Source organism: Dipodomys merriami, unplaced genomic scaffold, assembly GCF_024711535.1.
Source record: "Dipodomys merriami isolate MVZ:Mamm:240054 unplaced genomic scaffold, mDipMer1.0.p SCAF_151, whole genome shotgun sequence".
NCBI classification, from domain to species: Eukaryota; Metazoa; Chordata; class Mammalia; order Rodentia; family Heteromyidae; genus Dipodomys; species Dipodomys merriami.
This window is the reverse complement of record NW_027202838.1, coordinates 371,115-515,293: the sequence shown is the minus strand read 5'-3', so window position 1 is coordinate 515,293 and position 144,179 is coordinate 371,115. Positions and strand designations below refer to the sequence as shown.

General features: G+C 39.3%; 3 protein-coding genes across 3 annotated transcripts; 2 read left to right on the top strand and 1 right to left on the bottom strand.

The window, feature by feature from the left end:
* Positions 1-13,087: 13,087 nt before the first annotated feature.
* On the top strand, positions 13,088-39,303 carry LOC138827155 (zinc finger protein 717-like). Its single transcript, XM_070022636.1, has 5 exons — positions 13,088-13,208; positions 13,920-14,009; positions 14,648-15,273; positions 15,358-15,861; positions 39,058-39,303. Exons 1-5 carry the CDS (start codon positions 13,088-13,090, stop codon positions 39,301-39,303), a joined length of 1,587 nt encoding a protein of 528 aa, XP_069878737.1.
* A 2,831-nt stretch (positions 39,304-42,134) lies between these two features.
* Positions 42,135-87,268, top strand: LOC138827154 (zinc finger protein 420-like; the record flags this gene model as incomplete). Its single annotated transcript, XM_070022635.1, is given in 12 exon segments — positions 42,135-42,266; positions 54,497-54,644; positions 59,963-60,021; positions 61,229-61,417; positions 63,195-63,321; positions 64,530-64,619; positions 65,736-65,954; positions 82,751-83,005; positions 84,918-85,151; positions 85,404-85,750; positions 85,822-87,098; positions 87,100-87,268. Coding segments are annotated over 12 exon segments (3,246 nt in total), but the record flags the coding sequence as incomplete, so codon positions are not given.
* An 836-nt stretch (positions 87,269-88,104) lies between these two features.
* On the bottom strand, positions 88,105-142,849 carry LOC138827153 (zinc finger protein 33B-like). Its single transcript, XM_070022633.1, has 10 exons — positions 142,654-142,849; positions 134,932-135,032; positions 133,724-134,298; positions 130,065-130,070; positions 113,394-113,403; positions 100,901-101,068; positions 100,093-100,732; positions 91,903-91,969; positions 88,703-88,730; positions 88,105-88,212 (listed from the first exon to the last, which is right to left on the bottom strand). The coding sequence occupies exons 1-10, from the start codon at positions 142,847-142,849 to the stop codon at positions 88,105-88,107; spliced, it is 1,899 nt and encodes a 632-aa protein (XP_069878734.1).
* Between the last annotated feature and the right edge of the window lie 1,330 nt (positions 142,850-144,179).

The window sequence follows — 144,179 nt, the reverse complement described above, 5'->3', positions numbered from 1 at the left end:
TACTTAACTCACTTCCTGCCCCCCATATTCTGTTGCAACCTGAAGAGGGACAAATGCTTGTGCTCCCTCTCCTGGGAAATATGGTCCTTCTAATAAACCTTATAATAATCTTTCTCATGTGCCTGCCACAAGTCCCCTGTGATGGACATGAAGAAACCCTACAAGGATCACAGATTGAAGCCAGGGTGATAGGAAAGTCTGAGAGACTTCTGTCCAATGAACTTCCAAAGTAGTGGGAAGTGCAAATGCGGCTTTCAAGGTCAGTTTCCTGACCTTGAGTTCAAGAATCAGGACAGGCAGACACATATCAAGGGTATTGTATTTTATTCAAATTTTCACATATTTTAACATTTGTTATATTTAACAAATATCATATTTTTACAATTGTTTTTGGTGTACATGTATAGGAAACCTCTCTCATTTTTCTCTCATTTTTTTTGTCCCTGTGGGGCCTGAACTCTGAGCCTAGGCACTGTCCCTCTGACCTGCAGCTCAAAACTAGTACTCTATTACTTGAGCCACAGTACACTGCTGGCTTTTTCTGCTTATGTTGTTCTGAGGAATCAAACCCAGGGCTTCATTCACCCAAGGCAAGCACTCTACCACTGAACCACCTGCCCAGCTAGGCTCTCTCATTTTAAGTGCTGTAAATTAGGCTAAATATATTAGTGGAGAAATTGTAATTTGTCAGAACAGACACATCAATTGGAGTATATCTGTGCCAGCAGCATTTTGAAAGTTTCAAAAGCCATAGGAAGTGCAGAGGATGAAAAGAGGATCAATATGTTTATATAAGACATTTTCAAGGAATGTTTACCATTCATTGTCTTCAATTCACAAAAAGCAAGTTTATAAAATCACATGGGTGAGTATCAGAATCTCTAGGGTCAGGAGTATAAACGCACAACTCCTGACTCTCCTTGTCTCGAAAATCAGAGGTTTGTAGCCACTTTCTGGCACCTGGAGGCACAAGTGCTATTGACAGCACAAACCCATGAGCCGTAAAATATCATCCACCCCAGACTGGGGAAAGATGGGAAGAGCAGACTCTGGCTAGGAGCCTCAGATTGCTTCATGTTTCAGCTCCCAAGTTCCCCTGAAAAAGAGAAGCTGGGCTTCTACCTCTTGGCTCTGACTATGGAGTGCAAAGCTGTACTTCAGAGCACTTCCAGCAGCAAGGCAAAGGGAATGAAACCCGAATTTGCAAACTAAAAACACCAACAGTGGGCAAGGTGGCATTGGCGGCTCTTCCCCCACCCCCACCCAATTACCCCTCCTCTCTCTCCCCCGCCCACACACACTTTCAAAGGATCTATGCTCTGAAAGAAACTACAATTCCCAGAATGCAATGCACAATTCACCTGGAGGAAGTGGGCTTGTTACAGGGATTTGACTAGCACAAAACACTTTTTCCTAAGTGTGCAAGGATGCATGGGGAGCTTTCTCTCCCAGCTGGGGGAACTTAGGTGAGTTTCTTCTTGAAAATTCAGTTTACCAACATAAATATTGTGAGACCAATTAAAAACACAAATGTATTAGGAGCATTGCATAATTTGGCTTTTTAATTCTTAGTTCTTTTAATATAATTGAGGTTATAAATCTACATAGTTTTTATGTTTGTTTTTGTTCAAAAAGTACGTTCTGCTGAATGTAAATTATGTCTCTGTTTTTCCTTAAAGTTTTTTTTTTAATTTTTTTATTGTAAAGATTCTATACAGAGGGTTACAGTTACATGAGTGAGGTAATGAGTACACTTCCTCTTGAACATTGTTACCCCCTCCATTGTTTTCTCCCTACCATCCCCTCCCTCCCTCCCTTCCCCAAGGTTCTTTTTTTTTTTTTTTTGATTGTGATTAAGTGATTACTTAATTTCCGGAAATTCACAGTATTGTGGAATAATGATGCTCATTTAAAGTCACACGTTCATTCTAACTTTCCTGGAGCAAATTGTCTATCACAGTCTGTAATATATAACGGTGTTCATATTCCTTAAAGTTTTGAATATCTCCCCTCTCACTTTACAAAGGTATTTGCAGCTGGGAGCCAATGGCTCATGCCTGTAATCCTAGGTACTCAGGAAGCTGCGATATGAGGATCCCCGTTCAAAGCCAGCCTGGGCAGGAAAGTTCATAAGTCTTATCTCCAACCAACTACCAAAAAAATGGAAGTGGCCTTGTGGCTCAAGTGGTAGAGAGCTCACTTTGAGCTGAAAAACACAGGGACAGTGCTCAGGCTGGTTTCAAGCCACAAGATCGACCAAAAACAAAAAAAGTACTTGCAGACAGTAAACTGATTAATTCTGGCATCATCTTCCCCTGCTCTAATATATATACTGGAATAAAATAACAGAATTTAAAGACATATACATTATAATCTTTGAATTAAATTGATTTGTCAAACTCTACTCATTACCTTCCCAAAAACTCCCAATTTCCATCTTTGAAATTTTAAGGAGTTTTTGCTTATTTCTGTCTGAAATTTGCCTTTCCTTATAAAGTTTTTCCCTCATTTTGTTGTTGGTCCTGTGGCTTGAACTCAGGGCTTGGGCACTGTCTGTGAGCATTTGCTGTGATGTACTTGCCTTTCTTTTAGTAATTGCTTCAGGGGACTAGTGAAAAGTTTCTTCCCAGGGGTTTCTTAGAAAATGGTACTCCTCCTCCAAAAAATTGGTTGTCTAGGTAGATCAGGATGGATGTGGGAGGAGGTAGAGTTCAGGGCAGGTTCAGGTGCATGTGAAGCTTGATTACTTGCTCCAAACCAGTCTGATTTTACTTTTCTGTTTTGCATATCCTATTTTGTTTTGATTTTCTACCTCTTCTCTCAACCTAGAAGTTCCTGTCAGCAAGTCTAGGTCACATATCTAGGGGTCCTCAGACTTGTCTTCCCAGACTCCATCCATTATACTGTGGAACAAATCTTTTGCCTCCCTCCTCCCTCCCTCATATCAGACATTCTAAGCTTGTCTCTTAAGGGTTTTTTGTGATTGATGATGATCCTTTCCCCACATCATGTTTGGGAAGGATTGTGTAGGAAGTTTTCATGCCTGATATTCAATCCTCCAGTGTGAGGGTTTTCCATCCTTCTTTTAGTGGACCTGAGCTTGTCCTCATGAAAATGGAGATCATGAGGCACATTTGGATGTATAGACGGCAACATTGGAGCACCTATAAAATATGAGGGAAAAATAATTATTTCTTTGTGTAAAAGTTAAAAGTAAGTTCCTGAGAGGTAAAAGTGGGTGCTTCCTAGACTAGCTGTGTCCCATGGTTGTCCTTGTTCTTGGTTACAGTTTTCAAACATTCATTTCTAAGTATTATGTTTATTGTACTAGTATAAATAGAATTTACTTCCTACATTACTTTTGAATTGTTCATTGCTCACAGACGTAAGTCTTATTATTATACAAATATTATATCCTCTTACTTCATTGATCACAGTTATTGACTATTGCAGATCCTGAGGTAGAAGGTACAAGTACGGTAAGGTATTCAGGGATAGATTATGTTTCTGACTTCCTCTGGAGGAAAAGGTGAAACAATGGAAAAAGATGGAGCTTATGTATAACACTTGTAGAATTCCTTAAGCAGGAGATGTGGTGCATCCCTCTTGGGTTCCACTATGCCCAGTGATTCCCATGTTTGCAATGATCCATCGTCCTGGAGGGCCTGTGGATTTCACATCTTGTCCATTGTTCTTGTGGTAGCAATCTCCCAGTATGTAAGGCAGGACTGGTCTCAGAGTAGTGACGTGATCAGTGGTACCTTGCTGGATCCCATGTTTGTCAGTTTGTGTGGACAAGCTCACCCTGACATCTTGAGTCTGGCTGCTGCCAGGAGGCCTATTTGAACCAATGCCTCTCACCATCCCATACATCTGTTTCAGAGACCTGTCCTGTTTCATGGTTTTGTATCATGTACTGTGCAAGCTTGTGTTATGTATCCATATTATACTAGTAGTTGGGCTGGGTATGGTTTTCAAGGGTGGGGTGGTGTTTCATGCTTCTTGCAGGAACAATTGTGTTCTCACTAACTGCATGAGTAATCCTAGCTTACTATGCTATCCCCTTAACTTACATTGCATGGTCAGTTGATAGAACCATGGTATAATAAGTTTGGGTCTTGGTTTGCTATTGAGGTTCAGAAGACACTTAGCCATTGCTGCAGATTTTGGGGAATATTGGTTGCCCTTATTATTGCTACCCAGACTCTTATTGCTAGCGCTACTGCTTCTCTTGTGATCTTTGTACAAACCATATACACAGCATAACATGTTAATGCTTTAGTTTGAAATGTTTTTGGTACCCTTGATATGCAGGTGGGAGTAGATAAAATGATTGTGATATGTTTTATGATTTGGAAACAGCAATGATGTATGTTGATAATCACATAGACTTGCTAAAGACCCAGTTAAAAATGATGTGTCATGCTAATTGTCAGTACATCTGTGTTATCCCTCTTAAATATGATGGAAATATGACTTGTACCAATATCCAGTAACATATTTGAGGAACCTTGCCCTCAATAATTTAAGCTTAGGTATTATGCAGCTTCAGGGTCAGATATCTGGTATTGGTCATTCCACCATGCAGGCTTAGCTGTATCACTTCTCCATTACCTGCAGGAATTCAGCTGGGGAAATAGCACTCTTTTTGCTATTTCTTAGGCATTTTCCTGTTTATTGTTTTGGTATTTCTTTTTTCATCCATTCTCCCTGAGATGTATGATCTGCTGATTTTCCAGGTTCAGGCTGATAGACACTTGCTCAATTTACAAAATGAAAAAGGCAGAAGTGGTGCAGACCCTGAGGTGCCAGGAGCTGGCAAGGTATGAGCAAAAGCTCCATGACCACAGACTCCAACCTTCGGTGCTATAAGTACTTGCCCTTTTTGTAGGAGGGAGTGTTCCTTGTAGCTTCTGGGCCTGAAGGCTTACCTCTAGGTATTTGGTGGGCAAAGGTTGAAATAGAATTTGGAAAGATGCATATGGTCTGCATTTGTAGGCACAGTGAGTCCTAGAACAATGTGATGGAAGCAATGGACAGATCTAGAAAGTGTCTATAGCTAAGGTTATTGCTGAAATAAAGTGAGATTCATCATTGGCCTTCTCTCAGTCTGTTCCAATATCATCCCATAGCCCTTCCAGAGCACCGTTGGTTTTGTGGCTGTCTCGCAACAGTGGTAGAGTGCTTACCGAACATGCATGAAGCCTTAGTTCAAGTCCTTAGTACCACATACATAGGGTGCTAGTTTTGAGCAAAATTTTAGGGACAGTGTCCAGGCACTGAGTTCAAGCACCAGGGCTGGGACATAAAAGAAAAGAAATGCAAGCTGGGTGCTCGTACATCATGTCTTTAATCCTAGCTATTCAAAAGGCTGAAACCTGAGGATTGCAGTCCAAAGTCAGACATGGCAGCTATGTCTGTGAGACACTTATCTCAAATAAAAAATGGAAAACCAGAATTGGTGCTTTAGCTCACAATGTAGAGCCCTTGACTTGACCTGAAGGGCTAAGGGATGGTTCCTAGGCTCACAGTTCAAGTGGCATGACCAAAAACCAAACAAAACAAAAGGATAAAAGAATAAAGAAATTCATCACAAATGTAGGCTTGAACAATGAAAACTATATTTCAGGGATGGAAAATGGTTCAGTGGTAGAGCGCTTGCCTTGCATGCATGAGGTCCTGGGTTTGATTCCTCAGCACCACATAAGCAGAATAAGGCAGAAGTGGCACTATAGCTTAAATGGTAGAGCACTAGCCTTGAGCTAGAGAGCCAAGGAACAGTACCTAGGCCCAGACTTCAGACCCCATGACTAACAGAAAAAAAAAGAAAGAAAAGAAAGCTACATTTCACAGGTACTCTTGGAAGCACCCCAGTTTTATTTCTTTGTCTATCAGGAATTTAGTTTTAGGGAGGATTTTTTTTTTTTTTTTTTTTTTTTTTTTTGGTTTTGGGGCTTGAACTCTGGGCCTGAGCACTTGTCTCTCAGCTCTTGAGCTCAAGGCGAGCGCTCTACCTCTTGAGCCACAGTGCCACTTCCCAGGAATTTAGTTTTAAAGAATGAAATTATTTTTTCTTTATATTGTTAGAGGTGCTTTTAAGTTGAAGTCTATACATTCAAATATGCTCTTTGATTCCCATTTTCATGAGGAATAGTTCCAGTCCATAATAGAGACATGTTGAACCCATACACTGGAGAACTAAAATCAAACGTGAAAGTTTCCAATCCAGTCTTTCCCAATTATTTTTTATGGAAGGGATTACAAAAAATCACAATAAACATGTAAGAGACAAGGGTAGGTTCTTTGATAAGAGAGAGGGAGACTGTTGTAGACCCTGTGGTGCCTTGCAGGAGCAGACAAAATGTGAGCAAAGGCTTCAGGGCCATTGACTCCCACCCTCAGGACTGCAAGTCCTTGCCCTTTATTGGTTTGAGGAAGTGTGTGTTCTAGGTTTTTGGCCTGGGGCTTTAACTCTCTGGAGGCTTGGGTGGAAAAGATGTATTGAAATAGAATGAGGAAAGATGTGTACTGTTTGCACTTTTGGGCACAGTGGGTCTAGACCAATATTACGCAAGCATTGGAGAAATATAGCAGAACTGTGTCATCAGCCATCTCTCTGTCCCCTTAATTATCATCCCATTGTCTCTCAGAGCCTTGCTTGTGCTCTGATGGGATTGCCGCAGGAGACAAAAGATTTATTGCACATTTTAATGGATAAGGTCTGAGAAAACAAATCTGAGGTCCCTTAGATATGTAGCCTAAAGCTACTGAGAGGAACTGTTAGGATCAGAGAAGAGGTAAGAAGTCTAAAGAGATTTTCACATGCAAAATGAAAAGACAAAAGCAGACTGGTTTGCAAGTGATTAAGATTCACATCAACATAGCCTAGCCTAAACTTCACTCTTCTATCCCTCCTGCATTCATTCCTGACACCCTAAACCACTATCTCTTTGAAGGGAAATGTAGGTGATGTGCCATGTTCATAAGAATCCCTGTGAGGAAACTTTTCACTACTTACTTGAACAAATTCTTAAAGGAAATGCAAATAGAGCACAGCAACTGCTCACAGACAGTGCCCAAGTTCTGAGTTCAAGCCATAGGACCAACAACAAAACAAAACATAAAATCCTTCAAAGAAATGCAAAATTCGGAAAAAAAAACAAATATTCATTTAATTTCATCGATAGAACTGGGGAGTTTCTGGAAAATTAATTGTTAGATTTTGTGAAATCCAAATCACCAGAAGTATTATGCTGCATACTTACCTAACAATGTCACTATTTTATGCCAGTGTTTTCATTACAGCAATGGGAAATGACAGAGGTATAAGTTTATGGTTTTGAATACCTTTTTTTTTTTTTTTTTTGGCAGTTGTGGGGCTTGAACTCTGGGCCTGGGCGCTTGTCCCTGAGCTCTTCAGCTCCAGGAAAGCAGTCTAACACTTGAGCTACAGCACCACTTCTGGTTTTCTAGTGGTTTATTGGAGACAGGAGTCTCACAGTCTCTCCTGCGCGGGCTGGCTTTGAATCTCGATCCTCAGATCTCAGTCTCCTGAGTAGCTAGGATTACAGGCTTGAGCCACCGGCGCCCGGCAATATCTTTGTAAAGTAGGAGGGGATATATTAAAAAAATTTAAGACAAAACAGAGATATAATTTACATTCAGCAGAAGGCAGGCATTGAATAAACAGAAAGGTATAAGCAACACAGTCTCATAACCTCAATTTCATTATTAGAACTAAGAATCAAAAAGCCAATGTATCCAATTCTCCCCATATATATCCATTTTCTGGTTGGTCTTATGTATTTCAAGAGGAAACAGTGGTTTTCAAGAAGAAACTGAGCTTAACTCCCACAGCAGGGAGAGAAAAGTCCCAATGCACACAAGCACACTTGTTCCCAGGTATGTAGCAGGGTGGCACTGAGCATTGTGGGAATTGTAGTCACCAAGGAGGATATTTTCTTTGAAAGTCCTGGGTTGTTTTTGTTTTTTGGAGGGTGGAGGTGGGGCAGAAGATGCTTTTGCGCATGTGTCTTCCCGCCCACCATGGGCGTTTTAAGTCTGCGTCTTCCTGATTCTTTTCCTTTGCCTTGCTGCTGGAAGTGCCCTAAAGTACAGTTTGGCCTTCCACAGGTGGGAGCCAGGAGGTTGGCGCCCAGATCTGTGCAGTGGAGCTTGGGAGCTGTAACTTGAAGGAATCTCAGGCTTTGGAACTGGTGTCAGGTAGGAACTGTGTGATTGCCGCTGGAGTCTACCCTCCACTGGTTTCTGTTTGTTTTTCTGTTTCTGTTTGTTTGGTGGGGCCTGAATTCTGGGCCTGCAAGCACCATTCCTGAGCTCCTAAGCTCAGGGAGATCTTTATACTTGAGCCAAAGTGCCTACTTCCCTTTCCACGCTTTTCTCCAGTCTGGGGTTGATAATTTGCTTGAGGTTCAGATGTTTTTGCTGCCATTAGCCTCTGGGCCTTCAGATGCAAGAACCTGGTTTCCAAATGTCTGAGAGCAAGCTGGGTCATTGTCCAGATGAGGAGAGCCCAAGAGCTGTGCATTTGTACTCCAAGACCAAGGGATTCTTCTATTAACCCATGTGACTTTATTTCCTTTGCCCAAGTATAAGAGGAGTACAGGAAGAATTCTAGTGAAATTGTGACAAATATGCCTGCCTTGAGTCCTCTTACATTGCAGTTGTATTTGGGGCTTCTGTGTTGTTTCTCCTAGAGATAGTTTAATCTGTTTGGCTTTAGTTTTTAATCTCCTGGGTTGAGCTCACAAGTATTTGTACATGACCCTGTTTCTAGAGACAGTTGTACCTGGGATATTGCAGTAGTGAGTGCTGGTCCTGTATTTTTAGGAATGAAGCCTAGCAACGTTTGAAGCAGAGCACCCTATGAATAGGAATCTCCATCCTAAATGGATGGACCATGTCAATTCTAAGAGGCCCTAAAGGGAAGAAGCAGAAAAGCACAGGAATGGGAAGATGTTGCTAGCTTCCCTTACCTACTACAAAAATTGTTGCTACTTCCCTTAGCACCAGATTCATGTGGTACTCTTTCCTATACTGCTGTCAATCACTCTGTGTTGTTGCAAGCTTTAAACTAATTTCCAGGAATTGTGATGCGCTTGACTGAGGAATAAGACAGAGCCAAGTTAAGAGAGGGTACCTGAGGCTGTGGTTTGGGAAGGTGGGGTAATTGTTATGACAAAGTAACTATTAATGTAGTAATCCCTAATCCTCTTCTTGCTAATTTATTCAGCCTGTTACCACTATGATTTTTAGTATTTAATCATGCAATCTTATGTTAAATGTCCCATGTAAGGATTTGCTAAGGCTAGCTCTTATTGGTTGGTTTTGCTTGGTAGTACAGACAGTATTGGTCAGGGACATTTGGCCTTAAAAGAAAAATTACAGAAGAAAACTTGAGGTAATATGTCTTACTCAAGGTTGTGTGCTTTGTAGGTGTTGCTTATCTTCAGGTGTGTCACTCCTATATGCAGTATTTTATGTTGTATCTTTAGGATGGCCAAGGTTCTTCCCAAGACTGTTTAGGGAAATGAACATTAGGGACTTCTCAAACCTGGGTTTACCTCATCTTTACTCATGTCCCTTTGGCCAAAGCATGTTAAATGGAAATTGCAAGACATTGCATAGGTGTGCAAAGGGTACAGTGAAATGTGCCATTTGACAACAATTGTTGAAATATTATAACACAAGAAATATATTCTGTAGACATTTTTTCTCTAAATTGGGTGAAAACTACTGTGCTACATCATACATGCTTTCCCTGGTCTTAAAATATATAAATGAATGAGGTAGAACACAAATTCCAATGGATTCCTAGGATACCTTTGCATTAAAAAAAGCAGTTCCTACATCCCGTGGTATATTCAGTAATAAATACTTTTAGTGGAAATGTGATATGTTTTTGCTTTCAAGTATTCAATAATATTTGTGGGAACATTCATTTTTCGAATTTAATGTGTACATAAATATAGAAATTAGTTGGTTTAATAATATCTATGTACAAGGCAATGGACTGGATTTGTGTTTCTTGGAGACTTTAATGCTCTGCCTGAGACATTAAAGATTCTTCTAAGGCAGCTTTATGGTTTTGCTACCAATGTATCATGTTTGCAAGAGAAAATTCTGGACCCAAAATCTCACAGATTCATTTCTGAATACGTCATTTGCCTTATATCCCAGCTGTGCTTCTAGAGTCTTCTGTTCATTGTCAGCAGCAAGACAGAATGAATAGATTTCTGGTGAGTTGTTTTTTTTTATTTCTCATTTGTTTTCCACTCCATTATATGAACCTAAAGATGTCCAATAATTAAAAACAATACCAACCACACAGAATCAGCCTCAGGAACATATGCATAAATCAGATAAAGTTGGCTTGTAGATTTAGGAGATAAAGATTACTTGTAGGTTTAGCAGATTAAATGGTTATATTCTTTCAAAGTTGAATTCAGATTGGCTTCAGAATGTCTAGGTTTTATCTTGTCTTAACATGTAGTCATACCTGTTATGTGATGTAGTGACACAGAGCAGGTTCCATCTCATGGAAGGTGAAGGGTAGATTGCAACCAGATCTCATCCTCATGAGTAACATTAAACTATCTCAATGAAATTTTGCTGGAATTGGGGAAATAGTGTGGTCATACACACCTTCGTGTGTTCTAAAGGAATGATTAACCTATATGTACTTAAATTACTCTCCCTATATACTTCTTGGATACTTCATGGTCTTGGCCTTACTTGAAGCTGAGGCTATATTTGTTGCTAAACTTGATGGTCTTTTTACAAAATCTTGGTTTTCTAAAGTATCCTCACAAGATTTCTTTCCTCTAAAATCTCTCTACTTTTGGTTTTCTACTCACTTGTGTTGGTTATTTTTCTCTTTCTCTCTCTTTGTATCTATCTTTGAATCATTTTTTCTTACTTTTCTCATTCTCTCTTTCCTCCGAATATCTCTGTTTTTTCTTTTCTTCAATGATCTATCTGGGAACCAGTTTTTCTTGTGATTATTGTTAGTTTGCTGACATGGCTCTTAGGATTGACATTTTTCTTACCCATAGTATAGGAAAATTATGGCCTAGAGAGTTCTACAGGATTCCAGAAACACAGAAAATTAGAGAAACACAAAAACATAAACAGATAGACTTAGGGGAAACTAGGGTTCTGAAGCCTCTCTGGCACTTGGTCTCTGGTTGCCAGCAAGCAAACATAGTTCCTGAGTTCACACCGGGAAGATTACCATTGATAACATGCAAAATTGAAGTATCTATATTAATATTACAATCTGAGCCACAACAGGTTGTGAGGAAAAAATGTTTTCTTTTTCTCCTGATACAGAAGCCTGGCGCCCAGAGAAAATGCAGACATAAAGTTCACCTTACCTAGCCTTCAAGGTGAACAGCAGCTCAGTTTCAGATGCTATCTTTCCAACAGTAAGGAAAAGGCCTGCACTCCAATCTCTTAACCCTCTCCAGAATTCTCTTTTAAGCCTTCAGAGCCAGCTCTCAGTTCTCTCAGTGCTGTCAGGCTGGAATTCCAACCTCTCAAACCTTTTTCCCATTCAGCTCAACTTCAGAGTTCCATACATAAAAGTACGTCCGTCCTCCAACTGATAAACTACAAAAAATTTGATTTCACCTGATTCTGTTATCTTTGGTCTAACCTCATTTGTCGTGGTAGTCAGTTTTGTTTTTCCATACCATTACTTTTAAATATTTTCATTCACTGCCAGTATAAGATAGGTAGTTTTGATAAAAAAAAAAAAATAATACAGTGATGAGGTTTTCTCAGTTAGAAATATCATTTGTTGCAAAATCTCACAGGTGTTTGCTCAGGAATGGATTTTGATCTCTGAGGAATTTCACTATTCACTAACAAAAGTGGAAATATATCTTTAGGGATCTACTGGAGAAATGACTCAGGAATATTTAACACATTTGACCATTTGGTCACATTTATCATTTTTGTCATCTTGAGTGTTCCTTGAGTCTCTATCAATTTGTCTCCACCTTCCATGAAGGCCTATTAAAATGAAAATCTTCTCAAGGAACATTTTATTCCTCTCCCACCTATATTTTTTATTGTAGAATGTAGAGAAAGTTTACAAAATTTCATGGTAGCAGTTCTATTTTACATAGGAATTAAATATCAGGGTATCTATGACCACATTTCAATATTTAGTATTTAAACCAAACATGGTTAACCTAGGATATTTTTATGTGGGAACTAAATCAAATCTTATAAGGGCCCAATAAATCATTAGCTACGTTCTGGAGAACTGTTACTGTTTTTTGAGCATTCATGTGGACACTGCTATTCTTTGATCTAGTAATGTTCTATGTTCTGTATCCCATGTGATATCCTGAATGTGTTCTGCTTGCTTATGAGAGTACTTGCTACTAGAAGGTCTAAATAGGATTTATGGTGAAGCAGTATATGTAAATGCTGAGAAAATATTTGTTTAATTCATTGTTATGCTGCTATGAACTAAAATTTTATTAAAAATAATAATATAATTTTTTAGACACCACCTTAGACTTAATGTCATTATGCCAGATTATTGTCTCCTTAGAATTTTTATGTTGTCTCTATTGCTAGCAGCAGAAATGTGTTTGCATGCATTAGGGAATCTGTAACATTTTATTGGTCTTGGGGCTTGAATTCTCGGCCTGGTTATTGTCCCTCAGCTCTTCAGGTCAAAGTGAGTGCTCTACCAGTTGAGTCACAGTGCTACTTTCAGTTTTCTGGTGGTTTATTGGAGATAAGTGTCTCATGGACTTTCCTGCCTTGGCTGGCCATGAACCTTGATCCTCAGACCTCATCCTCCTCAGTAGCTAGGATTACAGGCATAAGCCACCAGTGCCCTGCACATCTGTGTATTTTAATGTCCAGGCTTATGTATTGTCAAATATTTCTAATTTGGTATTTAATTTTCCCAGTGTAAAGATAACATAGCCAGCTGCAAACCTTTTATGTAAGACAAAAGCATACCTGCAGCATAATGAAATTCCAGATTGGAATTCTCATGACCCAGGTTTAATTTCCTGATGGAAATGTGCCATTACAGAAGCTGATGTCATTTGATGATGTGGCTGTGAACTTTACCTGGAAGGAGTGGCAGGATCTGGATCCTGGTCAGAGGACCCTTCATAGAGAAGTAATGCTGGAGACTTATAGCAACCTAATGTCTTTGGGTGAGCAAAAGTCACTTTTATTTGGAAGATCTACAGTCTAGAGAGAATATACATTACTACTGTCAGTATGATCTGGAAATCAGTAGTTGAAAGTGTGAAAGTGTGTATTTGTAAGCCAAACCTGCCATAGGTTGCATTGCTTCATGCTTGGAATCCTGGATACTCTGTAGGCTGAAATCTGAAGATTTTGTTTTGAAGACAGCAATTGTAGAAAAATGAACATGAGACTCTTACCTCCAATTAACCATTCAAAAACTAGAAATGTAGCCAAGACACAAACTACTAGAATGCTAGATTTGAGCAAAAGAGCTGAGTTCAAGCCACACATTGGCAAAATAAACCCAAAGCTGGGGGGAAATATACCTTGGAGCTGTTAAGAATTGAGAAACCATGGGCTGGGAAGGTGGCTCAGTGGTAGAGCACTTTCCTTGCATGCTTGTGGCCCTGTGCTCGATTCCTCAGCACCAAAAAAGAAAAAAAAAGGACAGAATTGGTGTTGTGGCTCAATTGGTAGAGTGCTAGCCTTGAGCTTAGGAGCTGTGATACAACTCCCAGGCTCAGAGTTCAGGCCCCACAACCGATCCCACCTCCCCAAAAATAAAACAATTGAGATACCAGATTTAGGAGCAACCCAGTGAACAGGATGTCTGCAACATTACATTAATGATGACCCAGCAAGAGCAATAGTTCTCCACTATTTCTTATTCACAGGGCACTGTGTTCCTAAACCTATATTGATTGTGAAGCTGGAGCAAGGTGCAGAACCATGGATGAGAGAAGGCTCAGAAGAGAATTTCACAGGTGAGTTAAAGCATCTTGAATTGTGATGTTGGGTCCAGAGCCCAGTGGGTCTGTTTATCTTGAGATGTACAGAGCAATTGTATTCCTAGTGCCCCTGAGTCATGTATGGAAGAGAACTAGGTGATCCTTTGTCTCAAGGAATTGTCAATCCAGAATTCTTGTGGAGACAAACTGAATTTGATGTTCCAGTGTAGTTAATGTTAGCAATTCTCTTTGTCTGTAGAGAAGTCATTCATAAAGAAAAAAGACAATAATAAATGTAGTGAGATCTCATTTTATTTTAAACTAGTATTTTGCAGGTAGGAGGAAAATAGGATCAGGACAATTTCTTATCAGTGGTGCTGGGCATAGAGGGAGATTCAGAATGGAAGCATTAAGAGTATGGAGATGAATAATTTGAGTAAATATTTCCTTGAGAAAAAGATAAAAATCTGAAATAAAGAAAAACATTATTTTCCATTGTAAAATGTCAGTGCTACTTTCTTAATTACTACATTACAGAGAAATATATATATTCTGCATACAGCAATGCTTTGATATTTGAAAATATTGTAACAGAATGTGAGGAAATATCTTTACATTAAGGAATTTATGGATCTCATTTATGTTTTTCTCTATTTTTCTATTATTCATTTTAGATGTCCCAGAAATGGAGGATGTGATTAGCACCTGCCAGGAAAGTCACAATAAGTATCTCTCTGAAGTAGCAATCATGAATAGTAATCAAGGGGAGGAAAAAGTGAGAAATATGAGAAGTTTTCATTTGAGCTCCATACAGAAGTCAGAACTGATTAAGAATAATGGGAACTCCTCAGGAATGATGATAGAAAAGGTCACTGGCTGTCGGAGCATGGGTATTTTCAGTGAACCTGGTAAGATGTGTGCAGCATATAGTCCTCATGTGTCTTTTGTAGTTGATGAATGTAAACAGTGTGAAAAGTCTTTCACTGAGAAGGAACACCCTGTTGTTTCTCAGAGAAAACACACAGGAGAGAAACCTTATGAATGTAACATGTGTCAAAAGTCTTTCACCCAGAAATCAAAGCTTACTGTCCACCAGAGAACACACACAAAAGAGAAACCTTTTGAATGTAACATTTGTGGGAAATCTTTCATATGCAAAGCATATCTTACTAGACACCAGAGATCACACACAGGAGAGAAACCTTGTGAATGTAACATGTGTGGAAAGTCCTTCACCCAGAAATCAAAGCTTACTGTCCACCAGAGAATACATACTGGAGAGAAACCTTATGAATGTAACATCTGTGGAAAGTCTTTCATCCAAAAATCAAAGCTTACTGTTCATCAGAGAACACACCCAAAAAAGAAACCTTTTGAATGTAACATTTGTGGAAAATCTTTCATATGCAAGGCATATCTTACTAGACACCAGAGAACACACACAACAGAGAAACCTTTTGAATGTAACATTTGTGGAAAGTCTTTCTCCTGGAAGGCAAATCTTACTCTCCACCAGAGAACACACACAGGAGAGAAACCTTATGAATGTAACAAGTGTGGAAAGTCTTTCACCCAGAAATCAAAGCATACTCTTCACCAGAGAACACACACAAGAGAGAAACCTTATGAATGTAACATGTGTCGAAAGTCTTTCACCGAGAAATCAAAGCTTACTGTCCACCAGAGAACACACACAAAAGAGAAACCTTTTGAATGTAACATTTGTGGAAAGTCTTTCTCCTGGAAGGCATATCTTACTCTGCACCAGAGAACACACACAGGAGAGAAACCTTATGAATGTAACAAGTGTGGAAAGTCTTTCACCCAGAAATCAATACTTACTCGCCACCAGAGAACACATACTAGAGAGAAACCTTATGAATGTAATGTGTGTGGAAAGTGTTTCACCTGGAAGTCAAACCTTAATTTCCATCAGAATACACACAGGAAAGAAACCTTATGAATGTCATATGTATGGAAAGTCTTTCAGCCAGAAGCAGACCTTACTGTCCACCAGAGAGCACACACAGGAGAGAAATTTTTATGAATGTAAGATATGTGGAAAATCTTTCACCAAGAAATCAAATCCTAATCTCCACCAGAGAACACATAATAGAGAGAAACCTTATGAATGTAACTTGTGTCGAAAGTCTTTCACCCATAAAAGAAACCTTACTGTGCACCAGAAAACACACACATTAGAGAGACCTTATGAATGTAATATGTGTGGAAAGACCTTCTCTGGAAGTCAAGTGTCAATGTCCATCAGATAATACACACAGGAAAGAAACTTTATGAGTGTAACATATGTGGAATGACTTTCACCTGGAAGTCAAACCTCACTGTCCATCAGAAAACACACAGGAAAGAAACCTTATAAATGTATTTGCGGAAAGATTTTCAGCCAGAAGCTACAACTTACTATCCACCAGAGAGCACACACAGGAGAGAAATTTTTTTTTTTTTGAATTTTAATTCTTTTTTTTTTTTTAATTGTATTTTATTTTATTTGAGAACATACTGTACAGAGGGGCTACAATTACATGGGCAGGATAATGCATATATTTCTTACCAAGCATTGCAGCCTCCTCCTTTGTTTACTCTTCACTTCCCTTCCCCGCCTCCCCCCTCCCCCCACCCAATTTTACCCCGCTTCCCCCACCCAATTATACGCCCCTCCCCCCCCACACAGGAGAGAAATTTTATGAATGTAACCTATGTGTAAAGTCTTTCATCCAGAACATACCCCTTTCTGTCCATCAGAAAAAAACCCACCAGAGAGAAATGTTATGTATGTAGCAGGCATGGAAATACTTTCACCTGGATGGCACAGCTTAACATCCATCACAGACACAAGGAGAGAAACTTTATAAGTGTGACCAATGTGGAAAGACCTGGAGGTCACAGCTTAACACACATAAGTTGATTCACACAAATGAAATAACTTAGGATTGTACCAAATGGGAATGTCTTTGATCTGTAAGAAAATTGAAATTGCAATACAGAACAAATACAGGATAGAGACCTTATGATATAGCAGATGTGGAGTCCTCGAACTACAAGACACAGCTCAGGCTTCATCACAGGACACACAACACACACACACACACACACACACACACACACACACACACACACACACACACACACACACACAAACACCCTCACACAAAAAGAGGAGAAAAATCATATGTAGAAAAAATGGAAAAGTTTTCTAGAAAAAGTCATAACAATAGTAAAGTCTTTCTTGGAGGTGTAACAATGCTCAATAGAAAATGTATTAATGACCTAACTCATCTAATGGTATAACCAATCGATATAGTATCTTTACAATAAAATAAATATTTAAAAACATGATGGATTAATAAAGACTAGAATCTCTGCATTTTTTCTTGGGGGAGAACCCCAAAGTGTTTTCAGTGCTTGCACTTTTCTTTAATTAATCACTGGTGATGAACAACTTGTGATTGATTCACTCTTAGCCCATTTAGTTGTTCTGCTGAGTGAGCTATAATAAAACACCAGTGTTAACATGTGTCACACCTGTGTTATCTCATAGAAGGCCAAAGTAGATATGACATTAGGGGAAATAATCAAGCACACAAAGTTATTGATCAATCTCTCACAAAAATTGAAGTTAACAAAAAAATAAAACCATCTGCCATTTGAGCTACAGCATCACTTCTAGGCCCTGAGAGGAAGGAAGGAAGGAGGAGGGAAGTGAGAGAGGGAAAGAGGAAGGGAAGGAGTGAGGAAGAAGGAAGAAATAAACTATTCAAGAGAAGAATGTTAGGAAATGGAAAAACTTGGAAAAAATTATATTAAGTGAAGTAAGCCAGGCCCAAAGAAACATAGGTCCCATGGTTTCCCTTATTTGCAATATCTAGTATATGTATGAGTCAAGCAGAAAAGGTCAGATAATGTGATGTCAGGAAAATGAACCCTTAGATATGTATTTTAATGTTTTTTTCTTTCATGCATGTGTTTCTAACGCATTTATAAGATTATCTCCTTGTTGCTTTGTATGTCCCTCCCCCACAGTATAACCCCTGCTTTCACTATATTTGATGTCAGTATAACTTGTGGAGGAGATGGGGAAAAACCAGTTGTTTAAGGATACAGGTGGACCTGTTGCAACGATGAGAAGTACAAGTTGTCATGTCCAAAATGAGCTTTACAACGTAGGTGTGTGTGGGGGGGAGGGGTGGGGAGGGAAGGAGAAGGATTGGGATTGCGGGGAGGGGGGGGGGCGGCGGAAGGCTGGGAAGTGATGTGAAGGGTAAACAAAGGAGGAGGCTGCAATGCTTGGTAAGAAATATACGATTATCCTGCCCATGCAATTGTAACCCCTTTGTACAGTATGTTCATAAATAAAATTAAATTAAATTAAAAAAAATAAAATAAAAATAAAAAAAGAGAAGAATGTTTAATTTTTGGTGAATGTGAGAATTATTCTTTCAGAGGTGGGCCTCAAGAAAAATGGCTTTTAAAAAAGCAAATTTTTGAATGTTTACAAAATGATAAAGAGGATGTAACATTTTATAAATTGATTTAATAATACAGTAATATTAAGTAAGGAGGTCAGGTGTGGCTGGTGCCCTATTGGCCACATGGTAGATTGTGGGGTCTGGCATCTTGTTTTCATGCAGGGGGAAGGAAATGCCCCATCCATCACTTACCACCCAACTGATGGGTGTGGCTGGATCCCTGCAAGCAGGCATGGGCATTTGGCTGATATGTTACTCAAACTGATAGTCCAGTGCCTGGAACTGGGAATTTCCTGTAGACCTGCCTCCTGCTTAGGCCCTACTTAGGCTGGCCCAGCAGTGGCACCAGATGCCATGCCACATGTTTCTGTAATCATGTCCTGTGTTCTGTCTCCTGGCTTGCCTCTGGTCATCATAGTGTCCCAATTCAGCACTCTCTTGGTGCTGATTGGTTTCTCATTGCTGTTTTTATTCTCCCCGCCCCCCTTTGTGTCCTGTTTCCAAGCTGTCTAAGTGTATTTTGGACTGCAAGCCTTTGTTACAACAGGCTGCTTGCAGACTGCTAGCTGTGTAATAGATTCCATTATTCCATCTACCATAATGTGGCTTCCAACAAATATACTGCCTTCTTTTACAGAAACACGAAGTTTGACCTAACATTAGAATTTCTAGAGCCAAGATAGATGCCACTGTATAGTTATGTAATTAAAGATATCCTGGAGGCATTTAGAAACAATTTCTGTTACATCAGGAAGAGCTTAATTAATAGACCAAGACCAAGGCTCCTGATCCTATATAAGCCAGTCTTCTAGATATGTCCAGAGCTGTTTGGTTACATGTAGAGCACTACTTTCACACATTCATGAAGGAACATTTTTGTGCCAATATGAGGTTTTGAACTCAGGAACTGAGTTGAAGCCAGCCAGAGCTGTGAACCATCCCTTCTCAGAAAGCATACAGTTTGTAAACATGGGAGAATGAGCGATTTCCAAATGGATAGTGTGTGTGTGTGTGTGTGTGTGTGTGTGTGTGTGTGTGTGTGTGTGTGTGTGTGTGTGTGTGTGTGTGTCTTTGAAGCCAGCTCTGGCTGGCATCAAAGGAGATTCTCTCATCTTGGCCTCCATAAAATCTAGGAATCAAAGCATGAGCCCAGTAGGCTGTTCTGATGAAATCTCTCTCTGTGAACAGGTTTCCTTCAGTGCTTCAGCTCAGGCTTCCTGTGGCTTCAACAATTTCTGTATTTATTTCAATTGTTCAAAAATAATAACTCTTCTTTACAGTATTTTCACAATAAAAAAAGGAATCCTTAAATCCTGCCTATGATTCCATTTACAAGATAAGGACAGTGGAGTTCACATTGCAAGATTTAGCTGGTTGCTCGCTTAACCCCTTCCATCACACTGTTCACATTTCTTCTTTTTTGGGGTGGGAGGTCTGGTCTTGTGTCCTGAACTCTGGGCCTGGGTGCTGTCCCTCAGCTCTTCAGCTCAAGGCTTGCACTCTACCACTTGAGCCACAGTGCCATTTCCAGCTTTTTTTTTCTTTTTGCTTATGTGGTGCTGGGGTATCAAACCCAGGACCTCATGCATGCATGGCAAGTGCTCTAACGCTGACGAACCTTCCAAGCCCAACCCTTCTGCTTATCTGCAGAGGCCTAGTAGGAAAAAATGACAATTGAAGGCACCTGTGCCCTTCGCCTTCCTATTTGTACCACACAGACACACACACAAACACACACACACACACACACACACACACACACACACACACACACACACACACACACTATCCATTTGGAAATCGCTCATTCTCCCATGTTTACAAACTGTATGCTTTCTGAGAAGGGATGGTTCACAGACTGGAGTCCTACCTAGGCCTGTTATATACCTCAAATTATGAACCAACATACCACATTCATTAAAAGTATGCCTGATGATCACATATTTTATTAATGTTTTGAATTATTTTTGTTATTATCATTTGGCCAACACTTTGCTTGAATTCAGAATTAAAGGGACTTAATGCTCACTGAATTGATAAAGTACCCTTTTCTCTTTTAATTTCAGACCAGCAATTAAAAATGAGCAATTACACTCCCTCATGTGTGGAATCCTAACTACTCAGGAAGCTGAAATTAGATAGTTTTGTAGGCCCTCCCGTGGAAAAGCTCCATGCAAATGGTATCTTAGCTAATAAAAGCATGGCTCTGGGTATATGTGCCTATCTTTTTTGCTACTTGTCATATGTAATTATAAAATTAGTGTGTTGAAAGGCCCAGACACAGAAGCAAGACCCTAAGGTGAAAAATCAGTGATAAAAAAGGGCATCTTGTATAGAAGGTAAAGGAAGCCTCACAAATTTTTGCCCCTGAATTCAACCTGAGGACCAATAATAAGATACGTGTAACCAATACATTCTTCCAAATATTTAGTGGAAGAATTTGGGTGTGGTTTACCCAATGATAGGTAAACAGTCCTTTACCAAGTAATTGCAAAAGGGCCTTTGCATAGGGCTATATGATGTTATGAATTTCATATCCTGTTATGTGGACACCATGAGTCCTGTTTGGATCAAGTAATTAAGATCTCCTGATCTAACAGGGCACTGGTGCTTCACATCGGGATTCTTACTTGCTCAAGAGTATGAGGTTTAAAGATCACAATTGAAAGGCAAACTAGGTAGGAATTGCTGTAAAAGTGTTATGGCCAATTATCACCAAATTTCCCACAAGTGGTGGGGTGAATGAAGTTGATAGACTGTCAACACTTTTGTTCCTTTATTACCAAAGCTCAGGGACAGTACCTGGGCCCTGAGTAGAAAGAACTCCAGGGCCAGGGAAGGTATTTTGGAGAATGGATTTTTGGCCCTCGTGCAGAAAAGTTACCATTCTTGTTTAAGCCTAAAGTCCTCAATAGGGTATAGTCATTGTCCTCAATTGAGGTTGATATTGAAATGTCTTATAAGCCAGGGTAATGATAGATTGTACGAATATTTTGGTTTCTTTTGTCAAGTGAATCCACATGCACATATCTTTATGTTTCTGACCAGTTCATAAGTCCTTGTAGAGGTTCAAGATACTATGCAGGACAATGTGGTCCACGTCTGTAAAGTGGGGATTGAGACCTTCAAAGAGATCTCAACATATAAAATGTGGCCAAATATTTCAGTATACTTGAAACAGCATCATAAGAAAAGAAGTATCAAGTAGTGATGATTTAAGGTCCCAGAGTACCAATATATTTGAACGAGAAGACTGTGATCTTGTGCTGTGTGCACATAGATGTAGGAGAAAACCTCTTTTCAATCTGAGCTCTTCAGATGTGTGTAAGCATTTTTGTTGTTTTTCCCTTCCTGATTGCACTTTATTTCAAGGGCACTCCCAGGGGTGAATGACAGGATATTTAGTTTCAGCTCATTCTAAAAGCTATGTCCTCAGAAGAGAAGTGGTGAACCATGACTTAGGTACATATTCACCCTAGACGCAATCACAAAGAGTGGGTTAAGTTACATAAGTTTTCAGAATGTCAAAGGTCCTACCACATGGTTCATCCTATAGCTTTAGAAGAGTTCTGCCTTTGTATGAAGATTTCAGCTCTAAATTAGATTATTTTCAATAGTCATTCAGTGAATGTTACTGGATAAAGTATACAAATGAAGTCATATTTATTTTAGAGAAAATTCTGATATCATCAGCAGGGTCAGGTAATATGACTCAAAGTCAGGACCCTGAAGAGTGTGCTCTCCAGAGATCTCAGTATTTAACGAAGAACCTCCAATTCCCAATCCATCTTGATCCCAATGAGAGAACAAGATGTTAGGAGAGCCCTTGTTTCTTCCTCAGTTTAACCTGGAATGATGCACCTCAGAGTGACTGGAAGGGACAGAAGCTGGTATACAGAACACACTGGGTACTGAACAAGGCTATCATAGGATATTCACTAGACCCTCAGGGACCACCTAAGGCCCTCTTGCATTCCCTTGAGCACTTATATCTTTATGTTTGTCCAGCTCTAGGTCATTATTCCTCCCATAATTAGCTTAACATTAAGTGTACATTTTTTTCTGTTCCCTCAATGAATTGAGAAGTTCTTTTAAAGTTTTTCTCTTTCATTTTTCTGGATCACTTACACCCTTGTATGAAGTCCCTGTTATACAGGTCTCAGTACTTTGAGTAGATGACTACCTGGAGCATCCACAGCCAACCGTTTTTGCCACACTTGTATGTGGGATCTGAGAAAAACCCAGCCAAAACTTTATATGTGCATTTTAACTTAAATGTTTGTTACAAAAAGTTTGATGTGGAGACTTCATCTGATGTGGTGGAAGTTGGTTGGGCTCATGGTCTATGCCAGAACTCAAAATGGAATGTACAGGAAAGAAAAGTTTGGTAATGAGCCAGCTGAGGAGAGGAGGGCAGTGCCAAAGTCTTCATGCAATAGGCAAACCTGGCAAGCCCCTTGGGACAGGAGTGAGAAGCCCAGAGCAGGGTATGTGCTCCCCATCAGTCCACCACCAGCACAGCATGGGACCTGCAGCATGGGACAAGGCGTACATGTGTTTCCTGCAGGGCTGACTGTTGACACAGGGACCTGTCAGAGAAGTCAGTGGCCTAATGTAATAGTCTTGTCCTATGTAGATGATACATTTGCTTGTGGACTAGAAGAATTAGTAGTAAAACATTGTTAGATGAACTAGTAAAAATTCTTCAGGATGTGTGTGAATGTGTATGTCCTAAGAAGAAAAGGAATTGAAAAGTATTTCAGAGAGAACTTCAATGACAAGTGTGGGTCTTGAGTGCACAGCAAAATAGATCCATTATTATCACAACAAAAAGGTGAAAAGGAAGGGTTTCTTTCACTTATTTTTATCTACCCTTACAAATCCCATTGTGTTCAAAATAGTAAGAACAGAAATGTATGTGTTGATGCTTACTGTTGTACAACAGCTAGTTTATAAATGACAGCAGAGGCCTAAGGTCTCTTCTGTGTGTGGTCCCTGAACTCTCTGGACAGAAGGACAATACTATTGAAAGTGAACTTATGTCACTTGTAAGTTTGTGGTTTAAATTCCAGAGGAATCATTGATTAATTTAAATGAGCAGACTTTTTGTTTTGCTGGTCTTTAGGCTTGAACTCAAGGGTCAGGTGCTGTCCCTGAGCTGCTTTTGCTCAAGGGTAGCACTTGAGCCACAGCACCACTTCTGGCTTTTTCTGTGTATGAGAACCTGAGGAATAGAACCCAGCTCCTCATTCCTGCGATGCAAGCACTGTACCACTTAGCTACCTTCCCTGTCCTATAAGCACACTTTTTATGTTAAAAGAAGAAAGAATAGGTTGGTATGTAGTATCCACTTTCCATGTGCAAGTCCAAAGGTTCAAACCCTCAAAGTGAAAGGAAGAAAGTAGAAAATGGAGTGAGAGGAAGTATTCAGTTACAACTACAAACAAAAATAAAAGAACAAACGCAATGAGCAAGTAATTAGGTTTTTGTTTGTTTGGGATTGTTTCTTTTTTCTTTCAATTGTTAGTTGTGGGGTTTAAACTCAGGGAGGGCCTGGCATATTCCCTAGGCTTTTCACTAAAGGCTGGCATGCTACCACTTCCAGCCAGAATGTCACTTCTAGTTTTCTGGCATTTCACTGGTGATAAGTCACAATGAATTTTCTGCTGATGTGCTGGGGAATGGAACTCAGTGCTTCATGTATGCAAGGCAAGCACTCTACCACTGAGCCACACTCCCAGCCCTGCCTCCTTTCGTAAAACAGTGTGGTTGGGGCTGGCAATGTGTGTTAGTGATAAAGTACTTGCCTAGCAGGCATGGAACATTAAGTTTGATATCTCAGTACCTAATAAACAACAACAGCCCCCAAACACCCCTAGAAGCAATGGTGCTGTAGCTCAAATAGTAGAGTGGTAGCCTTCAGCATAATGAAATTCAGGAACTGTTTTCAAGCCCTGAGTTCTAGCCCCAAGAATCTCAAACAAAAACAAAAAAAAAAAAGATGAAATGAACAAATGAAAAGGAGAAACCCACAATCAGCAAGTTTCATTGATAAACACAACACACAAACACACAAACACACATATAGACACACCCACAAATATAGTTTTATCAAACCATATTCCTCTCCTTTACTATGTCTGCTCACCCTCCCTGATCCAACTGCTGCCTACATGCACTAGAAAACTTATTCTATGTTTCTCTCGTTTCTGCATTTAAAAAAATTTATTGTGAAGATTAAAATATAAAAGTAGTATCAATACTCATGAGAAAATTCCAATCAAAAGTACAATAGAATAACCATTTTATACATGTTAGTGTCGACATAATTTTAAACAAAACAACAAAAATCCTTCCAAAGTCTAACAAAACCTAGGAAAGGTGTGACAATAATGTGAACTTGGTGCATTTCTCTCAGGTATCTAAAACTATCATAGATGGGACGAAAAGTCCTAAAAAAACTGAATATAGAATTACATAGAAATATGGTCCAGCACTTCTACACTTCTACGTACCTTAGAGAACAAGAAAGATTTCTATAAATACCATCAAATAAGGACTAAGTTTCAAGAAAGACAAATACCACAAAGAAGTCCAAGAGTATTTTCAGAGAGTATTTGAAGTACTTAAAACACACTCAGTCCTGTACAACAGTCAACATTATGTTTGACCACACTTTTTCAGCAAATCCATTAAAACTTCATTAGGATAGTCTAATGTGTGTATGTGGCTGTGATGTCTGACCAGATTCTAGCCAACCTTTACTTCCATGAGAAGTTACCTCCTAGATGTCATTGAATCACAAAAAGAGTGAGGCAACTTTGTCCTCACATTAAAAATCTAGAAACAAACTAAAGCACATCTGCATTTAACTTAGAAGGCAAGATTTGATCATCTGCTAAATCTACAAGACACCTTTAGCTTTTTGAGAAACATGTTCCTAAAGCTGAATCTGCCATGCCTACTCCGATGGAGTCTGCTTAGCATGGGAAACCTGCTTTTAGACCTGAGAATGGAGCTTCACAGAAGCCTATCTCTGAGAATGGGACTTCACCGAAGTCTACCTCAGAGATTGAGGCTTCAAAGAGACCTATCTCAGAGAATGGGACTTCACCGAAGTCTACCTCAGAGAATGGGGCTTCAAGAGGCCTACCTCCTGGAAAAGCTGGCAAGCCCCTGGGAAAGATGTGTTTCTGTTCCTGTTTTTCTTTTCTTCACTGTATAGGAGTGCCTATTAATCTTTTACTGTTCCTGCTTCTCATTGTACTTACTCATGCTCAATGTTCCCTTATTCAAGGCTCTTTCTTAGAAGTATTGATGACTCCAACATCCGATGAGTGTCGTGAGAATATGACTAACTCACCAGATTTAAATGCTACCCTGAAAGCCCCTCTTGTGGAGGCTAGTAGACAAGTCATAAGTAAATATAAAAGTATTGGGGGTTTCATGACCTCACTTCCGCAGACGGAATTGTTTGTAAGAGATTTATAAGAAGCTGTGGGCACAGAGCAGAAAGAGTGTATGGCTACTGGAGACTTTCCTTTAATCCTAAAGCATATACAATAGACTCATATAGATATCCTGTAGATAAGAAAGATGTAGAGGGATATTTAGACCAAAAGCTAAATAAAATTCCTAAAAAGTTGGTAGATGGAAGGTGGCAATGGCTTATCAGAAGAAAATGGTGGGATCCTCCATTATCTAGAGGACCCCAAAGACTTCCGCCAGATCCATAGCCTTTAACAGATGTGTATGATAAGGATGGCAACCGTTGGAAAAACTACTTAGCAGAAAGAACTTCCTATTAGTCTCTTTCATTTACTGAGAGACTTGCTAGATCTAGGTCTCCTTGGTGCTTAGCATTAAAGAAGGAACAAGAAAGATCTTATGAGACAGTTAAGGCCTCTATGGAGAAGAGTAAACGATTATGTGGAAGGGTTACAAAAAAGACACTATGAGCTTAAATTTGATATATGGCCAGATTTAACTAAGTATACTGAATATCATGATTTTTGGCCACAAATTGGGAACCCTCTAAGTACAATTGCTTAGAAAAGATTTGAAACGTATAAAGTACAGAACTAAACCAAAGTAACCATGAAGTACTAGAGTTCATGCCTTTCTGTTCAGCACCTTGCCCATATGCTCTGGTTAATAGTTAATTGGTGATAAACATCGAAAACCATTGTATTTCTTAAAAATAGAGGGGGGGAGGGAGGAGGCTGGGAAGGGAGGTGAAGGGTAAACAAAGGAGGAGGCTGCAATGCTTGGTAAGAAATGTATGCATTATCCTGCCCATGTAATTGTAGTTCCTCTGTACAGTATGTTCTCAAATAAAATAAAATAATATTAAAAAAAATAGAGGTAAACCCCAAGAGAAGTGCCTATCGTCATAGCTTGTCATCCAAAAAACAAGATCAGGCGACCAGCTGGTGACCACCCAAGAACAAAGCCTTGCAGCAAGATTGTGTAACCTTTTGCCCTTTCTCATCAATACTTTTGCTATAAAAGCTTGTTATCCTCTGCAATAAATCGCACTCAGCACTCACTCCTCTTGTGTGTGAGTTGTCTGTTTGCCATCTCCCCACCTATTGAGTTCCTCCACTAGGTGTCCTCCGTCTTCCCGACAGAGCCGGTCTGAGACATGAATCTATTTTTTTTTTTTCTGTTTTTCAATCTGGGACACAGTTAGGTTCATAACCTGGTATGTCAAACAGAGTGAGAAATAAAAGAATCTCATCAGAGATCCTTTCATCTTTCTTGCTGTTGACAATGAATAAAGATTCTGGAACCATGGCCTGGAGAGAAGCCAAATGAGAGAGTCAGAAAAAAACCTGTGTGATTTTACCCTAGAAGTTCCTGCTCAGAACATGATAGGTGGACTGGTAAAGCATAAAGCCTTCTTATGGGAGAAGAAACCTTCCTGAATCAAGTCTCCACTGAAGACAAATCCACAGAAGAGTCAAGTCTTATGTGTTACTAAACAATATTAACAGAAAATACAGTCAGAAATGTAGATCCATAAAATGTAAAAGAAACAACTTATATAGGTATGTGCTTTTGCTTATACTTGTTGGTTGATTACACAGGAAATTCTTTTATCCAGCATTCTGGTTTTTCTTACACTTACCCACAATGGTAATTGGTAACATAAACTACATGAACTTTGCAGTGACATTTACAAAAAGAGAAAATCTACTCTGTTTACTTCAGTGAGGTAGTTTTTGATAGGAAAGACCATATGAATCCTTTAAAAGCAGTGTTTGCACATTACTACTGGGCTTTTCCACATCACAAGAATGTTTTCTTACTTTGAATAACTTAAAGTGAATTTATTATAGGCTAAGTGTTCACATTCATAATACTTAAGATGAGGACTGTTACAAATTTCATGGTGGGGTATTTTCTGTTTGTTTTAGGATTTAGACTGTCCATATCCACATTAGTGACTGAATATCTTGCCTTAAAATTGTCAACTTTTCTATTTCATAATATTTTATTTGGATATAATCTGAATTTCAAAAGGACATTGTAACTGAGCTGTCATGTCTAATGACTGTAATCTTAGCTACTCAGAAGGCTGTCATCTGAGGAAAGTTAGTATTATCCTCACCTTTTCTTCTCAGCTCAACCCAGACCTGAGCTCCTCCCAGACCAAGAGTTCCCTCCCTACAGCTGGCCACTCCCTCTCTCATCTCAGACTCACCTGAGCATGTACTTAACTCACTTCCTGCCCCCCAGATTCTGTTGCAACCTGAAGAGAGACAAATGCGGGTGCTCCCTCTCCTGGGAAATATGGTCCTTCTAATAAACCTTATAATAATCTTTCTCATGTGCCTGCCACAAGTCCCCTGGGATGGACATGAAGAAACCCTACAAGGATCACTGATTTAAGCGAGGGTGATAGGAAAGTCTGAGAGACTTATGTCCAATAAACTACCAAAGTAGTGGGAAGTGCAAATGCGGCTTTCAAGGTCAGTTTCCTGACCTTGAGTTCAAGAATCAGGACAGGCAGACACATATCAAGGGCATTGGATTGTATTCAAATTTTCACATATTTTAACATTTGTTATATTTAACGAATATCATAATTTAACAATTGTTTTTGGTGTACATGTATAGGAAACCTCTCTCATTTTTCTTTCATTTTTTTTTGTCCCTGTAGGGCCTGAACTCTGAGCCTTGGCACTGTCCCTCTGACCTGCAGCTCAAAACTAGCACTCTATTACTTGAGCCACAGTACACTGCTGGCTTTTTCTGCTTATGTGGTTCTGAGGAATCAAACCCAGGGCTTCATTCACCCAAGGCAAGCACTCTACCACTGAACCACCTGCCCAGCCAGTCTCTCTCATTTTAAGTGATGTAAATTAGGCTAAATATATTAGTGGAGAAATTGTAATTTGTCAGAACAGACACATCAATTGGAGTATATCTGTGCCAGCAGCATTTAGAAAGTTTCAAAAGCCATAGGAAGTGCAGAGGATGAAAAGAGGATCAATATGTTTATACAAGACATTTTCAAGGAATGTTTACCATTCATTGGCTTCAATTCACAACAAGCAAGTTTATAAAATCACATGGGTGAGTATCAGAATCTCTAGGTTCAGGAGTATAAACGCACAACTCCTGACTCTCCTTGTCTCGAAAATCAGAGGTTTGTAGCCACTTTCTGGCACCTGGAGGTACAAGTGCTATTGGCAGCACAAACCCATGAGCCTTAAAATATCATCCACCCCAGACTGGGGAAAGATGGGAAGGGCAGACTCTGGCTAGGAACCTCAGATTGCTTCATGTTTCAGCTCCCAAATTTCCCAGAAATAGAGAAGCTGACCTTCTACCTCTTGGCTCTGACTATGGAGTGCAAAGCTGTACTTCAGAGCACTTCCAGCAGCAAGACAGAGGGAAAGAAACCTGAATTTGCAAACTAAAAACACCAACAGTGGGCAAGGTGGCATTGGGGCCTTCCCCCCCCCTCACCTGATTACCCCTCCCCTTTCTCCCCTGCCCACACACACTTTCAAAGGATCTATGCTCCGATAGAAACTACAATTCCCAGAATGCAATACACAATTCACCTGGAGGAAGTGGGCTTGTTACAGGGATTTGACTAACACAAGACTCTTTGTCCTAAGTGTGCAAGGATGCATGGGAACCTTTCTCTCCCAGCTGCGGGAACTTAGGTGAGTTTCTTCTTGAAAATTCAGTTTACCAACATAAATATTGTGAGACCAATTAAAAACACAAATGTATTAGGAGCATTGCATAAGTTGGCTTTTTAATTCTTAGTTCTTTTAATATAATTCAGGTTATAAATCTACGTAGTTTTGATTTTTGTTTTTGTTCACAAAGTACGTTCTGCTGAATGTATATTATGTCTCTGTTTTTCCTTAAAGTTTTGAATATCTCCCCTGTCACTTTACAAAAGTATTTGCAGCTGGGTGCCAATGGCTCATGCCTGTAATCCTAGGTACTCAGGAAGCTGCGATATGAGGATCCCCGTTCAAAGCCAGCCTGGGCAGGAAAGTTCATAAGTCTTATCTCCAACCAACTACCAAAAAAATGGAAGTGACCTTGTGGCTCAAGTGGTAGAGAGCTCGCTTTGAGCTGAAAAACGCAAGGACAGTGCTCAGGCTGGTTTCAAGCCACAAGATCGTCCAAAAAACAAAAAGTATTTGCAGACAGTAAACTGATTAATTCTGGCATCATCTTCCCCTGCTCTAATATATATACTGGAATAAAATAACAGAATTTAAAGAGTCTGGGCGCTTGTCCCTGAGCTCTTCAGCTCAAGGAGAGCACTCTACCACTTGAGCTACAGCACCACTTCCGGTTTTCTAGTGGTTTATTGGAGACAGGAGTCCCACAGTCTCTCCTGCGCGGGCTTGCTTTGAACGTCGATCCTCAGATCTCAGCCTCCTGAGTAGCTAGGATTACAGGCTTGAGGAACCGGCGCCCGGCAATATCTTTGTAAAGTAGGAGGGGATGTATTAAACAAATTTAAGACAAAACAGAGATATAATTTACATTCAGCAGAAGGCAGGCATTGAATAAACAGAAAGGTATAAGCAACGCAGTCTCATAACCTCAATTTCATTATTAGAACTAAGAATCAAAAAGCCAATGTATCCAATTCTCCCCATATATATCTATTTTCTGGTTGGTCTTATGTATTTCAAGAGGGAACAGTGGTTTTCAAGAAGAAACTGAGCTTAACTTCCACAGAAGGCAGAGAAAAGTCCCAATGCACAAGAGCACACTTGTTCCCAGGTATGTAGCAGGGCGGCACCGAGCATTGTGGGAATTGTAGTCACCAAGGAGGATATTTTCTTTGAAAGTCCTGGGTTGTTTTTGATTTTTGTAGGGTGGAGGTGGGGCAGAAGATGCTTTTGCGCATGCGTCTCCCCGCCCAACATGGGCGTTTTAATTCCACGTCTTCCTGATTCTTTTCCTTTGCCTAGCTGCTGGAAGTGCCCTGAAGTACAGTTTGGCTTTCCATAGGTGGGAGCCAGGAGGGTGGCGCCCAGTCTGTGCAGTGGAGCTTGGGATCTGTAAGTTGAACGAATCTCAGGCTTTGGAAATAATGTCAGGTAGGAATTGTGTGATTGACCCGGGAGTCTACCCTCCACTGGTTTCTGTTTGTTTTTCTGTTTCTGTTTGTTTGGTGGGGCCTGAACTCTGGGGCTGCAAGCAGCATTCCTGAGCTCCTCAGCTCAGAGGGAGAGCTTTATACTTGAGCCAAAGTCCCTACTTCCCTTTCCACGCTTTTCTCCAGTCTGGGGTTGATAATTTGCTTGAAGTTCAGGAGTTTTTGCTGCCATTAGCCTCTGGGCCTTCAGATGCAAGAACCTGGTTTCCAAATATCTGAGAGCAAGCTAGGTCATTGTCCAGATGAGGAGAGCCCAAGAGCTGTGCATTTGTACTCCAAGACCAAGGGATTCTTCTATTAACCCATGTGACTTTATTTGCTTTGCCCAGGTATAAGAGGAGTACAGGAAGAATTCTAGTGAAATTGTGACAAATATGCCTGCCTTGAGTCCTCTTACATTGCAGTTGTATTTGGGGCTTCTGAGTTTTTAATCTCCTGGGTTGAGCTCACAAGTATTTGTACATAACCCTGTTTCTAGAGACAGTTGTACATGGGATATTGGAGTAGTGAGTGCTGGTCCTGTATTTTTAGGAATGAAGCCTAGCAATGTTTGAAGCAGAGCACCCTATGAATAGGAATCTCCATCGTAAATGGACAGACCATGTGAATTCTGAGAGGCCCTAAAGGGAAGAAGCAGAAAAGCACAGGAAGGGGAAGATGTTGCTAGCTTCCCTTGCCTACTACAAAAATTGTTGCTACTTCCCTTAGCACCAGATTCACGTGGTACTCTTTCCTATACCACTGTCAATCACTTTGTGTTGTTGCAAGCTTTAAACTAATTTCCAGGAATTGTGATGTGCTGGACTGAGGAATAAGACAGAGCCAAGTTATGAGAGGGTACCTGAGGCTGTGGTTTGGGAAGGTGGGGTAATTCTTATGACAAAGTATCTATTAATGTAGTAATCCCTAATCCTCTTCTTGCTAATTTATTCAGCCTGTTACCACTATGATTTTTAGTATTTAATCATGCAAATTTATGTTAAATGTCCCATGTAAGGATTTGCTAAGGGTAGCTCTTATTGGTTGGTTTTGCTTGGTAGTACAGAAAGTATTGGTCAGGGAAATTTGGCCTTAAAAGAAAAATCACAGAAGAAAATGTGAGGTAATATGTTTTACTCAAGGTTGTATGCTTTGTAGGTGTTGCTTATCTTCAGGTGTGTCACTCCTATATGCAGTATTTTATGTTGTATCTTTGGGATGGCCAAGGTTCTTTCCAAGACTGTTTAGGGAAATGAACATTAGGGACTTCTCAAACCTGGGTTTACCTCATCTTTACTCATGTCCCTTTGGCCAAAGCATGTTAAATGGAAATTGCAAGACATTGCATAGGTGTGCAATGGGTAGAGTGAAATGGGCCATTTGACAACCATTGTTGAAATATTATAACACAAGAAATATATTCTGTAGACATTTTTTCTCTAAATTGGGTGAAAACTACTGTGCTACATCATACATGCTTTCCCTCGTGTTAAAATATGTAAATGAATGAGGTAGAACACAAATTCCAATGGATTCCTAGGATACCTTTACATTAAAAAAAGCAGTTCCTACATACCGAAGTATATTCAGTAATAAATACTTTTAGTGGAAATGTGATATGTTTTTGCTTTCAAGTATTCAATAATATTTGTGGGAACATTCATTTTTTCAAATTGAATGTGTACATAAACATAGAATTTATTTGGTTTAATAATATCTATCTGTCAGGAAATGGACTGCATTTGTGTTTCTTGGACACTTTAATGCTCTGCCTGGGACAGAAAAGATTCTTCTAAGACAGCTTTATGGTATGGCAGTCCATGTATCATGTTTGCAAGAGAAAATTCTGGACCCCAAATCTCACAGATTCATTTCTGAATATGTCATTTGCCTTATATCCCAGCCGTGCTTCTAGAGTCTTCTGTTCATTGTCAGCAGCAAGACAGAATGAATGGATCTCTGGTAAGTGTTTTTTTTTTTTAATTTTCATTTGTTTTCCATTCCATTATATGAACCTAAAGATTTCCAAGAATAAGAAACAATACCAACCACACAGATTCAGCCTCAGGAATGTATTCATAAATCAGAAAAAGATGGCATGTAGATTAGGAGATAAAGATTACTTGTAGGTTTAGCAGATTAAATGGTTGTATTCTTTCTAAGTTGAATTCAGAGTGGCTTCAGAATGTATAGGCTTCATCTTGTCATAACATGTAGTGAAACCTGTTATGTGATTAGTGACACAGAGCAGGTTCCATCTCATGGAAGGTGAAGGGTAGATTGCAACCAGATCTCATCCTCATGAGTAACATTAAACTATTTCAATGAAATTTTCCTGGAATTGCTGAAATAGTGTGGTCATACGCACTTTCATGTGTTCTAAAGGAATGATTAACCTATATGTACTTAAATTATTCTCCCTATATACTTCTTGGACTACTTCATGGTCTTGGTCTTACTTGAAGCTGAGGCTATATTTGTTGCTAAACTTTATGGCCGTTTTTTCAAAATCTTGTTTGTTTTCTAAAGTGTCCTCACAAGATTTCTTTCCTCTATAATCTCTCTCTACTTTTGGTTTTCCACACACTTGTGTTGGTTATTTTTCTCTCTCTTTGTATCTATTTATGAATCATTTTTTCTTACTTTTATTTTTCTCTCTTTCCTCCATATGTCTCTCAGTTTTTTCTTTTCTTCAATGATCTATCTGGGAACTAGTTTTTCTTAGTGATCAGCTTTATGTTGCTGACATGGCTCTTAAGATTGACGTTTTTCATACCCACTGTATAGGAAAATTGTTGCCTAGAGAGTTCTACAGGATTCCAGAAACACAGAAAATTAGAGAAACACAAAAACATAAACAGATAGTCTTAGGGGAAACCAGGGTTCTGAAGCCTCTCTGGCACTTGGTCTCTGGTTGCAGGCAAGCAAGCAAAGTTCCTTGAGTTCACACAGGGAAGATTACCATTGATAACATGGAAAACTGAAGTATCTATATTAATATTACAATCTGAGCCACAACACATTGCGAAGAAAACATGTTTCCTTATTCTCCTGAGACAGAAGACTGGCACCCAGAGAAAATGCAGAGATGAAGTTCACCTTACCTAACCTTCAAGGTGAACAGCAGCTCAGTTTCAGATGCTATCTTTCCAACAGTAAGGAAATGGCCTGCACTCTAGTCTCTTAACCATCTCCACAATTCTCTTTTAACCCTTCTGCGGCCAGCTCTCAGTTCTCTCAGTCCTGTCAGGCTGGAATTCCAACCTCTCAAAACTTTTTCCCTTTCAGCTCAACTTCAGAGTTCAATACAGAAAAGTACGTCCTTCCTCCAACTGATAAACTACAAGAAAATTTGATTTCACCTGATTCTGTTATCTTTGGTCTAACTTCATTTGTTGTGGTATTCAGTTTTGTTTTTCCATACCACTACTTTTTTTTTTTTTTTCTTTTTGGTCGGCCGTGGGGCTTGAACTCTGGGCCTGGGCGCTGTCCCTCAGCTCTTCAGCTCAAGGCGAGTGCTCTACCACTTGAGCTACAGCACCACTTCCGGTTTTCTGGTGGTTTATTGGAGATAGGAGTCTCAAGGTCTCTCCTGTCCGGGCTGGCTTTGAACCGGGATCCTCAGATCTCAGCCTCCTGAGTAGCTAGGATTACAGGCGTGAGCCACCAGCGCCCAGCTGATACCACTACTTTTAAATATTTTCATTCACTGCCAGTATAAGATAGGTAGTTTTGATTAAAAAAATAATACAGTGATGAGGTTTTCTCTATTAGAAATATCATTTGTTGCAAAATCTCACAGATATTTGCTAGGAATTGATTTTGATCTCTGAGGAATTTCACTATTAACTAACAAAAGTGGAAATATATCCTTAGGGATCTACTGGAGAAATGACTCAGGAATATTTAACACATTTGAGCATTTGGTCATATTTATCATTTTTGTCATCCTGAGTGTTCCTTGAGTATCAATTTGCCTCCAACTTCCATGAAGGCCTATTAAAATGAAAATCTTCTCAAGTAATATTTTATTCCCCTCCCACATATATTTTGTGTTGTAGAATGTAGGCAAAGTTTACAAAACTTCATGGTACCAGTTCTTTTTTACATAAGAAGGAAATATCAGGGTATCTAAAACCTCGTTTCAATATGTAGTATTTAAACCAAACATGGTTAACCTAGGATATTTTTATGTGGGAACTAAATCAAATCTGATAAGGGCCCAATAAATCATAAGCTAATTTCTGGAGTACTGTTACTGTTTTTTAACATTCATGTGGGCACTGCTTTTCTTTGATCTAGTAATGTTCTATGGTCTGTATCCCATGTGATATCCTGAATGTGTTCTGCTTGCTTATGAGAGTACTTGTTAATAGAAGGTCTAAATAGGATTTATGGTGAAGCAATAAATGTAAATGCAGAGAAAATATTTGTTTAATTCATTGTTACCTACTGATATATACTAAAATTTTATCAAAAATAATAATATAATTTTTTTGACACCACCTTAGACTTAATGTCATCATGCCGGATTATTGTCTCCTTAGAATTTTTATCTTGTCTCTATTGCTAGCAGCAGAAATGTGTTTGCATGCGTTAGGGAATCTGTAACTTTTTATTGGTCTTCGGGCCTGAATTCTTGGCCTGGTTATTGTCCATCAGCTCTTCAGGGCAAAGTGAGTGCCCTACTACTTGAGTCACAGTGTTACTTTCAGTTTTCTGGTGGTTTATTGGAGATAAGTGTCTCATGGACTTTCCTGCCTGGGCTGGCCACGAACCTTGATCCTCAGAGCTCATCCTCCTCAATAGCTAGGATTACAGGCATAAGCCACCAGTTCTCTGAAAATCTGTGTATTTTAGTGGCCAGGTTTATGTATTGTCAAATATTTCTAATTTGCTATTTAATTTTCGCAGTGAAAAGATAACATAGCCAGCTGCAAACATTTTATGTAAGACAAAAGCATACCTGCAGCATAATGAAATTCCAGATTGGAATTCTCATGACTCAGGTCTAATTTCTTGATGGAAATGTGCCATTACAGAAGCTGATATCATTTGATGATGTGGCTGTGAACTTTACCTGGAAGGAGTGGCAGGATCTGGATCCTGGTCAGAAGACCCTTCATAGAGAAGTAATGCTGGAAACTTATAACAACCTAATGTCCTTGGGTGAGCAAAGGTCACTTTTATTTGGAAGATCAAGTGCTTTTATTTTAGTAGACATTTGACTATGTTATTTAGGTATAAGATTCCAGTCCATTCCCTTGTAAAAAAAACTGCTAGTATAAAAGCCAGCCAAATTCAGGTTTGGGAGCTTGATGTTGTTTGCCTTTCACACTACTGCTTGAGCCACAACTGTATTTTGGCTTTTGTGTTGGGGTATATTCTGAATTTCCATGCCCAGGTTGGTTTCAAGCCTGCCTCTTCTGATCTTACCTCCTAAATATAGGGTTAGAAATGTAAGCCTTTGGACCATTACATTTTGTTTAAAAAAAAAAAAAAGATTCCAGTCCATGGGAAGTGTCAATTCTTCCTAAGGGAAACTTCAACTTCATTATGTGTATCTCAAGAGCTCATTTTATTCTCAGTCTTTAAGATTTCTAATCAGTAGTTGGACAAATGTTCTAAACTATGATCCACTAATAGGAGACTGACTTTCCAGACTTGGGGTGATTATTATAGGTGGATCTACACTCTAGATAGAATATACATTACTACTGTCAGTATTATCTGGAAATCACTAGGTGAAACTGTAAAAGTGTGTATTTGTAAGCCAAACCTGACATAGGTTGCATTGCTTCAAGATTGGAATCCTAGATACTCTGTAGGGTGAAATCTGAAGATTTTGGTTTAAAGCCAGCAACTGTAGAAAAATGAACATGATACTCTTATCTCTAATTAACCATTCAAAAACTAGAAATGTAGACAAGACACAAACTAGTAGAATGCTAGATTTGAGCAAAAGAGCTGAGTCCAAGCCACACATTGGGAAAATAAACCCAAAGCTGGTGGAAAGTACACCATGGAGATGTTAAGAATTGAGACACCATGGGCTGGGAAGGTGGCTCAGTGATAGAGCCCTTGCCTTGCATGCTTGTGGCCCTGTGCTCGATTCCTCAGCATGAAAAAAGCAGAACAAAAGCCAGAATTGGCATTGTGGCTCAAGTGGTAGAGTGCTAGCCTTGAGCTTAGGAGGTGTGATACAGCTCTCAGGCTCATAGTTCAGGCCTCAAAAACGATCCCACCCCCCAAAAATAAAACAATTGAGAAACCAGATTTAGGAGCAATCCAGTGAACAGGATGTCTGCAACATTGCATTAATGATGACCCAGCAAGAGCAATAGTTCTCCACTATTTCTTACTCACAGGGCACTGTATTCCTAAACCTATTTTGATTGTGAAGCTGGAGCAAGGTGCAGAACCATGGATGAGAGAAGACTCAGAAGAGAATTTCACAGGTGAGTGAAAGCATCTTGAATAGTGATGTTGGGTCCACAGCCCAGTTGGTCTGTTTATCTTGAGCTGTACAGAGCAATAGTATTCCTAGTGCCCTGAGTCATGTATGGAAGAGAACTAGGTGATCCTTTGTCTCAAGGAATTGTCAATCCAGAATTCTTGTGGAGAGAAACTGAATTTGATGTTCCAGTGTAGTTAATGTTAGCACTTCTATTTGTCTGTAGAGAAGTCATTCATAAAGAGAAAAAGACAATAAGAAATGTAGTAAGGAGATCTCATTTTAATCTAGTATTTTGCAAGAGGGAGGAAAATAGGATCAGGACAATTTCGTATCAGTGGTGCTGGGCATAGAGGTAGATTCAGAATGGAAGCATTAAGAGTACGGAGATGAATAATTTGAGTAAATATTTCCTTGATAAAAATATAAAAATCTGAATTAGAGAAAAACATTATTTTCCATTGTAAAATGTCAGTACTACTTTCTTAATTACTACATTGCAGAGAAATATATACATTCTGCATAAAGCAATGCTTTGATATTTGAAAATATTGTAACAGAATGTGAGGAAATATCTTTACATTAAGGAATTTATGGATCTCATTTATGTTTTTGTTTATTTTTCTATTATTCATTTTAGATGTCCCAGAAATGGAGGATGTGATTAACACCTGCCAGGAACGTCACAATAAGTATCTCTCTGAAGTAGCAATCATGAATAGTAACCCAGGGGAGGGAAAAGTGAGACTTATAAGAAGTTTTCATTTGAGCTCCATACCGAAGTCAGAACTGATTGAGAACAATGGGAACTCCTTAGGGATGAGGATAGAAAAGGTCACTGGCTGTCAGAGCATGGGTATTTTCAGTGAACCTGGTAAGATATGTGCTGCATATAATACTCATGTGTCTTCTGTAGTTGACGAATGTAAACAGTGTGAAAAGTCTTTCACTGAGAAGGAACACCCTGTTGTTTCTCAGAGAAAACACACAGGAGAGAAACCTTATGAATGTAACATGTGTCAAAAGTCTTTCACCCAGAAATCAAAGCTTACTGTCCACCAGAGAACACACACAAAAGAGAAACTTTTTCAATGTAACATTTGTGGAAAATCTTTCTCCTGGAAGGCAAATATTACTAGACACCAGAGAACACACACAGGAGAGAAACCTTATGAATGTAACATGTGTGGAAAGTCTTTCACCTGGAAGACATACCTTACCATCCACCAGAGAACACACACAAAAGAGAAACCTTTTGAATGTAACATTTGTGGAAAGTCTTTCTCCTGGAAGGCATATCTTAATCTGCACCAGAGAACACACACAGGAGAGAAACCTTATGAATGTAAGATGTGTGGAAAGTCTTTCACCTGGAAGACATAACTTACTGTCCACCAGAGAACACACACAAAAGAGAAACCTTTTGAATGTAACATTTGTGGAAAGTCTTTCTCCTGCAAGGCATATCTTAATCTGCACCAGAGAACACACACAGGAGAGAAACCTTATGAATGTAAGATGTGTGGAAAATCTTTCACCAAGAAATCAAATCTTAATCTCCATCAGAGAACACATACTAGAGAGAAACCTTTTGAATGTAACATTTGTGGAAAGTCTTTCTCCTGCAAGGAATATCTTACTCTGCACCAGAGAACACACACAGGAGAGAAACCTTATAAATGTAAGATGTGTGGAAAATCTTTCACCAGGAAATCAAGTCTTACTCTCCATCAGAGAACACATACTAGAGAGAAAACTTATTAATGTAACTTGTGTCGAAAGTCTTTCACCCATAAAGGAAACCTTACTATGCACCAGAAAACACACACATTAGAGAGACCTTATGAATGTAACATGTGTGGAAAGTCCTTCTCTTGGAAGTCAAGCATCAATGTCCATCAGATAATACACACAGGAAAGAAACCTTATGAATGTAACATGTGTGGAATGACTTTCACCTGGAAGTCAAACCTCACTGTCCATCAGCAAACACACAGGAAAGAAACCTTATGAATGTCATATTTGCAGAAAGATTTTCAGCCAGAAGCTACAACCTACTATCCACCAGAGATCACACACAGGAGAGAAATTTTATGAATGTGACCTATGTGGAAAATCTTTCATGCAGATCATACACCTTTCTGTCCATCAGAAAAAAACCCACCAGAGAGAAATGTTATGTATGTAGCAGGCATGGAAATTCTTTCACCTGGATGGCACAACTTAACATCCATCACAGACACAAGGAGAGAAACCTTATGAATGTGACCAATGTGGAAAGACAGCTTAACACACATAAGTTGATTCACACAAATGAAATAACTTAGGATTGTACCAAATGGGAAAGTCTTTGATCTGTAAGAAAATTGAAATCGCAATACAGAACCAATACAGGATAGAGACCTTATGATATAGCAGATGTGGAGTCCTCGAACTACAAGACACAGCTCAGGGTTCATCACAGAACATACAAAACACACAGACACACACACAAAGAGGAGAAAAATCATATGTAAAAAAAATGGAAAGGTTTTCTAGAAAAAGTCATAACTGTAGTTAAGTCTTTCTTGGAGGGGTAACAATGCTCGATAGAAAATGTATTAATGACCTAACTCATATAATGGTATAACCAATCTATACAGTATCTTTACAATAAAATATATATTTTAAAAATATGATGGATTAATAAAGACTAGAATCTCTGCATTTTGTTTGTTTGTTTGTTTGTTTTTGGGTCCGGTCGTGGGTCCTGAACTCTGGGCCTGGGCGCTGTCCCTCAGCTCTTTAGCTCAAGGCTAGCGCTCTACCATTTGAGCCAGAGCACCACTTCCCGCTTTTTTTTTCTTTTTGCTTATGTGGAGCTGAGGAATCGAACCCAGGGCCTCGAGCATGCAAGGCAAGCGCTCTACCACTGAGCCACCTTCGCAGCGCTGCATTTTGTCTTGGGGGAGAACCCCAAAGTGTCTTCAGTGCTTGCACTTTTCTTTAATTAATCACTGGTGATGAAAAACTTGTGATTGATTCACTTTTAGCCCATTTAGTTGTTCTGCTGAGTGAGCTATAATAAAAGACCATGTGGACGATGTGTCGCACCTGTGTTATCTCATAGAATGCCAAAGTGGATATGACATTAGGGAAAATAATCAAGTACACAAAGATATTGATCAATCTCTCACAAAAATTGAAATTAACAAAGAAATAAAACCATGTGCCACTTGAGCTACAGCATCACTTCTAGACCCTGAGAGGAAGGAATGAAAGAGTAGGGAAGTGAGAGTTGGAAAGAGGAATTGAAGGAATGAGGAAGAAGGAAGAAATAAACTATTCAAAAGGCGAATGTTTAATTTTTGGTGAATGTGAGAATTATTGTTTCAGAGGTGGAGCTCAAGAAATATGGCTTTTACAAAAAGCAAATTTTTGAATGTTTACAAAATGATAAAGAGGATGTAACATTTTATAAATTGATTTAATAATACAGTAATATTAAGTAAGGAGGTCAGGTGTGGCTGGTGCCCTTTGGCCACATGGTAGATGGTGGGGTCTGGCATCTTTTTTTCATGCAGGGGGAAGGAAATGCCCCAGCCATCACTTACCTCCCAACTGATGGGTGTGGCTTGATCCCTGCAAGCAGGCATGGGCATTTGGCTGATATGTTACTCAATCTGATAGTCCAGTGCCTGGGACTGGGAATTTCCTGTAGACCTGCCTCCTGCTTAGACCCTATTCAGGCTGACCACCAGTGGCACCAGATGCCATGCCACATGTCTCTGTAATCATGTCCTGTGTGCTTTCTCCTGGCTTGTCTCTGGTCATCCAGTGTCCCAATTCATCACTTTCTTGGTGCTGATTGGTTTCTCGGTGCTGTTTTTATTCTCTCCACCCCCCTTTCTGTCCTATTTCCAAGCTGTCTAAGTGTATTTGTGGACTGCATGTCTTTGTTAGAACAGGCTGCTTGCAGACTGCTAGCTGTGAAATAGACTCCAGTATTCCATCTACCATAATGTTGCTTCGAACAAATAGAGTGTCTTCTTTTACAGAAACAGAAAGATCGACCTAAATTTAGAATTTCTAGAGCCAAGATAGATGCCACTGTATAGTTATGTAATTAAAGATATCCTGGAGGCATTTAGAAACAATTTCTGTTACATCAGAAAGAGCTTAATTAATAAACCAAGACCAAGGCTCCAGATCCTATATAAGGCAGTCATTCTAGATATGTCTAGGGCTGTTTGGTTACATGAAGAGCAATACTTTCACACATTCATGAAGGAATGTTATTGTGCCAATATGAGGTGTTGAACTCAGGAACTGAGTTGAACCCATCCAGAGCTGGCTTCAAAGGAGATTCTCTGATCTTGGCCTCCATAAAACTAGGAATCAAAGCATGAGCCCTGTGAGCTGTTCTGAAGAAATCTCTCTCTGGAAGGTACAGGAAAGAAAAGTTTGGTAAGGAGCCAGCTGAGGAGAGGAGGGCAGTGCCAAAGTCTTCATGCAATAGGCAAACCTGGCAAGCCCCTTGGGACAGGAGTGAGAAGCCCAGAGCAGGGTATGTGCTCCCCATCAGTCCATCACCAGCACAGCATGGCACCTGCAGCATGGGCCAAAGTGCACACGTGTTTCCTGCAGGGCTGACGGTTGACACAGGGACCAGTCAGAGCAGTCAGTGGCCTAATGTAATAGTCTTGTCCTATGTAGATGATACAATTACTTGTGGACTAGAAGAATTGGTAGTAAAATATTGTTAGATGAACTAGTAAAAATTCTTCAGGATGTGTGTGAATGTGTGTGCCCTAAGAAGAAAAGAAATTGAAAAGTAGTTCAGAGAGAAATTCAAGACAAGTGTGGGACTTGAGTGCACAGCAAAATAGATCCATTACTATCACTACAAATAGGTGAAAAGGAAGGGTTTCCTTCACTTATTTTTATCTACCCTTACAAATTCCATTGTGTTCAAAATAATAAGAATAGAAATGTATGTGTTGATGCTTAATGTTGTACAATAGCTAGTTTATAAATGACAGCAGAGGCCTAGGGTCTCTTCTGTGTGCTGTCCCTGAGCTCTCTGGAAAGGAGGACAATACTATTGAAAGTGAACTTATGTCACTTGTAAGTTTGTGGTTTAAATTCCAGAGGAATATTGACTAATTTAAATGAGCAGACTTTTTGTTTTGTGGTTTTTATGCTTGAACTCAGGGGACAGGTGCTGTCCTTGAGCTGCTTTTGCTCAAGGGTAGCACTGTACCACTTGAGCCACAGTACCACTTCTGGCTTTATCTGTGTATGAGAATCTGAGGAATAGAACCTATCTCCTCATTCATGCGATGCAAACACTGTACCACTTAGCTACCTTCCCTGTCCTATAAGCAGACTTTTTATGTTAAAAGAAGAAAGAATAGGTTGCTATGTAGGATCGACTTTCCATGTGCAAGTCTGAAGGTTCAACACCTCAAATCAAAAGGAAGAAAGGAGAAAATGGAATGACAGGAAGTATTCAGTTACAACTACAGAGAAAAATAGAAGAACAAACCCAATGAGTAAGTAATTAGGTTTTTGTTTGGGATTGTTTCTTTTTTCTTTCAATTGTTAGCTGTGGGGTTTAAACTCAGGGAGAGCCTGGCATATTCCCTATCCTTTTTACTAAAGGCTGGCATGCTACCACTTCCAGCCAGAATGTCACTTCTAGTTTTCTGGCATTTCATTGGTGATAAGTCACAATGAATTTTCTGCTGATGTGGTGCTGAGGAATGGAACCCAGTGCCTCATGTATGCAAGGCAAGCTCTCTACCAATGAGCCACACTCCCAGCCCTTCCTCCTTTCTTAAAACAGTGTGGTTGGGGCTGGCAATGTGTGTTAGTGATAAAGTACTTGCCTAGCAGTCATGGAACACTATGTTTGATATTTCAGTACCTAATAAACAACAACAGCCCCCAAATAGCCCTAGAAGCAATTGTGCTGTAGCTCAAATGGTAGAGTGGTAGGTTTCAGCATAATGTAATTCAGGAATAGTTTTTAAGCCCTGAGTTTAGCCCCAGGAATGTCAAACAAGAACAACAAAAACAAGATGAAATGAGCAAATGAAAATAAAAAACCCAATGTCAGCAAGTTTCATTGATAAACACAACACACAAACACACACATAGACACACATACACAAATAGACTTTTATCAAACCATATTCCTCTCCTTTACCATGTCTGCCCACCCACCCTGCAGCAACTGCTACCTACATCCACTGGAGAACTTACTCTGTGTTTCTTTTGTTTTTGCATTCTTAAAAAAATTTATTGTGAAGATTAAAATATAAAAGTAGTATCAATAGTCATGAGAAAAATTCCAATCAAAAGTACCTTCAGCAAGTATTAGAACATTTACCCAAGAAAGAAGGCCAACCTAGGAATATCTTTGTCAGAAAACCTCTGTAAATTATACAGAGAAATCCTTCATAGCACAGGTAAGCTAGGTGTGATGGGAAACCATTCTTAACCCCTCAGCTGTCTTTGAGCCAACATTTCTCATCCTCTCATATTGTTGAGTGGGGATGGTGTCATTCAATATTATCCAAAGCATGTGGAAACAACCAGTCTGGACAAGTAATTCAGAGATTGAAGTTATTAATTTCCGTCTTTTATTCTAAGGAATGGTGTGTCAGGGTAATTTGATAAAATCTTCTTAGAAATATGAGGTCTGTCCCTTTGGGTCTAGATTCAGATCATCTCTCTCATGGTTAGGGGAACAATAGTTGAGTGAAGACTGTTATGATTGGAGGCAAGAACATGAGAACAACTTTTTTTCTATTGCTCTCTTAAGTCCCCCTCTGTATATGTGATCTATGCATTACAGTACAAATGACTTACTTATTCCAGTTCAGTTTTTGAATGGAAGATCTAATGGAAGATATTAGTCCTCATTGCAGTACATACATAGTAGTAAAGTCTTTCTTGGAGGGGTAACAATGCTCGATAGGAAATGTATTCATGACCTAATTCATACAATTGCATAACCAATTTGTACAGTATCTTTACAATAAAATATATATTCTAAAAAATATGGTGGATTAATAAAGACAAGAGTCTCAAGATTTTGCCTTGGGGGAGACATTTTCTCAAAATGTCTTCAGTGCTTGCTCTTTTCTTTAATTAATCACTGGTGATGAACAACTTGTGATTGATTCACTCTTAGCCCATTTAGTTGTTCTGCTGAGTGAGCTATAACAGCAGTGTGAACGATGGGTCACACCTGTGTTATCTCATAGAGGGCCAATGTAATATAACATTAGGGGAAATAATCAAGCACACAATGATATTGATTAATCTCTCACAAAAATTGAAATAATAAAAAAATACTAGCTTCCAATTGAGCTACAGCATCACTTCTAGGCTTCAGAGGAAGGAAAGGAGGAAGCAGGGAAGTGAGAAAGGGAAAGAGGAAGGGAAGGAATGAGGAAGAAGGAAGAAATAAACTATTCAAAAGAAGAATGTTTAATTTTTGGTCAATGTGAGAATTGTTCTTTCAGAGGTGGGGCTCAAGAAAAATGGCTTTTACAAAAAGCAAATTCTTGAACTGTTTATAATACGATAAAGAGGATGTAACATTTTATCAATTGATTTAATAATTCAGTCATATTAAGTAAGTAGGTCAGGTTTGGCTGGTGTCCTATGCTGAAAAGTAAAGTCTACAATGACATGATTAAAAGGCCAAAGCATGATAATTTGTTTAATCTATCATTATGATTGGAAAACTAATATTCCTCTTAAAGACTGAATAATTAGACAAACGGTCAGTAGAAACACACACATGGATGGTGTTATCTTTACTAAATGCTGTTTATAAAGCACTATGCTATCATATTTACCAAGACAGACACACTGAGAATAGATATGAAGACAAATTGTCTAGAAATCACTATGACAAATAAATCTGTGTTGTAAATACAATAAAATCCAACAATATGTTTCTAATAATCGAACAGTAAAACAAACAGATGGAAACTAGAATAGATCTGTAAAAATGCATGCTTTCATTGTGATTTATTCAATATTAAAGGGAGCCACTTTCTTCACTTGTGAAATAAAAACAATTGCTTTCAATTATATATGGTGTTTTCACATGTATATCTTCTGGTGGGTGTGGCAGAGCCATAGAATGTGAGGGAAAGAGGGTGATGAAAGTGAAGTATACAACTCAAGAGTAGAGATAGGAGGGAGGGATTGGGAGAGAGTGAAAACATGGAAGACACTGTATGAAAGGAAAGGTATTTATTACCTGACTCATGTCATTATAATCTCTGTATATATGACTTCCATAATAACATCAAATTACCTTAATTATAAAACAATACCTCCAGCATAAACGATCTGCTTAGTGAAGAAAATCTACCACAGTTAGAACGGTTACAATTGTTAGAAACACAATACAACACTTAATTTGAAAGATAAACTATTTCAGTGTAGGTTGAATATTAATTCTACATAAACCAGTAACAATAATCCTTTCATTGTAGTATCCAATTAAGTATTAATGTTAAATGTTGAGGTAAGAAAAACCAAGGCAAGTACTTCTGGCTCAAGACTGTCACTTTAGCCTAGCTACTAAGGAGGAAACTGAGGTCTGCATGCCAGCCTGGATGGACAACTCAAACTAAGCAGCTAGTGAACAGGTTAGAGGTATGGCTCCAGTGATAGTGCCAACAGTGAGTGAGGAAGTTGACTGACTGTGAGACCTGGAGTTCAAGCTCCAATAGTAGCTCAAGAAAACCATGAGGTATATGTATTATTGTGTTTCTAAGTTAGAAACCTAACTGTAGTCATACTAGCAAGGCTTCATCTCAGATATAAAGGGAAAAGAAGATGAGTGGAGAAGGGAGAGAATGGAAGCAAAAGGTCAGGAATAAGAAGGAAGAAGAGAGGACAAGAGAGTAATGGAGAGGAAGGGAAAGAGGGAAAAGGAAATGAGAAGAAGGAGAGAGGAGGGGAGGAAAGCTTCATGGCATCAGATTTGAGAGTAACAGGTCTGACAAGATTGCTCAGTAGTAGAGTACTTGCTTTGCATGCATGAGGCCCTGGGTTCGATTCCTCAGCACCACATAAGCAAAAAGTTGGAAGTGTTCCTTTTTTCAATTTGTAATATACTTTCCTTGAACTGAAGAGCTGAGCAACAGCGTCCAGGCCCACAGTTCAGGACCCACGGGTGAGCTAAAAAGAAAAAAGAAAAAAAGAAAAAAAAAGAAAGAAAGATTTGAATGTAACCCCATAAATACAACTCCAAAAGAACCTGCTGGAAATAACAAAGAAACAAACAAACAATGTGAGTCTCTGGTGGATCACACCTGTAATCTTAGGTAGGTACTGAAGAGGGTGAGATCTGAAGATTGGGTCTCAAAGTCAGCCTGGGCAGGTATAGCTGTGAAACTCTTACTTCCAGTAAATCACCAGAAAACCGAAAGTGGTGCTGTGGCAAAAGTGGCAGAATGCTAGTCTTGAACTTAAGAGCTGAGGGACAGTGTTCAGGCCCAGAGTTCAAGCCCCATGACCTACAATGAATAATAAATAAATAAATAAACAAACAAATAAAACAAATGAAAACCTTGTATATTGAAAAACACTACGAACAAAGAAAAAATAGCATGGTATGAGAGAACTATTTGCATACCTCTAAATAGATTGCTAACCAATAGGAATTATAAAATAGAAAGAAAATCCTTCAAGTAATCCACACACAACAAAATCTAATTTTAAAATGGGAAAAAGATTGAAGAGACTTTTCTAAAAAGGACTACACATGTAGTTGATTAAAATATAAAAGTAGTTTAATATCAGTAGTCATGAGAAAAATTCAAATCAAAATTCCATTAAAATAACTATTTTACACATGCTAGTATGGACATAGTTTTAAATAAAAACAACAAAAATACTCCCAAAGTCTAAAAAAACCTAGGAAAGATGTGAAAAGAATGTGAACCTTGGTTCATTTCTGTCAGGTATGTAAAACTATCAAAGATGAAGCCAGGTGCCCATAGCTCACGCCTGTAATCATAGCTACTCAGAAGGCTGAGATTTGAGGATCACAGTTCAAAGTCACCATGGGCAGGAAAATCCGTGAAACTCTTATCTCCAATACAACCACCAGAAAACCAGACGTGGTGTGGTAGCTCTAGTGGTAGAGCGCTAGCCTTGAACTAAAGTGCTGAGCTACTGCGCTCAGGCCTGGAGTTCAAGCTCCTTGATGGAACAAACAAACAAACTATCAAAGGTACATCAGTAATGATGATATAAACACAGATTGAGAAGTCCCTCACTTTCCTAAGTAGTCATATTAAGAATCATGTCCATTCTGCTGGAGATACAGGGCCTAATAAAGATGCAACATAAAATGCTGGTCAGAGGAGTGACAAAATCCCAGGCAACCATCCCCAGCCAAGGCACCAGTAGATTGAAGTCTTCTGTGTTACTAAACAATATTAACAGAAAATACACCCCAAAATGTAGATCTATCAAAATTAAAACCAACAAATTATATCCCAATGTGCTTTTGCTTGTACTTATTGGTTGATTAAACAGGATATTCTATTATCCAGAGTACTGGTATAGTTTTTACAATTACATAGAATGGTAATTGTTAATATAAAATACATGGCCTCTACAGTGACATATACAAAAAGTGAAAATCTATTCTGTATACATCATTGGGATTGTTTTTGCTCAGAAAGACACTATGAATCCTTTAAAAGCAATACTTGCACATTACTACTGGGTTTTTCTGTCACAAGAATGTTTTCTTACTTTGAAAAACTTAAAAGAATTTATTATAGACTAAGTGTTTACATTCACTATATTTAAGATCAGGAGTGTTACAGATTTCAAGGTGGGGGCATTTTCTGTGTGTTTTGGGATTTGGAATGTCCTCATACACATTAGTGACTGAACATTGTGCCTTAAAACTTTCAAGTTTTCTATTTCATATTATTTCATTAGAATATAATCTGAATTTTAAAAAAAAGCATTGTAACTGGGCTATCATGTCTAATAGCTGTAATCTTAGGTATTCAGAAGGCTGTGATCTGAGGAAAGTTAGTATTATCCCCACCTTTAATCCTCAGCTCCACCCAGACCTGAGCTTCTCCCAGACCTAGAGTTCCCTCCACACAGCTCGCCACTCCCTCTGTCATCTCAGACTCACCTGAGCATGTACTTAACTCACTTCCTGCCCCCCAGATCCTGTTGCAACCAGAAGAGGGACAAATGCTTGTGCTCCCTGCCCTGGGAAATATGGTCCCTCTAATAAAGCTTATAATAATCTTTCTCCTGTGCCTGCTTGTGGTCCCCTGGGATGGACATGAAGAAACCCTACAAGGATAACAGATTGAAGCCAGGGGGATATAAAAGTCTGAGAGACTTATCTCCAATAGTCTACCAAAGTAGTGGGAAGTGCAAATGTGGCTTAAGTGGTAGAACATTATCATTGCACCAAATAATTTCAATTTCAGTTTCCAGACCTTGAGTTCAAGAATCAGGACAGGAAGACACATATCAAGGGCATTGTATTGTATTCAAATTATATTTTAACAATTGTTTTTGGTGTACATGTATAGGAAAACTCGGTGTGGGGCCTGAACTCAGCCTGGGCACTGTTCCTCTGACCTTCAGCTCAAAGCTAGCACTCTACTACTGGAGCCACAGTACAGTGCTGGCTTTTTCTGCTTATGTGGTTCTGAGGAATCAAACCCAGGGCTTCAGTCATGCAAGGCAAGCACTCTACCACTGAACCACCTGCCCAGCTAGGCTCTCTCATTTTAAGTGATGTAAAATAGCCTAAGTATATTAGTGGAGAAACTGTAATTTGTCAGAACAGACACATCAATTGGAGTATATCTGTGCCAGCAGCATTTTGAAGTTTCAAAAGCCATAGGAAGTGCAGAGGATGAAAAGAGGATCAATATGTTTATATAAGACATTTTCAAGGAATGTTTACCATCATTGGATTCAATTCACAAAAAGCAAGATTATAAAGTCACATGGTTGAGTATCAGAATCTCTAGGGTTAGGAGTATAAATGCAAAACCCCTGACTCTCCTTTCTTGAAACTCAGTGGTTTGTGAGCCAGTTTCTGGCATCTGAAGGAACAAGTCCTAATGGCAGCACAAACCTATGAGCCCATAAAATACCATCCACCCCACAATGGGGAAAGATGGAAAGGGCAGACTTTGGCTAGGAGCCTCAGCTCGCTTCCAGTTACAGCTCCCAAGTTCCCCTGAAAAAGAAAAGCTGGGCTTCTACCTCTTGGCTCTGACTATGGAGTGCAAAGCTGTACTTCACAGCACTTCTAGCAGCAAGTGAAATATTGTGAGACCAATGAAAACACAAATGTATTTGGACCACTACATAATTTGGCTTTTTAATTCTTAGTTCTTTTAATATAATTGAGGTTATGAATCTACATAGTTTTTATTTTTGTTTTTGTTTAAAAAAAGTACATTCTGCAGAATGCAAATTATGTCTTTTTTTTCCCTTAAGGTTTTGAATATCTACCCTCTCAGTTTGCAAAGGTATTTGCAGCTGGGTGCCAATGGCTCATGCCTGTAATCCTAGGTACTCAGGAAGCTGCGATATGAGGATCCCCGTTCAAAGCCAGCCTGGGCAGAAAAGTTCATAAGCCTTATCTTCAAATAACTACCAAAACAATGAAAGTGGCCTTGTGGCTCATGTGGTAGAGAGCTCACTTTGAGCTGAAAAACGCAGGGACAGTGCTCCGGTGGGGTTCGAGCCACAAGATCCACCAAGAAAAAAAAAAAGTACTTGCAGACAGTAAACTGATTGATTCTGGCATCATCTTCTCTGCTCTAATATATATACTGGAATAAAATAACAGAATTTAAAGACAGATATACTTTATAATCTTTGAATTAAATTGATTTGTCAAATTCTACTCATTTATTTCACAGAAACTCCCAAAGTCCATCTATGAAATTTTAAGGAGTTTTTGGTTATTTGTGTCTGAAATTTGCCTTTCCTTATAAAGTTTTCCCCTTGTTTTGTTGTTGGTCCTGTGGCTTGAACTCAGAGCTTGGGCACTGTCTGTGAGCATTTGCTGTGCTGTAATTGCCTTTCTTTTATTAATTGCTTTAGGGGAGTAGTGAAAAGTTTCCTCCCAGGGGTTTCTTAGAAAATGGTACTCCTCCTCCAAGACTCTTCAAAAAAATGGTTGTCTAGGTAGATCAGGATGAATGTGGGAGGAGGTAGAGTTCAGGGCAGGTCTATGTTCATGTGAAGCTTGATTACTTGCTCCAAACTAGTCTGTTTTTACTTTTCTGCTTTGCATATCCTATTTTGTTTTGATTTTCTACCTCTTCTCTGACCCTAGAAGTTCCTATTAGCAAGTCTAGGCCACATATCTACGGGTCCTCAGACTTTTCTTCCCAGACTGTATCTATTACACTGTGAAATAAATCTTTTGCCTCCCTCCCTCATATCAGACATCCTAAGCTTGTCTCCTAATGGTTTGTTGTGGTTGTTTTTTAATTTAATTTAATTTTATTTTATTTGTGAACACTCGGTACAGAGGGGTTACAATTACATGGGCAGGATAATGCGTACATTTCTTACCAAGCATTGCAGCCTCCTCCTTTGTTTACCCCTCTTATCCCTTCCAGGCCTCCCCCCTCCCCCCCAATCCCAATCCTTCTCCTACCCCCCCCCACCCCCACACCAAAGTTGTAAAGCTCATTTTGGACATGAAAACTTGTACTTCTCATTGTTGCAACAGGTCCACCTGTATCCTTAAACAACTGGTTTTTCTCTATCTCCTCCACAAGTTATAATGACATCAAATATAGAGAAAGCAGGGGTTATACTGTGGGGGAGGGACATACAAAGCAACAAAGAGATAATCTTATAAATGCATTAGAAACACATGCATGAAAGAAGAAAACATTAAAATACATATCTAAGGGTTCATTTTCCTGACATCCTATTATCTGACCTTTTCTGCTTGACTCATACATATACTATATATAGCAAATAAGGGAAACCATGGGACCTATGTTTCTTTGGGCCTGGCTTACTTCACTTAATATAATTTTTTCCAAGTTTTTCCATTTCCTAACAAATGGGGCAATGTCATTCTTTCTGATGGAGACATAGAATTGCATTGTGTACTTATACCACATTTTCTTGATCCATTCATCTACTGAGGGCATCTGGGTTGGTTCCATATCTTAGCTATGGTAATAAATGCTGCAATAAACATAGTTGTGCTGGTAGCTTTAGTGTGGTCTTGTTTGTATACATTTGGGTAAATGCCCAAAAGTGGGATTGCTGGGTCATAGGGGAGTTCTATGTGAAGTCTTTTGAGGAACCTCCATACTGCTTTCCAAAGTGGTTGAACAAGTTTACATTCCCACCAACAATGAAGTAAGGTTCCTTTCTGTCCACATCCCCTCCAGCATCTGTTGTTGTTAGAGTTCTTGATTTTTTCTGTTCTAACTGGAGTGAGGTGATATCCCAATGTTGTTTTGATTTGCATTTCTTTTATGGCTAGGGATGTTGAACATTTCTTCATGTGTCTATTGGCCATTCTTCTTTCTTCTTCAGAGAAGTTTCTCTTTAAGTCTTTCACCCACTTATTTATTGGGCAGTTGTTTCTTTGAGGATATGTTGTTTGGGGGTTTAATTTTTTGAGTTCCAAGTATATTTTAGATATGAGACCCTTGTTCGTTGTATGGCTAGTAAAGATCTTCTCCCAATCTGTGGGCTTTCTATTGATCTTGCTAGCTATGTCATTTGCCCTGCAGAAGCTCTGCAACTTTATCCAATCCCATTTGTCCAACCTTTCTTTGATTTGTTGTGTTTCAGGGTTTCTATTCAGAAAATTTCGGCCTGAGCCAAGAAGACCTAGGGTTTCTCCTATTCCATCCTGTAATGTTTTCAAAATGTCTGCTTTGAGTTCAAGGTCTTTGATCCATTTGGAGTTGATTCTGGTGCAGGGTGATATATAAGGAACTAGCTTTAGTTTTCTACAAGTAGTTAACCAATTTTGCCAGCACCATTTACTGAAGAGGCTGTCTTTCTTCCATTCTATTGTTTTAGCTCCCTTATCAAAGATTAGATGGCTATAGGTCTGTAGGTTCATTTCTGGGTTTTCAATTGTATTCGATTGGTCCTGAGGTCTGTTCTTATGCCAATACCAAGCTTGTCTCTTAAGGGTTTGTTGTGATTGTTGATGATCCTTTCCCCACATCATGATTGGGAAGGATTGTGTAGGAAATTTTCATGCCTGATATTCAGTCCTCCAGTGTAAGGGTTTTCCATCCCTCTTTTAGTGGACCTGAGCTATTCCTCATGAAAAGGGAGATTATGAGGTACATTTGGATGTATAGATGGCAACATTGGAGCACCTATAAAATATGAAGGAAAAAGTATTCTTTCTTTCTGTAAAAGTAAAAAGTAACTTCCTGAGAGGCCAGGACATAAGGATCAGGTAAAAATGGGTGCTGCCTAAACTAGCTGTGTCCCATAGTTGTCATTGTTCTTGGTTACATTTTTCAAACATTCATTTCTATGTATTATGTTTATTGTACTAGTATAAATATAATTTACTTCATACATTATTTTTGAATTGTTCATTGCTCACAGATGTAAGTCTCATTATTATACAAATATTATATCCTCTACTTCATTGATCACAGTTATTGACTATTGCAGATCCTGAGGTAGAAGGTAAAAATATGTAAGATATTCAGGGATAGATTATGGGTCTGACTTCCTTTGGAAGAAAAGGTGAAACAATGGAAAAAGATGGAGCTTATACATAACACTTGCAAAATTTCTTTGGCAAGAGATGTGGTGCATCCTTCTTGGGTTCTACTATGCCCAGCGATTCCCATGGTTGTGATGATCCATCATCCTGGAGGGCCTGTGGATTTCACATCTTGTCCACTGTTCTGGTGGTAGGTGTCTCCCAGTATGTATGGCAGGTCTCAGAGGAGTGATGAGGTCAGTGGTAGCTTGCTGACTCCGATGTTTGTCAGTTTGTGTGGACAAGCTCACCCTGACATCTTGAGCCTGGCTGCTGCCATGAGGCCTATTTGAACTAATGCCTCTCACCATCCCATTCCTCTGTTTCAGAGACCTGTCCTGTTTCATGGTTTTGTATCATTTACTGTGCAAGCTTGTGTTATGTATCCATATATGCTAGTACTTGGGTTGGGTATGGTTTTCAAGGGTGGGGTGGTGTTTCATGCCTCTTGCAGGAACAATTGTGTTCTCACTAACTGCATGAGTAATCCTAGCTTACTATGGAATCCCCTTAACTTACATTGCATGTTCAGTTGATAGAACCATGGTATAATAAGTTTGGGTTTCCGTTTGCTATTGAGGTTCAGAGGACTCTTAGCCATTGCTGCAGATTTTTGGGAATATTGGTTGCCCTCATTATTGCTACCCTGACTCTTCTTGCTAGCGCTACTGCTTCTCCTATGATCCTTGTAGAAACCATATTTACAGCACAACATGTTAATACTTTAGTTTGAAATGTTTCTGGTACCTTGGGATGCATATAGGAATAGATAAAATGATTGTGATATGTTTTATGATTTAGAAACAGCAATGATGTGTGTTGATAATCACATAGACCTGCTAAAGACCCAGTTAAAATGATGTGTCATGCTAATTGTCAGTACATCTGTGTTATCCCTGTTGAATATGATGGAAATATGATTTGGACCAATATCCAGTGACATATTTGAGGAATCTGGCCCTCTGATAATTTGAACTTAGACATTACGCAGCTTCAGGGTCAGATATCTGGTATTGGTCACTCCACCACGCAGGCTTAGCTGTATTAGTTCTCTATTACCTGCAGGGATTCACCTGGGGAAATAGCACTCTTTTTGTTACTTTGTAGGCATTTTCCTGTTTCTTGTTTTGGTATATCTTTTTTCTTCCATTCTGCTGCTTTTTCCAGGTTCAGGCTGATAGACACTTGCTCAATTTACAAAATGAAAAAGGGGAAAGTGGTGCAGAACTTGAGGTGCCAGGAGTTGGCAAGGGGCGAGCAAAAGCTCCACAACCCCGGAGTCCAGGCTTCAGTGCTAATATGTACTTCGCTTTTTGTTGGAGGGAGTGTTCCTTTTAGATTCTGGGCCTGGAGGCTTACCACGAGGAGTTTGGTGGACAAAGGTTGAACTAGAATGAGGAAAGATGCATATGGTCTGCACTTGTTGGCACAGTGAGTCCTAGAACAATGTGATGCAAGCACTGGACAGATCTAGAAAGTGTCTATAGCTAAGTTATTGCTGAAATAAAGAGAGATTCATCATTGGCCTTGTCTCTGTCTCTTCCATTATAATCCTATTGCCCTTCCAGAGCACTGTTTGTGTTGTGGCTGTCCCGCAACAGTGGTAGAGTGCTTACCTAACATGCATGAAGCCCTGGTTCAAGTCCTCAGTACCACATACATAGAAAAACCTGAATGTGGAATTGTCGCTACAGGAGTAGGGTGATAATGTGGAGCAAAAATTTTGGGACATTGTCCACACACTGAGTTCAAGCCCCAAGGCTGGGACATAAAAGAAAAGAAATGCAAGCTGGGTGCTGGTACCTCATGTCTTTAATCCTAGCTATTCAAAAGGCTGAAACCTGAGGATCGCAGTCCAAAGTCAGCCTGGCCAGCATTGTCTGTGAGACACTTATATCCAATAAAAACCAGAAAACCAGAATTGGTGCTTTAGCTCACAATGTAGAGCACTTGACTTGAGCTGAAGGGCTGAGGGATGGTTCCTAGGCTCACAGTTCAAGTGGCATGACCAAAAACCAAACCAAACTAAAGGATAAAAGAATAAAGAAATTCATCACAAATGTAGGCTTGAACAATGAAAACTATATTTCAGGGATGGGACGGTGGTTCAGTGGTATAGTGCTTGCCTTGCATGCATGAGGTCCTGGGTTTGATTCTTCAGCACCGCATAAACTAAAATAAGAAAGCCGGAAGAGGTGCTGTGGCTCAAGTGGTGGAGCACCAGTCTTGAGCTGAAGAGCTGAGGGACAGAGCCCAGGTCCAGAGTTCAGGCCCCATGACTGAACCTCCTCCCCCCTAAAAAGAAAAAGAAAAGTAAACTTCATTTCACATGTACTCTTGGGAGCACCCCAGTTTTTACCTGATCCTTATCTCTTTGTATCTCAGGAATTAAGTTTTAGGGAGGATTTTTTTTTTTTTTGGTCTTGGGGCTAGAACTCTGGGAATGAGCACTTGTCCCTCAGCTCTTCAGCTCAAGGTGAGCGCTCTACCACTTGAGCCCAGCCCCATTTCCCAGGAATTTAGTTTTAAAGAATGAAATTATTTTTTCTTTATATTGTTAGAGGTGCTTTTAAGTTGAAGTCTATACATTCAAATATGCTCTTTGATTCCCATTTTCATGAGGAATAGTTCTGGTCCACAATAGAGACATGGAGAACCCATACATTGGAGAACTAAAATCAAACGTGAAAGTTTCCAATACAGTCTTTCCCAATTATTTTTTATGGAAGGGATTACAAAAAAAATCACAATAAACATCTAAGAGACAAGTGTAGGTTCTCTGATAAGAGAGAGGGAGACTGTTGCAGACCCTGTGGTGCCTGCCAGGAGCAGACAAAATGTGAGCAAAGGCTTCAGTGCCATTGACTCCCACCCTCAGGACTGCAAGTCCTTGCCCTTTCTTGGTTTGAGGAAGTGTGTGTTCTAGATTTTGTCCTGGGGCTTTAACTGACAGGAGGTTTGTGTGGAAAAGATGTATTGAAATAAAATGAGGAAAGATGTGTGCTGTTTGCACTTTTGGGCACAGTGGGTCTAGACCAATATTACACAAGCATTTGAGAAATATAGCAAAATTTTGCCATCAGCCATCTCTCTGTCTCCTTAATTATCATCCCATTGGCTCTCAGAGCCTTGCTTGTGCTCTGATGGGATTGTGGCAAGAGACAAAGATTTACTGCATACTTTAATGGTTAAGGTCTGAGAAGACAAATCTGAGGTCCCCTAGATATGTTGCCTAAAGCTACTGAGAGGAACTGTTAGGATCAGAGAAGAGGTAAGAATTCTAAAGAGATTTTCACATGCAAAATGGAAAGACAAAAGCAGACTGATTTGCAAATGATTAAGCTTCACATCAACATAGCCTAGCCTAACCTAAACTTCACTCTTCTATCTCTCCTGCATTCATCCTGACCTCCAGAACCACTATTTCTTTGAAGGGAAATGGAGGTGATGTGCCTGGTTCATAAGAATCCCTGTTTGGGAAATTTTCACTAATTACCTGAAGAAATTATTAAAGGAAATGCAAATAGAGCATAGCAAATGCTCACAGACAATGCCCAAGCTGTGAGTTCAAGCCACAGGACCAACAACAAAACAAAACATAAAATCCTTAAATGAAATACAAAATTCATAAAAAAACAAAAACTCATTAGATTTAATAGATAGAATTGGGGATTTTCTGGAAAATTAATTGTTAGCTTTTGTGAAATCCAAATCACCAGAAGTATTATGCTGCATATTTACATAACAATCTCACTATTTTATGCCAGTGTATACATTACAGCACTGGGAAATGACCCAGGTATAAGCTTAGTGGTTGTGAATACCTTTGTAAAGTAAGAGGAGATGTATTAAAAAAATTTAAGACAAAACAGAGATATAATTTACATTCAGCAGAAGGCAGGCATTGAATAAACACAAAGGTATAAGCAACGCTGTCTCATAACGTCAATTTCATTATTAGAACTAAGAATCGAAAAGCCAATGTAGTCAATTCTCCCCATATATATCCATTTTCTGGTTGGTCTTATGTATTTCAAGAGGAAACAGTGGTTTTCAATAAACTGAGCTTAACTTCCACAGCAGGGAGAGAAAAGTCCCAAAGCACACAAGCACACTTGTTCCCAGGTATGTGGGAGGGTGGCACCGAGCATTGTGGGAATTGTAGTCTCCACGGAGGATATTTTCTTTGAAAGTCCTGGGTTGTTTTTGTTTTTTGGAGGGTGGAGGTGGGGTAGAAGATGCTTTTGTGCATGTGTCTCCCCGCCCACCATAGGCGTTTTAAGTGTGCGTCTTCCTGATTCTTTTCCTTTGCCTTGCCGCTGGAAGTGCGCAGAAATGCAGTTTTGCCTTCCATAGGTGTTAGCCAGGAGCCCTGTGCCCAGCTCTGTGCAGTGGAGCTTGGGAGCTGTAACTTGAAGGAATCTCAGGCTTTGGAACTGATGTTAGGGAGGGACTGTGTGATTGCTGCAGGAGTCTCCCCTCCGTGGATTTCTGTTTGTTTTTCTGTTTCTGTTTATTTGGTGGGGGGTGAACTCTGGCCTGAAAGCAGCATTCCTGAGCTCCTCAGCTCAGAGGGAGAGCTTGATACTTGAACCAAAGTGCCTACTTCCCTCCCCATGCTTTTCTCCAGTATGGAGTTGATAATTTGCTTGAGGTTCAAATGTCTGAGAGCAAGCTGGGTGATTGTCCAGACCAGGAGAGCCCAAAAATTGTGCACCTGTACTCCAAGACCAAGGGATTCTTCTATTAACCCATATGACTTTATTTGCTTTGCCTAGGTGTAAGAGGAGTACAGGAAGAATTCTAGTGAAATTGTGAGGTGTGTGCCTGCCTAGAGTCCTCTTACATTGAAGTTGTATTTGGGGCTTCTGTGATTTTTCTCCTAGAGATATTTTAATCTATTTGGCTTGAGTTTTTAATCTCCTGGCTTGAATTCACACGTGTTTGTATTCGACACTGTTTCTAGAGACAGTTGTACACTGGATATTGGAGTAGTGAGTGCTGGTCCTGTACTTTTAGGAATGAAGCCTAGCAATGTTTGAAGCAGAGCACCCTATGAATAGTAATCACTATCCTAAATGAAAAGACCTTGTCAATTCTGAGAAGCCCTAAAGGAAAGAAGCAGAAAAGCAAGGAAGGTGAAGATGTTGCTAGCTTCCTTTGCCTTATGCAAAAATTGTTGCTACTTCCCTGAGCACCAGATTCACGTGGTACTCTTTCCTACACCACTCTCAATCACTTTGTGTTGTTGCAAGATTAAACTAATTTCTAGAAGGCATGATGAGCTGGATTGAGGAATAAGCCAGAGCATAGTTATGAGAGGGTACCTGAGGCTGTGGTTTGGGATGGTGGGGTAATTGTTATGACTGAAAGTATCTATTCATGTAGTAATCCCTAATCCTCTTCTTGCTAATTTATTCAGCCTGTTAACACTGTGATTTTTAGTATGTAATCATGCAAACTTACATTAAATGTGCCATCTATGGATTTGCTAGTGCTAGCTCTAATTGGTTGGTTGTGCTTGGTTGTACAGAAAGTTTTGGTCTGGGACATGTGGCCTAAAAAGAAAATTCACAGAAGAAAACTTGAGGTAATATGTCTTACTCAAGGTTGTATGCTTTGTAGGTGTTACTTATCTTCAGATGTGTCATGCCTATATCGATTATTTTATATTGTATCTTTAGGATGGCCAAGGTTCTTCGCATGACTGTTTAGGGAAATGAACATTAGGGACTTCTCCAACCTGGGTTTACCTCATCTTTACTCTTTTCCCTTTGGCCAAAGCATTTTAAATGGCAAATTGCTAGTCATTGCATATGTGTGCAATGGGTACAGTGAAATGTGCGATTTGACACCCACTATTGAAATAGTATAACATAAAAAATATACTCTATAAACAGTTTTATCTCTAACTTTGGGTGAAAATTACTGAGTTACATCATACATGTTATCCACGGTGTTTAAATATGTAAATGAATGAGGTAGAACACAAAATAAAATGGATGCCTAGGATACTTTTGTATTAAAAAAGCAGTTCATGGGCTTGAAAGGTGGCTCAGTGGTAGAGTGCTTGCCTTGCATGTATGATGTCCTGGGTTCGATTCCTCAGCACCACAGAAGCAGAAATCGCTGGAAGTGGTGCTGTGGCTCAAGTGGTAGAGCACTAGCCTTGAGCTGAAGAGCTGAGGGACAGCACCCAGGCCCAGAGTTGCGGCACCTTGTCTGGCAAAAAAAAAAAAAAGAGGAAAAAAAACCAGTTCATACATCCTGAAGTATATTCAGTAATAATAACGTTTAGTGGAAATATATGTTTTTGCTTTCAATTATTCAATAATTTCAGTGGGAACATTCATTTTTTGAATTTACTGTGTACTTAAACAAAGAAATTAGTTGCTTTAATAATATCTAACAGGAAATTGACTGGATTTGTGTTTATTGGACACTTTAATGCTCTGCCTGAGAAATTAAAGTTTCTTTGCTTATAAGAAGGCTTTACGTTTTCAGGAAAAAATAAATAAATTTTTTTTAAAAGTTTATGGTTTTGCATCCCATGTATCATGTTTGCAAGAGGAAATTCTGGGCCCAAAATCTCACAGATTCATTTCTGAATGCATCATTTCCCTTATATCCCAGCCATGTTTCCAGAATCTTCTGCTCATTGTCAGCAGCAAGACAGAACGAATGGATCTCTGGTGAGTTGTTTTATTATTTTCATTTGTTTTCCATTCCATTATATGAACCTAAAGATGTCCAAAAATTAAAAACAATACCAACCACACAGATTCAGCCTCAGGAGCATATTCATAAATCAGATAAAGAAGGCTTGTAAATTAGCAGATAAAGATTGCTTGTAGGTTTCGCAGATTAAATCATTATATTCTAAGTTGAATTCAGATTGGCTTCAGAATGTCTAGGTTTCATCTTGTCATAAAATGTAGTCATACCTGTTATTTGGTGTAATGACACCAAGCAGGTTACTTCTCATGGAAGGTGAAGGATAGATTGCCACCAGATCACTTCCTCATGAGTAACATTAAACTATCTCAATGAAATTTTCTTGGAATTGCTGAAATAGTGTGGTCATACATACCTTCATGTGTTCTTAAGGAATGATTAACCTATATGTACTTAAATTACTCTCCATATATAGTTCTTGGACTGCTTCATGGTCTTGGTCTTACTTGAAACTTCGCCTGTATTTGTTGCTAAGCTTTATGGTCTTTCTACAAATTCCTGTTTGTTTTCTAAAGTATTCTCACGAGATTTCTTTCTTCTATTTTCTCTCTCTATTTTTGATTTTCTACTCACTAGTGTTGGTTATTTTTCTCTTTCTCTCTCTTTGTACCTATCTTTCTATCATTTTTTTCTTTTTTCATTCCCTCTTTCCTCCATATGTGTCTCAGATTTTCTTAGTGATCACCTTTAAGTTGCTGACATGGCTCTTAGGATTGACATTTTTTTTACCTGTAGTATAGGAATATTATTGCCTAGAGAGTTCTACAGGATTCCAGAAACAAAGAAAATTAGAGAAACACAAAAACACAAACAGATAGACATATGGGAAACCAGGGTTCCAAAGGCTCTCTGGCACTTTGTCCCTGTGCGCCAGAAAGCTAGCATAGTTCCTTGAGTGCACACTGGGAAGATTACCATTGATAACATGCAAAAATGAATTATCTATATTAATAGTACAATCAGAGCCACAACAGGTTGTGAGGAAAACATGTTTTCTTATTCTCCTGAAACAGTAGACTGTCGCCCAGAGAAAATGCAGACATGGAGTTCACCTTACCTAGCCTTCAAGGTGAACAGCAGCTCAGTTTCAGATGCTATCTTTCCAACAGTAAGGAAAAGGCCTGCACTCCAGTCTCTTAACCCTCTCCATATTTCTCTTTTAAGCCTTCTGCAGCCAGCTCTCAGTGCTCTCAATTCTGTCAGGCTGGAATTCCAACCTCTCAAACCTTTTCCCCCTTCAGCTCAACTTCAGAGTTCCGTACAGAAAAGTACATCTTTCCCCCAATTGATAAACTACAAGGAAATTTGATTTCACCTGATTCTGTTATCTTTGGTCTAACGTCATTTGTCGTGGTATTCAGTTTTGTTTTTCCATACCACTACTTTTTTTTTTATATTTTAAACATAGAATTATGCGTTTTAATTTAATTATGCATTTATGTTAAAGTAGTTGTCGTGTTGTGAATCATTAAACAAAACTCTGACATGTTATATCTATCAACCATGCCTGAGGTAGCTGAGATGCCAGCAAGCCTCTGACCACTTTTACAGGCAAAATGACGGTGTACAAGGAACTGTTTATGAACATATTCACTTAAGCATGTGTTTTGTTTGGCGTGCTGCATTTTGAACATACAGGCAGGTGCAGATATATTATGCAAATACCCGTATATCCCCCAGTTTTTTTTTGTTTCATAATTTTCTTTTTTTTTTTAAATTTTTTTATTGTAAAGATACTATACAGAGGGTTACAGTTACATGAGTGAGCCATACAACTACTTTTAAATATTTCACTCACTGCCAGTATAAGATAGGTAATTTTCATAAAAAAAATACAGTGACCAAGTTTTCCCTATTAGAAATATCATTTGTTGCAAAATCCCACATATGTTTGCTCAGGAATTGATTTTGATCTCTGAGGAATTTCGCTATTAACTAACACAAGGGAAAATGTATCCTTAGGGCTCTACTGGAGAAATGACTGAGGAATATGTAAGACATTTGAGCATTTGGTCATATTTATCATTTTTGTCATCTTGAGTGTTTCTTGAGCCTATATTAATTTGCCTCCACCTTCCATGAAGACCTATTAAAATGAAAATCTTCTGAAGGAACATTTTATTCTCCTCCCACCTATATTTTGTATTGTAGAATGTAGAGAAAGTTTACAAAACGTCATGATAGCAGTTCTTTTTTACATAGGAAGGAAATATCAGGGAATCTATGACCACATTTCAATATTTAGTATTTAAACCAATCATGTTGAACCTAGGATACTTTTATGTGGGAACTAAATCAAGTCTTATAAGGGCTCAATAAATCATTAGCTACTTTCTGGAGTACTGTTACTGTTTTTTAATATACATGTGGACACTGCTTTTCCTTGATCTAGTATGTTGTAGGTTCTGTATCCCATGTGATATCCTGAATGTGTTCTGCTTGCTTATGAGAGTACTTGTTAATAGAAGATCTAAATAGGATTTATGGTGAAGCAGTATATGTAAATGCAGAAAAAATATTTGTTTAATTCATTTTTATGCTGATATGTACTAAAATATTATCAAAAATAATAATATAATTTTTTAGACACCACCTTAGACTTAATTTCACTATGCCAGATTATTGTCTCCTTAGAGTATTTATCTTGTCTCTATTGCTAGCAGCAGCAATGTGTTTGCATGCATTAGGAAATCTGTAACTTTTTATTGGTCTTGGGGCTTGAATTCTAGACCTGGTTGTTGTCCCTCAGCTCTTCAGGTTAAGCTGAGTGCTCTACCACTTGAGTCACAGTGCTACTTTCAGTTTTCTGGTGGTTTATTGGAGATAAGTGTCTCATGGACTTTCCTGCCTGGGCTGGCCATGAGCCTTGATCCTCAGACCTCAGCCTCCTCAATAGCTAGGATTACAGGCATCAGCCACCAGGTGCCCTGCAAATCTGTGTATTTTAATGGCCAGGTTTATGTATTGTCAAATATTTCTAATTTGCTATTTAATTTTCCCAGTTAAAAGATAACACAGCCAGCTGCAAACATTTTACGTAAGATAAAAGCATACCTGCAGCGTAATGGAATTCCAGATTGGAATTCTCATGACTCTGGTCTAATTTCTTGATGGAAATGTGCCATTACAGAAGCTGATGTCATTTGACGATGTGGCTGTATACTTCACCTGGAAGGAGTGTCAGGATCTGGATCCTGGACAGAGGAACCTTTATAGAGAAGTAATGCTGGAGACCTATAGCAACCTAATGTCCTTGGGTGAGCAAAGGTCACTTTTATTTGGAAGATCAAGTGCTTTTATTTTAGTAGACATTTGACTGTTTATGTTATTTAGGTATAATATTCTAGTCCATTCCCAGGTAGAAAACTGCTAGTATAAAAGCCAACCAAAGTCAGGTCTGGGAGCTTGATATTGTTTGCCTTTCACACTACTGCTTCAGCCACAACACCATTTTGGCTTTTGTTTTGGGGTATAGTCTGAATTTCCATTCCAGGTTGGTTTCAAGCCTGCCTCTTCTGATCTTACCTCCTAAATGTAGGGTTAGAAGTGTAAGCCTTTGGACCATTACATTTTGTTTAAAAAAAAAAAAGATTCCAGTCCATGGGAAGTGTCATTTCTTCCTAAGGGAAACTTCAACTTCATTATATGTAACTCAAGAGCTACTTTTATTCTCATATTCTCATTCTTTAACAAGGCAAATTAGTAGTTGGACAAAAGTTGTAAATTATGATCCACTAACAGGAAACTGACTTCCCAGACGTGGGGTGATTATTATAGGTGGATCTGCAGTCTAGAAAGTATATATATTACTAGTGTCAGTACGATTTGGAAATAAGTAGTTGTAAGTGTGAAAGTGTGTATTTGTAAGCCAAACCTGACATAGGTTGCATTGCTTCAAGCTTGGAATCCTAGATACTCTGGAGGTGGAAATCTGAAGATTTTGGTTTGAAGCAAGCAACTGTAGAAAAATGAACATGAGACTCTTATCTCCAATTAACCATTCCAAAACTAGAAAGGTAGCCAAGACTCAAAGTAGTAGAATGCTAGATCTGAGCAAAATAGCTGAGTTCAAGCCACACAATTGGCAAAATAAATGCGTAGCTGGGGAAAAGTCCACCATGGAGCTGTTAGAATTGAGACACCATGGGTTGGGAAGGTGGCTCAGTGGTAGAGCGCTTGTCTTGCATGCTTGACGCACTGTGTTCGATTGCTCAGCACCACATAAGCATAAAAAAAATCCGGAATTAGCGTTGTGGCTCAAGTGATAGAGTGCTAGCCTTGAGCTTAAGAGCTGAGAGACAGCTCCCAGGTCCAGAGTTCAGGCCCCACAACAGAACCCACCCACCAAAAAATAAAACAATTGAGAAACCAGATTTAGGAGCAACCTTGTGAGCAGGATGTCTGCAACCTTATATTAATGATGACCCAGCAAGAACAATAGTTCTCCACTATTGCTTAATCACAGGCCTCTGTGTTCCTAAACCTAAATTGATTGTCAAGCTGGAGCAAGGTACAGATCCATGGATAAGAGAAGACTCAGAAGAGAATTTCACAGGTGAGTTAAAGCATCTTGAAGGTGATGATTGGTCCAGAGCCTATTGGTCTGTTTATCTTGAGCTGTTTAGAGGGAAATATGCCTTGTACACCTGAGTCATGTGTAGCAGAAAAGTAGGTGATCTTTTGTCTCAAGGAATTGTAAATCCAGAATTCACGTAGAGACAACCTGAATTTGGTGTGCCAGTGTAGTTAATGTTAGCAATTCTCTTTTTCTGTAGAGAAGTCATTCATAAAGAGAAAAAGACAATAAAAAATGTAGAAAGGAGATCTCATTTTCTTTTAAACTAGTATTATGAAGTTAGGAGGCAAATAGGAGTATGCTAGGGCTGCTATCCTCTGCTGTGACAATTTCTCATCAGTTATGCTGCGCATAGAGTGAGATTCAGAATGGAAGCATTAAAAGTACATAGATGAATAATTTGAGTAAATATTTCCTTGACAAAAAAAGAAAAATCTGAAATACAGAAAAACATTATTTTCCATTGTAAACTGTCAGTACTACTTTCTTTATTACTACATTGCATAGAATATATATATATATATATATATATATATATTTTTTTTTTTTTTTTTTTGTCGGCCATGGGGCTTGAACTCTAGGCCTGGGCGCTGTCCCTCAGCTCTTCAGCTAAAGGCGAGGGCTCTACCACTTGAGCTACAGCGCCACTTCCGGTTTTATGGTGGTTTATTGGAGATAGGAGTCTCATGGTCTCTCCTGCCTGAGTTGGCTTTGAACCACGATCCTCATATCTCAGCCTCCTGAGTAGCTAGAATTACAGGCATGAGCCACCAGCGCCCGGCAGAAAATATATATTCTGAATAAAGGAATGCTTTGATATTTGAAAATTTTGTAACAGAGTGTGAGAAAATACCTTTACATTAAGGAATTTATGGATCTCATTTATGTTTTTGTCTATTTTCCTGTTATTCATTTTAGATGTCCCAGAAATGGAGGATGAAATTAGCACCTGTCAGGAAAGTCACAATAAATATCTCTCTGAAGTAGCAGTCATGAATAGTAACCCAGGGGAGGAAAAAGTGAGACTTATAATAAGTTTTAATTTGAGCTCAAAACATAAGTCAGAACTGATTAAGAATAATGGAAACTCCTTAGGAATGAGGACAGAAAAGGTCACTGGGTGTCAGAACATGGATGTTTTCAGTGAACCTGGTAAGATGTGTGCTGCATATCGTCCTCATGTACCTTCTGTAGTTGAAGAATATAAACAATGTGAAAGGTCTTTCACTGAGAAGACATACCCTATCATCCCTCAGAGAAAACAGACAGGAGAGAAACCTTATGAATGTAACATGTGTGGAAAGATTTTCACCTGTAAGGCATACCTTACTGTGCACCTGAGAATTCACACAGGAAACAAACCATATGAATGTAATGTGTGTGGAAAGTCTTTCACCCAGGAGTCACACCTTACTGTCCACCAGAAAAGACACACAGGTGAGAAACCTTTTCAATGGAACATGTGTGAAATGTCTTTCACCTGGAAGTCAAACCTTACTACCCACCAGCGAACACACACAGGAAAGAAACCTTATGAATGTAACATTTGTGGAAAGTCTTTCAACTGGAAGTCAAAACTCACTGTCCACCAGAGAACACACACAGGAGAGAAACCTTATGAATGCAACGTGTGTGAAAAGTCTTTTGTCAAGAAGGCATGCCTGGCCGGGCGCTGGTGGCTCACGCCTGTAATCCTAGCTACTCAGGAGGCTGAGATCTGAGGATCATGGTTCAAAGCCAGCCCGGGCAGGAGAGACCGTGAGACTCCTATCTCCAATAAACCACCAGAAAACCGGAAGTGATGCTGTAGCTCAAGTGGTAGAGCGCTCGCCTTGAGCTGAAGAGCTGAGGGACAGCGCCCAGGCCCAGAGCTCAAGCCCCACAACCGACAAAAAAAAAAAAAAAAAAAAAAGAAGGCATGCCTTACTGTCCACCAGAGAACACATACTAGAGAGAAACCTTATGAATGTAATATGTGTGGAAAATCTTTCACCCAGAAATCAAGGCTTACTAGACATCAGAGAACACACTGGAGAGAAACCTCATGAATGTAACAGGTGTGGAAAGTCTTTCACCAAGAAGTCATACATTACTGGCCACAAGACAACACACACAAGAGAGAAACCTTATGAATGTAACATGCGTGTCTTCTATCACCTGGAAGTCAAACCTCACTGTCCATCAGAAAAGACACACAGGAAAGATACCTTATGAATGTCATATGTGTGAAAAGTCTTAGCCAGAAGCTACACCTTACTGTCCACCAGAGAGCACAAAAACAGGAGAAAAATTTTATGAATGTAAGCTATATGGAAAGTCTTTCACCCAGAACATACAACTTTCTGTCCATCAGAAAAAAACCCACCAGAGAGAAATGTTATGTATGTAGCAGGCATGGAAATTCTTTCACCTGTAAAGCATACCTTAACATCCATCACAGAACACAAGGAGAGAAACCTTATGATTGCAACCAGTGTGGAAAGACCTGGAGGTCACAGCTTAATACACATAAGTTGATTCACACAAATGAAATGATTTAGGATTGTACCAAATGGACAAAGTTTTTGATCTGTAAGAAAATTGAAATTGCAATACAGAACTAATACAGGATAGAGACCTTATGATATAGCAGATGTGGAGTCCTCCAACTAGAAGACACAGCTCAGGGTTCATCACAGAACACACAAAACACACAGACAGAGACACACCCTCTCACACAAAGAGGAGAGAAATCCTACATAGGAAAAATAAATGGAAAGGTTTTCAAGAAAAAGTCCTAACTCAGTTTGCATCAGAGAACAGACACAGATGAGAAAATACAAATGTAACAAATGTGGAAAGTCTTTTACCAAGTATTCATGGATCCAAGTTCATAGAACACACACACTGAAGAAATCTTACAAATATTACAAATGTGGAAATCCTTTGATCAGAAAGGAATACTTCATGTTCATCAGAGAACTGACTCACGTAGGAGAAAAGAAAGTAGTGCATAGAACCTATGTGAAATGACTTTCAATCAGAAATGAATCCTGAGCATATGTGAGAGCATAGACAGGAAACAAATTATGAGTATAGAAAACATTTTCCTGGAAGTCACATCTGTACAGGTTCCAGAGACCGGGACACATGGCAGAATTTCTGTAAATATAAACATGAGAGGAATTGTTTCAACCAGAAGCCGTCCTTTAGCAATTAGTAAAACATTCACCCAGGAAAATAGCCCAATGTAGGAAAACATTTGTCAGAAAACCTCTATAAATTATATAGAGAAATGCTTCCTGGCAGAGGTAAGCTAGGTGTGATGGGAAACCATTCTTCACACTTCAGCTTTCTTTGAGCCCACATTTCTCATCCTCTCATCGTGTTGAGTGGATATGGTGTCCTTCAATATTATCCAAAGCATGTGGAAACAACCAATCACAACAAGTAATTCAGAGATTGAAGTTATTTACTTGTGTCCTTTATACTAAGGAATGGTGTGTCAGGGTAATTTGATAAACTCTTCTCAGAAACATGAGCTCTGGCCCTTTGGAACTGGATTCAGGTCATCTCCAAAATGGTTAGGGGAACAATAGATAGGTAAAGAATGTGATGATTGGAGGCAAGAACGTGATAACAACCATTTTTCTACTGCTCCCTTAAGTCTCCCTCCGTATGTGTGATCCATGCCTTATAGGACAAAGGCCTAACTTATTCCAGTTCAGTTTCTGAATGGAAGATCTAATGGAAGATATTAGTCCTTATTGCAGTACATACATAGTAGTAAATTCTTTCTCGGAGGGGTAACAATGCTCAATAGGAAATGTATTCATAACCTAACTCATATAATGGTATAACGAATCTATATAGCATATCTACAATATATATTTTAAAAAATATGGTGGGGGGCTTGGAAGGTGGCTTAGTGGTAGAGTGCTTGCCTTGCATGCATGAGGCCCTGGGTTCAATTCCTCAGCACCACATAAGCAAAAAGAAAAAAGCTGGAAGTGTTGCTGTGGCTCAAGCTGTAGAGCACTAGGCTTGAGCTGAAGAGCTGAGGGAGAGTGCACAGGCCCAGAGTTTAGGCCCCAGGACTGGACGAAAAAAAAAAAAGAACAAATGAAAAAATATGGTTGATAAATAAAACAAGAGTCTCTGCATTTTGCCTTGGGGCAGAACCCCAAAGTGTCTTCAGTGCTTGATCTTTTCTTTATTTAATCACTGGTGATGAGCAACTTGTGATTGATTCACTCTTAGCCCATTTAGTTGTTCTGCTGAGTAAGCTATAATGAAACACCAGTGTGGACGATGTGTCATGCCTGTGTTATCTCATAGAGGGCCAATGTAGATATGACATTAGGGAAAATAATCAGGCACAAAAAGATATTGATCAATCTCACAAAAATTGAAGTTAACAAAAAAATAAAACCATCTGCCACTTGAGCTACAGCATCACTTCTAGGCCCTGAGACAAGGGAAGGAAGGAGGGAAGTGAGAGAGGGAAAGAGGAAGGGAAGGAATGAGGAAGAAGGAAGAAATAAACTATTCAAAAGAAGAATGTTTAATTTTTGGTGAATGTGAGAATTATTCTTTCATAGGTGGGGCTCAAGAAAAATGGCTTTTACAAAAAGCAAATTCTTTAACTGTTTACAAAATGATGAAGAGGATGTAACATTTTGCAAATTAATTTAATAATTCAGTAATATTAAGTAAGGAAGTCAGGTGTGGCTGGTGCGCTATTGGCCACAGGGTGGTTGGTGGGGTCTGCCGTCTGGTATTTATGTTTGGGGAAGGAAATGACAACATATATCACTTGCAACCCAACAGATGGGTGTGTCTGGTTTCCTGGAAGCAGGGGTGAGCATTTGGCTGATATGTTACTCAATCTGTTAGTCTAGTGCCTTGGACTGGAATTTCCTGTAGACCTGCCTCCTGCTTAGGTCCTATTTAGGCTTGACCAGCAGTGGCACCAGATACAATGCCACATGTCTCTGTGATCATGTCCTGTGTCCTTTCCCCTGGCTTGTCTCTGGTCATCCTAGTGTCCCAATTCAACACTCTCTTGGTGCTGATTGGTTTCTTGGTGTTGGTTTTATTCTTTTTTTTTTTCCTTTCTGTCCTATTTCCAAGCTGTCTAAGTGTATTTGTGGACTTCAAGTCTTTGTTACTACAGGCTCTGCTTGCAGACTTCTAGCTGTGTAATAAACACTGTAGTATTCCATTTTCCAAAATGTGGCTTCCAACAAATATACTGTCTTCTTTTACAGAAACACAAAGGTGGACCTAACATTAGAATTTCTAGAGCCAAGATAGATGCCACAGTATAGTGATGTAATTAAAGATATCCTGGAGGCATTTAAAAAATATGTCTGTTACATCAGAAAGTGCTTAATTAGTAAACCAAGACCAAGACTCCAGATCCTATATAAGCCAGTCATTCTAGATATGTCCAGAGCTGTTTGGTTACATGAAGAGCTCTACTTTCACACTTTCTTTTTTTTTAATTTTAATTTATAATTTTATATTGTGAAAATACTCTACAGAGGAGTTACAATTCCATGGGCGATATAATGAGTACATTTCTTATCAAGCATTGTAGCCTCTTCCTTTGTTTCCTCTTCCCATACCTCCCCTTCATCCCCAGCAGCTCCCCACCTAATCATCCCCGCTTACCCACCCTGTCCCCCCCCACCAAAGTTGTAAATTTCATTTTTCGACATAACGACTTGTACATCTCATTGTTGCAATTGGTCCACCTGTATCCCTATTTACTTTCACACTTTCATGAAGGAATGCTTTTGTGCCAATATGAGGTGTTGAACTCAGGAACTGAGTTGAAGCCAAGCTGGCTTCAAAGGAGATTCTTTCATCTTGGCCTCCATAAAAGCTAGGAATCAAAGCTTGAGCTCTGTGGGCTGTTCTGAAGAAATCTCTCTCTGGTAACAGGAGGTTTCCTTCAGTGCTTTACCTCATGCTTCCTGTGCCTTCAACAATTTCAGTATTTATTTTAATTGTTCAAAGAGAATCCTTAAATCCAGCGTATGATTCCATGTACAAGAAAAGGACAGTGGACTTCACATTGCAAGATTTAGCTAGTTGCTAGCTTAACCTCTTCCGTCACACTGTTCACCCTTTTGTTTTTTTTGTGGGGGGGGGGGAAGATACGGTTGTGTGGCCTGAACTCTGGGACTGGGTGCTGTCCCTCAGCTCTTCAGCTCAAGGTTAGCACTCTACCATTTGAGCCACAGCACCACTTCCAGCTTTTTTTTTCTTTTTGCTTATGTGGTGCTGGGGATTCGACAGGGCCTCATGCATGCAAGGCAAGCACTGTACCACTGAGCCACCTTCCCAGCCCAACACTTCTGCTTATCTACAGAGGAATAGTGAAAAAAATTGGGGGATTGGGAGGCACCTGTGCCCTTGCTCATCCTACTTGTACCCCCCCACCCACACACACACCATCCATTTGGAAATAGCTCATTCTCCCATGTTTATAAACTGGATGCTTTCTGAGAAGGGATGGTTCACAGACTGGAGTCCTACCATGGCCTGTTTTATAGCTCAATTTATGAACCAACATACCACATTCATTTAAAGTATGCCTGATGATAACATTTTATTAATGTTTTCTATTATTTTGTTATTATCATGTGGCCAACTCTTTGCTTGAACTCACAATTTAAGGGACTTAATGCTCATTGAATTGGTAATGTACCCTATCCTTCTTTTAATTTAAGACCAGCAATTAAAAATGAGCAATTACACTCCCTCATGTGTGGAATCTTAGCAACTCAGGAAGCCGAAATTAGAAAGAATTTGTAGGGTATCCCATGGAAAAGCTTAATGAAAATGGTATCTTAGCCAATAAAAGTGTGGCTCTGGTTATATGTGACTATCTTGTTTGCTACTTGTGATATGTAATTATAAAATTAGTGTGTCGAAAGGCCAAGGCAGAGAAGCAAGACCCTAATGTGAAAAATCAGTGATACAAAAGGGCATCTGGTATAGAAGGTAAAGGAAGCCTCACAAATTTTTGCCCCTGAATTCACCTTCAGGACCAATAATAGGATCTGTGCAAACAATACATTCTTCCAAATATTTAGTGGAACCATTTGAATGTAGTTTACAGAATGATAGGTAAACAGTCCTTTACCAAGTAATTGCAAAAGGAACTTTGCATATGTCTATATGATGTTATGAATTTTATATCCTGTTATGTGGACACCATGAGTCCTGCTTGGATCAAGAAATTAAGATCTCCTGATCTAACAGGGCACTGATGCTTCACATGTGAATAATTAGTTGCTCAATAGGATGAGCTTTAAGGATCACAATTGAAAGGCAAACTAGGTAGGAATTGCTGTAAGAGTGTTCTGGCCAATTATCACCAAATTTCCCACAAGTAGTGCTGTGAATAAAATTGATAGATTGTCAACACATTTGTTCCTTTATTACCAAAGCTCAGGGACAGTACCCGGGTCCTGAGTAGAAGGCACTCCAAGGCTAGGGAAGATATTTTGTAAAATGGGTTCTTTGGCCCTCATGCAGAAAAGTTACCATTCCTGAGAAAGCCTAAAGTCCTCCATATTGTATAGTCATTGACCTCAATTGAAGTTGATATTGAAATGTCTGATAGATTGTCATGAATAGTTTGGTATCTTTTTTCATGTGAACCCACATGCGCATACCTTTATATTTCTGACTAGTTCATAGGTCCTTGCAGAGGTTCAAGTTACTATGTAGGACAATGTGGTCCACGTGTGTAAAGTGCAGAATGAGACCTTCAAAGAGAGATCTCAACAGAAAATATGGCCAAATATTTCAGTATCCTTGAAACAGTATCATAAGAAAAGCCATTTGAAGAAAAGTAAAATTAAGAGAAAAATGGAGGAAAGAGAAGCAGAGAGAATGAAAGATAAAAAGAGATAGAGAGAGAAATAGACAATGAGAGAAGAAAGAGAGAAATAAAACTAGTGAAGCCACATGGTGGTGGCTCATGCCTGCAATCCTAGCTAGTCAGGAGGCTGAGATCTGAGCATAGAAGTTCAAAGCCAGCCCAGGCAGGACCATCTGTGAGACTCTTATCTCCAATTAAACACTAGAAAATTGGATGTGGTGATGTGGCACCAGTGGTAGAGTACTAGCCTTGAGCTGCAGAGTTTAAGTATAGCGCCTAGGCCCAGAGTTCCAGAACTATGACTGAAAAGAAAAAAAAAAAAAAAAGAAAGAAAAAGAAAGAAGGGATGGTAAATGGAAACAAAGGAGGAGGCAACAATGTGTGATAAGAAATGTACTCACTATCTTGACCATGTAATTGTAACCTCCCTTTATGGTATTTTCACAATAAATAAATGTAATGCAAAAGAAAGAAAGCTAATAAAGATGAAAAATAGAATGAATTGGGAAAATAGTTAAGAGAACTCCTATGAGAGCACCATAGAGAAAAACAGAGATTTCTATAAATACCATCAAGCTCAGCCTAAGTTTCAAGTAAAACAAAGACCACAAAGCAGTCCAAGAGTATTTACAGAGATTACTTGAAGTACTTAAAGCTCACACAGTCCTGTAGAATATTTGAAGTTATGTTTGACCACACTATTTCAGCAAATCCAGTAAAATTTCATTAAGATATTTTAATATTACATATGAGGATGTGATGTCTGAGCAGTTGCTAGCCATCCTTCACCTTCAATGAGAAGTCATCTCCTGGGTGTCACTGAATCACATAACTAGTGGGACAACTTTCTCTCACACTAGAAAATGTAGAAACAAACAAGCATATCTTCACTTAACTTGGAATGTCAGATTTTATAATCTTCTAAATCTCCAAGCCATCTTTACTTTTTTTTTTTTTTTATTTTGTCCATCGTGGGGCTTGTACTCTGGGCTTGGGTGCTGTCCCTGTGCTCTTCAGCTCAAGGTGAGTGCTCTACAGCTTGACCCACAGCGCCACTTCCCTTTTTCTAGTGGTTTATTGGATAAAAGAATCTCACAGACTTTCCTGCTCGGGTTGGCTCTGAACCCTGATCCTCAGCTCTCACCTCCTGAGTAGCTTGGATTACAGGTGTGAGCCACCCGCGCCTGGCTACATCTTTAGCATTTTTAGAAACATGTTCCTGAAGCTGAATCTTTTTTTTTCTCTTCATCCATCTTGGACATCCTTAGGTTCATAATGGAATGTCAAACAAAGTGAAAAATAAAAGAATCTCACTAGAGATCCTTTCATGCTTTCTTGCTGTTGACAATGAATAACGATTCTGGAACCATGGCTAGGAGTGAAGGCAAATAAGGGAGTCAGAAAAGAACCTGTGTGATTTTACCCTAGATGTTCCTGTTCAAAACATGATATGTGGCCTGGAAGAGCCTTCCTATGGGAGAAGAATCATTCCTGTCTTAAGAAGAGCATTAAATTGTCCACTAAAGACATATGCATGGGGGCTGGGAAGATGGCTCAGTGGTAGAGCACTTGCCTTGCATGCCTGAAGCCCTGGGTTCGATTCCTCAGCACCACATAAGCAAAAAGAAAAAAGCTGCAAGTGGCACTGTGGCTCAAGTAGTAGAGCGCTAGGCTTCAGCTGAAGAGCTAAGGTACAGGGCCCAGGCCCAGAGTTCAGGCCCCAAGACCAGACCCTCCCCCCAAAAAAGAACAGAAAATAAACTAAAGCTCCTACAAAAGATTGTTGAAAAATTGAACCCAAAAAAGAAAACATGTAACTTGTTCACTAAAAGTAATTATCACTGAAATACACCTAGGGATATATAAACTATTTTTCTATTAATGTAAAGGTATCTTAGGACGCCATTGATTATTTGTACTCTACCTCATTTATTTACATATTCAAACACATGTATGTTATGAACAGTATTTTCACACAAAGTTATAGAGATAAAATATATACAACACATATTTTTGTTTTAGAATATTTCAGTAATGGTTGTCATATGGTACATTACCCTTTATGCAAATAATTAGCATACCTTGGTACAATGACTTGCAATTTGAGTTTGAACCTGCTTTAGCCAAAGGTACATCAGTACTGATGATATAAACACAGATTGAGAAGTCCCTCACTTTCCTAAGTAGTCATATTAAGAATCATGTCCATTCTGCTGGAGATACAGGGCCTAATAAAGATGCAACATAAAATGCTGGTCAGAGGAGTGACAAAATCCCAGGCAACCATCCCCAGCCAAGGCACCAGTAGATTGAAGTCTTATGTGTTACTAAACAATCTTAACAGAAAATACACCCCCAAATGTACATCCATCAAAATTAAAGCCAACAAATTATATCACAATGTGCTTTTGCTTGTACATATTGGTTGATTACACAGGATATTCTGTTATCGAGTAGTGATGTAGTTTCTACAATTACATAGAATGGTAATTGTTAATATAAAATACATGACCTTTACAGTGACATATACAGAAAGTGAAAATCTATTCTGTATACATCATTGAGGTTGTTTTTGCTCAGAAAGACACTATGAATCCTTTAAAAGCAATACTTGCACATTACTACTGGGTTTTTCTGTCACAAGAATGTTTTCTCACTTTGAAAGACTTAAGAATTTATTATAGACTAAGTGTTCACATTCACAATACTTGAGATCAGGAGTGTTACAGATTTCAAGGTGGGGGCATTTTCTGTGTGTTTTGGGATTTGGAATGTCGTCATACACATTAGTGACTGAACATTGTGCCTTAAAACTTTCAAGTTTTCTATTTCATATTATTTCATTAGAATATAATCTGAATTTTAAAAAGAGCATTGTAACTGGGCTATCATGTGTAATAGCTGTAATCTTAGTTACTCAGAAGGCTGAGATCTGAGGAAAGTTAGTATTATCCTCACCTTTACTTCTCAGCTCCACCAAGACCTGAGCTCTTCCCAGACCTAGAGTTCCCTCAGTACAGCTGGCCACTCCCTCTCTCATCTCAGACTCACCTGAGCATGTATTTAATTCACATCCTGCCCCCCAGATCCTGTTGCAACGAGAAGAGGGACAAATGCTTGTGCTCCCTGTCCTGGGAAATATGGTCCTTCTAATAAACCTTATAATAATTTTTCTCCGGTGCCTGCTTGTGGTTCCCTGGGATGGACATGAAGGAACGATACAAGGATCACAGATTGAAGCCAGGGCATATGAAAGTCTGAGAGCCTTATCTCCAATACACTACCAAAGTAGTGGGAAGTGCAAATGTGGCTTAAGTGGTAGAACATTAGCATGGAACCAAATAATTTCAAGGTCATTTTCAGACCCTGAGTTCAAGAATCAGGACAGGCACACACATATCAAGTGCATTGTATTGTATTCAAATTATGTTTTAACAATTGTTTTTGGTGTACATGTATAGGAAATCTCTCTGATATTTTTTTTGTCGGTGTGGGGCCTGAACTCTGAGTCTGGGCACTGTCCCTCTGACCTTCAGCTGAAAGCTAGCACTCTACTACTTGAGCCACAGTACACTGCTGGCTTTTTCTGCTTATGTGGTTCTGAGGAATAAAACCCAGGACTTCATTCACACAAGGCAAGCAGTCTACGACTGAACCACCTGCCCAGCTAGTCTCTCTCATTTTAAGTGATGTAATATAGGCTAATTAAATTAGTGGAGAAATTGTAATTTGTCAAGAACAGACACATTAATTGGAATATATTGGTGCCAGCAGCATTTTGAAAGTTTCAAAAGCCCTAGAAAGTGCAGAGGATGAAAAGAGGATCAATATGTTTATATAAGACATTTTCAAGGAATGTTTACCATTCATTGACTTCAATTCAAAAAACCAAGTTCATAAAGTCATATGTGTGCATACCAGAATCTCTAGGTTCAGGAGTATAAACGCACAACACCTGACTCTCCTTGTCTCAAAAATCAGAGTTTTGTGAGCCACTTTCTGGCACCTGGAGGAACAAGTGCTAATGGCAGTACAAACCTATGAGCTCATAAAATATCATCCACCCCAGACTGGGGAAAGATGGGAAGGGTAGACTCTGGCTAGGAGCCTCAGATTGCTTCCAGTTAAAGCTCCCAAGATCCCCTGAAAAAGAGAAGCTGGGCTTCTACCTCTTGGCTCTGACTATGGAGTGCAAAGCTCTACTTCAGAGCACTTCCAGCAGCAAGGGAAAAGCAAAGTATCCCGGATTTGCAAACTAAAAACACCAACAGTGGGCAAGGAGGGACTGGTGCCCCCTCCCCCCACCCCTGCCTCCCTGATTTCCCCCACCCCCGACCGCTACTGCCCCCTCTCCCCCACACACACTTTCAAAGGATCTATACCCCCATAGAAACTACAATTCCCTGAATGCATGCACAATTCACCTAGAGGAAGTGGTCTTGTTACAGGGTTTTGATTGGCACAAGGCACATGGTCCTAAGTGTGCAAGGATGCCTGGGGACCTTTCTCTTCCAGCTGGGGAATCTTAGGTGAGTTTCTTCTTGAAAATTCAGTTTACCAACATAAATATTGTGAGACCAATTAAAAACACAAATGTATTAGGAGCACTGCATAATTTGGCTTTTTAATTCTTAGTTCTTTTAATATAATTGAGGTTATGAAACTACGTAGTTTTTGTTTTTGTTTTTGTTCAAAAAGTACGTTCTGCTGAAAGTAAATTATGTCTCTGTTTTTCCTTAAATTGTTGAATATCTCCCCTCTCATTTTACAACAGTATTTGCAGCTGGGTGCCAATGGCTCATGCCTGTAATCTTAGGTCTCAGGAACCTGAGATATGAGGATCCCAGTTCAAAGCCAGCCTGGAAAGTTCATAAGTCCTATCTCCAGCTAACTACCAAAAAAAAAAAAAAAAAATGGAAGTTGACTTGTGGCTCAAGTGGTAGAGAGCTCACTTTGAGCTAAAAATGCAGGGAAAGCGCTCAGGCTGGGTTCAAGCCACAAGATCAACCAAAAAAAAAAGGTACTTGCCGACACTAAACTGATTGATTCTGGCACCATCATCCCCTGCTCTAATATATATACTGGAATAAAATAACAGAATTTAAAGACAGATATACTTTATAATCTTTGAATTAAATGGATTTGTCAAATTCTACTCATTACTTTCCAAGAAACTCCCAAATTCCATCTATGAAATTTTAAGGAGTTTTTGGTTATTTGTGTCTGAAATTTGTCTTTCCTTATAAAGTTTTTCCCCCTTTTGTTGTTGGTCCTGTGGCTTGAACTCAGAGCTTGGGCACTGTCTGTGAGCATTTGCTGTGCTGTACTTGCCTATCTTTTATTAATTGCTTCAGGGGACTAGTGAAAACTTTCCTCCCAAGGCGTTCTTAGAAAATGGTACTCCTCCTCCAAGACTCTTCAAAAAAAATGGTTGTGTAGGTAGATCAGGATGAATGTGGGAGGAAGTAGAGTTCAGGGCAGGTCCATGATCATGTGAAGCTTTATTACTTGCTCGAAACCAGTCTGTTTTTACTTTTCTGTTTTGCATATCCTATTTTGTTTTGCTTTTCTACCTCTTCTCGAAACCTAGAAGCTCCTGTCAGCAACTCTAGGCCACATATCTAGGGGTCTTCAGACTTGTCTTCCCATACTGTATCCATTACACTATGGAATAAATCTTTTGCCTCCCTTCCTCATATCAGACATTCTAAGCTTGTCTCTTAAGGGTTTGTTGTGATTGTTGATGATCCTTTCCCCACATCATGATTTGGAAGGATTGTGTAGGAAATTTTTATGCTTGATATTCATTCCTCCAGTGTAAGGGTTTTCCATCCCTCTTTTAGTGGACCTGAGCTTTTCCTCATGAAAATGGAGATCGTGAGGCACTTTTGGTTGTATAGACGGCAACATTGGAGCACCTATAAAATATGAAGGAAAAATAATTCTTTCTTTCTGTAAAAGTTAAAAGTAAGTTCCTGAGAAGCAAGGACATAAGGATCAGGTAAAAATGGGTGCTTCCTGGACTAGCTGTGTCCCATAGTTGTCATTGTTCTTGGTTACATTTTTCAAACATTTATTTCTAAGCATTATGTTTATTATAGTAGTTTAAATAGAATTTACTTTGTACATTATTTTTGAATTGTTCATTGCTCACAGATGTAAGTCTCATTATTATACAAATATTATATCCTCTTACTTCATTGATCACAGTTATTGACAATTGCTGATCCTGAGGTAGAAGGTACAAGTATGGTAAGGTATTCAGGGATAGATTATGGTTCTGACTTCCTCTGGAGGAAAAGGTGAACCAATGGAAAAAGATGGAGCTTATGCATAACACTTGTAGAATTCCTTAGGCAGGAGATGTCATGCATCCCTCTTGGGTTCCACTATGCCCAGTGATTCCCATGGTTGTGATGATCATAGCCCTGGATGGCCTGTGAATTTCACACCTTGTCCACAGTTCTGGTGGTAGGAGTCTCCCAGTATGTAAAGCAGGAATGGTCTCAGAGGAGTGATGTGATCAGTGGTAGCTTGCTGGCTCCCATGTTTGTCAGTTTGTATGGACAAGCTCACCCTGACATCTTGAGCCTGGCTGCTGCCATGAGGCCTATTTGAACCAATGCCTCTCACCATCCCATACCTCTGTTTCAGAGACCTGTCCTGTTTCATGGTTTTGTATCATTTACTGTGCAAGCTTGTGTTATGTATCCATACATGCTACTAGTTGGGCTGGGTATGGTTTTCAAAGGTGGGGTGGTTTTTCCTGCCTCTTGCAGGAACAATTGTGTTCTCACTAACTGCATGAGTAATCCTAGCTTACTATGCAATCCCCTTAACTTACATTGCACGTTCACTTGATAGAACAATTGTATAATAAGTTTGGGTCTCTGTTTGCTAATGAGGTTGCGAGGACTCTTAGCCATTGCTGCAGATTTTGGGGAATATGGGTTGCCCTCATTATTGCTACCGTGACACTCCTTGCTACTTCCCTCTCCACACTTTACTCCAGTCTGGGGTTTGATAATTTGCTTGAGGTTCAGGAGTTTGTGCTGTCCTTATCTTCTGGGCCTTCAGATGCAAGAACCTGGTCCCAAATATCTGAGAGCAAGCTGGGTGATTGTCCAGACCAGGAGAGCCCAAGAGCCCTGCATTTGTACTCCAAGACCAAGGGATTCTTCTATTAACCCATGTGACTTTATTTTCTTTGCCCAGGTATAAGAGGAGTACAGGAAAAATTCTATTGAAATTGTGACAAATATGCCTGCCTTGAGTTCTCTTACATTGCACTTGTATTTGGGGCTTCTGTGTTGTTTCTCCTAGGGATAAGTTAATCTGTTTGGCTTGAGTTTTTAATCTCTTGGCTTGAGTTCACAAGCATTTGTACATGACTCTGTTTCTAGAGACAGTTGTACATGGGATATTGGAGTAGTGAGAGTTGGTCCTGTACTTTTAGGAATGAAGCCTAGCAATGTTTGAAGCAGAGCACCCTATGAATAGGAATCTCCATCCTAAATGGACAGACCTTGTCAATTCTGAGAAGCCCTAAAGGCAAGAAGCAGAGAAGCACAGTAAGAGAAAGATGTTACTAGCTTCCCTTGCCTTATGCAAAAATTGTTGCTACTTCCCTGAGCACCAGATTCACGTGGTACTCTTTCCTACACCACTCTCAATCACTTTGTGTTGTTGCAAGATTTAAACTAATTTCCAGGAATTGTGATGCGCTGAATTGAGGAATAAGCCAGTGCATAGTTACCAGTGGGTACCTGAGGCTGTGGTTTGGGATGGTGGGGTAATTGTTATGACTGAAAGTATATATTCATGCAGTAAAGTAATCCCTAATCTTCTTCTTGCTAATTTATTCAGCCTGTTACCACTATGATTTTTAGTATTTAATCATGCAAACTTATGTTAAATGTCCAATCTAAGGATTTGCTAAGGCTAGCTCTTATTGGTTGGTTTTGCTTGGTAGTAAAGAAAGTATTGGTCAGGGACATTTGGCCTTAAAAGAAAAATCACAGAAGAAAACTTGAGGTACTATGTCTTACTCAAGGTTGTATGCTTTGTAGGTGTTGCTTATCTTCAGGTGTGTCACTCCTATATGCAGTATTTTATGTTGTATCTTTAGGATGGCCAAGGTTCTTTCCAAGACTGTTTAGGGAAATGAACATTAGGGACTTCTCAAACCTGGGTTTACCTCATCTTTACTCATGTCCCCTTGGCCAAAGCATGTTAAATGGAAATTGCAAGACATTGCATAGGTGTGCAATGGGTACAGTGAAATGTGCCATTTGACAACCATTGTTGAAATATTATAACACAAGAAATATATTCTGTAGACATTTTTTCTCTAAATTGGGTGAAAACTACTGTGCTACATCATACATGCTTTCCCTGGTGTTAAAATATGTAAATGAATGAGGTAGAACACAAATTCCAATGGATTCCTAGGATACCTTTGCATTCAAAAAAGCAGTTCCTACATACCGAAGTATATTCAGTAATAAATACTTTTAGTGGAAATGTGATATGTTTTTGCTTTCAAGTATTCAATAATATTTGTGGGAATATTCATTTTTTCAAATTGAATGTGTACAAAAACATAGAAATTAGTTGGTTTAATAATATCTATCTGTCAGGAAATGGACTGCATTTGTGTTTCTTGGACACTTTAATGCTCTGCCTGGGACATTAAAGATTCTTCTAAGACAGCTTTATGGTATGGCAGTCCATGTATCATGTTTGCAAGAGAAAATTCTGGACGCAAATCTCACAGATTATTTTCTGAATATGTCATTTGCCTTATATCCCAGCCGTACTTCTAGAGTCTTCTGTTCATTGTCAGCAGCAAGACAGAATGAATGGATCTCTGGTGAGTTTTTTTTTAATTTCTCATTTTTTCCATTCCATTATATGAACCTAAAGATTTCCAAGAATAACAAACAATACCAACCATACACATTCAGCCTCAGGAATGTATTCATAAATTAGAAAAATTTGGCATGTAGATTAGGAGATAAAGATTACTTGTAGGTTTAGCAGATTAAATGGTTGTATTCTTTCTAAGTTGAATTCAGAGTGGCTTCAGAATGTATAGGCTTCATCTTGTCATAACATGTAGTGAAACCTGTTATGTGATTAGTTATGTGATTTCACTATTAACTAACAAAAGTGGAAATATATCCTTAGGGATCTACTGGAGAAATGACTCAGGAATATTTAACACATTTGAGCATTTGGTCATATTTATCATTTTTGTCATCCTGAGTGTTCCTTGAGTCTCTATCAATTTGCCTCCAACTTCCATGAAGGCCTATCAAAATGAAAATCTTCTCAAGGAATATGTTATTCCCTTCCCACATATATTTTGTGTTGTAGAATGTAGGCAAAGTTTACAAAACTTCATGGTACCAGTTCTTTTTTACATAAGAAGGAAATATTAGGGTATCTAAGACCTCATTTCAATATGTAGTATTTAAACCAAACATGGTTAACCTAGGATATTTTTATGTGGGAACTAAATCAAATCTTCTAAGGGCCCAATAAATCCTTAGCTACTTTCTGGAGTACTGTTACTGTTTTTTACCATTCATGTGGACACTGCTTTTCTTTGATCTAGGAATGTTGTACGTTCTGTATACCATGTGATATCTTGAATGTGTTCTGCTTGCTTATGAGAGTACTTGTTAATAGAAGGTCTAAATAGGATTTATGGTGAAGCAATAAATGTAAATGCAGAGAAAATATTTGTTTAATACATTGTTACCTACTGATATATACTAAAATTTTATCAAAAATAATAATATAATTTTTTAGACACTACCTTAGACTTAATGTCATCATGCCAGATTATTGTCTCCTTAGAATTTTTATCTTGTCTCTGTTGCTAGCAGCAGAAATGTGTTTGCATGCATTAGGGAATCTGTAATTTTTTATTGGTCTTGGGGCCTGAATTCTCAGCCTGGTTATTGTCCATCAGCTCTTCAGGGCAAAGTGAGTGCTCTACCACTTGAGTCACAGTGCTACTTTCAGTTTTCTGGTGGTTTATTGGAGATAAGTGTCTCATGGACTTTCCTGCCTGGGCTCGCCATGAACCTTGATCCTCAGAGCTCATCCTCCTCAATAGCTAGGATTACAGGCATAAGCCACCAGTTCTCTGAAAATCTGTTTATTTCAGTGGCCAGGTTTATGTATTGTCAAATATTTCTAATTTGCTATTTAATTTTCCCAGTAAAAAGATACCATAGCCAGCTGCAAACATTTTATGTAAGGCAAAAGCATACCTGCAGCATAATGAAATTCCAGATTGGAATTCTCATGACCCAGGTCCAATTTCTTGATGGAAATGTGCCATTACAGAAGCTGATGTCATTTGATGATGTGGCTGTGTACTTTACCTGGAAGGAGTGGCAGGATCTGGATCCTGGTCAGAGGACCCTTCATAGAGAAGTAATGCTGGAAAATTATAACAACCTAATGTCCTTGGGTGAGCAAAGGTCACTTTTATTTGGAAGGTCAAGTGCTTTTATTTTAGTAGACATTTGACTATGTTATTTAGGTATAAGATTCCAGTCCATTCCCTTGTAAAAAAAACTGCTAGTATAAAAGCCAGCCAAATTCAGGTCTGGGAGCTTGATGTTGTTTGCCTTTCACACTACTGCTAAAGCCACAACTCTATTTTGGCTTTTGTTTTGGGGAATATTCTGAATTTCCATGCCCAGGTTGGTTTCAAGCCTGCCTCTTCTGATCTTACCTCCTAAATATAGGGTTAGAAATGTAAGCCTTTGGACCATTAAATTTTGTTTAAAAAAAAAAAAGATTCCAGTCCATGGGAAGTGTCATTTCTTCCTAGGGAAACTTCAACTTCATAATGTGTATCTGAAGAACTAATTTTATTCTCAGTCTTTAAGATTTCTAATCAGTAGTTGGACAAAAGTTCTAAACTATGATCCACTAATAGGAGACTGACTTTTCAAACTTGGGGTGATTATTATAGGTGGATCTACACTCTAGATAGAATATACATTACTACTGTCAGTATGATTTGGAAATCAGTAGTGAAAGGGTGAAAGTGTGTATTTGTAAGCCAAACCTGACATAGTTTGCATTGCTTCAAGCTTGGAATCCTAGATACTCTGTAGGCTGAAATCTGAAGATTTTGGTTTAAAGCCAGCAACTGTAGAAAAATGAACATGATACTCTTATCTCCAATTAACCATTCAAAAACTAGAAATGTAGCCAAGACACAAACTAGTAGAATGCTAGATTTGAGCAAAAGAGCTGAGTCCAAGACACACATTGGGAAAATAAACCCAAAGCTGGGGGAAAGTACACCATGGAGCTGTTAAGAATTGAGACACCATGGGCTGGGAAGGTGCCTCAGTGGTAGAGCGCTTACCTTGCATGCTTGTGGCCCTGTGCTCGATTCCTCAGCATGAAAAAAGCAGAAAAAAAGCCAGAATTGGCATTGTGGCTCAAGTGGTAGAGTGCTAGCCTTGAGCTTAGGAGGTGTGATACAGCTCCCAGGCTCATAGTTCAGGCCCCAAAAACGATCCCACCCCCCAAAAATAAAACAATTGAGAAACCAGATTTAGGAGCAACCCAGTGAACAGGATGTCTGCAACATTGCATGAATGATGACCCAGCAAGAGCAATAGTTCTCCACTATTTCTTACTCACAGGGCACTGTATTCCTAAACCTATATTGATTGTGAAGCTGGAGCAAGGTGCAGAACCATGGATGAGAGAAGACTCAGAAGAGAATTTCACAGGTGAATTGAAGCATCTTGAATAGTGATGTTGGGTCCAGAGCCCAGTTGGTCTGTTTATCTTGAGCTGTACAGAGCAATAGTATTCCTAGTGCCCTGAGTCATGTATGGAAGAGAACTAGGTGATCCTTTGTCTCAAGGAATTGTCAATCCAGAATTCTTGTGGAGAGGAACTGAATTTGCTGTTCCAGTGTAGTTAATGTTAGCACTTCTATTTGTCTGTAGAGAAGTCATTTATAAAGAGAAAAAGACAATAAGAAATGTAGTAAGGAGATCTCATTTTAAACTAGTATTTTGCAGGAGGGAGGAAAATAGGATATGGACAATTTTGTATCAGTGGTGCTGGGCATAGAGGGAGATTCAGAATGGAAGCATTAAGAGTACGGAATGAATAATTTGAGTAAATATTTCCTTGAGAAAAATATAAAAATCTGAAGTACAGAAAAACATTATTTTCCATTGTAAAATGTCAGTACTACTTTCTTAATTACTACATTGCAGAGAAATATATATATTCTGCATAAAGCAATGCTCTGATATTTGAAAATATTGTAACAGAATGTGAGGAAATATCTTTATATTAAGGAATTTATGGATCTCATTTATGTTTTTGTTTATTTTTCATTTTAGATGTCCCAGAAATGGAGGATGTGATTAGCACCTGCCAGGAACGTCACAATAAATATCTCTCTGAAGTAGCAATCATGAATAATAACACAGGGGAGGAAAAAGTGAGACTTATAAGAAGTTTTCATTTAAGTTCAATACCGAAGTCAGAACTGATTGAGAATAATGGGAACTCCTTAGGGATGAGGATAGAAAAGGTCACTGCCTGTCAGAGCATGGGTATTTTCAGTGAACCTGGTAAGATATGTGCTGCATATAGTCCTCATGTGTCTTCTGTAGTTGACGAATGTAAACAGTGTGAAAAGTCTTTCACTGAGAAGAAACAACCTGTTGTCCCTCAGAGGACACACACAGGAGAGAAACCTTATGAATGTAACATGTGTCAAAAGTCTTTCACCAAGTAATCAAAGCTTACTGTCCACCAGAGAACACACACAAAAGAGAAAACTTTTCAATGTAACATTTGTGGAAAATCTTTCATATGCAAAGCATATCTTACTAGACACCAGAGACCACACACAGGAGAGAAACCTTATGAATGTAACAAGTGTGGAAAGTGTTTCACCGAGAAATCAAAGCTTACTGTCCACCAGAGAACACATACTAGAGAAAAACCTTATGAATGTAACGTTTGTGGAAAGTCTTTCATCCAGAAATCAAAGCTTACTGTTCACCAGAGAACACACACAAAAGAAAAACCTTTTGAATGTAACATTTGTGGAAAATCTTTCTCCTGGAAGGAATATGTTACTAGACATCAGAGAACACACATAGGAGAGAAACTTTATGAATGTAACATGTGTGGAAAGTCTTTCACCTGGAAGACACACCTTACTGTCCACCAGAGAACACACACAAAAAGAAACCTTTTGAATGTAATATTTGTGGAAAGTCTTTCTCCTGGAAGGCATATCTTAATCTGCACCAGAGAACACACACAGGAGAGAAACCTTATGAATGTAAGATGTGTGGAAAATCTTTCACCAAGAAATCATATCTTAATCTCCATCAGAGAACACATACTAGAGAGAAAACTTTTCAATGTAACATTTGTGGAAAATCTTTCATATGCAAGGCATATCTAACTAGACACCAGAGAACACACACAGGAGAGAAACCTTATGAATGTAACAAGTGTGGAAAGACTTTCATCGAGAAATCAAAGCTTACTGTCCACCAGAGAACACATACTAGAGAAAAACCCTATGAATGTAATGTTTGTGGAAAGTCTTTCATCCAGAAATCAAAGCTTACTGTTCACCAGAGAACACACACAAAAGAAAAACCTTTTGAATGTAACATTTGTGGAAAATCTTTCTCCTGGAAGGGATATGTTACTAGACACCAGAGAACACACACAGGAGAGAAACTTTATGAAAGTAACATGTGTGGAAAGTCTTTCACTTGGAAGACACACCTTACTGTCCACCAGAGAACACACACAAAAGAGAAACCTTTTGAATGTAACATTTGTGGAAAGTCTTTCTCCTGGAAGGCATATCTTACTAGACAGCAGAGAACACACACAGGAGTGAAACCTTATGAATGTAACATGTGTGGAAAGTCTTTCTTGTGGAAGGCATATCTTACTCTCCACCAGAGAACACACACAGGACAGAAACCTTATGAATGTAACAAGTGTGGAATGTCTTTCACCCAGAAATCGACGCTTACTCGCCACCAGAGAACACATAATATAGAGAAACCTTATGAATGTAACGCGTGTCGAAAGTCTTTCACTGAGAAATCAAAGCTTACTCGCCACCAGAGAACACACACAAAAGAGAAACCTTTTGAATGTAACATTTGTGGAAAGTCTTTCTCCAGGAAGGCATATCTTAATCTGCACCAGAGAACACACACAGGAGAGAAACCTCATGAATGTAAGATGTGTGGAAAATCTTTCACCAGGAAATCAAATCTTAATCTCCATCAGAGAACACATACTAGAGAGAAAATTTATTAATGTAACTTGTGTTGAAAGTCTTTCACCCATAAAGGAAACCTTACTATGCACCAGAAAACACAGACATTAGAGAGACCTTATGAATGTAACACGTGTGGAAAGTCCTTGTCTTAGAAGTCAAGCATCAATGTCCATCAGATAATACACACAGGAAAGAAACCTTATGAATGTAACATGTGTGGAATGACTTTCACCTGGAAGTCAAACCTCACTGTCCATCAGAAAATACACAGGAAAGAAACCTTATGAATGTCATATTTGCAGAAAGATTTTCAGCCAGAAGCTACAACCTACTATCCACCAGAGAGCACACACAGGAGAGAAATTTTATGAATGTGACCTATGTGGAAAATCTTTCATGCAGAACATACACCTTTCTGTCCATCAGAAAAAAACCCACCAGAGAGAAATGTTATGTATGTAGCACGCATGGAAATTCTTTCACCTGGAAGGCACAACTTAACATCCATCACAGACACAAGGAGAGAAACCTTATGAATGTGACCAATGTGGAAAGACAGCTTAACACACATAAGTTGATTCACACAAATGAAATAACTTAGGATTGTACCAAATGGGAAAGTCTTTGATCTGTAAGAAAACTGAAATCGCAATACAGAACCAATACAGGATAGAGACCTTATGATATAGCAGATGTGGAGTCCTCGAACTACAAGACACAACTCAGGGTTCATCACAGAACATACAAAACACACAGACACACACAAACCGTCACACACAAAGAGGAGAAAAATCATATGTAGAAAAAATGGAAAGGTTTTCTAGAAAAAGTCATAACAGTAGTAAAGTCTTTCTTGGAGGGGTAACAATGCTCGATAGAAAATGTATTAATGACCTAACTCATATTATGGTATAACCAATCTATACAGTATCTTTACAATAAAATATATATTTAAAAAATATGATGGATTAATAAAGACTAGAATCTCTGCATTTTGTTTGTTTGTTTTTGGGTCCGGTCGTGGGTCATGAACTCTGGGCCTGGGCGCTGTCCCTCAGCTCTTTAGCTCAAGGCTAGTGCTCTACCACTTGAGCCAGAGCACCACTTCCCGCTTTTTTTTCTTTTTGCTTATGTGGTTTTGAGGAATCGAACCCAGGGCCTCGAGCATGCAAGGCAAGCACTCTACCACTGAGCCACCTTCGCAGCCCTGCTTTTTGTCTTGGGGGAGAACCCCAAAGTGTCTTCAGTGCTTGCACTTTTCTTTAATTAATCACTGGTGATGAAAAACTTGTGATTGATTCACTCTTAGCCCATTTAGTTGTTCTGCTGAGTGAGGTATAATAAAAGACCATGTGGACGATGTGTCGCACCTGTGTTATATCATAGAGGGCCAAAGTAGATATGACATTAGGGGAAATAATCAAGTACACAAAGATATTGATCAATCTCTCACAAAAATTGAAATTAACAAAGAAATAAAACCATGTGCCACTTGAGCTACAGCATCACATCTAGACCCTGAGAGAAAGGAAGGAAAGAGTAGGGAAGTAAGAGATGAAAAGAGGAATTGAAGGAATGAGGAAGAAGGAAGAAATAAACTCTTCAAAAGACGAATGTTTAATTTTTGGTGAATGTGAGAATTATTGTTTCAGAGGTGGAGCTCAAGAAATATGGCTTTTACAAAAAGCAAATTTTTGAATGTTTACAAAACGATAAAGAGGATGTAACATTTTATAAATTGATTTAATAATACAGTAATATTAAGTAAGGAGGTCAGGTGTGGCTGGTGCCCTTTGGCCACATGGGGTCTGGCATCTTGTTTTCATGCAGGGGGAAGGAAATGCCCCATCCATCACTTACCTCCCAACTGATGGGTGTGGCTGGATCCCTGCAAGCAGGCATGGGCATTTGGCTGATATGTTACTCAATCTGATAGTCCAGTGCCTGGACTGGGAATTTCCTGTAGACGTGCCTCCTGCTTAGGCCCTATTTAGGCTGGCCTGTCGCTACCGCCTCGACCAGCAAGGAAGACGCGACACCGGACTCTTCTCTCTGCAGTTTATTCAGGACCTTTGAGTAATCTTCTGACCCCCACCCCGGGGAGAATTCCCCACAGCCTTAAGTACCGCTGGGTAGCCAACCCTGATACGCCACGTGGGAACCACCAATAGGTTCAGGTGCGCGGAAGCAAGCCAGATTCTTTGCCTTAGCCATATAAGGAGGTGTTTATCACAGAAAGCACTCGCCATCGGGAAGGCGGAGGGCGGAAGCCAGCGCCATCTTCCAGGTGCGGCCTCTCGCAGGTCTCTACAGTTCCCCCATTTTTTGTTTAAAGAATACAGATGAGAACAGAGGTCTGATCCCTGTTGTGCAATGCAAGGACTGCATACAAGCCTTCTCCCAGAGGGTACTTTCTCTAGGGATGACTCAGCCTGTCCATTGATTCGTTTTTCACAAGGACGGGAAAAGGTGAATCGAACCCGTGTGCAATCAAACATGCTCTCCTCGAGGGCAAAACTCATGCCTCTCAACTGCAGTACTTTGGCTTTGCAATCTGTGTTCATTGTTTTAGAGTGGCAAGCCACGCTTGGGGGGACTGACCTGCTCCAATGACTGTAAAGGCTTGGATAATCATGGCTGCACTGCGACGCTGAGAACCTCTAATTTGGCAAATGCACCACAGACATACCAAGGAGGTTAACACCAGGAGGCCTGTCAGGGCTCCCAAACCCGCCCATTCCTTAAGATGATTCATAGCAGCGGAGATCCATGAAGATAACCCCTTCGCCAATCCGGCATCCACTTGGGTGGAGTTCACCATGACGATAGCAACCCTGAGCTGTTCCATCAGGCTGTCGAACTCCCCAGTTCAATTACCTAAAAGATAACTAGACAACTGTTTAGACAAATTTGCAGCGATTTTTGAATAGGTTTTTTTCCTGGGCCTGAACTCTGGGTCTGGGCACTGTCCCTCAGCTCTTCAGCTCAAGGCCAGCGCTCTACCACTTGAGTCACAGCGTCACTTCTGGCTTTTTTCATTTCTTTTTGCTTATGTGGTGCTGAGGAATCGAACCCAGGGCCTCATGCATGCAAGACAAACGCTCTACCACTGAGCCACCTTCCCAGCCCCTTTCTTCTGGGTTAATTGCACCACAGCAGCAGCTAATCCAGCATTAGTTAGTGGTCCACCCAGCTCTCTGCAAACTTTCATCCATGCTTCTAGTCCCCTATTCTTATATGGGGTTATGGCGGCTCTGCATTCCTTAGTGCACTGCTCATAAACAAGCTGTTTAATTAATGGCATGGCTGCGTCTGGGTCACCAAAAATTCTGCCAGCAGCCTCGACCATATGAGCAACAAAGTCCGAAAACAGCTCTGTAGAGCCCTGCAGGATTTTGGTGAGATTGCTACTCACCTCGCCTTTATTTGGTAAGGCCTTCCATGCCTTTATGCCAATTTTATTGATTTGTTCATAAACTTGAACCGGGTAGCCTATCTGCTGATTGGCGAATCTCCCCTGTCCAAGCAGCACATCTCTGTCCCAAGCTGGGTTTCCCGCAGCCTGATTGGCTGCAGCCTCTTCACTAGCAAATTCAATCAAAAAGGCCTTCCAATCTAAATACTGACCTGGGCTCAAACAAGCTCCTGCAAGCCCACTCCAATCACCGGGTGTCATGCAGTGTCTGTTTAGGGCCTCCACCTGGGCTACAGTAAAGGAGGCCGTGATTCCGTATGTCCGCACAGACTCCACTAAAGATTTTATAACCTTAAAATCTAAGGGTTCATGATACTGCTGTCCCTATGGATCCTGAAATATTGGACAGGCTAGATGTAACTCGGTTCTGACCGCTTTCCACACGCCTGGGCTGAAAGAACAGCCGGGGCTGCCACTTCCGGGGTCCTCCGCATAGAGCGGAGGGGCCGAAGGTGTGGGGCGGTGCATGGAGGGCGTGCATTCGTCTTTATCTGGGTCCTCTCTCTCCTTCCCTTTCCTCCTCTTTCTTATCTTTGTTTTTTCTATTTGTTCTATGAGTGATTTAGTTCCTCTGAGTCTGTAGACTCAGAGGTCTCTAGTTCGGCAAAATCAGGGTATAACTCCCCCTGCTCTCCTCCTTTTCACTGTCTGCCCTTTCCGATCTTTCTTCCTGCAGCATTTCTAAGGCGGCCTGACCATTCTCTACCGCCTCACTGCAACGCTGGTCCTCGAGACAGCCTCTTATCAGTTTCCATATTGGTCTCACTCCGCTCTTAAGCGTTCCTTGTTCAGAGGCAAAATCTAGGTCCCTCCCTAGTTTCTCCCAAGAGGTCACCTTGAGGCTTCCGGAGACAGCGAACCACGGGGCAACGATGTCACATTCATTCAAAAATCTCTCTAAAGTACTCTTTTTTATTTTTAACTTTTTTGAGTGCAGTAGCTCATTGAGAGCCAAAAAAATTGGGTGCGAAGAAGAAGCGCCCATGTTTTAAACATTTAAAGCTGGTAAACAAACTTTTACTTTCACTTTTGGCTACTCTACTGACTAGCCCCGGGTTCTCACTCTCTCTATCTACCGAGAAGAGCAAAAATCCCCCCGCTCTTGTCGCGGATTCCCCTTTTACCTGGGAACTTACTCCCCGCTCTTGTCGTGGATTCCCCTTTTACCTGGGGACTTACCCCGCTTTTGTTGAGGATTCCCCTTTTACCTGGGGACTTACCCCCGCTTTTGTCGCGGATTCCCCTTTTACCTGGGAACTTACCGGTGCACCACACTGACCGCAGAGAGTTCTGAGTCCTCGTTGGGGTTATGGCTGAGTTCCCCGTACGGGCCACCACGTGTCGCTACTGCCTCGACCAGCAAGGAAGACGCGACACCGGACTCTTCTCTCTGCAGTTTATTCAGGACCTTTGAGTAATCTTCTGACCCCAACCCCGGGGAGAATCCCCCACAGCCTTAAGTACCTGCTGGGTAGCCAACCCTGATACGCCACGTGGGAACCACCAATAGGTTCAGGTGCGCGGAAGCAAGCCAGATTCTTTGCCTTAGCCATATAAGGAGTTGTTTATCACAGAGAGCACTCGCCATCGGGAAGGCGGAGGGCGGAAGCCGGCGCCATCTTCCAGGTGCGGCCTCTCGCAGCTCTCTACACCTATATAAGTTGTTTCTGTTACATTTTATCGATCTACATTTTGGAGTGTATTTTCTGTTAATACTGTTCAGTAATACATAAGACTTCAGTCTTCTGTGGATTTGTCTTTAGAGGAGACTTTAAAGCTCTACATGATTCAGGAATGTTTCTTCTCCCATAAGAAGGCTTTATGCTTTTCCAGTCCACCTATCATGATCTGACCAGAAGCTTCTAGGGTAAAATCACACAGGTTCTTTCTGACTCTCTCATTTGGCTTCTCTCCACACCATGGTTCCAGAATCTTTACTCATGGTCAATAGCAAGAGAGAAGAAAGGATCTCTGACGAGATTCTTTTCTCACTCTGTTTGACATTCCATTTTATGAACCTAACTGTGTCCAAGATTAAAAAACAGAAAAAAAAAAAGATTCGGCTTTAGGAACATGTTTCTAAAAAAGCTAAAGATGACTTGTAGATTTAGCAGATGATCAAATCTTGCCTTCTAGTTAAGTGCAGATTTGCTTTAGTTTGCTTCTCATTTTTTAATTTGACCACAATGTTGCCTCACTTTTTTGGGATTCAATGACACCTAGGAGGTAAGTTCTCATGGATGGTAAAGGTTGCCTAAAATCTTGTCAGACATCACATTCACATAACATTAGACTATCCTAATGAAGTTTTAATGGATTTGCTGAAAAAGTGTGGTCAAACATAATTTTGACTGCCGTACAGGACTGAGTGTGTTATAAGTAGTTCAATAAATCTCTGTAAAGACTCTTGGACTTCTTTGTGGTATTTGTCTTTCTTGAAACTTAGTCCGTATTTGATGGTATTTATAGAAATCTTTGTTTTTCTCTAAGTTATGTACAAGTGTAGAAGTACTGGACAATATTTCTATGTAATTCTATATTCAGTTCTTTTTAGGACTTTTCGTCCCATCTTTGATAGTTTTACATACCGGAGAGAAATGCACCAAGTTCACATTGTTGTCACATCTTTCCTAGATTTTGTTAGACTTTGGAAGGATTTTCGTTGTTTTGTTTAAAACTATGGCCACACTAACATGTATGAAATTGTTATTTTATTGTACTTTTGATTGGAATTTTTCTCATGAGTATTGATACTACTTTTATATGTTAATCTTCACAATAAAATTTTTTTAGAATGCAAAAACAAGAGAAACACAGAGTAAGTTCTCCAGTGGATGTAGGTAGCAGTTGCTGCAGGGAGGGAGAGCAGACATGGTAAAGGAGAGGAATATGGTTTGATAAAAGTCTATTTGTGTATGTGTGTCTATGTGTGTGTTTGTGTGTGGTGTTTATCAATGAAACTTGCTGACATGGGGTTTTTTGTTTTCATTTGCTCATTTCATCTTCTTTCTGTTGGTCTTGTTTGACATTCCTGGGGCTAGAACTCAGGGCTTGAAAACTGTTCCTGAATTTCATTATGATGAAGGCTACACTCTACCATTTCAGCTACAACACCAGTGCTTCTAGAGGTATTTGGGGGCTGTTGTTGTTTATTAGGTACCGAGATATCAAAATTAGTGCTCCATTCATGCTAGGCAATCACTTTATCACTAACCCACATTGCCAGCCCCATCCACACTGTTTTAAGAAAGGAGACAGGGCTGCGAGTGTGGCTCAATGGTAGAGGGTTTGCCTTGCATACATGAGGCACTGGGTTCCACTCCTCAGCACCACATCAGCAGAAAATTCATTGTGACTTATCACCAATTAAATGCCAGAAAACTAGAAGTGACATTCTGGCTGGAAGTGGTAGCATGCCAGCTTTCAGTGAAAAGCATAGGGAATATACCAGGCCCTCCCTGAGTTTAAACCCCACAGCTAACAATTGAAAGAAAAAAGAAATAATCCCAAACAAACAAAAACCTAATTACTGGCTCATTGCCTTTGTTCTTCTACTTTTCTTTGTAGTTGTAACTGTATACTTCCTGTCATTCCATTTTCTACTTTCTTCCTTTCACTTGAGGGGTTGAGCCTTCAGACTTTCACATGGAAAGTGGATACTACATACAAACCTATTCTTTCTTCTTTTAACACAAAAAGTCTGTTTACAGGACAGGGAAGGTAGCTAAGTGGTACAGTGCTAGTATCGCAGGAATGAGAAGCTGGGTTCTATTCCTCAGGTTCTCATACACAGAAAAAGCCAGAAGTGGTGCTGTGGCTCAAGTGGTAGAGTTCTACGCTTGAGCAAATGCAGCTCAGGGACAGCACCTGACCCCTGGGTTCAAGCCTAAAGACCAGCAAAACAAAAAGTCTGCTCATTTAAATTAATCAATGCTTCCTCTGGAATTTAAAAGACAAACTTACAAGTGACATAAGTTCACTTCCAATAGTATTGCCCTCCTTTCCAGAGAGTTCAGGGACCGCAAACAGAACTCTGCTGTCATTTATAAACTAGCTGTTGTACAACATTAAGCATTAACGCATACATTTCTGTTATTATTTTGAACACAATGGGATTTGTAAGGGTTGGTAAAAATAAGTGAAGGAAACCCTTCCTTTTCACCTATTTGTTGTGATAATAATGGATCTATTTTGCTGTGCACTCAAGTCCCACACTTGTCATTGAATTTCTCTCTGAACTACTTTTCAATTTCTTTTCTTCTTAGGGCACACACATTCACACACACACCCTGAAGAATTTTTACTAGTTCATCTAACAATGTTTTACTACCAATTCTTCTAGTCCACAAGTAATTGTATCATCTACATAGGACAAGACTATTACATTAGGCCACTGACTGCTCTGACAGGTCCCTGTGTCAACAGTCAGCCCTGCAGGAAACACGTGTGCACCTTGGCCCATGCTGCAGGTGCCATGCTGTGCTGGTGGTGGACTGATGAGGAGCACATACCCTGCTCTGGGCTTCTCACTCCTGTCCCAAGGGGCTTGCCAGGTTTGCCTATTGCATGAAGACTTTGGCACTGCTCTCCTCTCCTCAGCTGGCTCCTTACCAAACTTTTTTTTCCTGTACCTTCCATTTTGAGTTCTGGCATAGACCATGAGCCGAACCAACTTCCACCACATCAGATGAAGTCTCCACATTAAACTTTTGGTAAAAAAAAAAAAAAAAAAAACATTTAAGTTAGAATGTACATATACAGTTTTGGCTGGGTTTTTCTCAGATCCCATATACAAGTGAGGCAAAGATGGTTGGCTGTGGATGCTCCAGGTAGTCATCTACTCAAAGTACTGAGACGTCTATAACAGAGACTTCATACAAGGGTGTAAGTGATCCAGAAAAATGAAAGATAATTTTAAAAGAAGTTCTCAATTCATTTAGCAAACAAAAAAATGTACACTTAATATTAAGCTAATTATGGGAGGAAAAATGACCTAGAGCTGGACAAACATAAAGTATAAGTGCTCAAGGTAAAGCAAGGGGGCCTTGGGTGGTCCCTGAGGGTCTAGTGAAAATCCTGTGATAGCCTTGTTCAGTACCCACTGTGCTCAGTATCCCAGCTTCTTTCCCTTCCAGTCACTCTGAGGTATATCATTCCAGGTTAACCTGAGGAAGAAACAAGGGTTCGCCTAACATTTTGTTCTCTCATTAGGGTTCATATAGCTAGGGAATTAGAGGTTCTTGGTTAAATATTTAGATCTCTGGAGAGCAGAATCTTTGGGTCCTCAATTTGAGTCATATTAACTGCCCCTGCTGATGACATCAGAATTTTCTCTAAAATAAATATGAGTTTATTTGTATACTTTATCCAGTAATATTCACTGAATGGCTATTGAAAATAATCTAATTTAGAACTGAAATATTCATACAAAGGCAGAACTCTTAAAAAGCCTAATTTTGAAAAGGGCGACAGGATGAACCGTGTGGTAGGACTCTTGACATTTTGAAAACTTGTGTAACTTAACCCACTCTTAGTGATTATGTCTAGGGTGAATATGTACTCATCATGGATGACCACTTCTCTTCTGAGGACATAGCTTTTAGAATGAGCTGAAACTAAATATCCTGTCATTCGCACCTGGGAGTGGCCTTGAAATAAAGTGCAATCAGAAAGGGAAAAACAACAAAAATGCTTAAACTGGTCTGAACAGCTCAGACTAAAAAGAGGTTTTCTCCTACATCTATGTACACACAGCAAAAGACCACAGTCTTCTCGTTCAAATATATTATTATTCTGGGACCTTAAATCATCACTACTTGATTCCTTCTTTTCTTATAATACTGTTTCAAGTATACTGAAATATTTGGCCACATTTTATATGTTGGGTTCTTTCTTTGAAGGTCTCATTGTCCTGCATAGTAACTTGAACCTCTGCAAGGACCTATGAACTAGTCAGAAACATAAAGATATGTGCATGTGAATTCACATGACAAAAGATAGCCAACTATTCATAACACTCTATCATTACCCTGGCTAATAAGATATTTCAAAATCAACTTCAATTGAGCACAATGACTATACCCTATGGAGGACTGTAGGCTTATACAAGAATGGTAACTTTTCTGCACAAGGGCCAAAAATCCATTTTACAAAATATCTTCCCTGGCCTTGGAGTGCTTTCTACTCAGGGCCTCGGTAATGTCACTGGGCTTTGGTAACAAAGGGACAAAATTGTTGACACTACTTGTAGGAAATATGATAATTGGCCATAACACTCTCACAGCAAATCCTACCTAGTTTGCCTTTCAATTGCGATCTTTAAACCTCTTACTCTTGGGCAACTAAGAATTCTGATGTGAAGCACCAGTGCCCTGTTAGATCAGGAGATCTTAATTACTTGATCCAAGCAGGACTCATGGTGTCCACATAACAGGATGCAGGTCCTTTTGCAATCACTTGGTAAAGGACTGTTTACTTATCATTCTGTAATCCATATCCAAATTCTTCCACTAAATATTTGGAAGAATGTATTGTTTACACAGATCATATTATTGGTCCTCAGGTTGAATTCAGGGCAAAAATTTGTGAGACTTCCTTTACCTTCTATACCAGATGCCCTTTTGTATCACTGATTTTTCACCTTAGGGTCTTGCTTCTCTGCCTGGGCCTTTCGACACACTAATTTTATAATTACCTTTCACGGGTAGTAGAAAAAGATAGGCACATATGACCAGAGCCATACTTTTATTGGCTAAGATACCATTTTCATGAAGATTTTGCATGGGATGGCCTAATAATACTATCTAATTTCAGCTTCCTGAGTAGCTAGGATTCCACACATGAGGCAGTTTAATTGCTCATTTTTAATTGCTGGTCTTAAATTAAAAGGAGGAAAAAGTATTTTACCCATTCAGTGAGTATTAAGTCCCTTAAATTCTGAGTTCAAACAAAGTGTTGGCCAAATGAAAATAACAAAAATAATACAAAACATTAATAAAATGTTATCATCAGGCATACTTTAAATAAATATGTTGGTTCATAATTTGAGCTATATCACAGGCCTAGGTAGGACTCCAGTCTGTGAAACATCCCTTCTCAGAAAGCATTGTTTGTAAACATGAGAGAATGAGTGATTTCCAAATGGATGGTGTGTGTGTGTGTGTGTGTGTGTGTGTGTGTGTGTGTGTGTGTGGTACAAGTAGGAAGGCCAAAGGCACACACAAGTGCCTCCCAATCCCCCTATTTTTTTGGGGGGGGGGTCCGGTCGTGGGGCCTGAACTCTGGGCCTGGGCGCTGTCCCTCAGCTCTTCAGCTCAAGGCTAGTGCTCTACCACTTGAGCCACAGTGCCACTTACGGCTTTTTGCTTTTTGCTTATGTGGTGCTGAGGAATCCAACCCAGGGTCTCAGGCATGCAAGGCAAGTTCTCTACCACTGAGCCACCTTCCCAGCCCAAAATTACATTAATTTTTTTTTTTTTTGGTCGGTCATGGGGCTTGAACTCTGGGCCTGGGTGCTGTCCCTCAGCTCTTCAGCTCAAGGCAAGCGCTCTACCACTTGAACTACAGTGCCACATCCCCTATTTTTTTTTTACTAGGCCTCTGTAGATAAGTAGAAGTGTTGGGCTGGGAAGTTAGTTCACTGTTAGAGCACTTGCCTTGCATGCATGAGGTCCTGGGATCAATTCCCCAGCACCACAAAAATGAAAAGAAAAAAAATTCTGGAAGTGGCCCTGTGGCTCAAGTGGTAGAGTGCTAGCCTTGAGCTGAAGAGCTGAGGGACAGCACCCATGCCCAGAGTTCAGGCCACAAGACTAGACCTCCCCCTCCCCACACACACAAAAAAGCAGAAGGGTGAATAGTGTGAGGGAAGAGGTCAAGGGAGCAACTAGCTAAATCTTGCAATGTGAAGTCCACTGTCCTTATCTTATAAATAGAATCATAGACAGGATTTAAGGATTCTTTTTTTATTGTGAAAATACTGTAAAGAGGAGTTTTATTTTTGAACAATTGAAATAAATACTGAAATTTTTGAAGCCACAGGAAGCCTGAGCTGAAGCACTGAAGGAAACCTCCTGCTCCCAGAGGTAGATTTCTTCAGAACAGCCCACAGAGATCATGCTTTGATTCCTAGCTTTTATAGAGGCCAAGATGAGAGAATCTCATCTTGAAGCCAGCTCCACCTGGCTTCAACTCAGTTCCTGAGTTCAACACCTGATATTGGAACAAAAACGTTCCTTCATGAAAGTGTGAAAGTAGAGCTCTTCATGTAACCAAACTGCTCTGGACATATCTAGAATGATTGGCTTATATAGGATCTGGAGTCTTGGTCTTGGTTTACTAATTAAGCACTTTCTGATGTAACAGACATTTTTTTCTAAATGCCTCCAAGATATCTTTAATTACATAACTATACAATGGCATCTATCTTGGCTCTAGAAATTGTAATGCTTGGTCAACCTTTGTGTTTCTGTAAAAGAAGACAGTATATTTGTTGGAAGCCACTTTATGGAAGATGGAATACTGGAGTCTATTACACAGCTAGCAGTCTGCAAGCAGCCTGTTGTAACAAAGACTTGCAGTCCACAAATACACTTAGACAACTTAGAAACAGGACAGAAAGGAAAAAAGGAATAAAAACTACACCCAGAAACCAATCAGCACCAAGAGATTGATGAATTGGGACACTAGGATGACCAGAGACAAGCCAGGAGACAGGACACAGGATATGATCACAGGGACATGTGGCATAGCATCTGGTGCCACTGCTGGTGCAGCCTAAATAGGGCCTAAGCAGGAGGCAGGGCTACAGGAAATTCCCAGTCCCACAAACTGAACTGACAGATTGAGTAACATATCAGCCAAATGTCCATGCCTGCTTCCAGGGATCCAGCCACACCCATCATTTGGGAAGCAAGTGATGGATGGGGAATTTCCTTCCCCCTGCATGAAGACAAGATGCCAGACCCCACCATCTACCATGTGGCCAATAGGGCACCAGCCGCACCTGACCTCCTGTGTGTGTATGTGTGTGTGTGTGTGTGTGTGTGTGTGTGTGTGTGTGTTTCGTGTGTTCTGTGATGAACCCTGAGCTGTGTCTTGTAGTTGGAGGACTCCACATCTGCTATATCATAAGGTCTCTATCCTGTATTGGTTCTGTATTGCAATTTTAATTTTCTTACAGATCAAAGACTTTCCCATTTGGTACAATCCTAAGTTATTTCATTTGTGTGAATCAACTTATGTGTGTTAAGCTGTGACCTCCAGGTCTTTCCACACTGGTTGCATTCATAAGGTTTCTCTCCTTGTGTTCTGTGATGGATGTTGTGCCTTCCAGGCGAAAGAATTTCCATGCCTGCTACATACATTTCTCTCTGGTGGGTTTTTTTCTGATGGACAGAAAGGTGTATGTTTTGGGTGAAAGAATTTCCACAAGCTTACAAGCATAAAATTTCTCTCCTGTGTGTGCTCCCTGGTGGACAGTAACTTGTAGCTCTTGGCTGAAATACTTTCCACACATATGAGATTCATAAGGTTTCTTTCCTGTGTGTTTTCTGATGGGCAGTAAGGTATGACTTCTTGGTGAAAGACTTTCCACACATGTTACATTCATAAGGTTTCTTTCCCGTGTGTGTTCTCTGTTGGACAGTAAGGTTTGACTTCTTGGTGAAAGACTTTCCACACATGTTACATTACATTCATAAGGTTTCTCTCATGTGTTTTCTCTGGTGGACAGTAAAGTGTAGCTTCTGGGTGAAAGACTTTCCACACACGTTACATTCATAAGGTTTCTTTCCTGTGTGTGTTCTCTGGTGGACAGTAAGGTTTGACTTCCAGGTAAAAGACCTTTCACACATGTTACATTCATAAGGTTTCTTTCCTGTGTGTGTTCTCTGGTGGACAGTAAGATGTGCCTTCTGGGTGAAAGACTTTCCACACACGTTACATTCATAAGGTTTCTTTCCAGTGTGTGTTCTCTGGTGGACAGTAAGGTGTGCCTTCTGGGTGAAAGACTTTCCACACACGTTACATTCATAAGGTTTCTTTCCTGTGTGTGTTCTCTGGTGGACAGTAAGGTTTGACTTCTTGGTGAAAGAATTTCCACACATGTTACATTCATAAGGTTTCTCTCCTGTGTGTGTTCTCTGGTGTACAGTAAGGTGTGCCTTCTGGGTGAAAGACTTTCCACACATGTTACATTCATATGGTTTCTTTCCTGTGTGTCTTCTCTGGTGGACAGTAAGCTCTGACTTCCGGATAAAAGACTTTCCACACATGTTACAGTCATAAGGTTTCTTTCCTGTGTGTCTTCTCTGGTGGTAAGTAAGGTGGGACTTCTGGGTGAAAGACTTTCCACACACGTTACATTCATAAGTTCTCTTTCCTGTGTGTATTCTCTGATGGACAGTGAGAGTTGACTTCAGGGTGAAAGACTTAACACACATGTTACATTCAAAAGGTTTTTCTTTTGTTTGTGTTCTCTGGTGAACAGTAAGCTTTGATTTCTGGGTGATAGACTTACCACTCATGTTACATTCAAAAGGTTTCTCTCTAGTATGTGTTCTCTGGTGGATAGTAAGCCATGCCTTTTTGGCGAAAGACTTTCCACACATGTTACATTCATAAGTTTTCTCTTCTGTGTGTGTTCTCTGGTGGATAGTGAGGTTTGATTTCCAGGTGAAAGATTTTCCACAAATGTTACATTCATAAGGTTTCTTTCTTGTGTGCGTTCTCTGGTGGAGAGTTAGGTTTGACTTCGAGGTAAAAGACATTTCACACATGTTACATTCAAAAAGATTCTCATTTTTGTGTCTTCTCTGGTGGACAGTAAGATATACCTTACTCTTGAAAATCTTTCCACACATTTTACTTTCATATGGTTTCTCTCCTGTGTATGTTCTCTGAGGGACAATAGGGTGTGTCTTCTCGGTGAAAGACCTTTTACATTGTTTATATTCTTCAACTACAGAAGAGAAATGAGGACTATATACAGCATACATCTTACCAGTTTCACTGAAAACACTCATGTTCTGACTCCCAGTGACCTTTTCTGTCCTCATTCCTAAGGAGTTCCCATTATTCTTAATCAGTTCTGACTTCTGTTTTGAGCTCAAATTAAAACTTCTTATAAGTCTCACTTTTTCCTCCCCTGGGTTACTATTCCTGACTGCTACTTCAGAGAGATATTTATTGTGACTTTCCTGACAGGTGTTAATCACATCTTCCATTTGTGGGACATCTAAAATGCATAACAGAAAAATAGACAAAAACATAAATGAGATCCATAAATTCCTTACTGTAAAGGTATTTTCTCACATTTTAAGTGTTACAAGATTTTCAAATATCAAAGCATTGTTTTAGGCAGAAAATAAAACTTTTCTCTGCAATATACTAACTATGAATGTAGTACTGACATTTTAAAATGGAAAATAATGTTTTTCTGTATTTCAGATTTTTCTACTTTTTTCTAGGAAATATTTACTCAAATTATTCATCTACGTACTCTTAATGCTTCCATTCTGAATGTCACTCTATGCCCAGCACAACTCATAAGCTATTGTCCTGATGAGACAATAGCAGCACTACCATTCTCCTATTTTCCTCCTACCTGCACAATACTAGTTTAAAAGAAAATGAGATCTTTTGTACATGTCCTATTGTCTTTTGCTCTTAAAGAATGACTTGTCTACAGACAAAGAGAGTTGCTAATATTAACTACACTGGCACACCAAATTCAGTTTGTCCCCAGTGAATTCTGGATTGACAATTCCTTGAGACAAAGGATTACCTAGTTCACTGCCATACATGACTCAGGGGCATTATGAATACTATCGTTCTGTACAGCTGAAGATAAACAGATCAACTGGGCTCTGGACCCATCATTAGCATTGTAGATGCTTTAACTCACCTGTGAAATTCTTGTCTGAAGCTTCTCTTATCCATGGTTCTGAACCTTGTTCCAGCCTCACAATCAATTCTGGTTTAGATACACAGTGCCCTGTGAATAAGAAATAGTAGAGAACGATTTATCTTGGCTGGGTCATCATTAACGTAAGGTCGCAGACATCCTGTTCACAAGGTTGCTCCTAAATCTGGTTCCTCAATTGTTTTTGTGGGGACAGTCTGGTTGTGGGACCTGAACTCTGGTCCTGGGCGCTGTCCGGCAGATCTTCAGCTCAAGGCTAACACTGTATCACATGAGCCACAATGCCAATTCCGGCTTTTATTTTCTGCTTATGTGCTGCTGAAGAATCGAACACAGGGCCTCATGCAGGGAAGGCAATTCCTCTACCACTGAGTCAACTTCCAAGCCCATGGTTTCTCAATTCTTAACTGCTCCATTGTGGAGTTGCATCCAGCTTTGGGTTTATTTTGCCAAATGTGTGGCTTGAACTCAGCTCTTTTGCTAAAATCTAGCATTCTACTAGTTTGAGTCTTCACTACATTTCGAGTTTTTGAATGGTTAATTGGAGACAAGAGTCTCATGGTCAATTTTTTACAGCTGCTCATTTCAAACTGAAACCTTCAGATGTCACCTCCGGAGTATCTAGGATTTGTAGCTTGAAGCACTAACCCCTGTATCAGGTTTGGTTTACAAATACACACTTTCACCTACTGATTTCCAGAGCATACTGTCAGTAGTAATGTACGTTCTAGACTGCAGATCCACCTATAATAATTACCCAAGTCTGGCAAGTCAGTCTCCTATTAGTGGATCATAGCTTAGAACTTTTGTCCGACTACTGATTTGCCTTCTTAAAAAATGAGAATAAAATTAGCTCTTGTGTTAGATATAATGAAGTTGAAGATTCCCTTAGAAAAAAATGACACTTCCCATGACTCCTAATCTTTTTTTTTTTTTTTTTTTGAAAATGTAATGGTCCAAAGGCTTACACCTGTAATCCTACATTTAGGAGGTGAGATCAGAAGAGGCAGGCTTGAAACCAACCTGGGCACGGAAATACAGAATATACCCCAAAACAAAAGCCAAAATAGAATTGTGGCTCAAGCACTAGTGTGAAAGAAAAACAGCACCAAGCTCTCAGACTCAAATTTGACTGGCTTTTATACTAGCAGTTTTTTACCTGGGAATGGACTGGAATCTTCTCCCTAAATAACAGAGTCTAATGTCTACTAAAATAAAAGCACTTGATCTTCCAAGTCAAAATAACCTTTGCTCACCCAAGGACATGAGGTTGCTATAGATCTCCAGCATTACATCTCTATGAAGGGTCCTCTGACCAGGATCCAGATCCTGCCACTCCCTCCAGGTGAAGTTCACAGCCACATCATCAAATGATAAATTCTGTAATGGCACATTAACATCAAGAAATTAGACCTGGCTTATGAGAATTCCAACCTGGAATTTCATTATGCTGCAGGTATGCTTTTGTCTTACATAAAATGTTTGCAGCTAGCTTTGTTAGCTATTCACTGGGAGAATTAAATACCAAACTAGAAATATTTGACAATACATAAACCTGGTCATTGAAATACACAGATTTGCAGGGCGCTGGTGGCTTATACCTGTAATCCTAGCTATTCAGGAGGCTGAGGTCTGAGGATCAAGGTTCAAGACCAGCCCAGGCAGGAAAGTCCATGAGACACTTATCTCCAATAAACCACCAGAAAATGAAAGTAGCACTGTCACTCAAGTGGTAGCACTCACCTTGACCTGAAGAGCTGAGGGAAAATAAACAGACCCAGAATTCAAGCCCCAAAAGAAATAAAAAATTACAGTTTCCATAATGCATGCAATCACATTTCTGCTGCTAGCAGTAGAGACAAGATAAAAACTCTAAGGAGACAATAATCTGGCATGATAACATTAAGTCTAAGGAGGTGTCTGAAAAATTATATTATCATTTTTGATAAAATTTCAGTACATACCAGGGTAAAAATGAATTAAACCAATATTTTTCCTCATTTAAACATACTGCTTCACTATAAATCCTATTTAGACCTTCTATTAATAAGTACTCTCAAAAGCAAGCACCACACATTCAGAATATCACATGGAATACAGAACATAGAGCATTGCTAGATCTATGAAACGCAGTGTCCACATGAATGTTCAAAAAACAGTAACAGTACTCCAGAAAATAACTAATGATTGATTGGGCCCTTATAAGATTTAATTGTGGCTCTGATTGTACTATTAATATAGATACTTCATTTTTGCATGTTATCAATGGTAATCTTCCCAGTGTGCACTCAAGGAACTATGCTAGCTTTCTGGCGCACAGGGACAAAGTGCCAGAGAGCCTTTGAAACCCTGGTTTCCCGTACGTCTATCTGTTTGTGTTTTTGTGTTTCTCTAATTTTCTTTGTTTCTGGAATCCTGTAGAACTCTCTAGGCAATAATTTTCCTATACTACAGGTAAAAAAAAATGTCAATCCTAAGAGCCATGTCAGCAACTTAAAGCTGATGACTAAGAAAATCTTGTTCCAGATAGATCATTTGAAGAAAAGAAACAACTGAGACACATATGGAGGAAATAGGGAATGAGAAAAGAAAAAAATGATAGAAAGATAGATACAACGAGAGAGAAAGAGAAAAATAAACTACACTAGTGAGTAGAAAATCAAAAATATAGAGAGAAAATAGAGGAAAGAAATCTCGTGAGAATACTTTAGAAAACAAACAGGAATTTGTAGAAAGACCATACAGCTTAGCAACAAATACAGGTGAAGTTTCAAGTAAGACCAAGACCATGAAGTGGTCCAAGAACTATATATGGAAAGTAATTTAAGTACATATAGGTTAATCATTCCTTAAGAACACACGAAGGTGTGCATCACCACACTATTTCAGCAATTCCAAGAAAATTTCATTGAGATAGTTTAATGTTACTCATGAGGAAGTGATCTGGTGGCAATCTATCCTTCACCTTCCATGAGAACTAACCTGTTTGGTGTCATTACTTCAAGTAACAGGTATGACTACATTTTATGAGAAGATGAAACCTAGACATTCTGAAGCCAATCTGAATTCAACTTAGAAACAATATCACCATTTAATGTGCTAATCCTAGAAGCAATCTTTATCTGCTAATTTATAAGCCTTCTTTATCTAATTTATTAATATGCTCCTGAGGCTGAATCTGTGTGGTTGGTATTGTTTTTAATTCTTGGACATCTTTAGGTTCATATAATGGAATGGAAAACAAATGAAAAATAATAAAACAACTCACCAGAGATCCATTCATTCTGTCTTGCTGCTGACAATGAGCAGAAGATTCTGGAAGCATGGCTGGGATTTAAGGGAAATGATGCATTCAGAAATGAATCTGTGAGATTTTGGGCCCAGAATTTCCTCTGGCAAACATGATACATGGACTGGAAAACTGTAAATCCTTCTTTTTTTAATTTTTATTTATTTTTATTGTGAAAACGTAAAGCCTTCTTATAAGCGAAGAATTTTTAATGTCTTAGGCAGAGTGTTAAACTGTCTAATAAACACAAATCCAGCCCATTTCCTGATAGATAGATATTATTAAACCTACTAATTTATATATTTATGTACACACTAAATTGGAAAAAATGAATGTTCCCACTGAAATTATTGAATAATTGAGAGCAAAAACATATATTTCCACTAAAAGTCATTCCTTATTACTGAATATACTTCAGGATGTATGAACTGCTTTTTTTTCCTTTTTTTTTTTTTTGACAGTCCTGGTTCCTGAACTCTGGGCCTGGGTGCTGTCCCTCAGCTCTTCAGCTCAAGGCTAGTGCTCTACCACTTGAGCCACAGCACCACTTCCAGCCTTTTCTGATTATGTGGTGCTGAGGAATCGAGCCCAGGGCCTCATGCATGCAAGGCAAGCACTCTATCACTAAGCCAACTTTCCAACCCATGAACTGCTTTTTTAATGCAAAAGTATGCTAGGCATCCATTGTATTTTGTGTTCTACCTCATTCATTTACATATTTAAACACCATGGAAAGCATGTATGATGTAACTCAGTAATTTTCACCCAAAGTTAGATAGAAAAATGTATATAGAATATATTTCTGCCGGGCGCTGGTGGCTCACGCCTGTAATCCTGGTGGACAGTAAGATATGCCTTACAGGTGAAAATCTTTTCACACATTTTACATTCATAAGGATTCTCTCCTGTTTGTGTTCTCTGAGGGAGAATAAGGTGTGTCTTCTCGGTGAAAGACCTTCCACACTGTTTATATTCTTCAACTACAGAAGACACATGAGGTCTATATGCAGCACATGTCTTACCAGGTTCACTGAAAGCATCCATGTTCTGACACCCAGTGAGCTTTTCTATCCACATCCCTAAGGAGTTCCCATTATTCTTAATCAGTTCTGACTTCTGTTTTGAGCTCAAATTAAAACTTCTTATAAGTCTCACTTTTTCCTCCCCTGTGTTATTATTGATGATTGTTACTTCAGATAGATATTCATTGTGATTTTCCTGACAGGTGCTAATCACATCCTCCATTTCTTGGACATGTTAAATGAATAATAGAAAAATAGACAAAAACATAAATGAGATCCATAAATTCCTTAATGTAAAGATATTTCCTCACATTCTGTTACAAGATTTTCAAATAATAAAGCATTGTTTTATGCAGAATATATACTTTTCTACACAATGTAGTAATTAAGAAAGTAGTACTGCCATTTTACAATAGAAAACAATGTTTTCTGTTTTTCAGATTTTTCTATTTTTATCCAAGAAATATTTACTCAAATTATTCATGTATGTACTCTTAATGCTTCAATTCTGAATCTCACTCTATGCCCAGCACCACTGACAAGAAATTGTCCTGATCAGAGGATAGCAGCCCTAGCATACTCCTATTTTCCTCCCACCTGCATCATACTAGTTTAAAGGAAAATGAGATCACCTTTTCTACATTTCTCATTGTGTTTCTTTCTTCAAGAATGACTTCTCTAAAGACAAGAGAATTGCTAACATTAACTACACTGGCATACCAAATTCAGTTTGTCTCCACGTAAATTCTGGATTGACAATTCCTTGAGACAAAGGATCACGTACTTCTCTGCCATACATGACTCAGCAGCACTAGGAATACTATTGCTCTGTACAGCTCAAGTTAAACAGACCAACTGGGCTCTGGACCCATCATTACCATTCAAGATGCTTTAACTCACCTGTGAAATTCTCTTCTGAGCCTTCTCTTATCCATGGTTCTGCACCTTGCTCCAGCTTGACAATCAGTTTAGGCTTAGGAACACAGAGCCCTGTGATTAAGAAATAGTGGAGAACTATTGCTCTTGCTGGGTCATCATTAATGTAAGGTCGCAGACATCCTGTTTCCAAGGTTGCTACTAAATCTTATTTCTCAATTGTTTTTTTTTTGTGGGGGGGTGTGTGTTGGGAGTCAAAAGTTAAGTCTCTCAACATAATAGGCTTAACTATCTCACTGGAATATCTTGAGGCTGAGTTTACAGATCCCACCTTTTCACCCCGCCCTAAGTAAACACCCTGCAGCTACTAACAACCACCTTTTCATCTTGCCCTAAGCAAACACCCTGCAGCTGCTTTGGCCAAGGAAAAAGCTTACTTATTCCAAGCATATAAATACCCTTGTGTGAAAAATAAAAATTGGCAGCTTGATCAGAATCCCTGTCTTGGTGTCATTCTACCACTTGAGCCACAGCATCACTTCCAGCTTTTTTTTCTGCTTATGTGGTACTGAGGAATCAAAGCACAGGGCCTCAAGCATGCAAGGCAAGCGCTGTACCCCTGAGCCACCTTCCCAGCCCATGGTTTCTCAATTCTTAACAGCCCAATTGTGGAGTTTCCCCAACTTTGGTTTATTGTGCCAATTGTGTGGCTAGAACTCAGCTCTTTTGCTCAAAGATAGCATTGTACTAGTTTGAATCTTAGCTACATTTCTAGTTTTTGAATGGTTAATTGAAGATAAGAGTCTCATGGTCATTTTTCTACAGTTGCTGGCTTCAAACCAAAATCTTGAGATTTCAGCCTCCAGAGTATCTAGAATTCAAAGCTTGAAGCACTAAACTCTATATCGGGTTTGGCGTACAAATACACACTTTCAACTACTGATTTCCACATCATAATCAGTAGTAATGTATATTCTATCTAGACTGCAGATCCACCTCAATAATCATTCCAAGTCTGGGAAGTCAGTCTCGTATTAGTGGAACATAGTTTAGGATTTTTTTCCAACTACTGATTTGCTTTCTTAAATAGTGAGAATAAAATTAGCTCTTGAGTTACATATAATCAAGTTGAAGTTTCCCTTAGAAAGAAATGAAACTTCCCATGGACTGGAATCTTATCTCTAAATAACCTAAACAGTCTAATGTCTAATAAAATAAAAACACTTGATCTTCCAAGTAAAAATGACCTTTGCTCACCCAAGGACATGAGGTTGCTATAGGTCTCCAGCATCACATCTCTATGAAGGGTCCTCTGACCAGGATCCAGATCCTGCCACTCCTTCCAGGTGAAGTCCACAGCCACATCATCAAATGATAAATTCTGTAATGGCACATGTCCATCAAGAAATCAGACCTGGGTTATGAGAACTCCAATCTGGAATTTCATTATGCTGCAGGTATGCTTTTGTCTTACATAAAATGTTTGCAGCTTGCTGTGTTATCTATTCACTGGGAGAATTAAATAGCAAATTAGAAATATTTGACAATATATAAACCTGGTCATTAAAATACACAGATTTGTAGGGTGCTGGTGGCTTATGCATGTAATCCATACTACTCAGGAGGCTAAGTTCTGAGGATCATGGTTCAAGGCCAGTGCAGGCAGGAAAGTCCATGAGACACTTATCTCCAATAAACCACCAGAAAACTGAAATTAGCACTGTAACTCAAGGGGTAGAGCACTCACCTTGACCCGAAAAGTTGATTGACAACAGCCAGGCCCAGAATTGAAGCCCAAGACCAATAAAAAATTACAGTTTCCCTAATGCATGCAAACACATTTCTGCTGCTAGCAATAGAGACAAGGTAAAAATTCTACGGACAGCTGGGAAGGTGGCTCAGTGGTAGAGCACTTCCCTTGCATGCATGAGGCCCTGGGTTCTACTCCTCAGCACCACATAAGCAAAAAGAAAAGAGCCAGAAGTGGCGCTATGGCACAGGTGGTAGAGCAATAGCCTTGAGCTGAAGAGTTGAGGGACAGCGCCCAGGCCCAGAGTTCAGCCCCAGGACCAGACCCCCCGCCAAAAAAAAAAAAAAATTCTAAGGAGACAATAATCTGTCATGACAACAATAAGCCTAAGGTGGTATCTTAAAAATTATATTATCATTTTTTGATAAAATTTTAGTACATATCAGGGTAACAATGAATTACACAAATACTTTTCCTGCATTTACATGTACTACATGACCATACATTCTATTTAGATCTTCTATTAACAAGTATTATAATAAGCAAACAGAACATATTCAGAATATCACATGGAATACAGAACATAGAACATGACCAGATCTATGAAAAGCACTGTCCACATGAATGTTAAAAAACAGTAGCAGTACTGCAGAAAGAAGCTAATGATTTTTGGGGCCCTTATAAGATTTGATTTAGTTCCCATATAAAAATATCCTAGGTTGGGCTCAGTGGTAGAGCGCTTGCCTTGCATGCCTGAGGCCCTGGGTTTGATTCTTCAGCACCACATAAGCAAAAAGAAAAAGCCTGAAGTGGCACTGTGACTCAAGTGGTAGAGTGCTAGCCTTGAGCTGAAGAGCTGAGGGATAGCGCCCAGGCCCAGAGTTCAGACCCCACGACTGGACCCCCCCCCAAAAAAAAGAAAAAAATATCCTAGGTTAACCATGTTTGGTTTAAATACTAAATATTGAAATGTGGTCATAGATACCCTGATATTTCCTTCCTACATAAAAAAGAACTGCTACCATGAAGTTTTGTAAAGTTTGCCTACATTCTACAATACAAAATATAGTTGGGAGGGGAATAAAATGTTCCTTGACAAGATTTTCATTTTAATAGGCCTTCATGGAAGGTGGAGGCAAATTTATGCAGGGTCAAGGAACACTCAAGATGACAAAAATGATAAATATGACCAAATGATCAAATGTGGCACATATTCCTGAGTCATTTCAACAGTAGATCGCTAAGGATATATTTCCACTTTTGTTAGTTAATAGTGAAATTCCTCAGAGATCAAAATAAATTCTGGAGGAAACATCTGTGAGATTTTGCAACAAGTGATATTTCTAATAGAAAAGACCTCATCACAGTATTATTTTTTTTTATCAAAAGTACTTCAAATCTTAAACTGGCAGTAAATTAAAATATTCAAAAATAGTGGAAAGGAAAAACAAAACTGAATACCACATCAAATGAAGTTATACCAAAGATAACAGAAGCAGGAGAAATCTGATTTTCTTGTAGAGTATCAATTGGGGGAAGGAACTACTTTTCTGTATGGAACTCTGAAGTTGAGCTGAGGGGGAAAAGGATGGAGAGGTTGGAATTCCAGCCTCACAGCACTGAGAGCACTGAGAGCTGGCTGCAGAAGGCTTAAAAGAGAATTCTGGAGAGGGTTCAGAAACTGGAGTGCAGGCCTTTTCCTTAGTTTTGGAAAGATAGCAGCTGAAACTGAGGTGCTGTTGACCTTGAGGGCTAGGTAAGGTGAACGTCATGTCTGCATTTTCTCTGGGTACCAGTCTCTGTCTCAGGAGAAAAAGGAAATATGTTTCCCCCACAACCGGTTGTGGCTCTGATTGTAATATTAATATAGATACTTCATTTTTACATGTTATCAGTTGTAATCTTCCCTATGTGCACTCAAGGAAATATTCTTGCTTGCTGGCACCCAGGGACCAAGTGCCAGAGAGCCTTCAAAACCCTAATTTCCCCTAAGTCTATCTGTTTATGTTTTTGTGTTTCTCTAATTGTCTTTGGTTCTGGAATCCTGTAGAACTCTCTAGGAAACAATTTTCCTAAACAATGAGTAAGAAAAATGCTAATCATAAGAGCCATGTCAGCAAAGTAAAACTGATTACTAAGAAAAACTAGCTCCCAGATAGATCATTTGAAGAAAAGAAACAACTGAGACACATATGGAGGAAAGATGGAATGCAAAAAGCAAAAAAAAAAAATGATTCAAAGATAGATACAAAGAGTGAGGAAGAGAAAAATAACCAACACTAGTGAGTAGAAAATCAAGAATGGAGGGAGAATATAGAGGAAAGGAATCTTGTGTGGATACTTTAGAAAACAGGGTTTTGTAGGAAGACCATAAAGTTTAGCAACAAATATAGTTTCAAGTAAGACCAAGACCATGAAGTAGCTCAAAAAGTAGATATGGAGATTAATTTAAGGACATATAGGTTAATCATTCCTTTAGAACACATGAAGTTCTGTGTGACCAGACTATTTCAGCAATTCCAGGAAAATGTCATTGAATTAGTTTAATGTTACTCATGAGGATGTGATCTGGTTGCAATCTATCCTTCACCTTTCATGAGATATAACCTCCTTGGTATCATTACATCACATAACAAGTGTGAATCAACTTTATGACACCACAAAACATAGACATTCTGAAACAAATATGCATTCAACTTAAAAAGAATATAACCATTTAATCTGCTAAATCTACAAGCCATCTTTATCTGATTTAAGAATATGTTCCTGAGGCTGAATCTGTGTGGCTGGTATTGTTTTCAATTCTTTTTTTTGGGGGGGGGTCCAGTCGAAGGGCCTCAACTCTGGGTCTGGGCGCTGTCCCTCAGCTCTTCAGCTCAAGGCTAGCAATCTACCACTTGAGCCACAACTTCCGGCTTTTTTCTTTTTCCTTATGTGGTGCTGAGGAATGGAACCCAGGTTCTCATGCATGCAAGGCAAGCGCTCTACCACTGAGCCACCTTCCCACCCCCTTGTTTTTTAATTCTTGAACATCTTTAGGTTTATATAATGGAATGGAAAACAAATGAGAAATAAAAACTGAAAAAAAAACTCACCAGAGATCCTTTCATTCTTTCTTGCTGCTGACAATGAACAGAAGATTCTGGAAGGATGGCTGAGATATAAGGCAAATGACATATTCACAAAAGAATCTGTGAGTATTTTGCCCCAGAATTTCCTCTTGCAAACATGATACATGGTCTGGAAAAGCATAAAGCTTTCTAATAAGTGAAGAATCTTTAATGTCTCAAGAACATTAATTTCTCCTATAAACACAAATCCAGCCCATTTCCTGATACATAGATATCATTAAAGCAACTAATTTCCATGTTTATATACTCACTAAATTTGTAAAAATGAAAGTTCCCCCCAAAAATGAATAATTGAAAGCAAAAACATATCACATTTGCACTAAAAGTAGTTATTACTGAATGTACTTCAGGATGTATGAATTGCTTTCTTTTAATGCAAAGGTATCCTAGGAATCCATTGGAATTTATGTGCTACCTCATTGATGTACATATTTAAACTCCATGGAATGCATGTCTGATGTAACTCAGTAGTTTTTATCAAATGTTATAAAGGAAAATATATACAGAACCTATTTCTGGTGTGATCTTATTTCAATAATGATTGTCAAATGGCAAATTTCACTGTACCCATTGCACACCTATGCAATGACTTGTAATTTGACATTTAGCATGCTTTGGCCACAGGAACATGAGTAAAGATGATGTAAACCCTGGATTGAGAAGTTCCTACTGGTCACTTTCCTAAACAGTCATGGGAAGAACCTTGGCCATCCTACTGGTGATAAAGGGCTAAAAAAATGTACAGCATAAAATACACAATATAGGAGTGACACAACTGATGATAGGCAACATCTACAAAGCATACAACCTTGAGAAGACATATTACCCCAAGGTTTCTTCTGTGATTTTTCTTATAAGACCAAAGGTCCCTGACCAACCTGAACTACCAGGCACAACCAACTGATTAGAGCTAGCATTAGCAAATCCACAGACGGCATATTTAAGAGAAGTTTCAATGATTACATACTAGAAGTCTTAGTGGAAACAGGCTGCATAAATTAGCGAGAAGATTAGGGATTTGTACATAAATAAATACTTTCAGTCAAAATCCTTGCCCAACCATCCCAAACCACTGCCTCAGGTACCCTGTGATAACTACGCTCTGGTTTATTCCTCAATCCATCACATCACACTGCAAGAAATTAGTTTAAATGTTTCAACAGCAAAAAGTGATTGAGAGTGGTGTAGGAAAGAGTACCAGGTGAATCTGGTACTCAGGGAAGTGGCAACAATTTTTGCATAAGGCAAGGGAAGCTAGCAACATCTTCCCCTTCCTGTGCTTTTCTGCTTCTGCTCTATATGGCTTCCCAGAATTGACCAGGTCTGTTCATTTAGGATGGAGATTCCTTTTCATAGGGTGCTCTGCTTCAAACATTGCTAGGCTTCATTCCTAAAAATACAGGCCCAGTACTCATTACTCCAATATCCCATGTACAACTGTCTCTAGAAACAGGATTGTGTACAAACGCTTGGGAACTCAAGCCGGGAAAATAAAAACTCAAGCCAAATAGATTAAAACATGTCTAAGAGAAACAATACAGAAGCCCCAAATACAACTGCAGTGTAAGAGGACTCAGGCAGGCACACACCTCACAATTTCACTAGAATTCTTCCTGTACTCCTCTTACACCTGGGCAAAGCAAATAAAGTCACATGAGTTAATAGAAGAATCCCTTGGTCTTGGAGTACAAATGCACAGCTCTTGGGCTCTCCTAGTCTGGACAATCACCCAGCTTGCTCTGAGACATTTGGGAATCAGGCTCTTGCATCTGAAGACCCAGAGGCTAATGGCAGCACAAACTCCTGAACCTCAAGCAAATTATCAACCCCACACTGGAGAAAAGCGTGGAGGGAAGTAGGCGCTTTGGCTCAAGTGTAAAGCTCTCCCTCTGAGCTGAGGAGCTCAGGAATGCTGCTTGCAGGCCCAGAGTTCACGCCCCACCAAACAAACAGAAACAGAAAAAGAAACAGAAACCCATGGAGGGGAGACTCCCCAGCAATTGCACAGTTCCTACCTGACATCAGTTCCAAAGCCTGAGATTCCCTCAAGTTACAGCTCCCAAGCTCCACTGCACAGAGCTGGGCGCCGGACTCCTGGCTCCCAAGGCCAAACTATACTTCAGGGCACTTCCAGCGACAAGGCAAAGAAAAGAATCCTGAAGAGGCAGACTTAAAAGGCCTATGGTGGGTGGGGAGACGGATGCGCAAAAGCATCTTCTGCCCCACCTCCACCCTCCGGAAAACAAAAACAAACCAGGACTTTCAAAGAAAATATCCTCCACGGAGACTATAATTCCTACAATGCTCGATGCCACCCTGCTACATACCTGGGAACAAGTGGCTTGTGTGCATTGGGACTTTTCTCTCCCTGCTGTGGGAGTTAAGCTCAGTTTCTTCTTGAAAACCACTGTTTCCTCTTGACATACATAAGACCACCCAGAAAACGGATTTATATGGGGAGAATTGGATGTATAGGCTTTTTGATTCTTAGTTCTAATAATGAACTTGAGGTTATGAGATGGCGTTGCTTATACCTTTCAGTTTATTCAATGCCTGCCTTCTGCTGAATGTAAATTACATCTCTGTTTTGTCTTAAATTTTTTAATCCATCCCCTCTTACTTTACAAAGGTATTCACCACCACTAAACTTATACCTGGGTCATTTCCCATTGCTGAAATGTATACACTGGCATAAAATAGTGAGCTTGTTAGGTAAATATGCAGCATAATACTACTGGTGATTTGGATTTCACAAAATCTAACAATTAATTTTCCAGAAACTCCCCAATTCTATCTATTAAATCAAATGAGTTTTTATTTTTTTGCTGAATTTTGCATTTCATTTAAGGATTTTATGTTTTGTTTTGTTGTTGGTCCTGTGGCTTGACCTCACAGTTCAGGCATTGTCTGTGAGCATTTGCTATGCCCTATTTGCATTTCCTTTAATAATTTCTTCAGGTAACTAGTGAAAAGTTCCCACACAGGGATTCGTATGAATATGGCACATCACCTCCATTTCCCTTCAAAGAGATAGTTGATAGGGGGGTCAGGGATGAATGGAGGAGAGATAGAAGAGTAAAGTTTAGGCTAGGCTATGTTGATGTGAAGCTTAATCACTTGCAAACCAGTCTGCTTTTGTCTTTTCATTTTGCATGTGAAAATCTCTTTAGAATTCTTACCTCTTCTCTGATCCTAACAGTTCCTCTCAGTAGCTTTAGGCTACATATCTAGGGGAACTCAGACTTGTCTTCTCAAACCTTAACCATTAAAGTATGCAGTAAATCTTTGTCTCCTGCCCCAATGCCATCAGAGCACAAGCAAGGCTCTGAGAGCCAATGGGATGATAATTAAGGAGACAGAGAGATGGCTGATGGCACAATTCTGCTATATTTCTCAAATGCTTGGGTAATGTTGGTCTAGACCCACTGTGCCCAAAAGTGCAAACAGCACACATCTTTCCTAATTTTATTTCAATACATCTTTTCCACCCAAGCCTCCAGACAGTTAAAGCCCCAGGCCAAAAGCTAGAACACACACTTCCTCAAACCAAGAAAGGGCAAGGACTTGCAGTCCTGAGGGTGGGAGTTAATGGCTCTGAAGCTTTTGCTCCCATTTTGCCTGCTCCTGGCAGGCACCCCAGGGTCTACAACAGTCTCCCTCTCTCTTATCAGAGAACCTACACTTGTCTCTTAGGTGTTTATTGTGATATTTTGAAATCCCTTCCATAAAAAATAATTGGGAAAGACTGGATTGGAAACTTTCATGTTTGATTTTAGTTCTTCAGTGTATGGGTTCTCCATGTCTCTATTGTGGAGCTGAACTATTCCTCATGAAAATGGGAATCAAAGAGCATATTTGAATGTATAGACTTCAACTTAAAAGCACCTCTAACAATATAAAGAAAAAATAATTTCATCTTTAAAAATAAATTCCTGGGAAGTGGCACTGTGGCTCAAATGGTAGAGCGCTCGCCTTGAGCTGAAGAGCTGAGAGACAAGTGCTCAGGCCCAGAGTTCAAGCCCCACAACCACAAAAAATAATCCTCCCTAAAACTAAATTCCTGAGAGACAAAGTGATAAAACTGGGGTGCTTCCAACAGTATCTGTGAAATGTAGTTTTCTTTTCTTTTCTTTTCTTTTGTTGGTCATCGGGCCTGAACTCTGGGACTAGGTACTGTTCCTCGGCTCTTCAGCTGAAGGCTAGTGCTCTACCACTTAAGCCACAGTGCCACTTCTGGCTTATTCTGCTTATGTGGTGCTGAAGAATCGAACCCAGGACCTCATGCATGCAAGGCAAGCACTCTACCACTGAACCGTCTTTCCATCCCTGAAATATAGTTTTCATTGTTCAAGCCTACATTTATGATGAATTTCTTTATTCTTTTATCCTTTTGTTTGGTTTGGTTTTGTTTTTGGTTATGCCACTTGAACTGTGAGCCTAGGAACCATCCCTTAGCCGTTCAGCTCAAGCCAAGTGCTCTACAATGTGAGCTAAAGCACCAGTTCTGGTTTTCTGGTTTTTATTGGAGATAAGTGTCTCACAGACAATGCTGCCCAGGCTGACTTTGGACTGCGATCCTCAGGTTTCAGCCTTTTGAATAGCTAGGATTAAAGACATGAGGTACCAGCACCCAGCTTGCATTTCTTTTCTTTTATGTCCCAGCCTTGGGGCTTGAACTCAGTACCTGGACACTGTCCCTAAATTTTTGCTCCAAACTAGCACCCTAGTACTGGAGCCACAATTCCACATTTGGCTTTTTCTATGTATGTGGTACTGAGGACTTGAACCAGAGCTTCATACATGTTAGGTAAGCACTCTACCACTGTTGCGGGACAGCCACAACACCAACAGTGCTCTGGAAGGGCAATGGGATGATAATGGAACAGACTGAGAGAAGGCCAATGATGAATCTCTCTTAATTTCAGCAATAACCTTAGCTGTAGACACTTTCTAGATTGGTCCAGTGCTTGCATCACATTGTTCTAGTACTCACTGAGTCAACAAGTGCAGACCATATGCATCTTTCCTCATTCTAGTTCAACCTTAGTCCAACAAACACCTAGAGGTAAGCCCCTAGGCCCAGAAGCTAAAAGGAACACACCCTCCTATGACAAGGGCAAGTACTTATAGCCCTGAAGATTGGAGTCTGTGGTTGTGGAGCTTTTACTCACACCTTTACAGCTCTTGGCACCTCAGGGTCTGCACCACTTCCCCCTTTTTCATTTTGTAAATTGAGCAAGTGTTTATCAGCCTGAACCTGGAAAATCAGCAGATCATACATCTCAGGAAGAATGGAAGAGTAAAGAAATACCAAAACAATAAACAGGAAAATGCCTACGAAATAACAAAAAGAGTGCTATTTCCCCAGGTGAATCCCTATAGGTAATGGAGAAGTGATACAGCTAAGCCTGCATGGTGGAGTGACCAATACCAGATACCTGGAAGCTGCATAATGCCTAAGCTTAAATGATCAGAGGGCAAGGTTCCTCAAATATGTCACTGGATATTGGTACAAGTCATATTTCCATCATATTCAAGAGGGATAACACAGATGTACTGACAATTAGCATGACACATCATTTTTAACTGTGTCTTTGGCAGGTCTATGTGATTATCAACATACAACATTGCTGTTTCTAAATCATAAAACATATCACAATCATTTTATCTACTCCCACCTGAATATCAAGGGTAAAACAGAAACATTTCAAGCTAAAGTATTAACACGTTTTTCTGTATATATGGTTTCTACAAGGGTCTCAGGAGAAGCAGTAGCACTAGCAATAAGAGTCTGGGTAGCAATAATGTGGGCAACCAATATTCCCCAAAATCTGCAGCAATGGCAAAGAATCCTCTGAACCCCGATAGTAAACAGAGACCCAAAATTATGATACCAAGGTTCTATCAACTGAACATGCAATGTAAGTTAAGGGGATTGCATAGTAAGCTAGGATTACTCATGCAGTTAGTGAGAACACAATTGTTCCTGCAAGAGGCATGAAACACCACCTCACCCATGAAAACCATACCCAGCCCAACTACTAGCATGTATGGATACATAACACAAGCTTGCACAGTAAATGAAACAAAACCATGAAACTGGACAGGTCTCTGAAACAGAGGTATGGGATGGTGAGAGGCATTAACTTGAGCCAGGCTCAAGTTGTCAGGGTGTGCTTGTCCACACAAACTGACAAACATGGGAGCCAGCAAGGTACCACTGATCACATCACTCCTCTGAGACCAGTCCTGCCTTACATACTGGGAGACTCCTACCACTAGAACTGTGGACAAGGTGTGAAATCCACAGGCGATGGATCATCGAAACCATTGGAATCGCTGGGTATAGTGGAACCCAAGAGGGATGCACCACATCTCCTGCCTAAGGAATTCTACAAGTGTTATGCATAAGCTCCATCTTTTTCCATTGGTTCACCTTTTCCTCCAGAGGAAGTCAGACCCATAATATATCCCTGAATACCTTACCATATTTTTACCTTCTACCTCAGGATCTGCAATAGTCAATAACTGTGATCAATGAAGTAGAGGATATAATATTTGTATAATAATGAGACTTACATCTGTGAGCAATGAACAATTCAAAAATAATGTAGGAAGTAAATTCTATTTATACTAGTACAATAAACATAAAACATAGAAGTGAATGTTTTAAAAATGTAACCAAGAACAATGACAACTATGGGACACAGCTAGTCTAGGAAGCACCCATTTTTGACTGATCCTTATATCCTTGCCTCTTAAGAACTTACTTATAACTTTTACAGAAAGAAAGAATTCTTTTTCCTTCATATTTTGTAAGTGCTCCAGTGTTGCCGTCTATACATCCAAACGTGCCTCACGATCTCCATTTTCATGAGGAATAGCTAAGGCCCACTAAAAGAGGGATGGAAAACCCTTACACTGGAGGACTGAATATCAGGTATGAAAGTTTCCTACACAATCCTTCCCAATGTGGAGAAAGGATCATCTTCAATCACAATAAACCCTTAAGAGACAAGCTTAGAATGTCTGATATGAGGGAGGGAGGCAAAAGATTTATTCCACAGTGTAATGGATACAGTCTGGGAAGACAAGTCTGAGGTCCCCTAGATACGTGGCCTAGACTTGCTGACAGGAACTTCTAGGATCAGAGAAGAGGTAGAAAATCAAAACAAAATAGGATATGCAAAACAGAAAAGAAAAAAAACAGGCTTGTTTGGAGCAAGTAATCAAGCTTCACATGAACATAGACCTGCCCTGAACTATACCTCGTCCCACATTCATCCTGATCTACCTACACAACCATTTTTTTGAAGAGTCTTGGAGGAGGAGTACCATTTTCTAAGAAACCCCTAGGAGGAAACTTTTCACTAGTCTCCTGAAGCAATTAATAAAAGAAAGGCAAGTACAGCACAGCAAATGCTCACAGACAGTGCCCAAGCTCTGAGTTCAAGCCACAGGACCAACAACAAAACAGGGGAAAACTTTATAAGGAAAGGCAAATTCAGACATAAATAACCAAAAACTCCTTAAAATTTCATAGATGGAATTTGGGAGTTTGGGGGAAAGTAATGAGTAGAATTTGACAAATCCATTTAATTCAAAGATTATAAAGTATATCTGTCTTTAAATTCTTTTATTTTATTCCAGTATATATATTAGGGCAGAGGAAGATGATGCCAGAATCAATCAGTTTACTGTCTGCAAGTACTTTTTTTTTTTTTTTTTGGTTGATCTTGTGGCTTGAACCCTGCCTGAGCACTGTCCCTGCGTTATTCAGCTCAAATTGATCTCTCTACGACTTGAGCCACAAGGCCACTTCCATTTTTTGGTAGTTAGTTGGGGATAAGACTTATGGACTTTCCTGCCCAGGCTGGCTTTGAACTTGGATCCTCATATCTCAGCTTCCTGAGTACCTAGGATTACAGGCATGAGCCATTGGCACCCAGCTACAAATACCTTTGTAAAGTGACAGGGGAGATATTCAAAACTTTAAGGAAAAACAGAGACATAATTTACATTCAGCAGAACGTACTTTATGAACAAAAACAAAAATAAAAACTAAGTAGATTCATAACCTCAATTATATTAAAAGTACTAAGAATTAAAAAGCCAAATTATGCAATGCTCCTAATACATTTGTGTTTTTAATTGGTCTCACAATATTTATGTTGGTAAACTGAATTTTCAAGAAGAAACTCACCTAAGTTCCCGCAGCTGGGAGAGAAAGGTCCCCATGCATCCATGCACACTTAGGACCAAGTGCCTTGTGCCAGTCAAAACCCTGTAACAAGCCCACTTCCTCCAGGTGAATTGGGCATTGCATTCTGGGAATTGTAGTTTCTATGGAGGAATAGATCCTTTGAAAGTTTGGGGGTGGGGTGGGGGATGGGGTGTGGAGGGAGGAAGAGGTGCCAGTTCCTCCTTGCTCACTGTGTTTTTATTTTGCAAATTCGGGTTACTTTGCTTTTCCCTTGCTGCTGGAAGTGCTCTAAAGTGCAGCTTTGCACTCCATAGTCAGAGCCAAGAGGTAGAAGCCCAGATTCTGTTTTTCAGGGGAACTTGGGAGCTGTAACATGAAGCAATCTGAGGCTCCTAGCCTGAGTCTGCCCTTCCCATCTTTCCCCAGTCTGTGGTGGATGATATTTTATGGGCTTATAGGTTTGTTCTGCCATTAGCACTCCAGGTGCCAGAAAGGGGTTCACAAACCTCTGATTTTCGAGACAAGGAGAGTCAGGAGTTGTGCGTTTATACTCCTAAACCTAGAGATTCTGGTACTCAGCCATGTGATTTTATAAACTAGCTTTTTGTGAATTGAAGCCAATGAATGGTAAACATTCCTTGAAAATGTCTTATATAAACAGTGATCTTCTTTTCACCCTCTGCACTTCCTATGGCTTTTGAAACTTTCAAAATGTTGCTGGCAAGATATACTCCAATTGATGTGTCCGTTCTGACACGTTATAATTTCTCCACTAATATAATTAGCCTATTTTACATCACTTAAAATGAGAGAGACTGGCTGGGCAGGTGGTTCAGTGGTAGAGTGCTTGCCTTGCATGAATGAAGCCCTGGGTTTGATTCTCAGAACCACATAAGCAGAAAAAGCCAGCAGTGTACTGTGGCTCAAGTGGTAGAGTGCTAGCTTTGAGCTGAAGGTCAGAGGGACACTGCCCAGGCTCAGAGTTCAGGCCCCAAACCGACAAAATAAATGAGAGAGATTTCCTATACATGTACACCAAAAACAATTGTTAAAATATGACTATTGTTAAATATAACAATTGTTAAAATATGTTAAAATTTGAGTACAATACAATGCCCTTTTATGTGTCTGCCTGTCTTGATTCTTGAACTCAAGGTCTGGAAACTGACCTTGAAATTATTTGGTTTAATGATAATGTTCTACCACTTAAGCCACATTCACACTTCCCACTCCTTTGCTAGTGTATTGGAGATAAATCTCTCAGACTTTCATATCCTCCTAACTTCAATCTGTGATCCTTGTAGGGTTCCTTCATGTCCATCCCAGGTGACCACAAGCAGGCACAGGAGAAAGATTATTATAAGCTTTATTAGAGGGACCATATTTCCCAGGAGAGGGAGCACAAGCATTTGTCCCTCTTCAGGTTGCAACAGGATCTGGGGGGGCAGGAAGTGAGATAAGTACATGTTCAGGTGAGTCTGAGATGACAGAGGGAGTGGCCAGCTGTATGGAGGGTACTCTAGGTCTGGGAGGAGCTCAGGTCTGGGTGGAGCTGAGGACTAAAGGTTGGGATAATACTAACTTTCCTCAGATCTCAGTATTCTGAACACTTAAGATTACAGCTAATAGACATGATAGCCCAGTTACAATGCTGTTTTTAAAATACAGATTATATTCTAAAGAAATAATATGAAATAGAAAACTTAAAAATTTTAAGGCAGGATGTTCAGTCACTAATGTGTATGAGGACAGTCCAAATCCCAAAACACACAGAAAATGCCCCCACCTTGAAATCTGTATACTCTTGATCTTAAGTATTGTGAATGTGAACACTTAGTCTATAATAAATTCTTTTAAGTTTTTCAAAGTAAGAAAACATTCTTGTGACAGAAAAACCCAGTAGTAATGTGAAATTATTGCTTTTAAAGGATTCATAGTGTCTGTCTGAGAAAAAACAACCTCAATGATGTATACAGAATAGATTTTCACTTTTTGTATATGTCACTGCAAAGGTCATGTATTTTATATTAACAATTACCATTCTACGTAATTGTAAAAATTACACCAGTACTCTGAATAATAGAATATCCTGTGTAATCAACCAATAAGTACAAGCAAAAGCACATTGTGATATAATTTGTTGGTTTTAATTTTGATGGATCTACATTTTGGGGTGTATTTTCTGTTAAGATTGTTTAGTAACACATAAGACTTCAATCTACTGGTGCCTTGGCTGGGGATGGTTGACTGGGATTTTGTCACTCCTCTGACCAGCATTTTATGTTGCATCTTTATGAGGCCCTGTATCTCCAGCAGAATGGTCATGGTTGTTAATATGACTACTTAGGAAAGTGATGGACTTCTAAATCTGTGTTTATGTGATCATTACTGATGTACCTTTGGCCAAAGCAGGTTCAAACTCAAATTGCAAGTCATTGTACCAAGGTATGGTAATTATTTGCATAAAGGGAAACATGCCATTTGACAACCATTATTGAAATATTATAAAACAAAAATATGTGTTGTATATATTTTATCTCTATAACTTTGTGTGAAAATACTGTTCCTAACATACATGTTTGAATATGTAAATAAATGAGGTAGAGTACAAATACTCAATGGAGGCCTAAGATATCTTTATGGTACATTAATAGAAAAATAGTTTATATCACTAGGTGTATTTCAGTGATAATTACTTTTAGTAAACAGGTGGCATGGCATGTTTTCCTTTTTTGGTTTCAATTTTTCAACAATCTTTTGTAGGAGCTTTAGTTTTTATGTGATCTATAAGCATATTAACCTAGCTATCAATTGCTTTTATACTGTGGATCTACCTGCTAATTGACCGTGCATATGTCCTTTTTGGGGGGGGTGGGGTGGTCCGGTCGTGGTGCCTGAACTCTGGGCTAGGGCACTGTCCCTTAGCTCTTCAGCTCAAGGCTAGCGCTCTACCACTTGAGCCACAGGGCCATATCCGGCTTTTTTTTTCTGCTTATGTGGTGCCGAGGAATCGAATCCAGGGCCTCATGCATGCAAGGCAAGCGCTCTACCAATGAGCCACCTTCCCAGCCCCTGTGCATATTTCTTTAGTTGACACTTTAATGCTCTTCTTAAGACAGGAATGATTCTTCTCCCATAAGAAGACTTTATGCTTTTCCAGCCCACATATCATGTTTTGAGCAGGAACATCTAGGGTAAAATCACACAGGTTCTTTTCTGACTTCCATATTTGCCTTCGCTCCTAGCCATGGTTCCAGAATCTTTATTCATTGTCAAGAGCAAGAAAGAATGAAAGATCTCTAGTGAGATTCTTTGATTTCTCATTTTGACATTCCATTATGAACTTAAGGGTGTCCAAGATTGAAGAAGAGAAAAAAAAAGATTCAGCTTCAGGACCATGTTTCTAAAAATGCTAAAGATGTAACCAGGCACCAGTGTCTCACACCTGTAATCCTAGCTACTCAGGAGTTGAGAGCTGAGGATCAGGGTTCAGAGCCAGCCCAGGCAGGAAAGTCTGGGAGACTCTTATCTCCAATAAACCAGTAGAAAACCAGAAGTGGTGCTGTGGCTCAAGCTGTAGAGCCCTTCCCTTGAGCTGAAGAGCACAGGGACAGTGCCCAAACCCAGAGTTCAAGCCCCACGACCGACAAAAAAAAAATAAATAAAGATGGCTTGGAGATTTAGCAGATTATAAAATCAGATATTCTATATTAAGAGCAGATATGCTTCAGTTTGTTTCTACTTTTGCGAGTGTGAGAGAAAGTTGTCCCACTAGTTATGTGGTTCAGTGACACCTAGGAGATGACTTCTCATAGAAGGTGAAGGATGGCTAGCAACTGCTCAGACATCACATCCTCATATATAATATTAAACTATCCTAATGAAATTTTACTGGATTTGCTGAAACAGTGTGGTCAAATATAACTTCAAATATTCTAAAGGACTGAGTGAGCTATAAGTACTTCAATTAATCTCTGTAAATACTCTTGGACTGTTTTGTGCTCTTTGTTTTACTTGAAACTTAGGCTCTATTTGATTGTACTCATAGAAATCTCTGTTTTTCTCTATGGTGCTCTCATAGGAGTTCTCTTACCTATTTTCACAATTAGTTCTGTTTTTCATGTTTATTAGCTTTCTTTCTTTCTTTTGCATTACATTTTATTTATTGTGAAAATACCATACAGAGAGGTTACAATTACATGGGTAAGATAGTGAATACATTTCTTATCAAGCATTGTTGCCTCCTCATTTGTTTCCCTTTACCATCCCTTCTTTCTTTCTTTCTTTCTTTTTTTTTTTCAGTCGTAGGTCTGGAACTCTGGGCCTAGGTGCTATACTTAAACTCTGCAGCTCAAGGCTAATACTCTACCACTGGTGCCATATTGCCACTTCTAGTTTTCTAGTGGTTAATTGGAGATAAGAGTCTCACAGATTGTCCTGCCTGGGCTGGCTTTGAACTTCTATGCTCAGATCTCAGCCTCCTGAGTAGCTAGGATTGCAGGCATGAGCCACCACCATGTGGCTTCACTAGCTTTATTTCTCTCTTTCTCTCTCTCATTGTCTATTTTTCTGTCTCTTTTTCTCTTTCATTCTCTCTGTTTCTCTTTCCTCCAATTGGCTCTTAATTTTACTTTTCTTCAAATGGTTTATCTGGGAAGTAGATTTTATTACTGGTATATGTAGAATTGATATGCAACCTAAACTGAAATAGTTTATCTTTCAAATTAAGTGTTGTATTGTGTTTCTAACCATTGTAACCGTTCTAACTGTGGTAGATTTTCTTCACTAAGCAAATCGTTTATGCTGGAGGTAGTGTTTTATAATTAATGTAATTTGATGTTATTATGGAAGTCATGTTTACAGAGATTATAATGACATGAGTCAGGTAATAAATACCTTTCCTTTCATACAGTGTCTTCCATGTTTTCACTATCTCACAATCCCTTCCTCCTATCTCTACTCTTGAGTTGTATACTTCACTTTCATCACCCTCTTTCCCTCATATTCTATGGCTCTGCCATACCCGCCAGAAGATATACATGTGAAAACACCATACATAATTGAAAGCAATTGTTTTTATTTCACAAGTGAAGAAAGTGGCTCCCTTTAATATTGAATAAATCACAATGATAGCATACATTTTTACATATCCATTCTAGTTTCCTTCTGTTTGTTTTACTGTTAGATTATTAGCAACATATTGTTGGATTTCATTGTACTTATATCATAGATTTATTTGTCTTACTGATTTCAAGACAATTTGTCTTCAGATCTATTCTCAGTGTGTCTGTCTTGGTAAATATAATTGCATAGTGCTTTATAAACAGCATTTTGTAAAGATAATGTCATCCATGTGTCTCTGGTGACCTTTTGTCTAGTTATTCAGTCATTAAGAGGAGTATTACTTCTCCCATCATAATGATACATTAAAGAAATTATCATTCTTTGTCCTTTTAATCATGTCTTTGTAGACTTTACTTTTCAGAATAGAACTTTTGTTATACAGATTTATAATTTGCCTGTTATTATCAATGCTCTGTATCTGTGGTAACACAATTTGTGCTGAGGTTCTTTTCCTTTCCTATTATGACTACTTGTATTTTTCAGTATTGATTGTTGCTTATGGTATGTTTATACTGATTTACTTTTATTTCTCAATAATTAATGTATGTCTTTTTGGCTTATTGAGTTTTTTGAGTATGTTTTCTTCTGTTCAAATCAGACAGTACCTGATATATTTACTATTTTTATATTACAATATTAACATGGTTTCATTTTAGTGATTACTTTGCTATTTATTATGTTTGTCTCATCTGATGTGTATTTCTTAGTTTGTTTTCATGTAACCTGCACACATCGTTCTACACAGTGCAAATCACCTCTCATATAATTTCCAGGGAATATTATATACACCGTAAATCACCTCTGATACCTATTACAATTTAAATCCTACTAAATAGTTGTTACAATTCATTGTTCATCAGATAATGGCAGTTTTTCAAAGGCTGCATGTTTACTATAGGTACCATACTTTGTCAAGTGTTTGGGTTCTATGGTTTTTTGAATCTGTGCAACAAACAAATATCTAAGGCCTAATATATTCCTTTGAAAATGCTACTGTAGGGGCTAGAAAGGTGGCTCAGTGGAGAGTGCTTACCTTGCATGCATGAGGCCCTGGGTTTGGTTGCTCAGCACCACATAAACAGAAACTCTTATCTACAATTAATCACCTAAAAATCCAGGGGTAGAAATTGATAGATGGCTCCAGTGATAGATCCTTAAGATAAAATGGTCAGGGACAGCATCCAGACAATGAGATCAATGCCTAATATTGGTATATTTTACTGTGTTATATGGAAATAAATGCTGCTTTCCAAAGGGGATGGAATTGTACAAAAATGCATATTGTTCAACAAGTAATGAAATCAATTGAGTAATCAATCAAGTAATGAAATCAATACCTGGGTTATGTAACTTTGACATACATATATACATCTATGTATATATACATATATACACACATATGTATATATACATAGGTATATATATATATGTATATGTGTATATATACACAGAGGTATATATGTATACACACATATGTATGTATACATAGATATAAATATATATGATATACATACATATGTATATGTATGTACATACATATGTATATGTACATATATATGTATATATAGACAGATATATGTATGTACAGATGCATATGTATATATATATCACCTTTAAAATAATTTTTTTGGGGGGGGTCTGGTCATGGGGCTTGAACTTGGGGCCTGGGCCATGTCCCTCAGGTCTTCAGCTCAAGGCTAGCACTCTACCACTTGAGCCACAGTCCCATTTTCAGCTTTTTATTTTCTTTTTGCTTATGTGGTGCTGAGGAATTGAACCCAGGGCCTCAGGCATGTAAAGCAAGCGCTCTACCACTGAGCCACCTTCCCAGCCCCCACAATAATTTTTATAAGAATGCAAAAACAACAGAAACATAGAATAAGTTCTCCTATGGATGTAGGTAGCATTTGGAGCTGGGAGGGTGAGCACACACAGTAAAGGAGGTGAATATGGTTTAAAAAAAAAGTGTGTGTGTGTGTGTGTTTGTGTGGTGTTTATCAATGAAACTTGCTGACACTGGGTTTTTTGTTTTCATTTGCTCATTTGTTGTTGTTGTTTGACATTCCTGAGGCTTGAACTCAAGGTGTGGGAACTGTTCCTGAATTTCATTATGCTGAAGCCTACCAATCTACCACTTGAGCTACAACACCAGTGCTTCTAGGGGTGTCTGGTAGTTTTTGTTGTTTGTTAGGTATTGAGATATCAAACTTGGTGCCCCATGCATGGTAGGCAAGCACTTTATCACTAAGCCACATTGCCAGCCCCAACCACACTATTTTCAGAAAGGAGGCAGGGCTGGGAGTGTGGCTCAGTGGTAGAGAGCTTGCCTTGCATACATGAGGCACTGGGTTCCACTCCTCAGCCCCACATCAGCAGAAAATTCATTGTGACTTATCACCAATGAAATGCCAGAAAACTAGAAGTGACATTCTGGCTGGAAGTGGTAGCATGCCAGCGTTTAGTGAAAAACCTAAGGAATATGCCAGGCCCTCCCTGAGTTTAAACCCCACAGCTAACAATTAAAAGAAAAAAGAAACAATTATGAACAAACAAAAACCTAAAAACTTGCTCATTGCCTTTGTTCTTCTATTTTTCTTTGTTCTTGTATCTGTATAGTTCATATCATTCCATTTTCTACTTTCTTCCTTTCACTTTGGGGGATTGAACCTTGGGACTTGCACATGGAGGGTGGATACTACGTACCAACCTATTCTTTCTTCTTTTAACATAAAAAGTCTGCTTATAGGACAGGCAAGGTAGCAAAGTGGTATAGTGCTTGCATCGCATGAATGAGGAGCTAGGTTCTATTCCTCAGGTCCACATGCACATAAAAACCTGGAAGTGTTGCTGTGGCTCAAGTGGTAGAATGCTACACTTTAGCAAAAGCAGCTCAGGGACAGCACCTGGCCTCTGAGTTGAAGCCTAAGGACCAGCAAAACAAAAAGTCTGCTCATTTAAATTAGTCAATGCTTCCCTGCAATTTAAAAGACAAACTTACAAGTGACTTAGTTCACTTCCAATACTACTATCCTCCTTTCCAGTGAGTGCAGGGGCCGCATACAGAAGAGACTCTATGCCTCTGCTGTCACTTGTAAACTAGCTGTTGTACAACCGTAAGCATCAACACATACATTTCTGTTCTTATTATCTTGAACACAATGGTCTTTGTGAAGGTAGGTAAAAATAAGTGAAGGAAACCTTTCCTTTTCACTTATTGGTTGTGATTGTAAAGGATCTATCTTGCTGAGGAATTAAGTCTGACAATCTTGTCATTTGAGTTCTCTCTGAATTACTTTTCAATTTCTCTTTAGGACACACACACACACACACACACACACAACACACACACACACACAAATATCCTGAAGAATTTTAACTAGTTCACCACACAATAGTTTTATTACCAATTCTTCTTGTCCACAGCAATTGTATCATCTACACAAGACAAGACAATTACATTAGGCCACTGGCTTAACTTGACTAACAGGTCCCTGTGTCAACAGTCAGCCCTCCTAAAACCTGGGCACACCATGTCCCATGCTGGAGGTGCCATGTGGTGCTGGTGGTGTACTGATGGGTAGCACAGGCCCTGTTCTGGGCTCCTCACTCCTGTCCCAACGGGCTTGCCAGGCTTGCATATTGCATGAAGACTTTGGCACTGTGCTCCTCTCCTCGGCTGGCTCCTCACCAATCTTTTCTTTCCTGTACCTTCCATTTTGAGTTCTGGCCTAGACTATGAGCCCAAACAACTTCCAACACACCTGATGAAGTCTCTACATCAAACTTTTGGTAACAAACATTTAAGTTAGAATGCACATATAAAGATTTTGTCTTGGTTTTGCTCAGACCCCATGGACAAGTGAAGAAAAGATGGTTAGCTGTGGATGCTCCAGGTAGTGATTTTCTCAAAGTACTGACTTTATAACAGGGACTTCACACAAGGATGTTTCTGATCCAGAACCTTGAACAAAAAAAATTTAAAAGAACCTCAGAATTCATTGAGGAAACAGAAAAGAGAGGTTAGGGTAAGATGTTTCTCAAAGGAGCAGGAAAATTGTACACTTAATACTATGCTAATTATGGGAGGAAAAATGACCTAGAGGTGGACAACACTAAAGATATAAGTGCTCAAGCTAATGGAAGGAGGCCTTGGGTGGTCCCTGAGGTTCTAGTGAAAATCCTATGAGAGCCTTGTTCAGTACCCACTGTGCTCAGTATCCGGCTTCTGTCCCTTCCAGTCACTCTGAGATGCATCATTCCAGGTTAACCTCAGGAAGAAACAAGGATTCACCTAAAATCCTGCTCTCTCATTGGGATCAAGATTGCTTGGGAACTGGAGGTTTTGGGTTAAATACTTAGATCTCTGGGGAGCAGACTCTTCAGGGTCATGACTTTGGGTCATATGAATTGCCCCTGCTGATGATATCACAATGTTCTGTAACATAGATGTGACTATGTTTGTATACTTTATCCAGTAACATTCAATGAATGCCTATTGAAAATAATCTAATTTAGAGTTGAAATCTTTGAAGAAAGGGGGACCTCTTCTAAAGCCTAACTTTGGATATTGCTTCAGGATGAACCTTGTGGTAGGACCATTGACATTCTGAAAAATTACAGAACTTAACCCACTCTTAGTGATTAGGTCTAGGGTGGATATGTACCCAAATCATGGTTCACCACTTTTCTTCTCAGGACATAGTAGCTTTTAGAATGAGCTGAAACTAAACATCCTGTCATTCACCCCCGGGAGTGGCCTTGAAATAAAGTGCAATCCATAAGGGAAGAACAACAAAATTGCTTCTACACATCTGGACAGAATAGACTGAAAAGATTCTTTCTCCTACATCTGTGTGCACACAGTAGAAGACCATTGTTTTCTCATTCAAATATATTGGTATTCTGGGATCTTAAATGATCACTATTGACTCCTTCTTTTCTTATGATACTGTTTCAAGTATATTGAAATATTCGGCCACATTTTATATGTTGAGATCTCTCTTGGAATGTCTAATTCCTACACATGTGGACCACATTGTCCTACATAGTAACTTGAACCTCTGCAAGTATGTATGAACTAGTCAGAAATATAAAGGTATATGCATGTCTATTCACATGACAAAAGATACCAAACTATTTGTGACAATTTATCATTACCCAGGCTTTAAGACATTTCAATATCAACTTCAATTGACGGACCATGACTATACCCTATGGAGTATTTCAGATTCCTATAGGAGTAGAAACTTTCCTGAATGAACGCCAAAGAACCCATTTTAAACAATATCTTCCCCGGCCTTGAAGTTCTTTCTACTCAGGACCTGGGTACTGTCCCTGAGATTTTGTAATAAAGGAACAAAAGTGATGACAGTCTATCAACATGATTCACAGCACTACTTGTGGGAAATTAGGTGAAAACAGTCTCAGAGCATTTCCTACCTAGTTGGCCTTTCAATTGTGATTTTAAAACTCATACTCTTGAGCAATTAAGAATTCCAATGTGAAGCACCAGTGCCCTGTTAGATCAGAAGATCTTAATTACTTGATCCAAGCAGGACTCATGGTTTCCACAGAATAGGATAAAAAATTCATATAGACATATGCAAAGGTCCTTTTGCAATCTCAGTTGAGGTCTGTTTACCTATCATTCTGTAAACCACATCCAAATTCTTTCACTAAATATTTGAAAGAATGCATTGTTTGCAAAGATCATATTAGTGGTCCTCAGGTTGAATTCAGGGACAAAATTTGTGAGGCTTCCTTCACCTTCTATACTAGATGCCCTTTTGTATCACTGATTTTTCACCTTAGAGTCTTGCTTCTTTGTCTGGGCCTTTCAACACACTAATTTTATACTTACATATCACAAGTAGCAAACAAGAGAGGCACATATGACCAGATCCATCCTTTTATTGGCTAAGAAACCATATTCATGAAGCTTTTGCATTGGATGGCCTACAAATACTACCTTTCTAATTTCAGCCTCCTGAATAGCTAAGATTCCACACATGAGGGAGTGTCATTGCGCATTTTAATTGCAGGTTTTAAATTAAAAGAAAGAAAGGGTACTTTACCAACTCAGTGAGCAGTAAGTCCCTTAAATTTTGAGCTCAAGCAAAAGTATTTGCCAAATGATAATATTGAATGACACCATCCCCACTCAACACGATGAGAGGATGAGAAATGTTGGCTCAAAGAAAGCTGAAGAGTGAAGAATGGTTTCCCTTCACACCTAGCTTACCTCTGCCATGAAGGATTTCTCTGTATATTTATAGAGGTTTTCTGACAAAGATTTTGCTACGTTGGGCTTCTTTCCTGGGTGAATGTTCTAATACTTGCTGAAGGTTGGCTTCTGGTTGAAAGACTTCCTCTCATGTTTATATTTACAGAGATTCTGTCATGTGTCCAGGTCTCTGATACCTGTACAGATGGGACTTCGGGCAAAATGTTTTCTATTCTCATAATTTCTTTCCTGTCTCTGCTCTCACATATGCTGAATACCCAGTTCTGATTGAAAGTCATTTCACATATGTTCTATGCACTACTTTCTTTTCTCCTATGTGAGTCAGTTCTCTGATAAACATGAGGTATTTCTTTCTGATCAAAGGATTTCCACATTTGTAATATTTTTCATTTTATTTTTTTGTGAACATACTGTACAGAGGGGTTACAATTACATGGGCAAGATAATGAGTACATTTCCTTTCAAGCATTGCAGCCTCCTCCTTTGTTTGCCCTTCACATCCCTTTTCAGCCTCCCCCCGCCCCACCACCCTATTCTCCCCCCCACCCAAAGTTCTAAAGTTCATTTTCGACTTGACAACTTGTACTTCTCATTGTTGCAACAGGTCCACTTGTATGCTTAAATGACTTGTTTTCCCCCTTCTCCTCCACAAATTATACTGACATCAAATATAGTAAAAGCAGGAATTATACTGTGGGGGAGGGACATACAAAGCAACAAAGAAATAATCTTATAAATGCATTAGAAAGAAATGCATGAAAGAAAAGAAAAAAACAGCTGGGCACTGGTGGCTCATTCCTGTAATCCTAGCTACTCAGGAGGCTGAGATCTGAGGATCGAGGTTCCAAGCCAGCCCGGGCAGGAGACACCGTGAGACTCCCATCTCCAATAAACCACCAGAAAACCGGAAGTGGCACTGTGGTTCAAGTGGTAGAGCACTCGCCTTGAGCTGAAGAGCTGAGGGACAACACCCAAGCTCAGAGTTCAAGCCTCACCACCGACAAAAAAAAAAAACAAAAAAAAAAAAAAAAAACATTTAAATACATAGCTAAGGGTTCATTTTCCTAACACCACATTATCTGACCTTTTCTGCTTGACTCATACATATAATAGATATTGCAAATAATAGGTCCCATGGTTTCCCTTATTCACATTTGTAATATTTTTAAGATTACTCCGCTGTGTGCCTCCTATGAACTTGGATCCATGAATACTTGGTAAAGGACTTTCCACAATTGTTACATTTGTATATTCTCGCCTGTGTCGGTTCTCTGATGCAAACTGAGGTAGGACTTTTTCTTGAAAACCTTTCTGTTTATTTTTCCTACATAGGATTTCTCTCCTCTTTGTTTGTGAGGGTGTGTGTGTGTCTGTGTGTCTCTGTGTTTTGTGTGTTTTATGATGAACCCTGAGCTGTGTCTTACAAGTCAAAGACTTTCCCATTTGGTAAAATCCTAAGTTATTTCATTTGTGTGAATCAACTTATGTGTGTTAAGCTGTGACCTCCAGGTCTTTCCACACTGGTTGCATTCATAAAGTTTCTCTCCTTGTGTTCTGTGATGGAGGTTAAGTTGTGCCTTCCAGGTGAAAGAATTTCCATGCCTGCTACATACATAACATTTCTCTCTGGTGGGTTTTTTTCTGATGGACAGAAAGTTGTATGTTCTGGGTGAAAGACTTTCCACATAGCTTACATTCATAAAATTTCTCTCCTGTGTGTGCTCTCTGGTTGACAGTAACGTATACATCTTGGCTGAAATACTTTCCACACATATGAGATTCATAAGGTTTCTTTCCTGTGTGTTTTCTGATGGGCAGTGAGGTATGACTTCTTGGTGAAAGACTTTCCACACACGTTGCATTCATAAAGTTTCCCTCCTGTGTGTGTTCTCTCATGGACAGTAAAGTTTAGCTTCTGGGTGAAAGACTTTCCACACACGTTACATTCATAAGGTTTCTTTCCTGCATGTGTTCTCTGGTGGACAGTAAGGTTTGACTTATTGGTGAAAGACTTTCCACACATGTTACATTCATAAGGTTTATCTCCTGTGTGTGTTCCCTGGTGGACAGTAAAGTGCAGCTTCTGGGTGAAAGACTTTCCACACATGTTACATTCATAAGATTTGTTTCCTATGTGTGTTCTCTGGTGAACAGTAAGGGGTGACTTATTTGTGAAAGACTTTCCACACATATTACATTCATAAGGTTTCTCTCCTGTGTGTGTTCTCTGGTGGTCAGTAAGGTTTGACTTCTTGGTGAAAGACTTTTCACACATGTTACATTCATAATGTTTCTCGCCTGTGTGTCTTCTCTGGTGGACAGTGAGAGTTGTCTTCTGGGTGAAAGACTTTCCACACATGTTACATTCATAAGGTTTCTTTCCTGTGTGTATTCTCTGGTGGACAGTGAGGTGTGACTTCTGGGTAAAAGACATTCCACACATGTTACATTCATAAGGTTTCTTTCCTGTGTGTATTCTCTGATGGACAGTGAGAGGTGACTTCTTGGTGAAAGACTTTCCACACATATTACATTCATAAGGTTTCTCTCCTGTGTGTGTTCTCTGGTGTACAGTAAGGTCTGACTTCTTGGTGAAAGACTTTCCACACATGTTACATTCATAAGGTTTCTCTCCTGTGTGTGTTCTCTGGTGGTCAGTAAGATATGCCTTGCAGGTGAAAGACTTGCCACAAATGTTACATTCAAAATGTTTCTCTTTTGTGTGTGTTCTCTGATGGACAGTAAGATCTGCCTTACTGGTGTAAATCTTTCCACACATTTTACTTTCATATGGTTTCTCTCCTGTGTGTGTTCTCTGAGGGACAATAGGGTGTGTCTTCTCAATGAAAGACCTTTTACATTGTTTATATTCTTCAACTACAGAAGACACCTGGGGACTATGTACAGCACACATCTTACCAGGTTCACTGAAAACACCCATGTTCTGACACCCAGTGACCTTTTCTGTCCTCATCTCTAAGGAGTTCCCATTATGCTTAATCAGTTCTGACTTCTGTTTTGAGCTCAAATTAAAACTTCTTATAAGTCTCACTTTTTCCTCCTCTGGGTTACTATTCATGATTGCTACTTCAGAGAGATACTTATTGTGACTCTCCTGACAGGTGCTAATCACATCCTCCATTTGTGGGACATCTAAAATGCATAACAGAAAAATAGACAAAAACATAAATGAGATCCATAAATTCCTTACTGTAAAGGTATTTTCTCACATTTTAACTGTTACAAGATTTTCAAATATCAAAGCATTGTTTTATGCAGAATGTAAACTTTTCTCTGCAACGTACTAACTATGAATATAGTACTAATATTTTACAATGGAAAATAATGTTTTTGTGTATTTCAGATTTTTCTATTTTTTTCTAGGAAATATTTACTGAAATTATTCATCAACGTACTCTTAATGCTTCCATTCTGAATCTCACTCTATGCCCATCACAACTCATAAGCTATTGTCCTGATGAGAGAATAGCAGCACTACCACTCTCCTATTTTCCTCCTACCTGCATAATACTAGTTTAAAAGAAAATGAGATCTCCTTTTGTACATTTCTTATTGTCTTTTTCTCTTTAAGAATGACTTCTGCCGGGCAGTGGTGGCTCACGCCTGTAATCCTACCTACTCAGGAGGCTGAGATCTGAGGATCGCGGTTCAAAGCCAGCCCGGGCAGGAGAGACCGTGAGACTCCTATCTCCAATAAACCACCAGAAAACCGGAAGTGGCACTGTAGGTCAAGTGGTAGAGCACGCGCCTTGAGCTGAAGAGCTGAGGGACAGCACCCAGGCCCATAGTTCAAGTCCCACGACCGACAAAAAAAAAAAAGAATGACTTCTCTACAGACAAAGAATTGCTAACATTAAATACATTAGCACACCAAAGCCAGTTTGCCTCCATGTGAATTCTGGATTGACAATTCCTTGAGACAAAGGATCACCTAGTTCCCTGCCACACATGACTCAGGGGCACTAGGAATACTATCACTCTGTACAGCTCAAGATAAACAGACCAACTGGGCTCTGGACCCATCATCACCATTCAAGATGCTTTAACTCACCTGTAAAATTCTTGTCTGAGGCTTCTCTTCTCCATGGATCTGCACCTTGTTCCAGCATCACAATCAATTTAGGTTAGGAACACAGTGTCCTATGATTAAGAAATACTGGAGAATTATTGCTCTTGCTGTGTCATCATTAACGTAAGGTCGCAGACATCCTGTTCACAAGGTTGCTCCTAAATCTGGTTCCTCAATTGTTTTTTGGGGGTTGGGGGTCCAGTTCTGGGGCCTAAACTCTGGTTCTGGGCACTGTCGGGCAGATCATCAGCTCAAGGCTAGCACTGTATCACAGGAGCCACATAGCCAATTCTGGCTTTTTTTTTTTTTCTGCTTATGTGGTGCTGAGGAATCCAACACAGGGCCTCATGCATGGAAGGCAATTCCTCTGCCACTGAGCCACCTTCCCAGCCCATGGTTTCTCAATTGTTAACAGCTCCATGGTGGAGTAGCATCCAGCTTTGTGTTTATTTTGCCAACTGTGTGGCTTGAACTCAGCTCTTTTGCTAAAATCTAGCATTCTACTAGTTTGAGTCGTGGCTACATTTCTAGTTTTTGAATGGTTTATTGGAGATAAGAGTCTCATGGTCATTTTTCTACAGCTGCTGGTTTCAAATTGAAACCTTCAGATGTCAGCCTCCAGAGTATCTAGGATTGGTAGCCTGAAGCACTAAACCCTGTAGCAGGTTTGGCTTACAAATACACACTTTTACTTAATGATTTCCAGAGCATACTGTAAGTAGTAATGTATGTTCTATTCTAGACTGTAGATCCACCTATAATAATTACCCAAGTCTGGGAAGTCAGTCTCCTATTAGTGGATCATAGCTTAGAACTTCTGTCCAACTATTGATTTGCCTTCTTAAAGAACGAGAATAAAATTAACTCTTGTGTTACATATAATGAAGTTGAAGTTTCCCTTAGAAAAAAATAACACTTCCCATGGCCTCTAATCTTTTTTTTTTTTTTTTAAGAAATTGTAATGGTCCAAATGCTTACACCTGTAATCCTACAGTTAGGAGGTGAGATCAGAAGAGGCAGGCTTGGAACCCACCTGGGCACGGAAACTCAGAATATACCCCAAAACAAAAGTGAAAATAGAATTGTGGCTCAAGCACTAGTGTAAAAGACAAACAACACCAAGCTATCAGACTCAAATTCGACTGGCTTATATACTAGCAGTTTTTTACATGGGAATAGACTGGAATCTTCTCCCTAAAGAACATAAATAGTCTAATGTCTACTAAAATAAAAGCACTTGATCTTCCAAATAAAAGTGACCTTTGCTCACCCAAGGACATGAGGTTGCTATAGGTTTCCAGCATTACATCTCTATGAAGGGTCCTCTGACCAGGATCCAGATCCTGCCACTCCTTCCAGGTGAAGTACACAGCCACATCATCAAATGACATCAGCTTCTGTAATGGCACATTTCCATCAAGAAATCAGACCTGGGTTATAAGAATTCCAACCTGGAATTTCATTATGCTGCAGGTATGCTTTTGTCTTACATACAATGTTTGCAGCTAGCTTTGTTAACTATTCACTGGGAAAATTAAATACCAAACTAGAAATATTTGACAATACATAAACCTGGTCATTAAAATACACAGATTTGCAGGGCGCTGGTGGCTTATGCCTGTAATCCTAGCTATTCAGGAGGCTGAGGTCTGAGGATCAAGGTTGAAGGCCAGCCCAGGCAGGAATGTCCATGAGACACTTATCTCCAATAAACCACCAGAAAATGAAAGTAGCACTGTCACTCAAGTGGTAGCACTCACCTTAACCTGAAGAGCTGAGGGAAAACAACCAGACCCAGAATTCAAGCCCCAAGACCAATAAAAAATTACAGTTTCCATAATGCATGCAAACACATTTCTGCTGCTAGCAATAGAGACAAGATCAAAACTCTAAGGAGACAATAATCTGGCATGATAACATTAAGTCTAAGGAGGTGTCTGAAAAATTATATTATCATTTCTGATAAAAATTTCAGTACATACCAGGGTAAAAATGAATTAAACCAATATTTTTCCTGCATTTACACATACTGCTTCACCATAAATCCTATTTAGACCTTCTATTAACAAGTACTCTCAAAAGTAAGCAGCACACATTCAGGATATCACATGGAATACAGAACATAGAACATTGCTAGATCTATGAAAAGCAGTGTCCACATGAATATTAAAAAAAAAATAGTATCAGTACTCCAGAAAGTAACTAATGATTGATTAGGCCCTTATAAGATTTAATTGAGTTTCCACATAAAAATATCCGTGGTTTAACATGTTTGGTTTAAATGCTAAATATTGAAATATGGTCATAGATACCCTGATATTTCCTTCCCATGTAAAAAAGAACTGCTACCATGAAATTTTGTAAACTTTGCCTACATTCTACAATACAAAATAAAGGTGGAGGGAAAAAAATGTTCCTTACAAGGTTTTCATTTTAATAGCCCTTCACGGAAGGTGAAGGCAAATATAGAGAGGCTCAAGGAACACTCAAGATGACAAAAATGATAAATACGACCAAATGCTTAAATGTGTTACATATTCCTGAGTCCTTTCTCCAGTAGATCTCTAAGGTTATATTTTCACTTGTGTTAGTTAATAGTGAAATACCTCAGAGATCAAAATCAATTAGTGAGCAAACATCTGTGAGATGTTGTGACAAGTGATATTTCTAATAGAGAACATCTCGTCACTGTATTATTTTTTTTCAACACTAGTTCCAATCTTATACTGGCAGTGAATTAAAATATTCAACAGTAGTGGGAAGGAAAAACAAAACTGAATACCACATCAAATGAAGTTAGACCAACACAAAATCTGGAGAAAACAGATTTTCTTGTAGTGTATCAATTGGTAGAAGGAAGTACTTTTCTGTAGGGAACTCTGAAGTTGAGCTGAAGGGGAAAAGGTTTGAGATGTTGGAATTCCAGCCTGACACCACTGAGAGAACTGAGAGTTGGCGGCAGAAGGGTTAAAAGAGAATTCTGGAGAGGGTTAAGAGACTGGAGTACAGGCCTTTTCCATACTGTTGGAAAGATAGCATCTGAAACTGAGCTGCTGTTCACCTTGAAAGCTAGGTAAGGTGAACTCCATGTCTGCATTTTCTCTTGAAGCCAGTCTTCTGTCTCAGGAGAATAAGGAAACATGTTTTCCTCACAACCTGTTGTGGCTCTGATTGTACTATTAATATAGATACTTCAATTTTGCATGTTATGAATGCTAATCTTCCCTGTGTGAACTCAAGGAACTATGCTAGCTTGCTGGCGCCCAGGGACAAAGTGCCAAAGCGCCTTCGAAACCCTGGTTTCCCCTAAATCTGTTTATGTTTTTGTGTTTCTCTAATTTTCTTTGTTTCTGGAATCCTGTAGAACTCTCTAGGCAACAATTTTCCTATATTATGGGTAAGAAAAATGTCAATCCTAAGAGCCATGTCAGCAACATAAAGCTGATCACTAAGAAAATCTACTTCCAGATAGATCATTTGAAGAAACAACTGAGACACATATGGAGGAAAGAGGGATTGAAAAAAGAAAAAAATGATAAAAGATAGATACAAAGAGAGAGTAAGAAAAATAACCAACACTAGTGAGTAGAAAATCAAAAATGGAGAGAGAAAATAGAGGAAAGAAATCTTGTGAGAATGCTTTAGAAAACAAACAGGAATGTGTAGAAAGACCATAAAGCTTAGCAACAAATATAGGCTAAGTTTCTAGTAAGACCAAGACCATGAAGCAGTGCAAGAAGTATATATGGAGAGTAATTTAAGTACATATAGGTTAATCATTCCTTAAGAAAACACGAAGCTGTGCATGACCACACTATTTCAGCAATTCCAGGAAAATTTTATTGAGATAGTTTAATGTTACTCATGAGGAAGTGATCAGGTGGCAATCTATCCTTCACCTTCCATGAGAAGTAACCTGCTCGGTGTCATTACATCACATAGCAGATGTGACTACATTTTATGCAACCATTCTGAAACCAATCTGAATTCAACTTAGAATATAACCATTCAATCTGCTAAACCTACAAGCAATCTTTATCTGCTAATTTACAAGCCTTCTTTATCCGATTTTTGAATATGTTCCTGAGGTTGAATCTGTGTGGTTGGTATTGTTTTTAATTCTTGGACATCATTAGGGTGATATAGTGGAATGGAAAACAAATGAAAAATAAAAAAAATTAACTCACCAGAGATCCATTCATTCTTTCTTGCTGCTGACAATGAGCAGAAGATTCTGGAAGCATGGCTGGGATTTAAGGGAAATGATGCATTCAGAAATGAATCTGTGAGATTTTGGGCCCAGAATTTCCTCTGGCAAACATGATACATGGACTGGAAAACTGTAAATCCTTCTTTTTTTAATTTTTATTTATTTTTATTGTGAAAACGTAAAGCCTTCTTATAAGCAAAGAATTTTTAATGTCTTAGGCAGAGTATTAAAGTGTCTAATAAACACAAATCCAGCCCATTTCCTGATAGATAGATATTATTAAACCTACTAATTTATATATTTATGTACACACTAAATTGGAAAAAATGAAAGTTCCCACTGAAATTATTGAATAATTGAGAGCAGAAACATATATTTCCACTAAAAGTCATTCCTTATTACTGAATATACTTCAGGATGTATGAACTGCTTTTTTTTCCTTTTTTTTTTTTTTTTTTTTTGCCAGTCCTGGTGCCCGAACTCTGTGCCTGGGTGCTGTCCCTCAGCTCTTCAGCTCAAGGCTAGTGCTCTACCACTTGAGCCACAGCACCACTTCCAGCCTTTTCTGATTATGTGGTGCTGAGGAATCGAGCCCAGGGCCTCATGCATGCAAGGTAAGTACTCTACCACTAAGCCAACTTTCCAGCCCATGAACTGCTTTTTTAATGCAAAAGTTTCCTAGGAATCCATTGGATTTTGTGTTCTACCTCATTCATTCACATATTTAAACACCATGGAAAGCATGTATGATGTAAATCAGTAATTTTCACCCAAAGTTAGATAGAAAAATGTATATAGAATATATTTCTACCGGGCGCTGGTGGCTCATGACTGTAATCCTAGCTACTCAGGAGGCTGAGATCTGAGGATCGCGGTTCAAAGCCAGCCAGGGCAGGAGAGACCATCAGACTCCTATCTCCAATAAACCACCAGAAAACCGCTGTAGCTCAAGTGGTAGAGCGCTCGCCTTGAGCTGAAGAGCTGAGGGACAGCGCCCAGGACTAGAGTTCAAGCCCCATGACTGACAAAAAAAAAAAAAAAGAATATATTTCTTATGTTATACTATTACAATAATGGGTGTCAAATGGCACATTTCACTCTAACCATTGCACACATATGCAATGATTAGCAATTTGCCATTTAAAATGCTTTGTCCAAAGGGCCTTGAGTAAAGATGAGGTAATCGAGGTTTGAGAAGTCCCTAACGTTCATTTCCCTAAACAGTCATGCGAAGAACCTTGGCCATCCTAAAGATACAACACAAAATAATCGATATAGGCGTGACACACCTGAAGATAAGTAACAACTACAAAGCATACAATATTGAGTAAGACATATTGCCTCAAATTTTCTTCTGTGAATTTTCTTTTTAGGCCACATGTCCCAGACCAACACTTTCTGTACTACCAGGCATAACCAACTGATTAGAGCTAGCATTAGCAAATCAATAGATGGCACAATTAATGTAAGTTTGCATGATTACATACTAAAAATAACAGTGTTAACAGGATGAATAAATTAGCAAAAACAAGATTAGGGATTACTACAAGAATAGATACTTTCAGTCATAACAATTACCCCACCATCCCAAACCACAGCCTCAGGTACCCTCTCATAACTATGCTCTAGCTTATTCCTCATCACGCCACCTAGAAATTAGTTTACTCTTGCAACAACACAAAGTGATTGACAGTGGTGTAGGAAAGAGTACCACGTGAATCTGGTGCTCAGGGAAGTAGCAAAAATTTTTGCATAAGGCAAAGGAAGCTAGCAACATCTTCCCTTCCTGTGCTTTTCTGCTTCTTTCCTTTAGGGCTTCTCAGAATTGACAAGGTCTGTCCATTTAGGATGGAGATTCCTATTCATAGGGTGCTCTGCTTCAAACATTGCTAGGCTTCATTCCTAAAAATACAGGACCAGCACTCACTACTCCAATATCCCATGTACAACTGTCTCTAGAAACAGAGTCGAATACAAACGCTTGTGAACTCAAGCCAGGAGATTAAAAACTCAAGCCAAACAGATTAAAATATCTCTAGGAGAAAAATCACAGAAGCCCCAAATACAACTTCAATGTAAGAGGACTCAAGGCAGGCACACACCTCACAATTTCACTAGAATTCTTCCTGTACTCCTCTTACACCTAGGCAAAGCATATAAAGTCACGAGTTAATAGAAGAATCCCTTGGTCTTGGAGTACAAATGCACAATTCTTGGGCTCTCCTGGTCTGGACAATCACCCAGCTTGCTCTCAAACATTTGAACCTCAAGCAAATTATCAACTCCATACTGGAGAAAAGTATGGAGAGGGAAGTAGGCACTTTGGCTCAAGTATCAAGCTCTCCCTCTGAGCTGAGGCGCTCCGGAATGCTGCTTGCAGGCCCAGAGTTCACCCCCCACCAAACAAACAGAAACAGAAAAACAAACAGAAACCCGTGGAGGGGAGACTCCTGCAGCAATCACACAATTCCTACCTGACATCAGTTCCAAAGCCTGAGATTCCTTCAAGTTACAGCTCCCAAGCTCCACTGCACAGAGCGGGGTGCAGGGCTCCTGGCTCACACCTATGGAAGGCAAAACTGCATTTCTGCGCACTTCCAGGGGCAAGGCAAAGGAAAAGAATCCCGAAGACGCAGACTTAAAACGCCCATTTTGGGCGGGGAGACGCATGTGCAAAAGCATCTTCTGCCCCACCTCCACCCTCCAAAAAACAAAAACAACCCAGGACTTTCAAAGAAAATATCCTCCATGGAGACTACAATTCCCACAATGCTCGGTGCCACCCTCCTACATACCTGGGAACAAGTGTGCTTGTGTGCATTGGGACTTTTCTCTCCCTGCTGTGGAAGTTAAGTTCAGTTTCTTGAAAACCACTGTTTCCTCTTGAAATACATAAGACCAACCAGAAAATGGATATATATGGGGAGAATTGGCTACATTGGCTTTTTGATTCTTAGTTCTAATGATGAAATTGAGGTTATGTGACTGCGTTGCTTATACCTTTCTGTTTATCAATGCCTGCCTTCTGCTGAATGTAAATTACATCTCTGTTTTGTCTTAAATTTCTTTTAATACATCCCCTCCTACTTTACAAAGGTATTCACAGCCACTCAACTTATACCTGGGTCACTTCCCATTGCTGTAATGTATACACTGGCATAAAATAGTGAGATTGTTAGGTAAATATGCAGAATAATACTTCTGGTGATTTGGATTTCACAAAAGCTAACAATTAATTTTCCAGAAACTCTCCAATTGTATCTATTAAATCAAATGAGTTTTTGTTCTTTTCTGAATTTTGCATTTCATTTAAGGATTTTATGTTTTCTTCTGTTGTTGGTCCTATGGCTTGAACTCAGAGCTTGTGCACTATCTGTGAGCATTTGCTGTGCTCTATTTGCATTTCCTTTAATACTTTCTTCAGGTAACTAGTGAAAAGTTCCCACACAGGGATTCTTATGAACCAGGCACATCACCTCCATTTCCCTTCACAGAGATAGTGGTGAGGGGGGTCAGGATGAATGCAGGAGAGATAGAAGAGTAAAGTTTAGGCTAGGCTATGTTGATGTGAAGCTTAATCACTTGCAAACCAGTCTGCTTTTGTCTTTTCATTTTGCATGTGAAAATCTCTTTAGAATTCTTACCTCTTCTCTGATCCTAACAGTTCCTCTCAGTAGCTTTAGGCTACATATCTAGGGGACCTCAGACTAGTCTTCTCAGACCTTAACCATTAAAGTATGCAGTAAATCTTTGTCTCCTGCCACAATCCCATCAGAACACAAGCAAGGCTCTGAGAGCCAATGGTATGATAATTAAGGAGACAGAGAGATGGCTGATGGCACAATTCTGCTATATTTCTCAAATTTGTGCGTAATATTGGTCTAGACCCACTGTGCCCAAAAGTGCAAACAGCACACATCTTTCCTCATTTTATTTCAATACATCTTTTCCACACAAGCCTCCTGTCAGTTAAAGCCCCAGGACAAAAGCTAGAACACAC

Coding starts and splice junctions, on each gene's coding strand:
- LOC138827155 (XM_070022636.1), top strand. CDS start 13,088: ATGTCATTTGATGATGTGGCTGTGAACTTTACCTGGAAGGAGTGGCAG. Junction 14,010..14,647: donor CTCAGAAGAGAATTTCACAG/GTGAGTTAAAGC, acceptor TATTCATTTTAG/ATGTCCCAGAAATGGAGGAT. Junction 15,274..15,357: donor AGAAACCTTATGAATGTAAC/ATCTGTGGAAAG, acceptor TTTGAATGTAAC/ATTTGTGGAAAATCTTTCAT.
- LOC138827153 (XM_070022633.1), bottom strand. CDS start 142,849: ATGCGTCTCCCCGCCCAAAATGGGCGTTTTAAGTCTGCGTCTTCGGGA. Junction 135,033..142,653: donor GGCTTTGGAACTGATGTCAG/GTAGGAATTGTG, acceptor TATGCATTTTAG/ATGTCCCACAAATGGAGGAT. Junction 134,299..134,931: donor GTAACCCAGAGGAGGAAAAA/GTGAGACTTATA, acceptor TCTTTTACCCAG/AAGTCACACCTCACTGTCCA.